The sequence below is a fragment of the Oryzias latipes genome, chromosome 15, assembly GCF_053564925.1.
Source record: "Oryzias latipes strain Hd-rR chromosome 15, Olatipes_Hd-rR_3.1".
NCBI lineage: Eukaryota > Metazoa > Chordata > Actinopteri > Beloniformes > Adrianichthyidae > Oryzias > Oryzias latipes.
This window is the reverse complement of record NC_136251.1, coordinates 3,412,626-3,556,804: the sequence shown is the minus strand read 5'-3', so window position 1 is coordinate 3,556,804 and position 144,179 is coordinate 3,412,626. Positions and strand designations below refer to the sequence as shown.

Here is a 144,179-nt window from a genome sequence, read left to right as displayed (position 1 = left end):
AGATCACAAATCATTAAAGAAAATGATTTCTTGTCTGCAATCATAAGCGGTGAGTCTAAGCTCCGCCCCCGCCTCTCTACCTGTTTATTGTTTTCCCCCGTGTGCAACACCCCCCCTCCCCCCACCATGTACTACACAGACAGCGAAACATACGGTCATCGTACCAGCAAGGTGACAGGATAGTAGGGGTGTCCTGACGCAAATTTAATTCATTTTTCGCGGAAATGGGTGGTTTTAGTCTAGGGGGACAAAAGGATTTCTGTTTTGGGGCGCTCACGTGTCCCCTACGAGATCGCCGATGAGTGTATTTTTAGAATAACTTTCCATTCCATTCCCCTCCGTGCATTCACGCTGCGCTCATTCTACCTGACGGTGTCAAAGGCACCACGGCAATCTGGGAACATGATCGTTATTTTACTAAAACACAGGGAGGAAAGAGCCGCATTTTGGACCGTTTAGCTCTTTCCGCCATCGCATATCTTTGGTAGCATTCGTGTGTGCGTGCGCCATGTACTGTCTGAACAACAGCCCCGCCCCCCGTGCACACAAATAGCCAGACAGACTTCTCCTCTTCAGCGAGAATAGCGAAATTAATATCATCATTAATTACAGTTTTTCTCAGTCACTTTAGTAAAATTCTCAGATAAGAATTGAAGTTTGCAAATATGTGTGTGCATTTCTCAAAACAATTCGTGCAAACAGCAAAACACTACGGATTTCTTGCTAAAGCCTGTAACTTGCTCAAAATCTTTAGTTCATCTCTCAAAACTAAGTCTTTATGTCATTGAACATGTCAGTGCCATCAGAATGTCAAGTCCTTGTGTCATTGTCTACGAACAAGACAGTCAAATGACTTAGTCATGTTGTCAATATAACTGTGTACTTTAGAGGGAGGTTCTGATGTAAACTATGGCTAAAGTTTGGATGACAATTATTGTAAAATGGAAGTTACACCTTTTTTGTTTGATTGCAAGAGACTGGACAAGATTCACATTTACACTTTTATTGTTCATATTGTAATTTGTTGACAGACCATGTCATACCAACATAAAAGAAATTCACTGCAAACAGTAACACAAAGGGAAAAAAAGATATGACAATATTCTGTCCAGCAGTGCAGTAGGAATTGGTGTAGTCTTCCTACACCTCTTGTCGTTCCTGTATGTTAGGACACAAATTCTCATCCACATCACAGCGAATATCCTCTCTTGCAATGCAGCGAAATATGTTTGTCACATTATGACAACTTGTTCAACCATTTTGTGTCAAGGAACGAAGACGTGGACACAAGATGCAGGACGACAGAAGTTGTGAAACACAAGGATTTTAATCCTGAGGAAGGCTCTGAGACTCGTACACTAGTAACCGTCATAAGAAAACGATCTGGTGATAAGTGAGGAGGAACACAAGGTATATATACACACACAACAGTGATTGACAACAGGTGAGTAAACAGGTGCTGGCAATGAAGAAGTCAAGGCAACAGAAGCACAACAGAACACCGAACCGGAACCTAACAAAATAAAAGCCCCAACCCGGAAGTGAAGGTGAACCTAACCGATCTAGCCCCCGGTACCCGACATTTTGCAGTTACTGACTTATACGATGAACTAATGACTACAGGTAGGTGTTTTGAGGAGTCAGACTATTGCACAGTGAACTATATAATACATTTTGATCAACATAAACAATTGATAATGTAGCAAAGAGCAGAGAATTGTACATAATCATTTGCATGGATGTACCAAAGCAATTGTAACTTGTTCAAAGAAGTGAGAAACTGCTTATATGATGTGCACAAGTGACATCATGATGTGAAGACTGAACAAATAGTTTTGAGAATTTCATTCTGATCTGAGAATTGTACTAAAGCGACTGAGAAAAACTGTAAAGGAGAATTGACTGACTTGGTGAGTTAAAAATGGCAGATAACGTTTTTATCTTGTGGGACACAAAAAAACTGGGACTTCTGGTTCCAGTTTTTTTATTTTAATTATTAGCGTGTAATTATTTTTGGTTCAGTTGAGGCCCGAAATGGCGTGGCTCAGAATTTGGAGTCTCTGTCTAACAATGTTTCTTCAAGCTGCAGAAATCTGGGGGTGATAGTTGACACTGATTTGAATTTGGAGACGCATCTTAAATCAGTAGTCAAATCTTGTTTCTGGCAACTACATAGGTTATACAGGATAACCCCTCTACTATCAAAAAAATGTCTAGAGATGGTGATTCACGCTTTTATTTTTTCCCGTTTGGACTATTGTAACGCACTCTACACATGCCTTTCACAGCAGAGTGTGTATCAACTCCAGTTAGTCCAAAATGCTGCCGCTGGACTCATAACCGGAACCACAATGAGAGACCACATCACTCCAGTTTTAGCGTCCCTGCACTGGCTCCCAGTCCGTTTTAGAATAAATTTTAAGATTTTAATGATTGCTTTTAAAGCAGTCGGTGGACTAGCCCCTTAATATATAGTCGATCTCCTCATTCCATATGTACCTGGTCGCAATCTTAGATCTTCGGCGAAAGACCTTTTAACAATCCCACAATCTAGATTGAAAACCAGGGGTGATAGGGCCTTTGCTGTAGGAGCCCCAACACTCTGGAACGGTCTCCCTGAAGAGATCAGGCTCGCTGAGTCCCTACCAGTATTTAAATCTCTTTTAAAAACTTACCTCTACAGGTGTGCTTTTAATGATTTTACTGGTTCTTAAATTTTAAACATATGATTTTATTGATTTTATTGTTTCTGTCGATTTCGTTGATTTCATTGATTTTTTATTTTATTGATTTTATTAATTTCGTGGATTTTATTGATTTTACTGATTTATCGATTTTATTGATTCTAACCACTATCACCGTTTCAGGTGTGTGCTGGGTTTTATTTCTCCATACTGGAAACTGTTTTTAATATTGATTTTCTCCCATATTTTTGTACAGCACTTTGTAATCTTGATTTTGAAAAGTCCTACATAAATAAAGTTTATTATTATTATTATTATTATATTCTCCAGTGCCGATAGCAGAACCGTTGAGGTCAGATCTTAACGATACTGCGGTTTTGAAGAATGTTGCACTAGGGCTCGTTCAATACCGGGGCTTGGTACCCATCCCTACTTGTCATTGGTCTGGTTATCTGTGGCTCCTTTTCTCATTTTAATTGGTCCGGATACGGCGATTCTCGTGTCGTCACCACCGCATGCTCAGCGTCTGGTTCTGCTCCACCCTTCCTCCCTTGGGGCCAGCTGGTTTGTGGACAGCCACCCCGCTCTGTGTTCCCCAAAGAGTCCAGCCCTGGGGCCTCATTTATAAACATTGCGTACGCACAAAAGAAGGCGTACACCTCTCTACGCAATAATTGATATTTATAAAAAGACTTGACGGGAAAATGTGCGGTCCTTCACGCAAGCTCTGACCCAGGCGTACGCACAAAAACGGGTGAAATGAGAAACGGCGACACCGTCGGCAGATGGAAGAAACACGTTAAAGTGAAAATGACAATACTGCTTCTCAGAAATAACATGAAGACTTCACAAAGCAAGTCTTACAATTAACAGCTACACCAACACCCGTTTGATCGATCAGCAGTGAAACAAACAAAAATATCAAACGAAAATTACAACAGAAATTCAAATGAACACTTACTTGCAAAAACAAAAGTGAAATATGTTCTGCAATGTTGGCATGTTGTGCAATTCATCCTCATAAATAATATAGTTAACAGAACGAAATAATGTACAAAACTGATATTCTCGTCAATGTGTCCGTCTGGCGGAGCAGATAGAGGTGCAATCAGACAGACAGACAGACAGACAGACAGATGTATTAAGTGTCTACTGGGGAAAGTTGTTTTCATAGTAAAACATTTCTTCATAAGCTACGGAATTATGGTATTCATGCATATGCCTTTAGTTTGGTTTATTTTTGATAAAACAATGTATGGCGTATGTTAGGCCTGCACAATATACCGCAAATTTATCGTTATCGCGACATCAAGCTGTGCAATATGCATACTGCAAAAGACGGCGAAAATCGCAATAAATGGTTACCTTGACCCTTGTGCTATCCTAGGCACTTTAACATTGAGAGTGGGGTCATCTAGACCCACTAGACAGTGCACTGAACCTTTTTTCTTCAATGATTTGTGATCTTCACTGGTGTCCATGGATTACATGAAATCTTTCCACCTTTATCCACCTTTGTCATGGTAGGAAGAACACGTCAAAGTAAGGGGGGCGGGGGGGTCATCTAAGATAGCACAAGGGTTAAATGTGCTAAAACAAACTCATGGCAGCTTGAAATATTGAATCAATGAAATAAATCCCTTTATGCATTTAACCAATCGGAAGGACCCGTTTACGTTGATCAGTCAGATGAGCCCTTTTATGTTTGATGGTTGCCTCCTATGTCGACAAGGGTCATTTGGAGTATAATTTTTATACTGTTGCATTGAAATGGAAATTATGTTTTTGGTTGGTTTGATATTTGTTTATATACCGCAAATTATATCGTTATCGCAATATTAATCGCCAATATCGCGAGTTTTCCTCATATCGTGCAGCCCTAGCGTATGTGTCAACCTTTCAGAAAGCAACAAGAAATTACATTTGCGCTGAACAATTTCCCATTTCCACGACGATTATTACTGACATCTGTAGCTTGTCAGATGCAATTAAATGGATGGAAATAAAATGCCCCATCACAATGCGTAATGACGCACAATCTTTAGACAGCAAGAAGACCTGCTGGCAAACGAGGACGAGTGGCTTATGAGCCGGTTCCGACTTGTTTGAGCCGTCCTGTTGGACCTCTGCGGACCTTTGGGGGTGTGTCACCCGGTGCATCTGGCGCGTCGGTGTCCCCCTCCGCCTCAGTCACCATTCCACTAAAGGGATTGCCAAATTATTGCCGCCAGTCTGTCATCAAGAGGGGTCAGCTCCGGTGACCCCCCCCCCCCCCGTGGCAGACACACTCTGGCGATGCAGCGCCAGACGTCTTTTTTGCCTCGACTTTGATGTCCGACCATTTCTTTTTTATTTCGGCCACGGTCCGGGGTTGTGAGGCTACATCATTTACGGCGTCTGCCACCGTTTGCCACTCAAGTGCGTTTTTGGCATTAGTAATGCCCACGCTGTGCCCTCCAAACAACACTTTTATCCTCTTTTCCACCTCGCCAACGATAACTTCTACTTCACATTGAGTGAAGTTACGTTTTTTTGATTTCCTCTCTGTGTTTGCCATGATTTCGCAATCAATGAATATTAACTTGTGGGCGTTTCACGGACTATTTATGGGCAACTATGGGCGTGTCATGAAGCCGCAAAAGCTGTGCTACATTTAGAATTGGTTGTGATTTATTAAGGGAAAACCCCGTAGGATGTGCGTGCGCACGGCTTTATAAATCTGAATATTTTTGTGCGCACGTCCTATGTTTCATCCGTACGCCACTTCTGACGCAAATCATACGCAAAGTTTTATAAATGAGGCCCCAGGCCTTCGGGGAACTAACATCAGCCACCCTTGTGAATGAGTCAGCTTTGTATGCGGCCCCGCCTTCTCAACCTAACAGATTTTTTGTGATTCTCTCTCTTTTTCTTTTCACTGTATGCGCGTGTGATGCGAATTGTACATGTGTATAGTGACAATAAAGGCATTCTTTTCTATTCTATTCTATTCTCTTTTTGTGGTTCAGGAGTTTCCGGCTGGTTTGTACCTTCAAGCAGATGACGAGCAGCAGTCCATTTCTACATGAGATGTTGAACTTCATCATCTACGAATCTCCTTGGTCCTTGGATACCCTTCCCTTCGTCTGCTCCTCTATGTCCTTCTGAAGGTGCGTCCCTCCGGAAATGACAAAGGTTATTTCTCTATTACCATTTGTGCATATAAAAGTTTGGTGTTAAGATTAGATGCAGGTTCCATATTTCACTGTCGATTCTCTGTTGGAATCTGTGCTTCTGATGGTTTTCTAAGGTGCGATGAAAACACAAATAGAACCTTCTCTTTAAACTCACTACTTGATTCCACTTTCTCAGATTTGTTCTTTAACCCTTGTGCTATCTTAGATGACCCCACCGTTACATTGAGGTGTTCTCCCTACCATGACAAAGGTGGATAAAGGTGGAAAGATTTCATGTAATCCCCTTACCTGCCATCTTCCTCGACCCCTCCTCCCATATCACCCCTAATGCCCTCCTGAGAGGACCAGGCAGGTGAAGACCGGCCGCCCCCCCCCCGACCCCACCCATGTATGGTGGTGTGGGTGTACTGTGTGTGTGCTGCAGGTAGACTAGGAGGTCTCCAGTGTTGCAGGCCCTACCGTGTGTGTCTAAAGTGGAAGTTCAAATTGTGGGGCGGACCAGTGAAAGATGGGCACGGATGTTTCACCGTACCCCCCTCCATAAGACCATCCCCGCAAGGCCCTATATGAATCAAGGTGTCTAATATATGAGTAAAAGTGGAATGGAGGGTGGGCGCCAACATGACCCCAAAGAGAGACACCCCAAGTGAGCCCCACCATCATGTCCCACCCATCCAGTTCCCGGAGCCCTATGTGCCTGTGTGCAACGTTTGTTTGGGTGGGAGTGGGAGGAGCAGGCGGATGGGCACAACCGGCTCCCCGAAGGCTCCCCCCGAGCGACCGGTCCCCCAGCCCGCCACGGTAGGCCCCCCCCCTCCCATGCCAGCCGCAGACAAAGGACAGTCAGCAAGGAAGGGGCCCGGCGCCACCCCCGAGGGGCAGGAGGTCCAAAATAACCTAAACCTTAGCACCAAGAAACCTAGTAAATAAGTGAGAAAGAAAGAGAGAGAAAAAAAACAAGGGAACCCCTTAACCCCTTGCTGTGGATGCATTGCCCGGGGGCCAGGCCAAGCAACCGGCCACTGGCGAAACACCAGCCGTGGGCAGCCGACCTCAGGCCCCTGAATTTTTGGACATAAAGTAATCTATTCGCGGAGTAGTAGTCCCGGTAGTTTAGAAGGCTTGCTCTGTCTTTAGGTTTTTGAAAAGTTTTCAGACTGATCCACGGTGGTCTACCTCTCCATAGGAATTGGAAAATGAATGAGTCTAATGATTTGAACCAAGTGGTTGGAGGTTTGGAAGGAATCATTGAAAACAGATACTTAACTTTGGGAAGAATCATCATTTTTATGGTTGCAACTCTCTCTATTAGGGAAACGGGTTTGAGTTTTCAATCTAGTGTGATCAGCCTCAATTGTTTGGGTGTGGTTTAGCTTGAATAGATCAGAAAGCCTGGAGGAAATATTTATACCTAAGTACTTTATGTTGCCTGTTTGTAATTTAATGGAGGATGGATTTAAATAGTTGAATATAATTGGCAGAATTCTGCTTTTAGACCAGTTTATGGAGTATTCTGAAACCGAGGAAATGTATTAATTAGGGAGATGGTTTTGTATATGGAAGATTGTGAATTTGGACTAAATAGTAAAACATCATCTGCATAAAGGCTAATTATGTTCTAGATTTCTGGTTTGAATGCTTTCAATATTTTGACTTTGCCTAATTGCAGCAGCTAAAGGTTCAATATATGCAACTAAAGACGGAGATAGTGGACAGCCTTGTCTGGTTCCTCTTTGTAAGTTAAAGCTTGGAGATATTTGATCTTTGTTCTGACACGAGCATTAGGAGAGGCATATAATATTTTAATCCAGTTGATAAATGATTTTCCAAAGCCAAATTTATTCAAGGTGGCTATTAGAAATTTCCAGTTTACCCGATCAAATGCCTTTCCTTCATCCAGTGACACAATGGTTGTTTCTTGGTTATTGATAGTTAAGTACAATCTTTAAGGTTGATTAATCTGCGCATGTTAGTAGATGAATGTGTACCGTTTGGTCAGGATGTATTAGAGAGGGAACTACCTTCTCCAACCTTCCCGCCAAAGCTTTGCAGATTATTTTAAGATCTGCATTAATAAGCGATATGGGTCGATAGCTGGATGGTGATGTGGGATCTTTCCCAGGTTTCAGAAGTAAGGTAATATTAGCAGAATTCATATTTGGAGGTAGATTATTGTTTTCCTTAATTTCTATTGTCACTTTGAGTTTTGCCAAAACTCTTTATAAAATTCTGCTGGGAAGCCGTCTGGTCCTGGGGCTTTTTTACTAGGCATGTCGGTTAATGCTTTATGTAGCTCTTCTTCAGTAAGAGGGGACTCCAGGGCTGTGATTTGTTCCTCTGTTGGTCTAGGCAAATCTATGCTATTGAGAAAACTATTAATGTCATTGTCAGAAGGATCAATTTGGGATGAGTAGAGGGATTGGTAAAAGTTTTTAAAAACAGAATTTAATGCGGCTGGATCATGTGTTGCGTTTCCTGTAAGGTCTATGGCTGATGGAATAGTTGTCTTTTCTTTGTTTATTTTGAGTTGATTTGCCAAAAATTCCTCATATTTATTACTGTGATCAAACCTCTCCAAGCGTAATTTCTGTAATAAAAACTATGTTCTTTGATTAGTTATTGCATTTATTTCAATTCTGACTTTTCTTATTTGTTGCAGAGTTTTTTCATCCGGAGATTTGCTGTAGGTATCCTCTAGCAATCTAATTTTTTGCTCTAAATCCACTTGTTATTTTGCCTTTCATGACTGCTTTCCCGGCTTCCCATAAAAGGCATGAGGAAATTCCTAAGCGGTCATTAGGGATGTGTAGCGAGCCCCGGTATTGAACGAGCCCCGGGGCAACATTCTTCAACACCACAGTATCGGTAAGATCGAATCTCAACCGTTCTGCTATCGGTACTGGAGAAGTCGCTTTTTTGTGTCCCACAAAATATAAACGTTATCTGCCATATTTAACCCTTGTGCCATCCTAGGCACTTTAACATTGGGAGTTGGGTCATCTAGACCCACTAGACAGTGCTCTGAACCTTTTTTCTTCAATGATTTGTGATCTTCACTGGTGTCCATGGATTACATGAAATCTTTCCACCTTTATCCACCTTTGTCATGGTAGGAAGAACACGTCAATGGAAGGGGGGGGTCATCTAAGATCGCACAAGGGTTACAAGCAGTCTTTTATCTTCTTAAGCAGTTACATTCTTTCATTTTCTACCGTTTTATCCCTTTCGGGGTCATGGGGCTGCTGGAGCCTATCCCGGCCACTTATGGGCAAAGGCAGGGGACAACCTTGACAGGTCGCCAGGCTGTCCCTGGGTAAGTAGTTACATTTGTCATGATTTCATTGGTGTACAGTTAATATTCTTTTACTTTATTACTGTGGAGTTTGTTTTATTTGTACAGAACTGTTTAGAACAGTTATTTGTTACTTGTTTTTTGACACTTAGTGTAAACAGCAAAGTCAGAGTTTCATCTTACAGGAAAGCTTGTTTCCTCAATGAAAATGCTCAATTCACGCTTTGAATTGAGTTTTCTTTATTAAAAAAATATGATGTTGTTGTCTAGAATGTTTCAATGCTTCCCTTTGTATTTTTGGTGGAGTGGTTATTCTGTGATTATTCTTCTAATGGGGTTTGATAATCTCCGTGGGTGTCTGTTTTCTTTTTTTTCTTTTAAATTTGATTGTATTTCAGATATATTGTGCTTCTCTGGCGGTGCTGATTTGAATTGTAAAAAAAAAAAATGTAGTGACAAAGAAAATGCCAAAAGTAGGCAGGTTAGTCTCTGACAGTCCCTTGACCCCGAAAGGGATACTGACAATGGATGGATGGATGCTCATCAAAGTAATCACTTTTCAAAAGTTGAGTCTTAAATTCTCTCACAGCAGAAACAATAATGTGGAAAATACTTTTTCCTAGCATTATTTTGACGTCAATTTACTGACTCGTCTGCAGGAAAAGTAAGCAGGTAATTTCCACATATCTCTGCAGCAGAGAGGGAGGAGAAGGCAGACTAAGTATGTGATCGCTTCCTGGATCCTGAATGCATCAAAGTAATCCAGCAACAGAGGCGCCGTAATGACTGTTTCAGGAAGCTGCATTCTCTTGTTATTGTACTGTTCCTCTCAATGGTCAAAAGGTTCAATCTGAATGTAGATTTATTCCAATTGAGGGAGAAGCAGACCTGTAAAGGTGGAAAATGTTCTGAATCTGTTGCAGAAACCTTAAAACATTTTCTGCTGACAATTCCACATTTCCTCACATTCTCTTTAAAGTTGGGTGAATAATGAATGCAGCCTCTGAGCTTTTTTTAAGAAGATGCTCCTGTGCAAGCTGAGCTGAACAGTTCAGTCACGAGTTTGACTGGATCCAGTTTGGAACGCTTTTTGACAGTGCACATTATTCAAAGCCAAACTCAGTGAAAAGTCAAGCTTTCTGCTGCAGCAGGATCTGCAGGGAGGCAGGTCACTGTGGGGTCACCGTCTAATCCTGCTCCCATCTTCCATCACCTTTGCATGTGAGAGGCCAGTAATTAGTCTGAACCATTCTGAGAGCAAAACCGTCATTTGTCTGCACCTTTGTGATTGGATGTTTACCTGTCTGACGTGATGGATGTGGTCTAATTTCAGCTTCATCTGCGAACAAGTCGTCCTTTTCCAGGTTTTCTTTTACACAGTGAGATCACATAATCATCTCAAAGGGAGTGAGATGAGGTCGTGCTCCCGGCTGTCATCCTCTAAGGACCGTCAGCTGAAGTAGCCAATCACATCTGCAGCTTCCACTGGATTCAAGAGAAAAACAGTAAAGAGGGTTTTGATTTATATAAATTACTGAGGACAAAAATGCACCATGAACTTTAACAGCACAGAGATTCGACATGAGAAGTCTGATTTTCTCCTGCTAATACGTCTTCATTTGAAGGCTGACATGAGTTTTCTCTCAGGCAGCAGTTTTCTGTGACACTCTAATGTGCTGTGACACGCCTCGATCAATGTCATTTAATTCATTAGAGAGCGGATGGTTGGCTGTGTGCAGCCCTGTCCTCCTTCCTGCTGTCTCCTCAGCACCTCCTCTACCTGCAGCATGCTCTCTGTTAGCAGGCAAATGAGCTGTCGCGCTGCCTGCAGAAGCACTCTGACAAAGGAGGAACGTAGCTGGATCCCGCTGAGGCTGCACCCGTCACCCGAACACGGCGTTTCATTCTGCATGCAGATGCTGCTATCAATCATAAAAGCAGACACTGATTAGTTTTTAAAAAAGGAAAAATGAGGCTTTATAGGCCACTTAAAACTGCTGATGAAAGACTTTGTTCTGCCACTTTGCTCATTACAGATGGCTTGGGTAATGCCAGCAGGCATCGCTCATAACAAATCCCTTAAGTCTGAGTAATTGTAAATTCTGACCCAAAGGCATAGAAAACAGACAGTGCTCCCCGGCCGGGCCGCTCATTTGTCTTTATCTGGATAAACTCCTTATCCTTCATGCGCCTTCGGTCCTCTCACTTTTTATTTGCTTTGTCATCAATACAAACTCCAAAGCCGACTGGCTAGCAGCCAAAGAGAGCTGCCGTCCACAGCCCGACCCAGACGAACGTCCCAATAAAATGACCCAAAAAGTTCCGCTGATCCAGGAGAGTGGAGAAAATCCAAGCGGCAGAGACCTTCGGGGAGCGTCGGAGGCAGGACGGGCCCAGCAGCGCTGACCTTTGGGTGTCACAGCAATCAATCAGGCTGACCCTGCGGGTGCTGCAGCCCCCCTCCAACAGCTCAGACTCTACCCTTGATATCTGCCCAGAAGGAGGCGTTCCATTAATCTCCCCGATGACACTAGTTATGAGAGCCCCCCCCCCCCCCCCCCCCCCCCCCAACTGACTGTGGCTGATCATGTTTCACCCTCTAAACTTCCTGTGGAAGGTAAAACTGAATTGTTTGAATGCTAATGTCGGGGGCGTTGTCCACTTCGACAAGCTGAGTACCTTTAGATCAATGAAACCCCACAGGGACAGGCGATGTCTTTCCTCCCGCTTGGTGGAAAATTGTGTCTCATCCAAAGGACACAGACATCATTTGCTGGAAATCACTGACAAATGAACTTTCAGGAAGCTTGAAACCACTTTTTTTTTCAAGGCAGTAACATTTTAGGAAAAGGTTAATCTTTCACAATCGACAGATATTTAATATCCAGTTTCAGTTCTATCAAAATCTCCAAAATCCAGGCAGTGTTTACTGAAGATCATCTGTCTGTGAAGACCAAATCCTCGCCTCATCACAGCTGTGAAAAGAGATGGAAATAATTACAGCTGCTTCACTTCAGATTTGTCCTTTTGTCTTTTCACTGAGCGCTTAGGTGTTACTCACATGCACCTGAACGGGGGTTGATCCATGCAGGTCCTGCAGGTACTTGGGTTGTCGGGTCTGTGGAGCGTTGAAGAGAGGGGTGACTGCCTAGGGGTTTCACTCCAATCATCTTTTGATCTATTTTGATCTATTTCCAAAGATCCTAGGGAACCGGTGTTGTTTTCTAGAAATTAATCTCTGAGTTGGGGGTGGGACTGATGGTTACAGATTAAAGCCAGTGCTCGTTTCCCATCATCCCTTATGTTACACTCTTTTACACTAGCTTACAGCCGCTTACCCCCCGCCCCCAACCTAACACTAGTGGTGCAACAAAAATGTCCATTAATATCAGATCAATGCATTCCTACAATTTCCAGATTCCGGCTCAGACGAGGAAAACAAAGACGTTCATGGATCTATTGGTCTGTAAGTGAATGCATCAGAATGGAGCAGAGCAGGAAGCTTGTAGCCTAAAAATTATGTTTTTTATCTAACAAATTCAAGCAGTATTTTTTCATCTCCTCCTGACCCACAACGATTTCAATAAAGAAATATTCAAAAACGCAGTATTAATCCTAAGTATCTTTATATGTGTCCTTCATTATGCAAACATGCAAAATTCTTCTAGAACATGTTAAAAACACAAAAAACACCTGTTCTGTGGGGAGTGGCTGCCTGGGAGAGGGGGAGGGTCCACTTTTGGTACGGGACCTTGTGATGTGATGGGTCGGGGTCTCCGCTGAGGCAATCGGCGATCGCCCCGGCTGGTTGGCTTTCTCGGTCCCGTCGAGGCCTGACCAGAGCTCTCCCAGGGGCGGCACCTGGGGGCAGGGGCCTGGACTGGCTGTGGGGGGGGTGGCGCTGTCTGGCTCCTCTCTCTCTGTGTGGGGTGGGTGGTGTGGGGCCTGGGGGGGTCTGTGCTTCAGGGGACGGCACCCCTGGGCTGAGGGGACTTGGGCCCTATGCTGGGGGGGGCTGGGGGGCGGCTGTTTGACCACCTGGGGACAGTCTACCAGCTGTCCCTTACTTACCCCCTTCCTCATATAATCTTATATTAGGGTGAGGGGGTGAGGGGTTTAGCCTGCGATGCACCTTGGGGAAAAGAGCTACTTGGCAGTGGTGCCCCTCCCATGGTTGCCATATGGAGTGGGCCCCCCCTCTCTCGGTTTTATTCGCACCTTAGACATGTAGAGCCCTTGGTAGGTGGGGTTCTTGGACATAACTGCTAGCAAGCAGCAGATGTCCTTTTAGTGCCCTACCCACCAATTTTAATTGCTCCCCCTTAGTATACACACCCTTTAGTCCTCCAAATGTACACTCCAACACACATACATGCACACACACACCCTCACAAACACACATGCATTTGGCAAGGAAGGTGGGACCTTGGACCATCTGTCCCCTACCCCATCCCTGGTAGGGGGTACTGGCCCTTGGCAACGGTGGCCGTGTCCCCTGGGTGCTGGTTTCCTGGTCCCGGCGGTGCTCTCCCCACGCAGGTAGAGGGATCCCTGAGCTTTCTGGCAAGACCAGAAGCCGGGGATCACATCACACCTGAGCCGGGGGCTGTCCGTGTCCCTGTGGTGTGGGTTCTGGTCCTGGCCTCGCCAAATTTCCAACTGTGGCTGAGCCTGGTCGGGCCATGTTTACAACACCTCTTGTGGACCCCCTTCTCTCCTGGGTACCCTCCTCCTGGGCGGGGGCGGCTGGCCCCTGCCTTGCTCCTTCCTGGACCAACCGTGGGCCGGGTGGCTGGCTGCCTGGAGCGCGGAGCGGGTCTCCCTTGGGGGTTCCTGGCTCGTACCTGGAGTTGGTGCGGGGGGATACCCAGAACTCCTGGGTGGTGATGAGGTGCTTGTCTGGGGCTGTGGGCGCTCCTCTCGGGCGGGGCCTGGCGTTGGGCCCTCTCGGCACGGCAGGGGAATGCTCTCCTCGTTGGGCCGGGCTGCGCTCTCTGTCCCCCCATGCCTCCCTGCTCTCTGTCTCTGGGGGCCGTGCGGGCGTTGGGGGGGGTTCTGTCTGTCGCTACTACTGCGGCGGGGGTCTTGGTGTGGGAATGGCTGGGCACTCTCCCTCCTTCTTTTCACATTCCATCATCCATTTTAGAAGAACTTAAAGACTCACTTAAGCACAGGTGTTAGCTCACCTTTACATAAATTGTTTGCGTGAGTGAATGAAATATTTCACACTAGTTGGTTTGAATGCATAAGTATGCGTGTGTGAACATTATTTGTATTGTGTATATGTTGACATGTGAACATTTTTGAGCGAACAGGTGTGTTTACAACATTTGAGTGTGTGTGTGGACAGGCCCCGCCCTTATAGACTTGTATTTCATCTGAACCTCACTGTAATCAGTATAATCATCCAAAAACTTGCTGCTTTACGCTGCTTCATGGTTTTACCCACCCCCCCATAATCACCCTCCTATCCCCCCCTCTCTCTAACGTCCCTCTCTCTTCTTCCCTTCTTTCCTTTTCCGTCCGGTCCAACACAAAAGAGTTTCAAATATGATTAAAATGAATAAAGTTTGGCCTTGATTACAAAAGGGGTTTATTCAGACATACCTCTGGTTTGTCAGAAGATTCATAACCCTGTTGTAAAAGTAAAATATGTCCAACACAAGAGGCCCTCAGCTCTCATCTGTTTGCCAAGCTGGACAAGTAAAAAAAAAAAACACAAAAAACCCCCACATTTTCATTGTAGTGGGTCTCTAAGAGGAGCACAGGTGTGTCTTGCAGATTCCTACGGCCACCTGAACAGACATCATTAAAATGGAAGTGTTGTGAAGTATTTGTAAGGATAATCCAAGTTACATGCACATATGACAGACAGCTGATGCTGTCATACGGTTTCCTAACGCAGCACTAGTTGGTAGTTAGGTGTGAGTACTGGCTCCTTACTGTACGCAAATGCTGCTCGCACGGGGTGTGCACGTGATATGCTCGTGTCCATAGGACGTCCAGGAGATATCCACACTAACTACACCCCAATTGTCTAGTCTCTTCATTTCTAATAGTCAGGCTGCAGCAATATATTCATATATAATTAGGCCACCTGCGTGCCCCGTAGCCTACGGTTTTGCCCATTTTTCACCTACAGACAGCCCATAACCACCTTTCAGTCAGACACTCTTGCAGTAAGGAATATTTATTTCACATACTTAATTTTCACATTCTTTAAGTTGGCATTCACATCTTTTCGTTTGGCATAAGGCTCCGTTCAATTCCATGAGATAATTTCCATAAAACTTTCGGGTTAACGGAGCCCACAGGTGGAAGTCGGGGAGGAGGGAGCGGCGAAGAATGAGCGCTGAAGGTAAGAAAGAGAATGAACAACTGCACACCTGGGCTTAAATAGGACGCTGAGCAGGTGAGTTAATTGACTGAACCGCCCTAGGGTAGTAACCTGTAAAACACTGCCGAGTGCCTGCCCGAAATACGACAAGTCGCCATGTAGGGGCAGTTGTGACTAAGGCTGTAATGTTCTGTTGCTAAAGTCTGTTTATTTGTCTGTCTTAAAGCTTCATTACTGCCTTTTTACTGCTACTAGTGTAAAACTGTTTGGTTATGGAACGTAGAGAAGTACCGCCAAAACAGAAAAAATGTGGGCAAAACTAAGTATTCCCATGGATGAGGTTTAGAGACAGAAACATACTAGTTGTGATCACCCTAAAAGTATGCATAAAGCATAATTTTTCTGTAGATTTTAGGCTAAAAAAGGCAAAAGGGAAAAAAAAAACAAGAAGCATGTTAGGCCTGGAAAAGCTGTCTGGGACATTGTTTTTTGACAAAATGACCTGAAACTCTATGAAGTGGTCGGGGGATCATCTGGTGTCTTACGTGCTCAGGCAGGGAGTCTTACAGTGACCGCACTGAAAACGTGTTGGGAGGGGGGGGGGGGGGGAGGGGAGGGAGGGTATAGACTCCATTATAACAACCCTTTTTTAGTTTTTACTGATATTTGCTCCTTCTTGTCACAGCTTCCTGCGTCATTGGCACACAACTTGAAATGTTTACAGTTCAGGTTTTGTGTGTGTAACTCGAATCTGGAGCTTCCAGATCCTCAGACTGAACCTTCGACTTTTAAATCCTGAAACTTCTCTTTTTCTAATTTCATTGCAGTGACATTTGTCCTGAACATGTTGTTGCACAATTACCATCATGCCGTTCTTCTCAGCAGCCAAACCATGTGAGACCAACCCCAACCCTCCAGCTGTTGAACAGCCAAAGGTCAGCCTGCTGTGGCTCCTCCCTCTGCTCTTCATCACCACCATTGTGTCTCATCCTGTCAACAGCAGAAGACATCACCTACGGTTTCAGAGCACAGCAGTTTAGGGGCAGGGGGGTTCCCAGACGCCATGCCCTGTGGAGCTGTTCTCCGTGCAATCTCATCCCAGGTGCAGGTGCTACAGGTGCTGCAGGTGCTGCAGGGGCTGCAGGTGATGCAGGTGCTGCAGGTACTGCAGGTACTGCAGGTGCTGCAGGTGCTGCCAGTCAAAGAGGAGGTGCAGAAATGCATGAGGAAGAATTTGAGTAGTATTCTATTATTCTGCAGGATGCATCACATGTTTACTGAAAGTGATGTGTGCAGAAAAACTCAACAACCCAGACAAGACTGACGCAACTCTGTTTGTTTGAAATTTTCATCAATATTGTTCAACTCTTTAACATCTGAGTCACCTAAATAACACCAATATCCACCGGGAGCAATGTGGGGTTTGTGTCTTGTCCAAGGACACTTCAACACATGGGCAGGCAGGGCAGAAACCGAACCTGTGATCCTCTGATCAGAGGTCGACCGCTCTACCTCATCATCATATTTGAAAGAGTGAGTTCATGATGAAGACAGGAGTCCAGCTGTTTTCTGCTGCCTTGCACACCGTCCACATGTCATACAGAGATGACAGTAACATGAACTCTTTACGCAGAACGCCAGACTCTCATTTTCATAGGAAAGCTGTCCCGTTTCTTTTCATGCTAGTCTGGAATGAGAGAAAGTTATCCATGCAGGCCTGAACCCGCTTTTCATGAGTTCTCAGCTGAAACAAGCATCACAACAAGAAATGTCCGCTGCAAACATGAGCAATGACATGATGCATCAAGGAGGCATGAAAAGATCAGTTTAGCTCAAAGTTCTCTGTTTCCAGAACTGTCCGTGTCCTGACTTCATGTGAGATGCTGAACATTCACATGTACGCTGCTGAAAGAACTCTGAGCAACAAACTAAAGCACCTGCATGAAGCACTTGTGGTGAATTCAGAAATGATCCTGCAAAATCCACAGGTACCCTCAACATCTCACAGCCCGGTTCAGGCCAAGAAATAAACCTGCAGAACCGGGCCAAGCACAACATTTATCTGAGCTTTCCAGGTGATTGCACTGAACCACCCAGCTCTTTCATTTCCCTCAGCTTATTGCTGCCTGATCTGTGCTGTAACACAGAGTTTTTATGACCAACTGAGAGGGAAACAGATGCTGGGTAAGATGCTTTCTCATCTCTGAGTCTGAGCCAGCAGCCCTCTGACCATTCATGATAAGGTTTGACCATTGCAGTTTGCACTAAAAGACTGTGCATGCAGACTAAGACATCTTCCAATGCTTTGGATTTTATGAAGAATTTAATATCTGCAGGTAAAAACTAAAATCATGTGAGAACAAAACCAATAAAAAGTTGTTTCAAATTGAAATTAATCAATTATCAATATTGGAAAATACCATTTAGATTGAGACATGGTAGATTTATTTTACTAAAAGATAAAAATGACCAAGTGCATCAGCGGACAACACACATGTGATGTCACGAACACGGATCAGTCCATCATTCCAGTCCAATGTGTGGACAGACTTTGAATAAAGTCATGTGACCATCCAGTGTCTAGAATGTTCTCAGAATGTTCCCTTTGGATTCTTTGGATGTGGAAAAACAACAGTGGTGAACTTTAGGAAACTAACATGTGAATGGATTTGACATTCATTCTAGTTTACTTGTTTGTTTGGACACAGATTTCATTTACATTTGATGATCTGGAAGAAATCCAAGAATCTGGAAAACTTCACTGTTCAGTAGCAGGAATTTCTGTCTGAGTCTCACTGCTGGAAGTTTGGATGAAGATGATCTGGATCCACTTTAGGTCAGAGAATCGGATTCATTTGGATCTTTCTCAGTAAACTGATACCCACCATGAATCGGATTGTCAACCAAAAATTATGATATGAATTGAATTGTTGTTAAAGTAAATGTTACACCCCTACTTTGCAGAATCTGTTATGCTTTTAAGTTTCCAAAAATTAACGACCTTGGGAGAATTTCCGGCAGGCAGCTCAGCAGTGTGTTTACCTGTGTACTCCTCCCCGTGGACGGTCAGCCTCACCTGTTCCGTGACCTACTTAAGGACCAGGTGTGCACTTTACGGCCTCTTCATCCTTTTCCATTAGAGCTGCGTTTGTCCCCCCACCCTCCTCCCCGGCTTCCACCTGTGAGCTCTGTTAGGGGTAGTTTTATACCCCACGTTTTCTATGGAGATCTTGTTTTATTGTGTCTGAACGAAGCCTTATGCCAAACTAAAAGAAAATCTGGAAAATAAAGCTGTCTGCACTGCATGAGTTGTCTGACTGAAATAGCTCTTATTTGTGTCCTCCAGTCTCCACAGCAAGTTTACAAATTTCTTCCGTCAATATCCTGCTGAAAATCCTTTTTTGATTTCGAGCAGCTTTCCTGTTTTCCATGAAAACAAATAGGAAGTATCTAGCAGGCTCACACATGCGGGATGAAGCTCCGTGTCGGGCCTGACATGCAGCTGTGGCCTCACAACCCACCATTCCCTCTGGGTTCTGACTCAGGCAGGATGTTGGGCTGAGGACGCCATCTGCTGTCCGATAGCGCAGCTTCTCTCTGTGAGGCTGATGCTCCTCAGGCCAGACTTTGGTCATTACAGCCAATGGTTGAAATGATCAAAGCTGACAGGTTGCTGGTTCCTAAAAGTTGAAGCCTGGAATGAACTTTTGGAGCAGGAACTGATGCTGACTCCTGGGCTTTCTGCTGTTTCACTTGAGGCACTTTGGATTTTCGTACAATGAGTTGCTTCGACTGCAGTAATATTAGCAATATTGTTAAACATTAAAGTTTACCAATGAAGCAGCAACAGGGTGACCTGACCCTGGACTCAGGACGGAGTCCAGCTGGACTACAGCTCCTTTGGTTCTGCTTAGGTTCAGCTTGCAGGTTCTGATCCCCTGGTCCTGCTGGGCTGTGTGACATCACTTGATCTTCCAGGCGAATGGGAAAGACTGATGTGTCAGGAATCTGCTGAGGAGGCGGGGCTTCTCCTCTGGGAATGAAACTGCGTGCGATGCATAAAGCATTCTGTAAATGCTGGTTGATGGAAAGTTTGATATCCTCTGGTGATTGGTGTCAGGTTCTTCTTAATCTCTCTGTTTCGTTCAGGATCCAGTATAACTTCAGGGAAATGTTATGACTGAAGTTTTTTTAACCCTTTCAAGCCTGAGACCTTTGAAGTCATGCTTTACAGTGATGCAATAGTTTTGTTTTAAAAATATGGAAAGATGAGGAATGTTTCCTTAAATCAAAGTGCTCACATCAGTGTTTCTGAACCACCTGGAGGTGTGGCGCTGGCATGTCGTCTGGTGGTTTGCTCGTTGCTGCCGTCATTGTTAAACGATGAACCGGTTTGGGGCTGGGCTGCAGGGACTTTGATGTCAGAAAAGAAGAAGCGCATGGAAAGCTGTGTTCAGCGTCTCGTGTTTGCCTCAGACTCCTGCTGGATCGGAACCATTCGGTGGTTGTTTTTTCTCTCCAGATGAGGATTCTAACACGATTCAGCAGATCCACTGGAAGTCACCTGCTCCGTGTCAGAGAGGAGTTTAAAGTTCTCAAGTCTTCACTGAAGATAAACCAACAGGAATGTTGCACCTTCTGTTTCTCTGAACAGGACAGTGAAGGTGTGGGTTTGCGATCCTGCAGCACTTGCTGCTGATCATAGATTTCCCTCCAAAAAGGGCTTCAGAGATGGCTGAGGACGCCGTGAGCGAGCTCTGCAGAGTCCTGATGGAGCACAGACCAGAGGATGGATCATCAATACTTCCTGTAAAGCTTTCTGCCCTCCAACTTGTTTTCAAACAGTAATTGCAAACTTTGCCATGACATCAGTCAATATTTTTTTGCATAACTTTATTGTACAAAACGGAAATACAGTACAAAACACAATTTTACAAAGTAAACTTCAAATATTCCAGGGGAGCATACATGCAGTATTACATGCATTTTACACAAAAACATTCAGGTTTCTACAACTTTCATACAAACATACAGTTTTCTGGTTAAGGCTTTTAGAGATGTTACTGAGATACATTTCAATTTGTTTGATTAACACAGGGAAAAATATCTTTAAACTATTGTTAAAAAGTGAAGATAAAGAAAATTAGCATTTATGATTATAAAATTTGCCAAATAGAATAATAAGATTAGTTATGAGTTTTTTTCCTTGAGTCCAAGTTTTTATTGTGAAAGGCAAAAAATTATATATTCAAATTTTAGAGTGAAGTTTGGGTGAATATGTTTTCTGATAAATTGTAAACACTTTATCAAAAGAATTCAAATTTCCGTATAATTCCAAAAAAGATGGTTAATTGTTTTTGGATGTTCTTTGCAAAAGGTACATTTAGGTTCAGATGTTTTGATATATCTCAGCATGAATTGATTGGTGGGGTAAATTTTGTGAATTAATTTAAAAGAAACTTCTTTCATTTGATTATTTATCAAGAATTTTTGGGTCACACTGTCCTCCAAACACTGTCAGGAAGAAAACGTCTCTAGTAGTTTTTGGTACACGGTACAGAAATGACATCCCTTTGAAACAACACACGTATTTTGTTGTTATTGTTCTTGTGGGTAGGAGTAAAGCAGATTTTTTTCTGTGGTGGTGTCAGTTGCATCCATAGAGGGCATTTCTTCATTCCTAACAGTTGTTTTAAACATTTGGCATATTTCTTTGGAAACAGCATCAAACACAACGGCATATTCTTTGGGAGTCACAACCAGACTGTATTTAGTGTTGAATTCAGTATACCTTAGTAAATGCCCGTTCAGTCAAAAAGTTGACCCACCAGTAAAAAAATTGTTCTCAAACCAATGTGGAAAAAACAAAGATTTGTTCTTGTATAATATATATTTGTTGTTCCAAATAAAAATTTATGGGGAGAGAAATCGTGTTTGTATAAAAGTGCTCATGCAAGAAGAGTTTGTTTGTGAAATACCGGTCGTTTAGCTGGTATTTTCTCAACATTGTAATGACAAAGGAGAAGAAAATTAAAACCGCCTGAATTATAAAATATGAAATGTGGAAATATATTCCAAATTGAAGTAGGATTTTTTTAGGTAAGTAGGTTTGATCCAGTTTATTTTAAATGTGTTATTTAGGGTTGTAAGATCAGGAAAGTTTAGTCCTCCATTCTCATACAAGGTCATTAAAACAGTTTTTCTTAGATAATGAATACGGTTTTCCCAGATAAAAATCAAATCGAATTTGGTCATGACATCAGTAAATACAGCAATGAAAAGAGTTGGTGTATGACGTCATGATTTTGATTCTTGAACTGTTTAAAATGTCTAACTGGTCCTAAAGACCATGGAGGCGTCCAGGCCTTCCATCCTTGTGTCCTCTCAGCACCAACTCCCTCACGAAGCGCCTCCAGAAAAGCAGAAGGGGGAGCCCTCACAGTATGTGTGCAGCCGCTAGATGGCGCTGTTTGTTTAGCTACGGAGCACAGCTGCTTTTCTGGGACAGATTCAGATCTGCGGTGAAGTTTCACGCCGTAATTCACGACGACGTGGACATATTTGTTGATGGATTCCTAAAGGAGAGATTCGTGTTTATATTTAAGGGTTTTTCTGTTCCTGCGTTGGAAACAAAGCTGCTGTCTGAGAATCAGGAGAGGCCTTTGAAGGACGTGCGCTTCTCTTTACAACGCGTTGGGAGCACTGAGGTGTCTGTAGGCCTGTAGTCTGAATTTAAAATGAAAATATATCTGCTCACGTGCAACAGATTTTTGCAAAGAGAAAACAATAATTCACCTGCATTTTAGTTGTATGTGATAATAGATCTGATTTAATTTGAAGACGTTTTAAATGTCCCTCTTTTGATCATTTAAAGCCAGGATGTGTGGGCGGCTCGTCGTCTTTTCTGCTGCAGTTCATCACACGCCAGGAGGAATTATTGTTGGGAATTCATTTGATAGATTTAACATTCATATTTTTGGCTAAGACTTTTTTTTAATAATGTAATCCCGGGCCACGTCCATGTCCGTAACAAATTTGAGTTTAAGGGTTTAAACTTTAAATTACCTGTGAATTTAGGAGATAAAAATCCCAATCATTCATTATGTTAAATTGCGATTAAGGTTTTGGGGTGACGGGCTGCTTGGCAGCTCTCATCTCTGGCTGCAGATGAGCTGGAAAAAGAGGCCAATCTTGCAGCCATCGATCAGCTGCGGGTGGATCCCCGCAGCAGCCGCTTCGGGACGCTCCCGCCTTTACCCCCCCCCCCCCCCCCCCCCCCCAACATCAGCCTGATCATCGCAGAAAGACTTTCAAAACAGGACGATAAAACAAACGCTCCTCATCAGAGGGAAACACGCGGGGATAAATTAGAAAAGGGGGCCCATTTGCAGAATTAGAAGGCGCGCGGTGCTGCGTCACTCCGGCGGGGTCTGGCGCGTGAATCACGGCCACGCAGAAACCCTTTTAAATCCCACAGCCCCCCCACTGAACAAATGAGACGCGGGCTGCATTTGCTGGAGCCTTTCAGGCGCTAACGCGCTCATATTTCACTCTTACAACCTCCTCACACCTCCATAAAATATTACAGCACTCAGAGTGATGAGCGCAGGCCCAACGCGCTCTCTCACACGCGCGCCCGCCGCGCGCCCTGCTAAAAAGCAGCCCGAACCTGCGCGTTCTGTCAGGACTTTGGTCTGTTTAATGAGCGGATTCGGCTCATCTGTCAGTTACAGAACACTCAGGAATCCCCAACGATCCGATTATTTTTCTGGAATAAAATAAAAAGAAAATAAAGAAATAAAAGCCAATTTGTTCAAATATATATATTTATAAATCCTAAATGAATCTATAAGAAAAGCAGAAATAAAGCAGTCAGAGCCCGACCCTCCTCTGACGTTGTCGCTGTTTGCCTTACAGATTTGAATGTAAATGTGTCTGCTAAACAGGCAAACACTGATTTGTGAGGTGCCACGTCACTCATTAACAACACCTCTCTTAATAGACAGGCTGCTGGTGCTTTCAGGCTCTCCTCTGGCTCCACATTCTGTCCGCTAAAGCCACATTTCTAGTTTCCACACAGGAAAAAGCACTGACGTCACACAAACAGCCAACATGTGAAGTCCTAATGTGAAAACGTGTTTTAGCAGCTTTTGGGATCCGTGTCTGCAATCTGGGTTTGATGTGAACTGGAGTTCTCAGCCTTTCGGGCCTGAGGTCCCGCGCCGGAATGCGTCCTGACAGCCACGTGTGGGTGGCCGTCATGAGTCGCTCCGAGCAGAAAATCCAATTTCCGACGGCACCTCAAAGCAGCATTCGTCGGCGTCTCCTCCAATCAGAGCGCGGCCTCACTCAGCCTCGTCCAATGAGAGGCGCGCGCCTGCAGGTGGCTGCGCTGTTATCAGAGCGTCCCGCCAGGCTCCCGCAGAGACAGACGAGTCTTTAATGGTCCCATCCGAACCCGCAGCACAGCGGCCCACTGCCAGCAGAACCCGCGCACTGGACCAATGCTGACGCACCGACACCGGCACGCGGACTCGCATTCGGGGCTTTGGCCGGACTCTTAACTTCGTTCGCTTCTCTCCCCGTCTCCGCCTCTCCGGGATCCCCGTGGGAAACGGGCGTCCCTCCGCCCCGCGCCTCCGTTCTCCCCGTTTCCAGCCCACGCGGGTCCGGCGGTTCATGTCCACCAATGTTAGCGGTGGGGCAGATGGAAGCTAACCGGCAGAGTGCTTTCGTTCTGGGCAGCACCCCGCTGGCGGCGCTGCACAACATGACCGAGATGAAGACGTCTCTGTTCCCGTACGCGCTGCAGCAGAGCCCCGCGGGCTTCAAGGCGCCGCCGCTGTCCGGCCTCAGCTCGCAGCTGTCCGGGGGAACCCCGCACGGAATAAGCGACATCCTGGGCAGACCCATCACCACCGCCGGCCAGCTGCTGTCGGGCTTCCCGCGGATAAACGGCCTGGCGACCACCGCGGCCGCCGCGGCGGCGGGGATGTACTTCAGCCCGGCGGTGTCGCGGTACCCGAAGCCGCTGGCCGAGTTGCCGGGGCGCGCGCCCATCTTCTGGCCCGGCGTGATGCAGGGCTCTCCGTGGCGGGACCCGCGGGTTCCGTGTCCCGGTGAGTCCGGTCTTCTTTCTGCATTTTCCTGCTGATGTTTCTCCACTTTAGTTCTCCTGTGTTTTTCACTTATTATTCTTATTATGAAACTTTGAATAAATACAATTTCGATCCCAAAATTTTATAATCACCCAGCATAAAACACCACAAAATAAATCTCTAATGCGAAATTCTGAAATAAAAAAAAAATCTCATTAAGCAAAACAAAAAAAATAGAATTTTAAAATGTCTTCTTTAGTGTAAACATTTTTTTAAATCTCGTGATTCCTAATGAGAGAATAAAAAAACGGAAACCACGTGTTGCATTTTACTAACATTTTTACGCTAATTCCTATTATTTATTATCATCATTATCCCCCCTGTTTTTGCTGAAGCACATGTGTGAGGGCGCCTGTGTTTCTCGTGGTTTGCAGCTCAGGCCAACATCATGCTGGACAAGGACGGGAAGAAGAAGCACTCCAGACCCACCTTCTCCGGACAGCAGATCTTCGCTCTGGAGAAAACCTTCGAGCAGACCAAATACCTGGCCGGGCCGGAGAGAGCCCGCCTGGCCTACTCCTTAGGAATGACCGAGAGTCAAGTTAAGGTAAACATTTCACAAGAGCCCGATCCCATCCAGGGACTCGCGCCGACGGCCCCCGGCCCGGACCGGCCCGCGCCCTGCGCAGGACCTGTTGAGCATCTCCTTCCTCTCTCTCCACAGGTTTGGTTCCAGAACCGGAGGACCAAGTGGCGGAAGAGGCACGCGGCGGAGATGGCCTCCGCCAAGAAGAAGCACGACTCGGAGACGGAGAAGATGAAGGAGAGCTCGGAGAACGAGGACGACGACGAGTACAACAAGCCTCTGGACCCGAACTCCGACGACGAGAAGATCACGAGACTGTTGAAAAAGCACAAGGCCAGCAGCAACCTGGCGCTGATCAGCCCCTGCAGCAACAGCTCGGACACTTTGTGATGCGCCGCCCGCAGCCGGACTCCCCCCTCCTGGGCTCGACCACATGCGTCTCTGCTCGGCGGAACCCGAACGGGCCTTTGGTTTTTTGTGCGCCAAGGAGGACTTTGGAGCAGAGACGCACATGAGGGCGCGCGGGCGGGCGCGCGCACCGGGCCTCTCCTCTGGAGCTCACAGAAACGGAAGGACATTCATTCCGGGAGGACTCTGCCTTTCAGCTGCTGAAAAACATGCGATCCTGTTCGGGCCGGATCAGCGAGTATCCGAATACATTTCCCTAAAGTAATGCCGTTATTCCACGCCACCTGTTGCGCGTGTCATTTGTCACCTGTAGACGCTTCAGGCGGACTGAGGATGTGTTCAGGGTGAAGGTCCGAGTCAGAGACGCATGTTGGGACCAGCAGGTGAAAAGCTCTAAAGCTCCGATTAACCAGGGTATCCGCCGTCCTCAAAGGTAACACAAGCACGGCATTTTGGCCGCGTGGGTTGGACACGAGCGGACTTCTGCTGACCTGCACGCGTGCACGCAGGTGAGGATGTGTGTATATATTTTCTACAGAATAAGTTATGATGTTTGGAAGCGGGAACGCGGCCCTCTTCCTCCCCGATGATGATGATGATGATGCGCTTAGTTTATTCTACATCCGAGCTGCTCGGATCTTCGTCCCGCAGAGCCACGCCACGCCACGCATCCCCTTTGATTCAACTGTCACATAAATGTAAAGCAGCCGAACTGAGTGTAAATAACCTTTGTAAAGAGTGAACATCCGCTTGTTTAACGTCATCGGCTCCGGTTCGTGCCTCACGTGCACGGTGGACGGCTCCCGCGCTGGGACAGAAAACAGGAGCTCCGTCCATGTCCGCCCAGAAAAGAGAATTATTGCTTCCCGGAAGGTTATAGGAAGAAAAAAAAGACTTTGTATAGTAAATAAATTATTTAACAAGCTTCTCTGATTTATTTTGAGCTTTCTTTAAATGTGTGAAGGATTTCATGAACTACATCAGTAATGATAATGACACTTAACATTAACCATTTATTTTATGATTTATTTTTAGATTTTCAATTAAAAAAATTCATTTAGCATTTTTACTAAACCAATGACTCGCAGTTTGGCCTTAATTAGTTTCTCACAGGATGTTTGCTATTTGTCAGTCATTTAATTCCTTTAATGGTTCAATTTAAATGTAAATATTTTATAAATATTCTAAATATATCCCCCCCCCCCCTTCACTTTTGTGGTGCAATTTTATTTGAATGCAACAGAGTTGTCAGCCAATCAGAATCCCTCTTTCATGAACTCCTTTTGGGAAAGGTAACCTCCAGAAAAAGCTGAACCTCCCACTGCAGGAACATCACAGTCTCAGCTTCAACTTTAGTTTGTAGAAATTCATCAGAGGTTTTCGGAATAATTATCGCGCTCTCAGACGGTGGAAAGAGGCCGACACCAGAACATTTAGCAGATCTTAAGAGGAATCTGTGAATAAAAAAAAAAACGAGGACAAAGTTGAGCTCTAATGTTTTTATTGCTTGAGAAGTGCATCACCTAAAGACGGCAGGCCGTCCAGAGGGGGCTCCAAAAAATCTCTATTTGCTTTTGATGGAGTGGAGACAAAACAGGAGCTTTAAGCAAACTCAAAACTGTCCACATGGAAAAAAACCAAAATGTCCTTTATTTTGTTTGTTTTTTCCACTTCAACCTAAAGTCACCAAAGAAAAACCTAAAGGCTGCAAGAAGCACAGAAGACTTTCCAGCTGCAGAGATCATGGCGGCTTGGAACAGCCTGAATGCTGTAGTGTGGCCAAGGAAACCATGTGAAAACGGCGGAAAAGCAGAGGCTTTCTCCTCACATTTAGAGTTTCTCTTACAGCTGTAGAATCTACACCTTAAAGGATTGTTACACATCTCACGTCTGTGTGGGATACTTGGCACCGTAATGCAGAAAACAAACATGAAGAAAAAACAAAACCGTTTACATTTTTAGGACACCCAAACCTACCAAACATTCAGAACCAGAATCTTATAGAAATAAGTTAGAGTAATGGCATTAAGTGAGAGAGCTATATAGGAAAACTCCTCTTATATACTTTATATTTATATATATATATATATACTTGTATGCTCTATGGCACTGCTTAAAACATTGCTGAGAGTCCCAAATGTTTCCATCCCTCGGCTTCTTTCATCGCCTCAGCAGAAACATTTTGATAAGAATCATAAATTATCTTTTTAAAAGTAAAGCATATAAAAGACAAAGCCTCCACTGATGTGGCCGTGGTGCAGAGACCACAGTTTGGTCAGAGAACAGCACAGCCATAAAACCAACAACAATTCTATGTTATTCAAATGTACAAATAACCCTAACAATCTACAGACACAACCTTTTTTTGCATTGCACTCTTTTTTAAACACCTTAAATAATATCTGGAAAGTAGCTTCTATACACAGAGGCCTACCTAAAATGGGCAGTGTGGTCTTAGAAGTGTGTAGTACCACCTCCATTAGAGTTTTGTCGCTGAAGCTGTGGAGGGAGAAGACTGTCCGGTTCTTTTGTTTTCTCTGGGAATCGGGGTTGCGTGGCAACGGAGAGGCCAGCGATGCGTCTGTCCTGGAGCCGGGCCCTCAGGGGTCACCGAGTGTTGAGGACCGAAGGTTTAGCGAGGAGGGGTCTGCACGACTGCGACTGCGCAGCCTTGCTGTAGGAGTTTGGGCTTTCAGTGTAGGCTTGTGCAAATGGTGTATCTGTGTGTGTGCGTCTCTGATCTTCTCACAGAGGCGCTTCACGGAATATGTTCTCCCCCCTTTGGCAGCACCTCCCTGTGGAAGAGAAAACGCCGGGTTTGAGTGGACCGCGGCAGCCTGGCTCACAGCTGCAGGACGTTAGTTCAAGAACAGGAAAACAATGCTGCTCCAGCGGGTTAGTCTTAAAACGACTCTGGCATTTTAAGTGGTGAGGTGACAAGTTTTATTCTGCAATAAAACTCTTCAAACAGGGACTTCTGCCTTCAAGCATTTGTGAAAGGTCATGAGAGAACCAAGCAAATCAAAGCAAACATTTGCAAACAATGGGAAGAATTGGAATTAAAAAAATCATATTTACCACAAAATCACTGCACCACACAACACTTGTGCTTATTTGCATTAGGTTTACCTGCCCCCGCTGCTATTCGGAAGGACAGGAAGACGGGCTGGCAGAGAGACAGAAACAAACCACAGTGAGAAGGACCCCCGAACCCCCCCACGACACAAAGGTTAAACTCACAGTGCATTTTTGGGCCTGTGTGCTAACTACAGCGGGCCCTTTTCAAACAGAGGCAGCTGTGATTGTGGCGAGGCCGCCGCAGGTCTGAGTGCGCCCTCAGTCTGCGTCACGCCGCGCAGCATGGCTGAGGCGCCTCACACCGCCGCCCCAGATGCTTTCAGCACCTTTATATCAACATGAATAATTCCAATATAGTTGAAGTTAAACACAGGGGACTGCATCCAGAGCTGCATGCGACTCCTTTATGCCTCCATGGTGGCTCTTTGAAGAAAAATGCCAACAATTTCAGTAAATATTGAGTCAGTTATGTTTAGTGTTCTAATCTATGCTACACAACAGTGTCTAGTTGTTCAGAGGCAAAGCTCCTAAAGTAAATACATTCGCATTTACTTGTATAGATACAAAAACAGATTTTACACCAATGTTGACGGGTTTATTTTTGATAGTAAAGAGTAAAAAAGGAGGATGGAGCATCAAAGTTACAATAATTGCCTTTTTAATTCAAGTAAATCTGCAGCAGCAGCAGCAGGATCTAATCAGACACAGGGTGTGCTTTATTTTGAAAGGAACCTGCATGAGCGGCTGTCAACAGTAGAGATGCTGAGGTGTTTTTTTTTTATAGAAAAATGAAACACTTTTAAAATTCAGTTATTGTAAGCATTTAAAAGGTACATATTATAAATAAATGACCAGAAAAACATAAATAAAGTGTTTTTTTCTAAGAGTGGGACTTTGTGGCTCTTCCTGGGTTCTGATTCGTTAGAAACTGGACCAAACGGATCTTTTAGTGTTAACAGTTGCAGACCCCTGCTCTAACTGACACACAACTTCCTGTTTGCATTTCATATGAAATTTACTGTTTTAATCTCCAAAACTGGGATTAAAAATGCCAGAATTACTTCAGTTGAAATAAATACAGGTTTGAATTATTCTAAGTTTCTTCTTTTTGGCTTCATGTTGTCGATGGATGAAAGTTAAAAAGCTGCAGCAGAATGGATCAATAAAGATACAGGATTTACATCCATTCGTTGTTTCATCAGAAAAATCCTGTTTTTATTGTGAGATTTGTGTTTTATCAGGCCTCTGACTCCTTTAAACTTCCAACACCAGCATAGTAGTTCTTTGACTAGGAATGAATGACGTAAACATTCATTAGTTTAAATACACTGACATGGATTGAATGCATGCCAGCGTTTCTCTCACACACTTTAAAGGCTACAATGCCTCAGTTGGCCAGCAGGGGTCACTCTCTCAGGTTAAAGTGAAGCCTTGAAGCTTTGAATCTTTCAGCAAAGTTAGAGGTAAAACCCCGAGAACAGAGAAACATGCTGAAACAAACGCTGTGCATCTCTGATTACATGAAAACGTGAAACTGCTGGATGTTTGCTGAAGGTTTGACTGACAGCTGAACGTTAGCCGACATTCACCTTTTGAATATGTTTCGAATTTCTACAAGAAATTCAACAGATTAAGATGCTTTGGAGTTTATGTCCACGAGCGCAGGACCCTGAAATCATAAACAGTGGGTGTGTGGGCGGAGCCTCGGTGTTACCTTGTGGTCCCCCATGCAGACATTGGCTCCAATGTTATCATACGTTACAGACTTCTCTTCATTTTCCGGCTGCAGAGACACAAAACCAAACAGTGTGAGGAGTTTCATTTGTCACATTCAGACCAGCGGCGTTGAACACGGTCAGCCGTGTTTGTACAGTCCTGCTGCGTGTTTTATGGCACATGGGTGGAGGAGCGATCAATGCAGACGCTTCATTGAACTCAATTAGTAGGATGAAAATCAAACCTTTAACAGGAAAAGTCAAACAATCCTCTGAAAGTGGAGCAGCTAGATGATAAACAGCAGCTTCCTCTCACAAAGGGTCATCGTCACTCTGTAGGATTTTATGAAGTCATCAGCAACACTTGGAGCACAACAGCTGAAACACGGTGAGAGGAAAACCTGTGCATGAAGGGTCAGCAGAAACGTAAATGCTGACGGAGGATCGTCACAAATGTTCTTCTATTCATTCCATTCCTAAAGTGTCGCAGACGTTCACGATGAAGCAGCAGAATGTGAACCGCAGAGTTTGAAGCTACGTTCACCCCATCCTCGGCGATGCGCGTTCAAGCGTCCACTTCCAGAGAGTCTGTGTGAAGACGCGTGAATGTGCGTTGAGAGCTTCCAAGTTCAAAACTCTCAAAGGCAGGCGTCGCCTTTTGAGACCCTTTTCAGGCTCTACATACAAACGCGTGGTCATTGAACCCGTGTTGAAGATGAAACAAGTAGAACTTTGACCAATCAGGGACTTGGATTCGTTAGTGACGTATGGATGGCGTCCTTTTCAATTCACGGAAGCGCCAATCCTTAGAAAGTTGATCATGGAGGAGAGGTTAATGATTGCAGTTTATGACACCAAGTTGGCATTTGAAAGCATGCCTCTTCCATCTGTAGGGGAAGGACAGTGGTAAAAGAAGAAGAAGCCCCTCCCTGCTTGCCCAGTGTGAACAGCACATGCTGAAAGTGCGTACAAAAACGGGACTTTAGCACGTGGTTGAATGCGTGTCACACGCCCGGTGTGAACGTAGCGTGAGAATCCAGCACATTTTCTCCCATGCTCTAATTCCACTGCAATGGCCTGGAGAACTGTCCAGGAGGGCGAGCCCCCACAGGGACGCTCCAGCGCCCAACGTCCCTGTGAGTCTGGGAGGAAGAAGCCAGTTTGGAAGATGAATGAATGAAATCACTTTCCACGGCCTTTTCATCCCTCACACACACACACACCATAAACCAGTATTACTGTGGTTACTCTTAGATATTGCTGTCTTGTCAGAATTAAACAAAAAACATGTTTTGTTATTTACCCTCCACCCCCCAGACAGAAAAAACTGCAGTTTTAAAAGAAAAAATCGTGAAAGCAGCAGGAAATAAAGCCAGTATAACATAACCTGTGATGCATCTATTAAACACACCAACATTTACCAGGTCAAAGTGCTTTAACGGTAAGTGAGGTTTATTCCAGTCACCAGCTGTGATGCTCACGTCAACCACGAGGCTAAATGAAGCAGACCTCTGAGCAGAAAGGTGTGTCCTTCACCTGCTTGCTGTTCAGGCTTGTGTCGCTCACAGCAAAGTTGTTCTGATAGAAAGAACCAAATGTCTGTGCGTCTGGCATCGAACCGGAGTACATTTTTGACTTTCACCTCCTCCACGAGCCATGGAGAAAACTGAAGGTAGACTTCCGGCTTTGACAAACATTTTAACCTGGAATGCAGCAAACAGAGGCCTAAGTTACCCCCCACCCCATCATTCCCTCCAAAGGACAGCTGAGCTCCGGTCTGAGAGAATCCTGTTTCTCTATCCCGTTCTCGCACAGAGTCGCCGCTGCTCGCTCACATGAGTCTGCAGGCGGGAGTATAAATCACAAATGTCTGCTTGAACTAAAGATTTTTTAAACACTCCCACTCCGCCACACACACTCGTGCACCGGATCTGCTCTCCTGCTTCAGAAGAAAGAGACAAAGAGCCTGAGAATGAACCATAAAGTAAATTCTAAATTAACTTCAGACCAATCCAGCGGTGGAGGGGGTCAGCATAGCCGCGCCTCCACCTCACTACCTTTTCCACGCGCTGCCAACCCTCCATTCGTCTAGCGGGCGGCCCGCGCCGCTGCCTCCTGCAGCCCGCGATACATTCATCAAACACACACTTGATAATTTACAAAGGCGGCATAAAATTGTGGATTTTCGGGCTGCATAATCTTTAGACAGATAAACAAATTACCCGGGCCTTCTGGCAGGGGGGAGCGCTCGCTCGGCTAAACATTCATTACCGGCGCTCCCGGAGCTGGTGCTGCGCTGCACAGCCAGCGGGCAACCTTTGGCGTGTTAGGGCTCGGCAAGCAGAAAATAACATGATGGCAAGTTAACCGAGCGTGCCATGATAAATGACGCCACGCGCCGGGCTGTTTACAGGCCCATGTCTCAACAATCTGTAACGCTCCGAGCCAGAGAGCGCGCTCAGTGAATCATCAGCCAATCTGCAGAAGCACTAACTGTCCGGCTCCGTCCCTGCATCACCAGCAATTAGCCGCTACTTCAGGGGGGAAAGCAAACAATATAGTGTGTCTGTGTGACAAACACACCTTCATTGGATTGGATGCAACACACAAGCACCTCATTATGCTTCATTGAAAGTGCCGTTCTCCACGCTCTGATGCTTTGGTCGGCAAAGCTGGTTCGTCAGGAAGGAAAGTCTCATTTGCAGATGACAAAAGGAGCCTCACTTCCTGAGCAGTGGGGGCCGCCACTGTACACAACACAGCTGCATCTCTTTGCACACATTAACAGATGAAAGGCAGCAGGAAAAACAGGCACAACTTCAGAGAAAACTCAGACTCCAAGCAGTGAAGCCCTTGGATGGCGTTGCCTCATGGAAAACAACTCGTCTGCAATCCGGCGGGAGAAAGGTGAAAAGGCTGCAAACTGTGCAGAGACCGCCCTGAAAGAGACGGATCAGGACCAGGCCCGGATCGTGGCACATGAGGCGCCTCGTGAAGACAACAGGTCCAGGGGAAATCTGCTCTTTGGGTGGTGAGATTTTGACAGAAAAGTCATCCTTTCAGCTGAGAAAGAAAAGCGACGAAGATACGGAGTGTCACCCAAACACACACAGATGTCATGAACGTCTTTACATCCACCTGCTTCTTGGTGAAATTTAGGGCAGAAATGTTTGTGAGACATCAAACGTCCAAACGGAAGTGTTTTTGTGGCTTGTGATGGACCGGCTCACCTTAAAGAACTGGTCTCTGGCAGACGGAGACATGAGGATTCGGTCACACCAGGCAGGGCATCTGGTGTTCATGTACTCCTTCCCCTGGGTGCTGTCTTCACTGTAAGGATAACTGAAAACACAAAGGCAGAACGCTCAGCCAGGAGAGAGGGAACTATAATCATAATAATGATGGATTCGATTCATCTGCACTTGTCCAATCGCTCAAAGCGCTTACGATTTTAGTGGCATCAGAGACACTGAAGTTTAAATAGCAGAATGAGGGACTGCAGGAAGGAGGCAGAGAAATGTTGAATTAAAAAGGGGAGATGAGGAATAAATGTGAGATCTCAGACAGAGATCTAAATGTTTTCCCAAGAAAACAGGAGGTCCATTAATACGACCAATCATCTGAGTAATCTTTTGAATCAACATGCATGGATGGCTCTATGGCAGCCATGCTTTCCTGCCAGCCGTGCAGGCTGTGTGCACGCGGCAGAGGGAGAACATCAAACAGGAAGGAGTAGTGTGACTTAGATGAAGCGGGACATTCAGTTGCCCATATGCATAGCTACATCCCTACACGCTCATCAAAAACAGATTAGGTGTCGCAGCAAATGGCCATGAGAGATGGTATTCAGGAACAGCAGGGAACAATCGCATGATTTAAGCCGCAGCAGGGATGGATGCGGGCGGCGAGCCTTCCAGCCCATGCAGATTTACATTGTTGAGAATTCAATTTGCCCCTTCGGCTCTTCAAACTTCTTCAGATTTGCACGCCACCGATCCAATTTGTTTGTCTGTGCTCATCAGGATGTAACACCGGGCTTACATTCTGTAATACCAATCCAATTTGCTCCTTCAGTGCCACGCGTGCTAACTGTAGCAGCACACAAAGTGCCTCTTCTCTGAGGATGAGAGGCCCTAATGGCAAAATAAACACACACACACACACACACACACACACACACACTGGGCTTTTGATTCATCGCACTTGCCAAGCCCTGATAGCTTAATTGGACTTTATGCTACAGCAGATTACACATCTGATTGGTTTCTTTCACCGTTTGCACATTCACATCACTGTTCTCACAGACACTACAAACACATTTGTTCTTGTGGATCAGTATTGTATTTATGTCCTGCTGCACCTAATTACAGCTAATTTCATCTCCTTGGCCCCCACTGAGGGGCCTTTTGGGGAATATCAGCACAGTCTGCCGACTTTAGAGTTCTTTTAAGAGCAAGAATAAACACAATGTAGGTAAAAGAAAGTTCTCACCACATCAATCTATAAATATACATGTACAATGTGAAAGAAAAATGCTAATATTTGTGATTTTGTAATCAACAAAGAAGGCAATAAGAATGATCATTTTTCAAACAAACATCGTTTCTTTCTTGATAATTAAAAATATGAGAAAAAGTCATAATTCTGAGATTTTCATTATCAATATTTTTACAGAAAGATTAAAGTCCATTAAAAAATCTAAACATATTAGAATTAGGAAAGCCTAGATTCCATTGTGGAGGATAAAAAAATCCATATATTTACTTATAAGAGCTGTCCTCGTCAGAAAAACCTACAGTCAAAGTAATCAAACTATTTTGACCTTTTCTCTTCTGCAGCTGCAACGCCTTGATCAGTAAAACCTCCAGCTCTTTACCTTTGGATAGCATGTGTGAACATGTGTTCCGTGTAAACAGGAGTTACCCCGGGCTGTGGCACACAGACGTGACGCCATCACGTGTGCTGCTGATCCATCCGTTTTCTCATGTGGTGAAACGGAAATCAGTCACATCGCCAAAGCAGCCCAGAGACGGTGACCATCAGCGCGGTAAGTGAAATGATGAGGTGGTATATGCACACAGCACGCCCCTAACAGGTGTACAAATAGACCTGCAGAGAGCAACTCAAAGAAGGCTCCGCCTCCAATTAGCATAAATGGCCCTGAAGCCACAGGGAGAATGCATGAGTTTTGGTATGCTAACGGAGGCTGAAGAAGGATAGTGGGATAAAAGACGGCCTGAAGAATAGGGTGAGAGAAACAGAAACTCAGGGATGCAGAGAGAAGGGATAAAGACGGCAAACTGAGGGCAGAGAGAGAGCTTCAAAGAGCCGGGACCGCCGCTCAGCTTCAGGGTGGCCCGGGCGCTCCTGCCTCCTGGGAGACGGCAGGCTGGCAGCTCTCCTATCAGGGACTCAGATGGCTTTATTGACTAACAAGTGTGGGGTCATTTAAGTGTTAAAGAGATAGGGAGAAAAATCAAGCTTGCCTCCCCACACCTCCTTCAAACAATGAACTCTGGAGAGCAAACTTCCTCAGGCTCCTATGGAGGCACTTCTGATGACAGGCAGACGTCGTAAAGGCTGATTCAAGAAAACCCCAATGATCATTAAAGTCCCATTCCTGTGTGCGAGTAGAAGCTGCTCCCTTTCACCGCGCCCTCCGCTGGCTCCAATGCTGATAAGAGCATTGGAGCCGTTATCAGCATTGTTACATTCAGCTGCTGTTGAATGCAGCAGCTAAACGTCACAAACACGTTCATGGGCCATGGGGGGGGGCTGTAGGTTGGGAGTGCTGGCAAAGTTAGACTAATTGTTCTGATTATAAGTTCAAACCCATAACTGCAACAGTAGCATGCCTGGAGGTGGAGGGAGGGGGGTTACCTGATGCAGTCCTCCCTGTCAGAGACGATTTTTCCTTTTTCTTGCTGACCTCACTGTCCAGTTCCAGAGGAAACTTTCTTTGATTAGAAAATCCTTTTTTTGCATGCACCTGTACAGGTGTTGGGTGTTTTCTCTGGGCCCATAGAAGGTTGTAGAAAGGAGGGGCTGCATCTTAAGAGAAGTGCAGTTCCCTGAGGTTTGTGCGACCACCTCATGAAAATGGAACGTACCATTGTTGTGCACGCAGTGACTGTTTCGTGAAATATTTGTAAGGATAGTGTAACTTCCATGCACTTATGACACATGGGTGATGCTGTCACAGGGTGCCCTTTATACAACACTCCAGTCATTAGTGACGTGCGCTCACTGACTGCACTTAGGGCTGCATGCATGCATAGGGTGTGCATGTGATTCTGAGTGCCTGTACGATGCCTGCACAAACTACCTTCTGTCTAATTTCTTCATTTCAGACATCCAGGCTGCACGGAAGGGACATCCGAGGAGTGCGCACATTCCATGTGAACAGCACTAACGCGCCTGCGTTTCACTTGCCTGCAGCATGTCCGTAGAAAAAGTGAAGCGTACAGATTCGCCCATTTTTCCCCCACAGACAGCCTGTATCCACATGAGGACAGTTGTGACTAAGGCAGAGGTGTAATACTCCAGACCTCGAGGGCCGGCATCCTACTGGTTTTCAGAAACTTGACCCTACTTGCTGCAGATTTCCTGGAACAGGTAATCAATGAAAAGCTACAATAGTTGGAAAACATGCAGGGCACCAGCCCTTAACACCTTTATGTCGTTTCAAACTCCATGTAAAGGCAGGCAGCATGATAAAAGGACAGGGAGAACACTTCACTTCCTATTAGCTGTTGGAGTATTTAAAAAAGGCAACACAACCTGAGGATACAGGCAGGGCTGAAACCCAGAGGAGGCCTTATCAGGAGCGGATATTGCTGAACTGTGATTGGGTGAAAGTGTGTTTAGAAAAACTTTCCTAACATTTGCGTTTGCTTGCTGTTGTTGACGAAATAACAGAAAAAGGAGGGAGAAGCTCATGGGCCCAGCTACGCCAGTTTCTGCCTTTAGCTGCTCTAAATGAAGACGAGGCGACACAGATGGCATCCATTTAATCCGTTCAACACAAGATTGTGTTTGACGAGCCCCCCCTCCCCCCCCTCCCGCAGCATTGTCTCAGACAAGGAGCAACCACACATGACAGCAGCAAGTCCTCAGCTATCATTCCCACAGTCCTCTTCACTTTCACTGCTTCTCTGGGATGATGGATGCTGCTTGTAGGACAATGTTCCTGTTCAGCAGATCAGCTTGTAACGTTGGAACCAGCCCGAACATGCCCCCCCCCCAGCAACTCCAACTCAACATCCATCCTCAAACTGTGCCTCAGTGCGCCACAGATCCTCGTGGAGCCGTGAACAAGAAGCTTCCTTCACATATGAGGTACACAAAGGCTGCAGAACTAATGTACACACAATTAAATATACATACAGAGAGGGTGAGATCATTTGTGCAGGCCTTTAGAGAGCTGGGGGAGTGTTGTTCACAGAACAAGCAAGGCTACTGTCAACACAAGAGCCATCTGTGCGAGCACTTCCTATGAGGAATTTTCCACTGATCTGACAAATCCCTCATATTCTCTTATTAGCAGCTATTGAAAAACTGGCAGGTATCCATGTGTGCCTCTGTACTGCAAATCCCTGCTGGTCTGATGTGCTCAGCATCCGTCTTCAGGCCTCCACCAGTGTTGTTGGAGGCGTCAGACAGGTTCTGCCAGGCTCCAAAACCCCTCCTTGAAAAGTGGACAGGAGGTTCTGCCTCCTAACAGCCCTGAAACTGAACCTCCTGGCCTCTTCTGTGGGAATCTGACCTAGACAGGCAGGACTGAAGTCACCCTCTGACTCCCAGCTGGAAAAAGTGTCAAGGAGCCATACTGACCAAAAGTCTCCTAGCTTGGTCTAGTCTGCTCCCTCTTTATGCACACTAACATGGGGGGATAGGGGCGTCCCACAGAAACCACCAATGAAAGTCATTTAGTGACTTAATAATGTTGGTGTGGCGGTTAGAGCTGACTCACTGCAGAAGGCTCCTTCACTTCTTGGATAGGGTGGGTACAGATCACGTTTGTCTCAATAAAGGTTTTAAAATCCATACAAGTGAATGTCATGTTGTGCTGACGTTTACGTCGTTTCTGAAAGTGAAGTTCAAGCTAAACTGCTGAACTTTTTCCCTGCCTGGTAAATTTCAAAGCAAACATCTGTATCTCTGCTCTTTTTCTGTTCTGGCAGTTTTTTAAGGTTCTGGATCTTAAACCACGGCTTAGAACCGGAACTCCCTGCATGCTATTTCAAGTATTATTTCATGCAGTGAAGTGGATTTGGTAATTGGGTAAGGCAGGTGGTTGTCCTGGAATGAGTGAAGAAAGCGCGTCTGGATAGAAATCTAGACCAAACTATCATAAAATGTATTTGCAGATCTTTAATGCAGTCTTTACAGATTACAGCTAAAACTAAAACCCAGCAACAAGAGTCACGTTATCACTCAAACGTCTGTCAGTGTTCCCCAACAGCAGCCGCACATCGGTAAAGCTTAGATTTCTTCCAGCCTTTACTTTGCCAGGTGGCTGTAGCCATCCCTCCTTCTTCTGGCTTCAATCATTTTTCTTCCCACACCCTCTTCCTGCTCTGAAATCACTCATGATTTGGCCATTGATAGAGTTGTTCTGCTGCTCCGATGTCACTCAAAATCTCCCTCAAAGCCCATTTCAGTAACCATGTTACAGGCAGAATACATTCTCCATCCCTCCCCTCATCATCTACTGCATTTTTTCCAGAAGCCGGGGGTCTCGATTCAATTTTTGCATCGATCTGGTGCAAAAAAACAGAACGGAAATCAGATCAGAGTAGTACTAAAAGCTTTCCCTTAAATAAATCAAAATACATGAATAAGTTAGGGGTGCCTTCATGTGTTTTAGGGGATATAACCTAAGTTACGCCATGAAATAAAAAGGTACCATGATCTCCAGCAAAACTTACCATTACTTTCATTACTGGCTGTGCTGCAGTCAATGGCCTAATGGCTGCTTGCAGTTTTATGTATTACACATGATAGAGAAACGGTCTCTACTGCATATAATTGAATAAATAAAGTCATTTTTCTCTCTCAGATGTGCGATTAGAAAAGCCCAGAGTCACACATGCGCTCCTCTGTGTGAGCCGCTGGTGCACAGGAGCCAACTGGCTCCAGGTCCAACTGTGACAAGACCCGGGCAAATTCCTCACCCCGTGCCCAGGTACTTAGACATGTCACATCCAACCCTGACAGATGACTCCTTGAAAGTGAAGAGACATGTGCTTTACAGCCTGAGAGCTATGCAGCCCCGCAGAGAAGAATTCCTGCATTAAAGTCTGAGGAAGAGGAGGTTTGTTCCTTCCAGCACACTGACAATGCTTCAGCCAGACTTTTCCTGACACTGCAGAACTCTAAACCCTAACAAGTACATTTGTCTAATCTTGACAGGCGGTATGAGACACGGAACTTTTTGGTGTGTTGGAACGACCGTCAGTTCTTCAATGTAACACATGTGCTCTAAAGATGTAATAAATGGCTGTCAGGGATACTGTGTGTCCAGAACTTGCTTTGTGTTCTGATCTGCACTTGTTGCTCTGCAGGACGTCCCGCTTCCTTTAATCTCCCACTGAGCAACACGGGGATTAAACGCTCCTGATCGGTATTGATTTATGGATTGAAAGCAAAATGAGCCGTGTTTGTGGATGCATGTGTGAGGGTCTGATGACCTGCAGTCAATGGAGTAATAACCTCACAGATGGCGGGGGGCCGGTCCGGAGCAGGCAATGTGATGGAGGACCATTGTCAGAGCTTGATTGCTCAAGGAGGCAGAGCTGACATGGGGAGGGGTCCGACCACACCAGCATGTGTGGGTGAGGAGTGGGAGAACTAGCCTGTTTAAATTTAACTAGGCTGCCGCTGCTGCGTATCACCAGGCTGACAATGATGTGGTTTGTCGCACAGAAGGAGTCGATCAAATCAGATTTCATACGCTGTTCCCAGGTTTCATCAATTTGATTCCTCATTGCCTCAAGTATGTGGGAATCATTTGTATTCTTTCACTGCGGCGCGTTCAGCCGTCCCTGTGGAAAGATGATTCACTCTCATATGGATAGGTGCAGGAGTCAGCCAGCGTAAAAAGACAATAAATTCACCTGTCACTTATGTAAAGTGATGTAAATGGGCTCTCTGATTAAGACACAGAGTCGTTTAAAAAACAGGGACAGGCAGAACCTTGACACGTGTGCCCACCTCTCCCACTCAAAGTCATTCACATGCACACTTTGATCCTCCGATGTCTTCTTCTCCCTCACACACACACATGAACACACACCCCGTGCCTGCCACCAGAGCAGTTTATCAAGTAATTATTGTTTGATTACAGCGTTTCATTATCTGCACTGATTGAGTCAGAACCGACGGCAAAGGTCAAGCGTCATTAACGTGCTGCTCCCGGAACATATTTCCGCGCCCGGCCGCTTGTTTGCCCTCCCTCTCCTCTGAAAGGGCTAATTGCAAATGCATTTGTTTGAAGAGGAGCAGAGGACTGGCTCAGACCCCCCCCCTACACACACGCACCCACACCCACACACACACACACATCAGAAACCGCTGGAAGAGCCAGCATGCTAATGGCACACGTGATGCGTGAGACTGACAGCAGCCAAATGGATGCTGTGCTCTCCAAATAACTATTTATGAAAATGCCAAGGGGGGGGTAATGCAACTTTGTACGGGGCTGAATAAACATTCCTCCGGTGGGAGGGATTTCATAAAATATTCAAAGGGTTAAAGGATGCTTTGTAATGTGTGTGTATATTTTATGTGTGTGTTACATGTGCATGTCTTACACATTTTGCATGGTTAGTCCAGAAAAGTCAGCAATGAAATGGGGGGGATAGATTCATACCTGGGGGGGAAAGAGATCTCCAATTCAATCAGCCGATCCTTGAATGGTGTCAGTTCTTTATCAAACTCTAAAAGCTGCAGAAACACAAAAAGAACAGAGTGAGACACAGAAAATCCTCACAGTTACTTGAAGCTGCAGGACGCAGAGATTAACCCTCCATGTCTGCTGTTCACCTCCACAGGTGGATACGGTTGATTCTTGACCAGGAGAAGCGACCTGAGTGTCTGCATTGGCTTCCAATTTTTTGGATTCAGAGTTCAGTCTAACTCCTGAAGTCAGCTGAAGCTGGTCAATAGCCATCAATCAGGAGGCTGCAGCCTCGGTGAGGTGACGGGGCGTCAAACACATTTGATCAGGATCCCATCTTCAGGCTCATTCAGGCTCTTCCGCATGCCTGAGCGTGGAGCGGGACCCACAGCATGTGTGTGTGCGTGTGTGTGTGTGTGTGTGTGTGTCACCGCCCTGTCCTGCTGAGGTCCATCCGTCCACAACAACAGTACATCCACACACTCTTCATCAATCATGTCTCCTCACCCAGCTGTACTCACTCACTGGTGTGTATGCACACTCCCCCCTGCTGCGTCCCGCCTTCACAAAAGCCATAAATCATTAGTGAGAAGTGCAATTAGCGGCTCCTTGTACACATTAATTATCTTGGAGATGAACAGGTAACAGGGGCACCTGCATGACTGCCTCCCTGAGAGACTGATGGAGACGTTTCCCAGCAACCCTTGGAGGACCTCGCTGTGGCCCGCCTCCTTCTGTGGTGACAGAAACCCAAACACGTGGCTTTGCTGCTATACTGGGGAACGGCACACGCTGTGATGGAGACCCCAACGCAGCAGTAGCACGGGCAGCTCAATGACATGGCACGTGTATTACAGCGTGGATGGGTACATAATGAAAGCTCAGCAGAGATGACACGCCACACGAGCGTTTTATCTGGAAGGACGTCCTCATAAAGTAGAAACATTGATGCAGGAGAAGGGAGGCGGATGTCATTGGGGTATTATTCCATCAGCAGAACCTTCCATCTCAGCTGGCATATTTATGCTCTGAATATGTGACTGTTCAGCTATTGTGTGTCTTCACGTCACTGGTGAGTCCACATTTAGAGCCCCCCACCCCCACCCACTCGCCTGCATGTGTGTGATTATGTGCCAGTGGTGTAGAACAGCAGCCATTACTGGCAAGGGCCTCCCAGACTGAGTCTCAGTGGTTCAGAAGGGCAGATGTGCTGCATTCATCAAACTCACACCGCCGGGGTCACAGGAGAGACTCACTCACTGTGGATGAGGGATGGCAGAGTGGAGGATGCAGCCCTACGCTCCACTGTGCACCCCATCCCACCATACACCCACCGCCTCAGCCATGTTTTCACCGCCTGACCACCGCTGGCTCTTTCAGGCCCACGACAATAAGTCCAATTTCTACTTCACCATGGTAGGAATGTCAGAGCGATGCTGCTGTCAGTCTGGATGACGTTTTTACTGATGGGATAGAGAGCAATTAGCACCTGCTGACTGCTTCCTGTGTGCACAGAGGTGTTTGTGTCACGTTCAGAGAACATATGGCTGTGTGTATTCACAGCTTGTGTGCGTTCAGTGAATGCTGAGTAATTCGCGCAGGTGAACGGAAAACTCGCTGGCCACAAATTTCACACTACATTTCCTCTCAGGTCAATTAAGCATAATGCTCTGCTGCTCTGCCGGGTCAGCGCCTAAAAAAAACGGCTGATATGAGTTCAAGGCCTTGTGACATTATAGAGCCAGCAGTACTTTGTCAACCAGAAATGACCTTGGGAGGTGTGGAGGGGATGCTGTGGGATAATGCCGCCGCGGCAATAACACAGAGGTGAAAAAGGAGAGGAGTCTTGTGGGTAAAAACCGGCCTGTCACCGGCTCACATTTCTGACTTTGCTTGGATGATCAACACACTCCTAAATCAGACCGGTGGGGATAGCTCAGCAGAGGGGTAAAAAAAAACGAGCAAATCCACCATCTTTGGCCTCCGGCTGTCCCTCGGAGAGCGCCGGCCTTTTGTCCACCACCTGTAATTGTGCTTTGATTTACACATTGTCAAATATCACCTGTGACAACACTCGCTGCGATTGAAGCCAATCAATAAATGCTGGGGTGAAAGGTCATTTAATTTGATTTTTACACCTTGCACTTGGCTTTCATTGCTGGGACCATATTTTTCCTTCTTTTTATGGGATCTTCATTATTTTGTGCGGTAAAGCGATAAACAGGCTCTGACGGGGGGAGGGGGGGGTCAAGACCAACTTCAACAAAACAAGAGTTTGTTTCTCAGACAAGATGTTCTGTTTTTCCCCCCATTTGTACCTTATTATGCTGTCCATAAAATATAGAAATAAAGTGGACTGCACTGAAAGTGACTTCAGTCCTGTGATTTCTGTTTCCACATATGGTCTTTCATCTAAAATATGGATCCCAGCACGTCAGTGGTGGCTGTAGCTTATTGGTTGAGGGTCCAACTCCCGTCCTAACAGCCACAATGTCCTCAGACAAAACATGTAGCTCACCAGAGTCCCACAGGAAGGAAACATGAATACTTTGCAGAATGTAAAAGAAAACTTGAACTTTTGGCTGCAGATGCAGAGCTGCTCTCCACGCTGTGCTGTCTGTTCTTGTCATCCATGAATGCAGACGCTGCAGACACTAATGCTGTCTCTCTAACACAGTGTTTTTCAACCGGTGTGCCGCGGGAGATGGTCAGGTGTGCCATGGGAAATCACCCTCATTCACTAATCTAAAAACATTTCCCATCTCCAGGATATCAGCTCTGTGTTCATCCAAACAGGCCCTGATAAAACACTGAGTAGTTAGGAATATAAAAGATCGTAAAATACTTTTTCTTTGCGTTTATTTTATTTTATTAAAGACATTTTGATAAGAATGACGGAACCGCGATTTAGTCGTAGCTTCAGCTCTGTTTTCTGAAAAGTCCCGCCCCTTTAACTGTCTTCACCAATCATTCTTGGAGGCTTAATCACACGTCATCAGTCTGACCAATCAGTGGTTAAAGTCTTCACTTCCTTGTTCTGATTCTGCTCATAAAGTCTCTCAGTTTCAACAAAAATACCAGCTAAAGCTCGTCTTTAGCGGTGTAGCTTTCCACAGAATCCGGTGTCAGACCGTGGAACAAGTGAACAAAACAATGAAGCTCAGAGAAGAGAGTCTGTCTGCCCTCGGTGACTGTTTGCACTACATCTCCCATGATGCATTGGGCTAAAGTGACAGCGCCTCAGCGCACAGTCTTCCTTTGACATCTTGAAACCACAACGAACACACATCAAACAGTTTTTAAATCTTCTAACTTGACTTTTATTACATCTTTTAGAAAAAACAGCTGCAACTTCCAGCTTTTTCTGCCACAATTATCACAAAAATGCATGTGAGATCATGGAGGGACTGTAAATCAATACAGACCATGAGTTTCCCCTTCTTTTTTTTGTATGCTGGTGTGCCGCAGGATTTTTATCAAGGTTAAAGTGTGCCGTGGCTCAGAAAAGGTTGAAAAACACTGTAACAGATGCTCCAGTATTTGTGGCGTCTGGTTCCCGTGGGTGCTCCTCAGGACACGTTCCCCTGGCCATGTGCTTTCTTTCAGTTCATCTTTTCAGACCAGTGATTCCACTTTGTTCAGTAAAACAAAATCACTGCCATGACATTTTTCATTCTTCATAAAAGTTACAGATGAAGCATTAGAAGGAATGAATTGATTCAAACAATTTCTGTTTTCTTGCCTGAATTTATGTTTTTAAAGGGATGACCACTGGTTTTAAATCAGAGATGTCCATATCTTTAGCATGCCGGGCAGCTTTCAAACTACATTTTTGTTACTTTTTTTATATTGAAATTTTTGAGGAAAGTGATTAATACAACAAATTGAAACCCTTGACGCCGAAATTTTATTCCAGCCATGAAACACCAAATCACTGATGTTTTCAAATAGATGCTAAATTACAGTCACTTTGAAGCAGAAGAGTTTTGATGAGTGTTTGAGTCAATAGGGCTTAATTTCTTTACATAAAACTTGTTTCAATTGGTCAAAATTACCCAAACTTTCAAATTTGAATTGCAAGTTAAATAAAAACCGTCATAAAATAAAAGAAGCTTCAAAAAACCTCAAATGGCAAATAAAAGGCTAAATTAGCTTTAACAGTAAAATGATAGACAATGGCAAAATATTGCCTATTAAAAGTGCAAAAACAGTTTTTTCTAAATGTGATTAAAAATTAAACTTGTGTGAATTTTAGCCACAAGGTCGGAAAGTTTGTTGTTTTTCAGATATTTTCAAATATCACAGAAATAACTATTTCTTAACTGGATGTGGAAAAAAACTATTTGAATCTCAGAATTCAAAATGGCTGCTCCATATTAGCACCGCTCTGCTAACGCCGTTTCCCACATTATCACACAGCAAAACACTTCGGCAGAGTGTGGCATCTTTTGGTAAAATATAGAAAACCTTTATTTTTTTGGTGCTTTTCTGTTTTTGCTCCCATTAACACTGCTGGCAGCCATTCATTATGTTGTTAAAGGAGCTGTGATGCAGATTCAGGCTGACCACAGGCCGGCACACTTAAGTGCACCATGTCTGGATATGCCATCCTTTTTCCTGATTTGGGCTGAACTTTGTTTCTGTCGACAGTTTTTAACCCCCTTAATCCAGACTGAGACACATTTTCCTGGAGATGTTGTTCAATGAAGCTAACTTGCCTAGTGTGCTATGCTAACTACAGATGAAAGCCGTCTCTCCTCATCACATGAAATAGTCAGTCAGTTGTTGGGGCATCCAGAACTGGAGCTAAATAAAAAGACAAAGGCGACGTAAAATCCATTTAAATGAATACTGAAAGGCACTTAGGAGCTCGGACAGGTGAAATATGAAGGAAGTTTGGGGCTGAGGCAATATTTGTTCTATTTGTACGTCTTCCCCACTTTAAAACGTCTTTCAGCTTTTGAGTAATGCGCAGGAATACGGCAGAGGCAGGAGGAGCCCAGGCATGTCGGACAGAGAGGTTCATCACTTGCTAAAGCTCGTACACAAACATGTAGCGGCCCCCCCATCTGCCGACACCGCGCTGATAAAGTTGCAATAAAGAGATACTGAGACAAAATCAATGGAACGGAGGAGGGAGGCTGGCCTGTGTGTGTTGGTGTGCGAGACAGGGATGCACAGCACACACACGGCGGGTGCACCGCCAACACACACGCACACACACACCTCCTCCCATTTCTCCACCAGAGCAAGGCCCCCCGGTGCCCCTTGACGCCACAAGCGCCCGGAAAATTTAATCTTCCCAAATACTCATCAGGGCTCTCCATCGTCCCCCCGTGACAGCGGAGGGGATAATTAATTATACAATTTCGATGGGAATATCGACTAAACAAAGCTATTAATCATAGAAAAAGTCAATAGGCATGGACACATTCAATCATGTCCCGGCCAATGATTACTCCTCTCAAAATACAATAATTATTTTCAAGAGCTGCCTCGAATTAAATTTCTGTCAAGCTGGTACAAGTCTTGCAGTTGATGAAGGATGCAATGGATTTTTTTCTCCCCTCTCCCCCCGTGGAGGAGTGTGAGGAGGGACATTTATCCTTTTGGAAAGGTAGTTTGTTTTATAAGGATCATAAGACGGTGTGTTTAACTAGACCATGACCATCAGATTATCTCACATGCCTCCATTATGCCAATCAATCTTATGTGGCTTTGGAGGAGGTGGGGAGGGAAAACGCAAGGAGGAAAGGAGGGTGACGGGGTACGGGAGGCTCCTCACTCCCACTGTATAATTCAGGATCCCACAGTGGGATAAATCCACTCCAGAAGTTCACACACAGATTTTGACAACAGTCTTCAAAGGTACAAATCTATTGGGGAAAACGGATTCCAGTTCATTCATACACCTAAAACCAGGAGTGAACTCTTGAAAGTGTCAAATCCCAGAAACCCCCAAGCAAATGCACAAGTACAGGCACAGAAAAGTGCACAAAAGGGCATTTTTCACTTAGAGTCATGATTTGCCTGGGGTTCATTCACACAAACTCAATGCTCCAGAGGTGACAGCTTCTCCACCAGGATGATGCAGCAACTCCCCAAATCCAGCTCTGAGCAGGTCTTCTGTGTGTGTGTGTGTGTGTGTGTGTGTAAATGTGTATGTGCGTGTGGATTTTACAAGTTAGAACTTCGTCTCGCAGAACCGTATAAAATGATAAGTGACATTTACCAGTCAGCCCTTCCTCTGCACTGTCTTGTTAAAAGTTAAAGCCGCCCTGGTGTGCAAACTCCCACTTCCTGCAAGTGTTTCAGTCGCTGCTCTGGTTGGAGATCTTAGTTCTACTTTGGGACTTTGGGAGCTGTTGGTCCCACTTGAGCTGCAGGGCGGTTCATGGAGCTCCTGGTTGTTCCTCTGAATCTTTTTCTCCCTCATGCAGGAGCTTTTTGTTCTTTATGCACTTAACGTTATTGAAGAACATTTTACAGCTGACATGGATTTTTTCTGTTTTCTGAAGCTTCTTCTATTTCGCAGAGAATCAGTGTGTAACAATAAAAGTGAGACGACATATGTGAAGCAGACCAGCAGATCATCATGACAGGTCTGAAGTGGAGCAGATGTGAGGAGCTGCGATGCGAAGGGCTGACTTACCGAGGTCCCGTTGTTTTCCCGGAAAACGTCCTGGTTGACATAATTGAAAAGCTTCTTTTCAAGTTGAAGAACAACCTGGATCAGAGAAAAGAAGGAAATTAGCTCTGATTAATAATGGCAATGCTAATGAGAGGTGCAGAGCATAATGAGAGCTGTAATGACCGAAGAAGACTTTCTCTGCTGTTAATGTCATGAGCCAAAAGACAGATAAAAACCACGACATTGCTGTAAGTCGTCATGTAGGAACTCTATAGCAGTGGCCCTCAACCCAGGCCGACCGCTGGCCTGTGGAAGCCTTTAACTTTAAAGAACAAAGAAATCTGCATTTAACAGACAGAAAGCAGGAGTCTTTACTCCAAATATGGATTTATTACCACAGTTGTTCCCACACAACATAATAATGATACTAAACATTTAGCAACTGGCTGTCTAATGTTACAGAGAAGCTGCTAATTAAATAGTTTAAATGGTGGATTCCAGATTATCTTTTCATTTAGAAAATACCAGTTTTAGCCTTTTTTTAATGTATTTTTCTATCTGTCGCACTTAAAAAGTCAGACGAGGCTGAAGTTTGATTTTTTTGTTTCCACTTAGACAGTTATGGGTCGAGGCAAAATCTCCGTCACATTTTTATGGTTCCTACAGGAAATCTAGAGAACAAATAAAGTTTAAAGCAGCTGCAGATGTTTTGCAGAGGATGAAGATAAACTTCATCTGCAAATGTTAAAAGAAGCTGGATGCTGAAGAAAAAGAATAATTGGACGCCCACTTCAGCCTTGAACAGACCGCTCCATGAAAATGAAAAAGGTTGGAGACTACTGGTCTATTGAGTCCTGTCAAGAACGGTTTCCTTTGGAAAAAAACAACACAGTTTTCTTTCAAAAAGTATTAAATCAACCAGAAACTTAAAAAAAAAGAAAAAAAAAACTGAAAACTGTGAACAACCTGAGGTTGGGCTGGGAAATAAGCCTGGATGTATCCTAACGTTTCCTGGATGTTCAGTGAACTGTGGTCACTGCAGGAGTCATGTGACCAAACCCTCACCTTTTTGTCATTATCAATTTCTCTGAATATCAGCTTGTCAACTTCGTTGGTTTTGCCGGTTGTGACCGTCTGCATGGTGGCGGTGGAACAGACACTCTGAGGATGAGAAGAACAACAGCGATCAGCAGCAGCAAAGAAAACTAAAGCAAATGCAGAGACGGAGATGGACGGACGGCAGGCCAAAGCCCATGGAGAAGTGAATTCACCCACTAAAGTTAAAAAAGTTCAATGAAACCACAAACCTCTGATAAATGTTTAAAGACAAGATTACATCAGTGAAACGTGAAGGTGAGGACAGGAAGAGAGAAAAGCATTTGCCAACATTCAGCAGCTGGAACCCGGAATAAAACAGTTTGTTGTGGTTCTCACGGAGTCCTGAGCAGCCGAACAGAAACCAGGAGTCAAAGAGAAATGTTGCCCCCCAGCAGACGCCATGGCAGACGGTCACCGTCTAAAATCCTGAAATGTTTCTTCAGAATGACTGCTTCCACTCTAAACGTACAAAGTCTGAATACTTAGTTCATGTCGACACTGCAAAAACAGACTTCTTAGAAACAAGTCAAGACTTCTTACCCCTATTGGCATAAAGCATAAACTTCTGTCAGGAGGGTCAAAAAGGGTTTTATCAAGAAATCTTCCTTTAAGAAAACAATTCTGGTCATTCAGAAAATGGACTTTCTCAAACTAAGATTAATTTGCTTTTGAAAAACTTTCTTGATGTGAATATTTTTCTTACAAGACAGAAACCAAGGCAACCGTTTCATTTTTAGGTTTGGATCTTTGCTGTAAATCTTGAAAACACCAGAACTATGCGCCTCATCGTTTTAAAGGAATAAAAAGTGTCAGCTCACTATCAGTCCTCTTTATCAGGCTTTATGCGCTGACCCCGGCCGGCGTGCGTGGTTAAATTCCGCTCTGTGGACTCTCTTAACAATTAGTTAAACATTCGGCCATCTGTGTTTGAAGACGGCTGAATGAGGTTCCCATACCACACAGCGGAGACGAGCCCAGCCCATTGAAATTCAAAGCACAGATTAGATAATCGGGTCAAGCCAATATAGCCAGCAGAAAAAGCCCTCTTTGACTGAAATGTCACAAATCAGGGCTGCTTTGACCACGGAGAAGTGGCACGGCAGATTAGAACAAACACCGTGTCCTGAGAGAAAGTGGAACAGCTCCTCACAGCCGCCCCCCCAGCTCAGCCCCATCCCTGCATGATTATTCCTGCTCCCTAAAAGCAACTTTCTAAAGCCTCAGCAAACCGCTCCATCTTTCAGTCATTTAGGCCGTCCAAACACAGGGTCAATATGGTCCCCCGGCAGCCAAATGCTAATGCGCTTAAGTGTGCTTAAGCAGCTTTGTGTCATGAATGGGCCCAAGAAGGAGCTGCTGAGAGACACTTTCACTGTCAAAAAGTCATTTAGGAAAGACAACTGCACAAATTCCCTTTTCCAACCAGAAACCAGCTTTTCCTTAGCCAATCCCAAACGTTTCATCCTGCTCTCCTGTCACCAGGTGGACATCCAGCCGAAAGGTCGACTGTAGACAGTTTCTTACTCAGGACAGTAAAACATTTTGCAAAAAACTCTGCAAAGCCCTCAGCAGCAAATATGCATCAAAGCACTTTGATCCAAAATGATCCTAATTTAGCATCTACCTGAAAGCAAAAACATAAATCAGTGTTCTGTAGTTACTGAGATAAATTCAGGTCTCAAAGGTTTGAAAAGAGAAATAGATTCATATCAAACCCTTTTATTCTAAAATCTTTTTTTTTTCAGTCTTGTCTGCTTGACAAAAAGCTTTTCTTGTTTTTCCACTGTTTTCCATGTTGCTGTGTGCTGACAACTGAACAATCCACTGATGTGATCATTGACAGAACAATCAATCCCTGCAGCTGCAGCTTGATTTTAAGGATTGATCCTGCTTCCCTGCTGTCGTCTTAAAGGTACAACATTCATGGGCTCCTCCTGAAGCCGTCGTCATGAGACCAGCACCGCCGTGCGGAGAATTAAGGCCCACATGTCCGCAGAGCCCAGCTGGATCTCACAACAGTCTGCTGTTCCATCCAGACGGGTTTCCCACAAATGGACTCCTGATTGGCTGCTTGTTAAAAACAGGCCAATAAGTCTTTGGGAGAAAAAGATCAACAGGCCGCTGATGATGCTTCATCCCACCCTGAAAGTGATTCAGCATCACAGCTCTGCATTTTGGGTCACAGGTCAGTGGTGAGTGTTTATGCAGGGCCACTGGCCCTGGGGGGGTGGGGGGTGGGGTGGGGGGGCTGAGAGGCTGAGGTTTTGTGCATCAATGCAGGATAATCTCATGATTGTGGAGGAAGGAAGCGGCTGTATAAAGGAGCTGCTCCCTCAAGAAAAAAAAAGGTTAAAGCAATCTGTCCCACTTCAAAGCCCCAAAACAGAAACACATTCAGGCCTTCTGTCCGTGCTGCACCAACAGATGGAGGACATCCACTGCAGCCAGGTCAAAGCCTCATCCAAGCATGTGGACAGTTCCAGCTCAGAAAGAAGTCAGGTCATGATGCACAACCCTCACGCCAATGAAGAAGATGAACACTTTTAAGACGGATGCTCAACTTTATCTGATAGAAAAAAAAATGAAAACATTACAACTGAGAAATAGCTGCTTCTTCCTGGACCAGTGTTGTCTCAACACAGAGTGATCACCCAAACCACGACAGGAATCGTTTACCCGTCAATCCGGCTGAAGACGGCTGGGAGTGGGCGGGGCCAGCAGCAGGTGAGTTCCAATTCCCTCCCCGTCAAATCTGGCTGATGGAAACCGATTTCACACATCAGAACTCACTTATGAAAACAAGATGGATTTCAGCCCTGTGACCCCCCCCCCCCCCCCACCCCTTCCCCCTATCTGCCTGAACAGAAACCAGAGCGTCCCGCCGCCTCTGCTGCGGCAGGACGTCAGTCCAACATGGAGAACACCCACGACCCGTTGGTCTGCAGCCGACCCCCGTAAACCTGGCCTCACCCCCCCAACAGCTCACAGACCCACACCCCCATGAGCGCCATGAGGGCTGACATTGAGGGTGGGTCTGCACGTCGTAGGAGGTCCCAACGTGCCCCGCCCTCACCCAAAACTGCCCCACAGAGGAAGGTGGGCGTGCACGGTGGCGATAATACGCCCTATTTATCTTGCGCACTCCAACATCTGGGAAACTTCTCTAAAAACAATGGCTGCCATGGGGGGTTGGGGGGCATTCTGCTGTTACCTCCACTAACCCACCGAGAGCATTTGTCCCCGCAGAGTGGATAATGGACAGGTCACAAATCATTTGGGACAACAGAACAGTGTGTGAGAGGGGAAGAGTGTGTGTCATCATGTGTTGGTGCCCCCCTCCCGCTGTTTTTAACTCCTCTGCGGGCCATTCTGAGCCGCCCTGCAGGACAAATTGCCCTGCATGGCGGTCTTTGAGAGGCAGTGCTGCGTGCACAGGCAGGGACAGGGCTGAAACACAGGGAACAGGCCCATAAAAATTCATCACTTTGACCCCTGCAACCTCCCCCTCCTTCACCGGGGGGGGGGGGGGGGGGGGGGGTGCACCTCACATCCAAACACAAGCATTCACCGGCCAGCAGAGTTAAAGGACACATCACTCTAACAGGATCTTCCATATTTTGGTTTCAAACAAATCAATATGACAACAGAGTTTTATCCAAGGAAAAGTGCCCCCCCACCCCCAAAATCTGCCCGCTCCTCTCCGTTTACATGTGCTTCTGCACAAGCAGCAGACACAAAAGCCCCGGAGAAGCTTTCCACCCAGAATCAAGTCACCAGATGCTTCATTGTGTCTCTATGTAAAGAAGTAGCAGTAAGAAAAAAGGGGTGGGGATGGGGGGGGTATCCTGTAGCATATTAGCCCCAGTGAGAGGAGGACATTGTCCCACGCAAGGTTCTTGACACATCACTGCCACCTGTACAAAGAAAACCTAATGAGAGATTTAATCTGAACCTCCCAGTCCCTCCACCCATTTAGTCAGCACTCTGAAACCAGGCACAGCAGATGTCTGCAGGACTGTTTAAGGCAGCGCCCCCCCATCATGCTTCTGAGGACCAATCAATGCGTTTGGGACGTAAGAGAGTCCAGAAAGCGGATGAAGAACCCATCGCAGCACCGCGGTGGCGCTGCTCAAAGATCATCATTACCAGCAAACACCTGAGAAGCTCCACTCTGACCCAGTTTAGCTTCCTCCCCATCGACGCCGGCTGCAATCAATGCAAACAAATGGACAGACAGGCACTCTGTTGCCTCAGAGACAATTACGGACTATTGAAGAGTAAATTGGTGATCAGTGAGAGCGGCACAAGCGAGCAGGAGCTGTCAGCTTCATCATGTTGGTGTTCAATAGAAGCAGCATCAGGGAGATGAAGCCTCATTCAGAAGAACATAAGGACCTTCGCTCCTAAAGACTTTTGCCTCTCGGTTGCTTGGCTCACATCTCATTTACGCCGCTTCCTCTCATCGATGCCCCCTCCACCCCCATAGGGAGAGAGGTGCAGCTCAGCCAAGGAGAAGGGGGAAGTAAGGTGCAGCAAGGGGGAGGGGGTCCTGACAGCCAAGCATAGGGCGCTAGGCAACCATCTAGTGGGTGGGCTTTGTGATACATTTTACCAATTTTTCATGCCCATCCCTCTAGATGTGACCCCACTCAGGGTCTTTTATGCCCCTGACAACTCCGCGCAGGAAAACATGCTGCCGCTCTGATAGCATGAAATCAGGAACAAAGACCCCCAAGGAGAGGAAAAGGGGGCCACCGAGGCACGCAGTGCTCCAGTCCCGCCCGGCTCTGGACACAAACAGATGTTAGGCCAGCCCCGGCTCTCACTGCCCCCTGAAAGACAAGGCCCTTTCAGAGAAACCAGCCCGCACAAGCATTGTTTCGGCCCCCTCTAAGACAAAAAGCAGGGCCACTCCTTCTGAATGGACCCTGCAGTTTGACCGTCATAGATAAATCACGCAACAGAGGGCCCATGAATTCTAAATGTGCTGCTTAATAGGCCCTCTTAAATATGATGGGATATTTGTGCGCGGCTCTGAATGGAGCCTTGGACTTTTAAAGTCGCTTTAAAAGCCAACGGTGCCAGCGCCAAGTTTACAGCCGGTACAATGAGCCTTCCTGCAGCAGCATCGCTCTGGGAAACAGCAAAACTTTAAATGATCCTCGCACCGCCGCTTCTCCTTTCAATCTTTAAGAGGCTTTATCACCGCATCAAAAAAGAAAACACAAAACCATAAAAAAGCAATTAGCACAAATTAAGTTGCCTGATTTGAAAACAATGTGAGACTAAATTATTGAGCAGCCATGTGCAGCCGCTCCTGTGGGGCTGCTTTGCATACGCATGAGCACAAACTGCAAAGATTAGAATGCCAAAAACATTGTAGTGCATGTGCATTCTCGGACACGCTCCCCAGGGACGGTGGGGTTATCCACGCAGCAGTTTATCCTCCAGAGGCAAGAAGCAAAAATGATTGTGCTCTCTTTACAAAGGCAGCCGACTGCATTAGTCCCAAATAGACTGACATCACGCACACTATGTACCAGGCACAAAGAGATCACTATCCTTCACAGTTTATGCCAGATTCCATCTGCACTAAATAATAGCATCACTGTTAGCCGCCGCCGTCCCTCCCCGGGACTTCAAAGACGGGGTCCGGCTTCACTTACAGGAGGCCAAAGCCACTGTTAGCGCGGCCAAACACAGAGACCACTGGACTCTTCAGGACTCTTTAGGACTCTTTAGGACTCTATAGGACTCTATAGGACTCTTTAGGACTCTATAGGACTCTATAGGACTCTTTAGGACTCTATAGGACTCTATAGGACTCTATAGGACTCTTCAGGACTCTTCAGGACTCTATAGGACTCTTTAGGACTCCATAGGACTCTTTAGGACTCTTTAGGACTCTTCAGGACTCTTTAGAACTCTTCAGGACTCCTCAGGACTCCTCAGGACTCTTCAGGACTCTTTAGGACTCTTCAGGACTTCAGCAAGCTGATTCAAAAACCACTCAGACCATTTATAAATCAGATTAGATTTGATCAGGAATCATTGATATATAGATATTATTCCTAGAGATTTTCCAAAGATTGCAGCACTTGTAATTGTTTTCAACTTCATTTTCTGCATCAGTGTAACATATCCAACAGTAGCTGTCACATCACATTCTATCTGCTTTATCTGATTTCAACATTTAATGAAATGAGCAAAGGTTGACCTCTGCCTTCCTGCTGGTTCAAAGCAGCTTTTGATGACAGTTTACAGATAAAGATCTGGTTTATTTACTTCAACTAAGTTTAAATATTCAAACTGAATTCATCTGCAGAACAAAAGGTCCAGGTCTGTCAGATGATTGGGGGGTCTTTCTCAATGGTTCTCAGAGGATTTTAGTCAGCAGGTTTTATAAAATCTCAAACTGGGTCTGGTGGATGAACAACGTTATTGTTCAGTAAATGACATAAAGCTTTAGAGGGGTGTAAAAAGCCTTCCTTTTTTGATGCCCAGCAGATCAGAGCATAAAATAGGGGGAGGGGGCTACTTGGGGGTACTGCCGGCCACGCCCCGATCCACAGGCCGAGACCGACCCCGGGGTCCACGAAGCAGCATCCCCTCACAGAGCCTGTTGGTGCCAGGCTCTGTGCTCATCTTTGACTTGGACTGTCACGCCGTCCCACCGCTGGCTCGGAGCTCCAGCCCCACTGGCCCCTCCCCTCTGAGCACACAATGGCAGCAGCATGACTGGCGCCGGGCTCAAACGGCCTGTTGTTAATGAGCAGCACCAACAGAACCTGCGGCTTGTTCCTCATCTGCCAGCAGTTTAATTCTATGGACAGCCCTCCCATCAAAGCTGAAGCCCCGCCCCCATGGCGGAACTCTTCACGAGCAAAGAGAGCAAACAGAGAGAGAACAGGCCTGTTGTCTGAGGGAGCAGTGAGCCTCATATCCAGACCAGTTATCAGTGATATAATGGGCCCTCGTAGTGATGGATTGGACTCTTCTAGGCAGATAAAGGCTCTTTATTGTGCTGTTAGAAAATATCCGCTCAGGCGTCACCTGTGAGGCTGTAAACAGGCGGGGGTCACATAGTAGGCGCTAAAAACTCTGTTTTTACTCGTAGTAAATGCACAGGGTTTACTGCTTCAGGACAATTAAAACAATATCAGGTGGGGTGAGGTCCACAGAGAAGAATATTGATTTTGTTGGCCAGACGCACTATTTAAACGATTTGTCAATACGGTTTGGCCGAGCGGTAAAATAGTCAAACACCAGCTGCCGACAGCTCTGCTCTGAAGAGTTATGACATAAACTCGCTCATTTCAATAGGCCTCCGCTTCAGCCGCCGCGCACGTGAGCGTGTACATCTGCGTCTCTGGTGGTAAATGCACGAGTGTGTCCGGGAAGCCGGGGGGGGGCAGCCGGGGAGGGTCGTGGTCCCCGGTGTCAGGGGTTCCACAGAACAGAGTCCCAATCAGTGCTGGCCCGCTGGCTAATGGATGGATGGCCCCCAAAATTAATTAGCCTGACTAATGTAGTGTGTACTTAATTACACCAGCCGCTTTTTGATTTATAGCCGGCCAGACATCCACGCGCTCATCAACCGCCAGCTCAAACAGGAACCAGCCTGGGCTTTCCTGCTGAAGATGCTTCACCGGGACCAGGTTGAGCAGAAGGACTATCAACTGTCTGATGAAGTGCTGTCCCACCTCACGTGAGGAAGGTTAACGTCTCTGTTGCTGTTATTTTAAATATGAACCCTTAATTAATGATGAACCAACCGTCTGCGTGGAAAAGCGTTCCTGTCAGACAAGTCCCGTCTGACATATTGCTTATATCAGCTGCAATAAAAACACGGCATTCAAACATAAATGTATGTAATGCTCCCTAAAAAATTGCTTACATCTCTTTTTTGATTGATTGATTCCACTGTGAGAAAAATGCACGATCCATCATGCTGGTCTGTCATTAATAGGCTTTTTATATCATTTGGAGTTGGACAGTCTCAGGCTCCACCTTTAATTTCATGCTGCTCAAGCGAGTGAAAGGACACAGGACAAAAGAACGGAGATTGATGCCCGGACGGTTTGCTGCACCTCTCACTGAAGCAGACAGGAGGCGCTACACCCGCCAAAGGAAGGGCCAGCTGGTTTAATGAAATCTGTTCGTGTAGCAGCAGATCAGCCTCAATTAAAACAGCCCCACACCATGTCCGGGCGGCGGTAGATCAAGTCAGCAATTAACCCTCCCGTTGGCCTCGATCAATCCTGAAATTGGAGCAGGCCGGCCGGCTGGCCGGCAGCACACAATCTCTGCAGATATTAAATTTACATTCTATTAAGTTTAATTAGGAGGGTTTTTAAATATACTAAGAGATCAGGCACAGAGCCGCGAGCCTGTCATGGACACAGCTGATTCATGGCCACTTCACACACACACACACACACACACACACGTTAACTCTCAAACACACATCACTATAAACATCCATCTGAACACATGCACCAGGAAGATCCAGACATGTTTAAAGCTCTCACTGATGGAAGGTTGGTCCAAAATCTTACCAAGCATGGCCTCCTTCATCCTTTAAAAGGGATCAGTCATGGAGAGGGCACAAAAGCAGCCCCAAAGCATGATGTTGGAAAGGAACTCGGCATTCTTCCCTCCAAACAGGTGAGTGATTTTTGAACCAATGAGTTCTGGTCTCACATGGAATTCTCCAGTCTTTGTTTGGATCATCCAGATGGTCTCTGGAGAACTTTAGGTGGACCTGAACAAGTGCTAGTTCAAACAGAGAGACCTTTGGAGCTCTGTAGGATTTGAATCCATGGTGACATATTGTGCCACAAATAATAATAGTATGTTTCATTTAAAGTGCCTTCAAGACACTAAAGTTCAATGTTCAAAATAAAACCAACTAAAAAGGATATAAATACAAACAAAAACAAAAGTGAAATCATAAAGAGATGGTTACTTTCAACAGGTGAGTTTGGAGTTCAGATTTCAAACCAGCCACTGAGTCAATGTTCCTTCCTGATGTACGGGAACAGACTTCCAGAGTTTGGAAGTAGAGAGACTCAAAGCCAGCTCCCATGGTGCCGAGGCAGGCAGGTGGCAGAGGTGAATGGAGAAAGAGGGTTTGAGGTTCTAGAGAGTATTTGAAGGACATCTGAAAGAGATGGAGGAGGATGGTCATTGAGGATTTAGACAAGGAAAAGAAGGATTAACTGGGAGCCAGTGGAGTTGGTGTAGGTTGGTGGGGCTGTTCTTTACCGTTCTCCAGATCATTTGTACCCCACCAGGTGAGATCTTTCATGGGGTTCCAGGTGGAAGAAGGTTCTCAGTGATCTTCCATTTTGTAACATTTGCTCCAACAGTTCTTCTCTTCTCTCCAAGCTGTTTGTTTACTGTCGATTTCTCCATTCCAGTCTTGTTCAGGTCTACAATCTTGTCCCTGGTGTCCTTTGACAGGTCTTTAGTGGAGAGGGTGCAGTCTGACTGAGGCTGTGGACAGGAGTCCTTTATAAAGATAACCAGTTCAAATGGGTGAAGAAGTCCCTGGTCTGGGAGGAACAGAATTCTGGACTGTTTGTAGGAGATAAATCCTTATTTTCTGGTCCATTGTATAAATACATTCTTTAAATTATCTTAATTTACTGTAATTTTCCTCTTATAGTTGAATTGTTTCTATAGTTAAACATTACAGATCAAACTCAGCTTTTTATGTAGGACATTGAGAGAATCAGTAACTGACTACCGGCAATACTTTTGCTAGACTTTAATTCCCAACTATTTGCTAAAGCGTTTTCCAGCAACATCAATGTCCAATCGCTCAGACATTCTCTTCCTTCATTTATGAGGGAATTCTCTGCTCTGATACGGTTCTTCCCTGAAACGTTTCATGTTTTGAACCAGTTAATATCCGTGTGTGCTGCATCTTTAAGCTGCCCAACTCAACTGTTAAAAGAAATCTTTCTAGGACATTCAGCAGACACAATCTCCCAAAGACTTGCTCAGTGATTTCCTGTTTTCCAGCACCGATCCAGAGCGTGATCAAGCCACGGCGGGATCAGACCCATGGGGGGGAGGGGAGGAGCTGGGGGGCTTGGACCACCTCGGTCCAAGCATTAGTCTCCACGTGGCTGTGTCTTTTGTCTGCCAGTCAAAGGCCTCCTGAATGGGGGTCAATTGAACCAATTCCCTCTGTCGGACACAATTAATGGGGTTTCCCGGGCCGGGACGGAGGGGGTTGGCTGCAGGTCTGTGGTTACTGATCCTGCCGCTAAAGCATGCCAGGAATTTGCCACCTGGAATTTGGCTTCAGACAATAACAAACCCACTCTTTTTGGAACCCACAGATCCATCCCGAAACATGGCGGTCGCTCTCCAAACGTGGCGGTGTGACCCTGGTGTGGCCTGCGGTTGAGCACAGAGGAGAGGGAGAGGAGGCTGTTGCATTCGGTGTTCCTGTAATGAGTGAGTCGAGTTCGCCCATGTGCTTCTAACACGTCTCTGACGCTGCAGATCAGGTTGTGATTAGAAAGAAGCGAACTGCAGAAGACTCTTCCACACAGATGATGGTGAGAAAGAGCGGCGGCCTCCTCCAGTCTGAATCAATCTGAAGATAAGTATGGAGAATCGATCCCTCGGCAGCCCCGTCTACAGTTAAGCACTTCAGCTGATGTGCACTAATTGTCTTGTTGACATTAATTGTCATTAAAGGGCTAAAAAGGGCCTCTCAGCTGTGAGTTACTCCCTGATTCCAGGTCTCAGCCCATTTGTTTATTGGGACATCACAGACTGTCGGTCATGAATGCCCAGGCCCCCCTTCAAACCGGACAGGTTGATCACCGCGTGAGTTTATGAAGCCCCCCCCCCACAACCCATTTTGCACAGATGACATCAGCTGGTCTCGTTGGCCCATTAAATGTCCACGATGTCCCGTTCAGCCAGAGGAAAACCTGGAGACCTGTGTGTTTATGAGAGTGGTTTATGCCTCAGACCCAAGCTCTAATTTCCTGAGGGGGGAGTCTAAAAGCCAGCCAGCACCCCCCCCCCCCTCTTCAGTTGCTGCCTCACCCCTAAATCACTCAGATCAGATGCATCTAACCTACCAGATTGGTGTTTGTGAAAGGGGCAAAGCAGCATAAGAAAGGAGAACGGGGGCAGAGATGGACACACATGGATGCAGGCCTAACACATCCCTGGAGAGGGGTCGCGACCCCGCCTGCACTCAAACAGCATCTCAGAGCATGAAGACATGAGGAAGATGTGTTTTTACCTACCACAGAGCAGCCAAAGCAGAGCAGCTTACGCTGCTGCTCACGGGACGGACAGCGCAGCTATCGACAAAATATCAATGTGACAACCTAATGCGTGCCAGGTGACGTGTAATTGCAGAAGATGCCTCCTGAATGGCCTCAGTGTCTGAACATCTGCTGCAGAGTCTCTTCTGTATTTATCATCGTGTTCATATGACCAGAGGGTCAATGTGATCCAATTACAGCTCCAAATCAAATGTACCGCACAAACGTCCAAGCAACTAATCAATGCCTCTGATAGATTTCTGAGTAAAAACATGTGATAGCCATGCAGCTGAGCTGCCCCTCGTAAGTTCCCGCCTTGTGGAAAGATGATGAACTTCCTGTGAGGTGCATCCAGGGAGCCTGTCCTCCTCTTCCCTGGCTCCTCCTTGGGGCCCCTGCTGACAGAACAATGGCCACACCTTGAGCGGGCCTACTGGTTCCAGGCCCATGGTGCCGGAAACGGATCGGCCAACAAGTGCCCCTCCCACCACCTTCCTACGGGACACGACTGTGTGCGGTGGGCTTTTATGACTCGCCGTGCCGCTAACCCCCCACCTTCTTATGGACAAAGCTGAATGACTGCACCGCTTTAGCCCTCCTTGGCCTCGGTGCAGCAGCAGGAGAGCAGAAAGAGGAAGGCAAAGGGGAAGGGGCAGTAAACGGCAGCAGAAGAAAACACTTGGAGGCTCTGTTGGCAAACACAGCTGGGGGAGCAACAGTGGAGCATTTAATGGTTCATAGCTCTAAGGAGACAGTGAGAACCAAACACACAAACCATGCTTTTGTTAAAAAAAACAGCAAATCAGATCCTTGCAGAAGCTTTTCACCAGTTTGATCATACAAGAAGAGAATAACACGGAGCTGCAGGAAACACTCACCTCAATAAATTGTTTTGAATCCAACCTGAAGTTAAAGTCCCCAAAAATAAAATATGGCACCTTTTCATACCGCTGGTCCGTAATCCTGCAAAACAGAAACCAAACACGCTGGATTATCAGCAGAAAATCCTCCTCTTCACAAAACCATCAGCTGCCCTGAAGCGCTGCTCTAACAGGGGGCATTTAGTTTGTGAGGGCCACAGCGCCATCTGCTGGTCCTCACTGAATGACTGGAAGCTCTGAGCGTCAGCAAGTTCAATCATTTTTACTTTTAGAAATGCATTTCAGAAAAACATCATGAGGAAATGAAAAATACAACCCAATTAAAATATTTTACACACTGAGTTTTACGGAGGAAAGTGTTTCAGAAAGAAAAAATGTGAGGGCATGAACAGCATCAAGACCAAGATTAAAGCCCTCAGCCTTGTAATTTCTTTAAGAAATCCAGTTCAAAGGGAAGCCCATCAGCCCCAGCACAGGCTAATTGTCTGCTCTGGGACCTGTCTGCAGTGCATTTCCCATACACGCGAGAGGCTGATGCTGAAACAAACTGCTAACGTTCAGCTGACTCTGCCATTCAAGCAATATTGAGTCAATAACACTGATAAGTTCCTTTGAAAGAGAAAATTCACTTTGGTGAGTCCATCAAAGAGAAAGAAAACAAGCCAAACTGGGTTCATTCTAAAGCACGGAAAGTTAAAGGAAACTTACCCTCAGAGCCTGCAGCAGGTCTGTTTCCCTCCAATTATTTTGGCTTTTTTTAAAAATGCATTATTTCCAGTATGGACTGGACCTGTCTTGAGTTTATATTTACTATGTTTTCCTTATATATCAGCATAAAGAACATTACATGTTCTTGTTACCTCGCATAAACAAAGACTTGTGCAAATTTTCTTTTAATTTCCTAAAATCTTTTACCAACTATGTTAAAAGGCAGCGATGGAGCAAAATAAAGTACATTTACAACCGAGCACATACATTCAAGCAGACACGGACATCTTCCAAACCTGCACAAATTCCCTGCAGAGCCAGCATCCCACTTAAAAAAATGCACCTAAGCGACATATAATGAACTTGTCACCTACTTAAAAGTGCTTTTTCTTGAGAGCAGAGGCAGGAAATGAAGGTGGATGTGGTGCTTGCTCTTGTGTAATTAATGAGTCAGGATGCTTGGCTCCCTATCTGCACTAATCGTGTGGATAAATTTCACTGTGGACTTCCCAGGCCCAGGAAACAATATATTCTTGAAGCCGTAAAGAAAGAAGAAGGTGGCTGTGCATCCATCTGATGCAGGACCCTTCAGCGAGCTGACAGAGGAGGCAGGAGGACGAGGACTCAAAAAAAAAAAAAAATATTGCACCGTAGTTACATTTGATTTAAATACATTCATTGTTTCAAAAAGATCTTTCTCACTATTTGTTGGTTTCTTTCAACACAAATTGACAGTTTTCTTGCCAACCAAATATTCAATCAATAAGCTGCAGTTAAATCAAGAATTATTTTTTCTATTGAGATCATCTTTAATTTGCCTGCTTAGGAACAAGCAGCAGTTTGATTCTCATCGTTTTAAAATTCCAATTTAAAGATGGATTTTTAAAAATCCACCAAAGCTTCTACTTTATTTCAAGATTATATATATATATATATATATATATATATATATATATATATATATATATATATATATATATATATACATATATATTTTTTTTTTTTACTCAAGGCCAAAAAAAAAGTTTTACTAAAGATTAACAAAATTACATTTAAAAGTAAAGAAATGTAAATAAGGTAGGAAATATTAAACATTACACATCTAATAAAAGGAAAAAGTGACAACTTCAGTTTGCAAAAAATATATAAGGAAGCACAGGGAATATGGTTTGATTTGCTGTTGTCTAAAAACCCTAAATGCAACAAAAAAAAGGGAAAATCTGGGGGGGACCCTAAGTGTCATGACAATCACCTTTAAAAATAATATGTTTTAATAAAATTTAATTTGTAAAATTAAAACTAGACTCTAAATTTAAAACATCCACATGAAGCACGATAACAAAAATATTTCATGCATTAAAATTCTTGGATTCTCTGCTGCATTAAATCAACATTTTAAAATTGTCTTAAAAATAAAAAATATAAAATAAAATAAAAACCATACACGTTTTTAAGTGCAACCATACAGAAATTAATTGTAATTAAAAGAATAAATGATATGCATGTATTAACAAATTAATGTATTGGGGTATGAGATTAAATAAAAACATCTAAATGTTTTTATGATAAATTGGTGTCATTTCAAGCTGTAATTGAGACATTTGAATGTGTATCCAGGCAGAGCTCAGATCCTGGATCTGTTCTAAAGCTCCCACTGACGGTAATCCTTCCTGAAACAAGCTTCTTCTCTCCAGAACTTGTCATATTAACGTCTGAGCAGGACCACTCCAATACTGACTGACTGTGTGTGTGAATGTTTTTGTGTGTGAGTGTGTGTGCTCGTTAGCAGACCCGCACTGATGTCATTAATGACCTCACGGCGTGCTGCTAAGAGACCTGCTGCGCTGAAGCTCTTCCTCCTGCTGGGCAGAGAGGTCGGCAGTAAAAAGCCTGAAAGACGGCGGCCCTGCAGGCCGTGGGAACTCCCGGAACCATCCGTTACCAAACTAAAACAAATACACACCGATCTTTGTCGCAGTTTGAACATGTGTCCCTGGACAACCAGCACTGATGGAATCACTGGAGTGATGAATGAGGAGCAGGAGACGAGGGGGTGTCCGCCCGTCATAGGAGACGAGGACAGAAAGTGTCTCCCTCGGTCTTTCTCCTGCTAACATGCATGTCTAACAGCCGCGGCCGGCGGTTTTGTCTGCTGCTGCGCGGTATCAGCCACAGGTCAGAAGGTAACACTCTGTTTACACGGCCGCTTCCTAAAGCACTCATGGTGACCCGCTGCCGTGAAAGTTGACTTTTCCTGGCCTTTGTGCAGCCGCAAAGAATTGCAACATTAGCTACAGCTACTGGGCGTGAAAGGGCCTGCGGGTGGGGGGTCCAGAGCTTGGAGGGGCCCCACTGGCTGCCCCTCTCCGTTGTCTGGGGCCCCATTAGACTGGTCATCATAGCTGCTCCAGGCAGACTGTAACAGTGTCCGTGACATTCTCCCACAAAGACACACTCCTTTATACAGTCTATAAACATGCTTTCGGCTGCCGCGACCCCCCTGAAGGAGCCTCTTCTCACTGGGGTTTGGGCTGGGGCCTTCCCCGGTTCTTCCGGGAGGGGCCACACAAAGACAGGGGTCAGACACTAATTTATGACATGGCCCCGGACTTTGCTCCCAGGCTCCTTAAGCGGCAGCACAAAGCCAGCACATTCTCTCCGTGGTTCTCTTCTACCCCCCCCCATGCAAACAAGCCGTTGAGGGGAACACGCAAAAAGCATCTCAGCCCAAAACGTCTTTCTCCACTGAAACTCAGAGCATCTCAATCTGAGATGACACACTTCCAGATCACTGCTGCATTCACACCAGCCCCCGAACCAGATTATAAAGTGTGATTGACAGCCAAACTCTGCCAGAAAAGACAGTCCACATGAGATTATGAGGGTGCAACGGGGGGGCCATGTCACAGTTACATTGACAAGATGACTTCCCGATACGTCGGCCGGTGGGATTCGACTTTGCACACAATAGCTGGTGGAAGAGGCGTCATCATGAAGGCAGAGAATTTGGGAGAATGTTAACATTGTGAAGAATCTGCTGCTGACGTGGTTCTGAATGGGACGGGGGTGGCCCCTAACGGGACCTTTGACACTGCTGGACAGCCTTGCCACCATCCCACTGCTCGCCTCCCATCTCCTTAGTAACACCATCCCTTAGTTAAAACGCTGCGCAGGAAAGTGGGGGGGCATGGCGGTCAAATGGAGGTTAGAGAAGGGAGTCCCGGCAGACCAAGCCTCTAGTCAACAAGACCTAATGTGGATGTGGGCCCCTGTGGGCAAAGCTGGGAACACCAGTGGGACTGTGTGAGAAAAGGTTTCCTAAAACACCGGAGCTCTGTCTGGAACCTCGTAAAGCCTGTAAATGCACGCTCCAGGCTTCCATGGTAAAAACCCTCGCAGTTACGTATCGCTACGCACGTTTGCTAGTCCAGTTTCGGGTTTTACGTACAAAACGCGTAGCCATTGAACGCACCTGAGAAGTTACAACAGTTGAACTTTGACCAATCGGGGACTTGGGTTCTGTAGTGACGAATGAATGGGGTCCTTTTCGATTCACAGAAGGGCCAAACCATTTGAAAATTGATCACAAAGGGGACATTTATAACTGCGGTTCAAAACCCACGACGCCACGTCTCTCATGTATGGGAATAGAGCTGTGAAGGAAAAATCCTGCAAAATGTACCAGATTTGCATAACTTTGACATTTTGCACCAAGCCTCTTCCAGCTGTAAGAACACGTGCCGGTATTGGGTAGCGACAGTCCCGTGTGAACACCAGATGCTACACTCGTGTTCAGGAACCTGTGTTCAGCCCATTCTTGTCAGGTGTGAACGGAGCATCACAGAGAAAGAAAATCTGTATTTAAGTACTGTAGTGGCTAGTGCTCTTTCCACACAGCAAAAAGTCCCTGGTTCAAATCCCAAACAGGAAGTGAGCCACGTCAGCAGGCAAATATAAAAGGTACATTTCAGAGTTTTGTTTAGGATAAACCCGTTAGCTGGTTCCCCACAGAGTGGAAAACTTTACTTTGATAAAGCAACACCTCAACACAAACAGAGGTTACACCTTCAACAAACCCAACCACCAGCTGAAAGGGCTTCAACACTTATTCTCGGAGTTTCTTCCGACTTTTCTTCCATAAAACCACAAAGAAAATTCTCTACAGCAGGGGTCTACAACTGAAATGTTAAGAGGTCCAGTTAGAAAAGAAGGTCCGGAAAAAAAAAGGTTTAAATATTCAGTGTGATACATTTTAAGTAGCTGAGGATTTGTGGCACATCTGCATGGAGTTAATGTCTAACTCTCACTTCAATTCAGTGGAAGAATGTACATTTGAACAAATGTTTAACGCTTCTCAGGGGTTTCATCAGGGTTTCATTTCAAAACTGGAAAATTCCTGCTTAATTCAGCCTTTCTGTAGAAAAATTCTTAAATGTTTCCTCGGTTCAGAAACATCTTCAGCAGGTTGGTAACCTTTTTGATTGAATCTTCATTCTCTGTCAAATATTTACAGCTGGGTTAAACTTAGACTTTGTGATGAAGATTTCCCCCTAATGTCAAAGTGGAGGCTAACAACCGGACTCTACCTTCAGCCACGTCCAACTTTTTAATGTGTGACGGATAAATAAATAAACCTGGTATTTTCTAAATATAATATAAACGTTAATCCATCGTGTCTGCATCTCTATCATTGTGAGATTATGAGAAACATTTGAGTCAGTCGACGCATTTTATGAAGAGCGACTTGGTCCATGGAAGCAACTGTCTCCGTAAATCCATACGTCGAGGAAGACTCCTGGTTTAGTCTGTAAACAGCAGCTTTATGTTGCTCTGAAGGTGAAGCTCTTCTTCGGTTTCCTGACTGACTCTTTTCTCCCCAAAGAAACTTTCTAAACACGTCTTTTTGTTTGGCTTTTGTTAACTTTCAGCTTCGGGCCTTAAGCTAAGCTAGTGCTCCGAGTGAGCAGCCGCTCTTTGTCACGCAACGAGTCACCACGGATGTGGTGAACAGAATCCAGTAGTTTTCCAAAATAAAACTTCCTTTTGAATCAGAAAATAAAAGGGCAGAAAGAATGAAAGTTAGTAAATGCATTTTATTTCCCTGTCTAGGGCCCGGTACCAAACAGCCCTCAGACTGTGGACCGGTACTGGTTCACGGCCCGGGGGTTGGTGACCACGTGGAAAAAAGACCAGTTGGGGACGCCTAAAAAAAATCAAAGGGGCCCGAAAATACGTCCCTTTATGACGAGTTGGGAGTGAGAATGTGTTGGTTGCAACAACAACAAGAGCTGCACCATTTAAATGGAGGCAGCCATTGTATTAGTTTTGCGTAAAGTTCGGATCCGGGTCTGGGTCTGCATGACCCAGCGTCTGGGTCCGGACCGCGGTCCGTTAGTTAGTGACCCCTGCTCTCCAGGATCTTTACTGTCTAGTCAAAATGGTTACTGCTCTGTCTGTTGCACTGCTCTTCTCTGTGGGGGATAAACAAAAGTTGGATCTGAACTGACGGTGGTTTGTAAGCGTGGTCTCAGGGTCATGTTCCAGTTATCTGCCTGTATCTCTGCCCCACAGCCCCTCAAATGTTTAAAGACATTTTAGAGACTCCCCCAAATTCTCTTAGCAACCAGCCACTGGCTGCAGTCAGAGGAACCGGTGATCACTGGAGAAGAACATCGGTGTCTTCAGCTCATGTCCAGGATGAGCAGAACGATGTGCACTGTAGGAAAACACAATCTGAGGCTGCGCTGCTGAAACGTTCTCCAATGATAAGGCTGCTTACTGCTAGGAGAAGGATTCTTTGTAAATCTGAGTCAATTGTGGTGTGTTCAGCAATCAGCTGTTCCTTCTGTTTGTCTCTGTGCTGTAGACGGTTCAAGGGGATTCTGATAACAGGAAAGTATCTGAAAATCCTATGGTGGGGTTTCATGCAGTGCTGCAGACCATGGTGGAAGAAATGAAGGTTTTCTGCAGTTCCTTTAGCCCATCTAACATTGCAGAAATCAGCCCACAACGCTCCACTGTCCTTTAAACAGATTTAAACTCAAGCCCAGAACTCACATGTTTGGGCTTGAGTTTCTTACTGTCACTGGCTTCAGACTGAGGCTCCTTCCAAAGTCTGCAGACGCTCATTAAGCCTCACTGGTCAGTTTGCAGATCTCATTAGCCGTTTACAATGACGAAGGAATCACACCGACCCCCACTTCAGCATCATTTTCATTCCAAATTTAACGTGAAGGTTTCAAAAGGTTTTCAGCTTTGAAAGTTTTGGTTTCAATTAAAAAAATGTAAATATTTGTGGCACTTGTTGGAATAAATCCTTGGAACTGTGAGAGGAGCTTTGTCTGGTTTTTCAGACATTTTTCACATTGTTTCCACCTAGTCCTTGCTATGTTTTTCGGATTTAGACATGTTTATTAGGTCTTTACTTGTTCGATCTTTTGTTGTAAAACATAAAAATGTGATTTTTGTTGTTAAAAAAGTCAACATTTACTACTTGGAATAACGTTTTTCCGGTTCTCTGTGAAATTATAGCGTAAATAATAAAAAATATCTGTAAAAAAGCTATGGTTATTCTTGATTGATATCAAGTATTGCCAAAAACTGTTTTAACTCTTGAGCTATGCTATGGGGTCCAGATGACCCCCCCCCCTTACATTGAGGTGTCCTCCCTACCATGACAAAGGTGGATGAAGGTGGAAAGATTTCATGTAATCCATGGACACCAGTGAAGATCACAAATCATTGAAGAAAAAAGGTTCAGAGCACTGTCTAGTGGGTCTAGATGACCCCACTCCCATCGTTAACGTGCCTTGGATAGCACAAGGGTTACAGATAAATTAAGAGTGCAAATGATTAAGTAGTAAAAAGAAAAGGTCAAGCTTTGGGACAAAACGTCATTCAGGTAAAGACTGAAAGTCTGAGGATTCATGCAAACGTTCCACCATCTGGAAACCAATCAGAAACTTCTCCTGGATGTTCTGGAGCTTGTCCTTTTCTTTCTTTTTTTTGCAGCGTCTTGCTGGCGTGCTCAGCACGGATGCTCAGTGGAGGATCTGCCGTGCTAATGTGGCCGTCCCTCTGGCAGCTCAGCGTCTCTATTGGTTGGAAGCTGGTGTGCCTCTGTGCTCTTTCACTTGTTGTTCTGGGAAAAGCCTGAAGGGAAACATTTAGATTGGAGGGCTCTTTGAGGCGCGCTGACAGTTGACTGATGACCCTCCATAAAACGACAAAGCATCGCTGTGTGGTGGCCAGTGCGGCCCACTGCCTCCCCATGGGAAACTAATTGCTTTGAATTGTTAAGGGCAACATTATTTTTCTGCCAATCACTGCTTTTCAATGCCGTGAAAATGAGCATGAAACAAGCCTTTTCAGCCAACAAAACAGTTAAATGTCCCCAATGTTGATCAAATTAACTTCAGCACTCTGACAATGGACTATATTTGTGTGAAAATAATGGGAAGCCACAAAAGAGGCCTTTATGGCAGGATTTCACAGTTGTAATGTAAAACTGTCCTCCCTGAAGCGGAGCGCACGATCTGAAAAGAGATTTGCAGGAGAAACAACCTCTAACACATTCAAGAGAATTCTTTAACAACTAGGAAAACTGCGTTTTTTATCTTGTGAAACGTTATGAAGACTCCTGCACGGATGAAGTTCTGGCTGCAGAAGCAGTATCCTGCAGGAGAAAGCAAAACGTTGGCTTCTTATGTCGAGCAGAGTGTGTGCGCGTTCAGAGCGAGCATCTCAGTCCAGAGCATCCAGCAGGTTTTTTCTCAGCATTGTTCCCCTGAGGCCCTGAAGCACTTTGGAGATAAACACTGTTTAGCTGTTAAAAGGCCTCAGAGGAAAAGGCTTATCAGACGTCTTCTCAATGGGCTGTAAGCTGCATTATTAAAGCAGATAAGGTGGAGGCTGCAGCTCCATGTCTCTCCTCCCCATGTGATCACTCTCCTCCACCGGCTGCTGGGGGGGGGGGGGGGGGGGGGGGGGCTCCAGCAGCTCCCAATGAGAGATTAGCCCAAAGAGAGGGAGGTGGAGCAGAGAGACGAGGAAGGGGAGGTGTGTGTGTGGGGGGGTGCTTTTAGGTCCTTTTCCTGCTTTGCTTCTGGGGGTAGGAGTCAGAGTCGGGACAAAAGCCAAAAAGATGGTTCCCAACCAGCCCTGAATGGGAGCACTGTTGGTGGCGGTGTTTCATTCAAAGCCTTGCCCGGGCACATTGTCCCCCCGGATCGGCTGAGGAGAATGGAGTTTGCTGGTGGCTGCCAAAAGGTTAGCAGCCCCCGTGAAAGGAGCGACCCATTATTCACTGGCCTTTGCAGAGCCCCAGCACCCTTTGTGCTCCTCCTCCGTCCCTGCTCACCGCCAGCTTTTCTCACTCCAGTGCGCCCGCCGGGTCCAAAAAAAGCTAGCTGCCATGCTCCCTCGCCCCTAATAGGATGCCCCCCCCCCGCCCATCTCTGTTTACACACCTGTCCCAAAAAACCTACAGTGACCATCGCTGAAGTGAATACAAGACTCAACTGCAGGCCTCCACATCTGTGACATTTAACGGTGAAAGATGCCCCCCCACACACACAGAGGATTACTTCACCTCAGGAGTATCGGAAAGCTTTGAGATGAGCTCCATCCACATGTGCATGTATGTGGCTGGTCATGAGGGAGGGGCTGAGAATCATGCATTCTACTTTTATCATTTTTTAACTGGGGGGGGGGGGGGGGGGGGGGGGGGGTTTATCTTGTATTCTGTAGCAGCAGGATCAGGTGGGGAAAATGGATCATTTGGAGCTCTCCATCATCGCGCTCTGCCTCAAATGGACGTCCCATAAATCATTTTAGCCAGACGGAAGGACGCAGAGACAAGAACACCTCATCTGTCCAGGTTCTTTCATTTACTGTTTATTTAAATGGTTCCTGTAATCCAGGCCATTGGCTGTTTGCTGATGTGAGGTTTGTGTGTGAAATGTGAGTATAAATAAAGTTTGATTTGATCAAAAAATATAAACAAGAAACCTGCAGAAATCAGGATTCGTCACTTTCTAAACCGTGTAATGATTTTGATCCAACGGAGTCTTGTTTTTAAGCGATCAGCAGAATGTTTCCTGTATGCATCAAAATGAGGAAGAATGACCCCCCCACCCACCCACCCCCCGCACTTAAAAGCCTGATACAAAAAGTGAGGATTAAACTGAAAAACAGGAGGAAAATGTTGAAAAGGAAGAAAGAGAGAGAGAGCAGATAAAAGAGACGTGGGAGTTGGCAGACCGTTAAAGACCCCCAACTTTTACAGACGGATGTAATCCCCCCCCCCTTTATCATAACACCAATGGTTAGCCGAACCCGACTGACCTGGATGTGCAGAACCACACGATTGTTGTCATAGTGATCAAATACAGTCAGCCCCCCCCCCCTCATCAAAGCTGAGGGGCAGCAGGACCAGTACCTGTCCAAAACGAAGCCCAGGGCCTTCTGCCTGGTGGTGGAGTAGACCGAGGGGCTGTTCTCCCAGGCAACAAGGTTGGAGGCGTCGTGGAAAAGGTGAATGTTGACCAGATCAAAGGTCCTGGGGAGGAATCACAGCAGTCAAAAACCACCAAGCCCCCCCCCCCCCCCGTTTGCTCCACTGCAAAAACGCTGGACATCTCAATGTGCAGAGATGAACACCTCCCTGACCTGACGGGTGTTTGGTTAGCGCGCCGCTCTAAGGGGGACCCAGAGGGATTGCTCTTATCTTGAGCTCTTTATTCTGCAGTGACATCCTGAAAAAATGGAACATGGATGGGGGGGGGGGGGACTCTGATCCGATCTCCTGCTCCTCAGCCGTCGCTCTCCCGGCCGCTCTTGTCAAACGTCATGCTCCAATTAAATGCTTACCGTTTCAGCTCTTTAGTTCTAATGTCATCCCTCTATTAGATTACCCCCCCCTCGCCCCCCCCCCCGCGTTTCTGCATGCTGGAAGCAGCATTTCTATTTATCCTGTACAGGTTCGATTGCATCTAATGTTTTTTGTCATCTGTCATATGCAGCTGCTTGACTAACGATATTACATCTAATCGAATCTCTGCATGCCACTGTGGGTCACCCCCCATGAGATACTCAGTCAGTCTGTGATCCCCCCCCCCTGCCTGCACGGAGAGGTGACACCTCAGTCTGCTGTCCCACTGATGGGGGGGGTCTGCTGCGGTAAAGATCACTCCATAAAACTCACCAGTCAGCCAGGGCCCATCGAGTCCTGATGAATCCCTTTCTGGACCACTTGCACTGCGGAAGAGAGAAGCTGGCTTTAGCATGACACACGTTTCAGCAGCAGCTGCATGCAGACGCCATGGTCCAGTCTGCTGAACATGCACCAAAGAGGATCTGCTAAACTCAACCTCAATACATATTTTTATTAAATTGGTTCATTTGTTCAAAGAGTCAGATGATGGAATAATAAATATAGAGTCATGGTTTTAAATCCTGAACACCTCTTATAGTTCCACCCTGACTGGCTTGACCTGGGAAGATGCTGGGGGTCATTACAGTAGATGATCCCATTTCCACTGCAGTCAGACAGCATGATCCACCGCATGCTAATCTTCAGTCATGGTTAGCTTTAACGTCTGTCCACATGTTCAAAAACAAAGTATACGCAAGATGCAGATGAAGGCAACCAAGAGAAAAGCTCAGCATCCATTACAATGGATTCTATCTATCGATCGATTGATCGATAGATAGATAGATAGATATGAACTTGTGGTCCAAACAATCTTTTGTGAAATTCTTCTATATCAACGTCAAAGAAGCAGAAATAGGAGCAGCACTTGTGTTCCCAGGCCTGACTCTGGTGTCCACATCAGTCTAACTGGTTTTTCTAATCCATTTAAGCAGCCTGAGGGTGAGCGCATGTGGGAAAACATGCCCAGGAGCCGTGCCTCAGACAAAAACACCTGGAAGAGTCTTGGCCTGATCAAACATCTTCTTCGTCCTCAAACAGCACAAGACCAGCGAGCGCGTGATCGTTCTGCAGCAGCACATGATTCAGCACCAAGCTGGTGATTAAATGAGGGACAGATGGATGTTTTCCGTCTCCTTCTCTCTGATGCTCCACACAGGGAGTTAACTACAGTGACAAATAAACTAATTACAGGCTAGGTCACATAATTACAAATTGATTAATTTTATTAAAAAAATAAAATCATGCAAATGAAAAGGCTAAGAGGTATTTGATCGTGCCTCACATCTTTCAATCTGCATTAGCACAAGATGAACTGTATCAAATTGAATTGCATTAGCATACTTGAATTAATCCAAACTGCCACCGCAGGATGTATGGACTTAATTATGCCCCTCTGCCCCGATACTGTGATCTTGAAAGGAGCAAATGGGATTAGATATGTGAAAAAGCAGATTGGATTTGAGCTCAGTCCATGTTTGTCTGTTACCAAGACAAAGATGAGCAACAGAGACGGGGGAACAAGTCTGATAATGACAGCAATCGCACGGCAGGTTCCCTGCAGAGCACCTTTAGGAAAGGAAGGATCAGAAGACGAGGAGGGACGGGATGGGGGGGCTGCACTGAAGCTAAGATCCAACCGCAGCCAAAGATGTTTAATCTGGATTTCATTTAAAGAGCCATTAACTACAATGGCAGCATTAAAATCCATCACTTTCTTGACACCTGGCCCCAGATCAGTCCATTCCCTCCACATGTGACTGATTGACCCCACTGCTGGTTTATAGACACACACACACACAAAGTAAACACACAAACCCTGCGTGCATCATGCACATTAGGTTGTTCATTCAAGTCAACACAGCTCAGCTCCTCTCTGACAGGACTCTGCTGCACAGCATTATCCCAAACAATCAGCACTAGCAGAAAAGCGCCTCGCCCCATTAGGTGACATGATGACATCACCAGCAGCTGATCAGAAAGATCTGAACGTGCATACTGACCACGCCGCAGACGCCACGGGGAAAAGGCGTGTTCGGATGGAAGTATGATTGCTTAATGCGTTTGACGGTCGAGTGGAGGGGGGTCGTGGTGAGGCGACCATAATCAGGGTGACATTGGTTGAACTTGTCCAGGTCAGCGGCAGCATCACCTCCCATGACAGTGATAAAGTGCGGTCGGGGGGGGGGGGGGGGGGGGGGGTCCTATGAGATGCTGATGCCTTCACACTAGAGGGACACAATGAATTTAAACTATCTGCTAATCCAGAAATGTCTTTGGTTTTGTTCCATCTGAGGTGCAGATGTTCATCCTTTTGCCTTTTTTATTACTTTGAACAAACTAGTTTAGAGGAATCTTTACATTTTCAAACAATAAATCGGATTGACTTCACTAAAAGGATGTAAATGGAAGCATCAGCTTTTTGAACTTTGATTTCAGTGTTTGAAACTGTGACCACTCTTTGTTCTTAAGAGGTTGCTTTTTGGTTGACAGCTGCGTGGTGTCTTATTTCAAAATTAAGAAAAACAGAAACGGAAGAAAAACTAAGAATTCCTCAAAATGTGAAATAGTTTTTTACTTTTGACAGATGCACGTAACACTTCCTTTCAAAATAAAAGCTAATAAACTCCTATGAAACAATTTAAGGCAGAATGGACATGTTCCTGTTTTTTGACCCTATTCCTGTTGAGGTCTGCAGGAATCTAAAAACATTTACCTAGTCAACTTACTTCTCAGTGCACCTCAGCCATAAATGATCAAATTTACTAATCTACAGTAAATAAATGCTCACTTATCTAGCTTTACTTTAAAAATCACTATTATTTCATCTTTCTTGAACCAGAGAGCCACTATGGAGTCACATGTGGCTCCGGAGCCTCAGGATGCAGACCCCTGCTCCAGGATTATGGGAAAGGCGTCTGTCGGTTAAACGAAAGCCATGCGGCACAAAAGCAGTCCGTCATAAGAAACCGACAAATGCCGGCTGATGTGAGTCCCACGTACGAGAGAAAACATCTGAAGCCTTTGCTGCAGCACGAGTGGACGAGGAAGCGCAGCTCTAAAAGTTCTTCTTGCAGTAAAGTTTCCTCCGTTTGCAGACGTGAACACAGAAAGTCTTCATTTAGCTTTCATCTCAACGTCTAGCCCTCATTTATGAGCTCCTCAGCCTCGTGGATCACACCTGTCACACAGACCTCCATCGGTGTCACAGGTGTCTTCCCCGCTGATAAATGCAGGGAGAATTTTACAAGCAGAGCTGCTTTAAATGACTTCATCTCCTTAACGTGGCCGTCACGTCTATGAATCACATCTGCTGTTAAATCAGAGGAGCAACAAACACGGAGGAAGTTAACTTTCATGGAGGGCAGAGCTTAAACGTAATGGTGTAAACTGCGGTGCCATAAGAAGGTATGAAATGCCAGAGCTCTTAAGGAAACCCTGATGTGCCAAACCAACGGCACAAACTCCTATGGATGTTGATCTACAGCCTGACGCCAGCTCCTTCTTTCCTTTTTTGTTCCGTCACTCGTGTAAAACAATCAATACTGGGGGCACATTAAGGTCTGGGTCGTATACTTTATTTATAAAAGGCAATAACAAATCCTTCTGATGCAGTGGCTTTTGGAGGCACGGAGCCCAAACCAATGCATTCATTACCACAGAAGGGTGGAGGGACTGACACGACAACAAGAGGTGACACAGTGTCACCAAATCCATCACTGGAACCGCTCAGAGGACCTCTCTGCTCACTCGCTCCAACATCCTCACACTTTGACACGGAAGTGAACATTTTCTTCTAAATTAGTCATTTACAAAGCCTAAAGCTGGAAAAACAACAAAACAACCTCCCTGACGGGCTGGAAGAGGAGGTGGAGTCATCAGGTCCAGTTTTTCCTTCTGAGAAACACAGATCAAAAGTTAAGAGAATTGACAGCACCAGTACTGTTCCTGCACTGGGAACCAGTCAGATAGAGAACTGCTTTGAAAGTGGCTGCTAATCTATGGAAACGTCAGATGTGATACTAGCAGCCCAGGTGCTAAAGGATCCTGCATCTCTGTAGTAAAAAGGTGCAAACACAGTAAAAAAACTCCCAATGACGTCCTGAGAAGAGACAGAAGAGAAAGGCCCATCCGTCTCTCTGGCCACCTGAGCTGTCAGAGCCTTCCAGGTTCCTCTCAATAACTTTTAATGACCCGTTTGTTTACTCTGCCTTATTTATAGCTCTAGCTGCCTGATCTGAAATCTAGCGTCTGCTTTTGGACTCCCAGTGGCGTTCTGCTCAGCCCAAGATCTGCAGGTAATAGGATTCCTCAAAGCTGCAGATAGATGGCAAATCTAGGCGGTTTCATCTACTAAAAGAGGGCATAAATCACGCGCAGAGGAAGCGGGGACGAGGCAGGGGTTATCACCAGTCTGCCTCCCTCATGAGAGCTTTGCATTAAAGCATTAGTGAAATTAATTCATCTTTCATAAGAGGTTTGAGCAGTATCTGTGATCTATGATAACAACCAATTTCTCACTACGGAGGGGCCGCAGGCAGAGCGAGGGAGGGGGGCAGGAAAAAAAATACTCTGCAAGCCTGATAGACTACACAAATCTGCTCTTTTTAAATGGGCTAACATTATGTGGAGTGCTGCTCTGTGGAGCATCATCTCAGATTCATATCCCGGCGGCAAAAGAGACATATATCACTAAGCAAAACTTTTCCCATCTGCCCCCCCCCCCCCCATCACACACTACTGTCTCCATCAACCTTCTCACAGTCTGCTGTCGTGTTTGGCTGAACAACTCTTTGCTGCCGCACCTGAAATGCCGTTAATTTGCTTTCAATCATTTGTGGAATGGGTGGGGGTGTTTGTCTGTATGTGTGTGTGTATGGGGGGGGGGGGGGGGCAGCACTGTGTGAAAGAGACAGATATGAAAGGGAAGCATGTGAAGGAGCTGTATCATCTGTTCTGCATATATTTGTGGAGGCGGCTGCTGGAGCGTGGGTGACAGATGACTGGGGAGGGAAGGGATGACACACGGCCGGTCCTGCTCTTTATTACCAGATCAGCGCGGCCGCTACGCCCAAATAGAGGCAAGAGGGCCTGGCTGCAGACATCAACGTCCAGAACCAGAAGTCTTCCACCAGAACCGCTAGAAAAAAGCTTGACTTTGACTGTAGTTACAGCGTTTCCCATTATAAGCTTTCATAAAACTTTTTCTAGTTCAATAACGTTCATGGAGTCTGTATTATCTACTGACTTCTAAGGTTCGACTGTTATCAGTCTCTTTTCACGATTGTGTTCTTCGTCCACAACGACTCTGGCACACAATCATGAAAAAGAACACAATCGTGTCTGATAACAGGAAAGCCTTTTCCTACAACTCTGTACAGCTTTGGGTTAGGGTTAGGTTAAGGTTAGGGTAATTAGTATGATTTCCGCTTCTGGCCAATGATGTCAGGTGCCATCTTGTCTGCAGCAAGGTCCTTCTCAATAATGGCGCTCCTCACCTGAAACTGAAAGAGTGACAGCCAACACCAACATGTCTGGCCTGATCGGCCTTCAGAGCTTATGTCTGGGGCTTAGGGAAACCAAAGCAAGAACAAAAAAGTGAAGGTGTTTGTCTGTGGAACCCACCTGAGGATAGTAATCCTTGGGAAACTTTGCCTTCTCCAGCGAGGATCTGCTTTCCAGGGTCTCTGAGCACGTCTCCCTTCCCACCACCTTCTCGAATATCTTGGCTGAAGAGGAAAAAGAAAGAAAGGAGACAGAGTAAGAGAAGTGGATGAGAGAGGGGAGAAGTAAAAATAGATTCTGTCATAGGAACAGATGTATGCTGGCTCCCTCAGACAACTGCTCCACCTGCTGGCCTGAATGAAGGTGTGCAAGAGATCAGGGTCCTTTCATGTGGAGGAAGTGGACCAGATCCTTTTTCCAGCAGAATGTGTTTATAGATGTTTGAATAAACTCTTCTGCCAATATTTGCACATTTTCTTAATATAATGGTCCTCTCTTAAATTCTGCTGTGAGTGTGCCAGAGACCTGGGGAGGGGGCTGGCTGTTGAAATTCATGTCATCTACTTTACCTGCTCTATGTTTTGTGGGGTCATAGCTTGATGAACGATATGAAACTCCTTTAGAAAATTCTCAATCTCTTTAGTGTTTTTAATGTTCATGTTGCTACTCAGGTTCAGGCTGAACTTTGATGACATTTTAATTAAAACTGTAAAGTTTCATTCAAGATCAACATTTTGAGGGAGTGGGAGGGAGGTTACATAACGGACGCACTGCCCTGACACCCAACCATATCCGTCCACAGCAGACAAACCAGTCGAACTCGGGGTTCAGTCGCACTCAGGTTACCTGCTGCGAGAATGCCTTTCCTGAAAATAGGAACCAACAACAAGCAAATGAAGTGATTTGTCTCAGAGCATGCAGTTGCGTGGCTCTCAAATGACCTGAATAACAGGACCCAATGCATTAAACATGAAGGTCTCTGTTCTAAAATTGTAACTGTCCACAGGGAGGGGGGGGGGTGCCACAGGGCTCAGTTCTGGGCCCCCTACTATTTATTTTGTACATAAATGACTTGGTTAAAAAATTCTCTGATGCTAATCTGCATTTTTTTGCTGATGACATAGTTATTTACTGTTATGGATCATCTCCTGCTCGGGCCATTGCAGAAAGCTTTAGTTGCTGTCCAGCATTCACTTATTCAGTTACAATTAGTTCTCAATGCTAACAAGACATAACTAATGTTTTCAAACTCAAAGAAGGTCCCTGAAACAATTCCAATGGTATCCACCTTGGATGGAGATGTCACAGAGGCGGTTCATGAGTCCCTCACCTTTAAATCTCACATGGTAATACGTGTTAAAAAAAACCTAAAACTTAAACTTGGCTTTTTTACTTGACACGTGTCATGCTTCCCTGAGGTTCATTATCAACTGTAGATCTTTGACGCATCATTGTGACCTGTATTCCAGAGTACAATGGTCGTCTCTGGCCACTAGGAGGTAGGGACATTGGAACACTTTTATGTACAAGGCCTTGCTTGGATTACTGCCTCCCTACATTTGTTCTTTAATCATAAGGAGACGTGTGGAATCTCACTCCTTAAGATGTAAAGACCAGTTGTTGCTTTCTGTTCCATTTGCTGCACAGAGCTGGGGAAAAGCCCAATCTGCTCCTTTTGCTTGGAATATGCTGCAGAAAGACTGGAAACTAACTGAACTGGTATCTTTAAATCTTTTTAAGAACAAGCTCAAAGCATCAGAGACTGAAACAATAATGCAGCTGCCTTTCATGATTTGTGTGACTTTAATGATTGTTTCTTTGTATTTTTTGTGTTGAAATGTGCCGCCTCTTGGCCAGGACTCCATTGGAAAGAAGGTTTTTGATCTCAATGGGACTTTCTTAGTTAAATAAAGGTTAAATAAATAAATAAAGTCTCTTCTCTGGAACTCCTCCCCTGCCTGGCCCCGCCCCTCATGGGGGCAGCTGGTGCTAATCCTGACTCGGTGCGTAATAGAAAGCGAGGCACCTTCACATCTATATCTTTTATTTAATTAGCACGGTCCCTGGACCTGCGCACCCTCTGACTCCTCACGCTGATGAGACCGCTGGAACTGTCCAATAACTTGGCACACGTCATTACTGTAGGCCCGAAGTCGTATGAATTAAATGCCAATATTAATAAGCAGACCCACTGGGGCCTTTACATTACATCCAGAGCCAATCTCAGCTGGGTGGTGTTGATGGAGGCAGAAATAGCCTGTGGATGGTTGCAGATGTGAGGATGTCATTTCAGTGAGATGATGTGGAGCAGGGACCAGACACTCACCATTGAAATCAAACTGCTGGATGTTTTTCAAAGTCTCGTGGATAAAGTAGAAGCTTCCCAAAGCCTGCAAGAAGAGGAGATCTAATGAGACGTTTCATGGAAGCACTTCAGTGTTTTGTTCAGAGACTAGACAACAACAGGTGCTCGCTCTCCTTACAGTACGCTCAGCTCTAACATTCAGTCAACAATCGTCCACTTCAATCGGCTTAAAATCTTCATTTTCCCTGCAAACCATCAGGAAACTTTCCCAGTTGGCGGACGAGCCAATCAAAGTGTGTGAGAAAGAGTGGAGTGGTGCCGAGGGGGATTTGATGCGGTTCACAGTCCACTACACTGCTTTCTGTCTGCCTCTTTACATTTCAGGCAAACGGAGGCAAAGCTGGAGCTCAATCCGCTGTCTTTAGCATGCAGGCCTTTGGCTCAGGATAATTCCCGCTCTTTGTACTCGCCTCAGAAAATAATGCGGGACAGTTGAGGAACTTTCCCCAGAAAGACGGGGAAAGGTGGCGATTGCTTTCTGTAACAGGTTTTCTGTTTTGGGGGGCTGCTGCAGCGATTGGGCCGGCCTCTGCATTATTTATGAGGCTCGGCACATCTTTAGATTAAACATTTGCTGATTTGTCAAAAGCACAAACATGACGTCCATCTCCTTGACACAGACGCTCAAGAAAACGCCGTTTCACATCTAATTGATGAGGGCTGCAGCTAGTGACCAGCACCCTCGCCACAGTGCCCTCCCTTCCATCATTCCTTCACTTGGGGAGGCGGCAGAGGAGGGATGAGGTGGGTGGGGGTGCGATTACTGTGCCAGGCGAAGGCGGTGCTCAAGGTCACAGCTTCCCATCGAGGGAGGACGACTTCCAGGAAGGCCCTCGGTGTTTATTGGCGCTCGCTTCTCTTTGTGTCGTCTTTCACCTTAAAGTGCCGACAACAGACGAGGAGCAGAGCAAGGAGAGGAAAGTACCATTCATCAGTGGGGGGGGGGGGGGGGGGGGGGGGGGCACAGCACTGCCACTCTCCACAGATATTCCTCCCAGAAACAGATTGAACTGCAGTGGATAAGTCTCCTGCCACGTCAAAGCACTACTGCCACCCAATTTACAAGAGAAGTGCTTTAAGGCTGCCAGGCGTGATCATCCTGAAGATGGAGAGAAACACTCTTAAAACCTCCAAGATGCATGCTGGTGTCCCCACTGGGGGGGGGGAAAGACTTCCCTGTTAGCTGTAGAAAAGAAATGACATTCTTGATTTAAAATACCAGTGAAGACAAAAAAAACCTCTACTACCAAAGAAGAGTTTGAAAACTGAAAAAAAGAATTGAATTGTTCTGAACCCAACCCAACTGAATTCTGGGATGGAGTCAGTCTGCTCTGAAATGTCCTTTTGAATTCAAAGAGTGCTGCTGGGAGCCAGCATAGGCTTCAGGTTAGCAGGTAAGCTGCAGGTTTCTACAGACTGAAGCTCTCCAATGTTCTGCAGACAGAACCTGCTTTGACCACAGCTGTCCCATCTTCTTCCTGAAACCCTCAAATGAAAAATCAGAAAATATGAAAAATGATGGAAGTATTTTTCGGACCGAAAATGAATAATGTCTAAACACCACTATTCACCTCAGCAAACAAACCTGCACGAATCGAGGATCAAAGATGGATGAATATGTGTGCACCCCCGCCCCCCACAGGCTTCATGAAGAGGCCCTCATATTAGCGGGTGCAATTAATGCGTTTGTCTCCTTACACGACGGCTGCAAACATTCATTAGGGCCGGCCTGCGCTGACAGGCCGTGCTTATCTCCTGGCAGGGGCTTCACAATGGCCCGTGTCACTCGTATGTTCGTCACGTCCCTCTTTATTGACTAGCTGCCAGATTCACTTGAAATAATTAAAAGTATATTTTACATATTTATAAACCCCGCTGCCATAGCGCCTACTTAATTTTCCATTAGGAAAATGCAGTCTATTAAGTGCAGCACGAGGGCTGCGGGGGAGGGAGGGGAACTCAGTAATCACTGTAATTGTAGACAGAAAGACAATAACTGTGCCATAAAAGCTGGGTTTATGACCCGTCCTGGCAAAGCCGTCTCTTATCACGACTCATGCGGCGCGAGCGCCGTGCAGATGACATTTCCAAAATCCCCGCAGACGCAGCCTGAACAAGTCCCAATAGACTGCCGGCCGAGGAAGACAGACTGAAAGCTGCAGTACATATCCTGCATACTGCGCTCTGCAGAATGCTTTATCGATACTGAGGGCTGCAGGAATGAGTCCGGCAGAGGAGCAGAGGCAGGAATCCTGTGACCTCTGCATAGATTTTTTCAGTTTAATGTGAAAAATGAGCCATAAAGCAAACATAAAAGTAATAATTTTTCTTCAAGGTCTCACCTCCAATCTGTGCTCTGAGAGCGGTTGGTCCCCGGAGGGCCGACACGTGCACACTCCACCACCCTGACAGTGGAACTGTGCAACTGTGCTCCGGTCCTCAGCACACTTATGGGCTCAGTTATGAGGCGTTACCATGACAACGCGTGGCCAACCAGAGTTCCACTAGGAGAACGGATGATGCTGTTTCTATAATCTGGTTTTCCTTACCAATAATAGTTATCACCTCACTCAAGGGTCACTGCAGTTCAGAAATCCCACATTAGCAGGCCTTTTGTCTGTTGGTCCAACTGTTGCACATGCAATCGCTCCTCTATGACCGTCTAAGAAAAGAAGGAAAATATCCCATTTAGCAACAGCAGGGAGGAAAACGTCAGATCCTCAAGAACCTGCTGATTAGCCGCCTTTTCAGGTACCTGGGAACCATTTCTCTCTCATGTGGAAGCAGTCAGCCTGGAACTCCTGACCGTTTTCATCCTGCCTCTCTAATGGATTGACCGTCTGTTTGTTTTAGTTTTATAATAATGAAAGGAACAGCGTCGAACTGCATCACGTCTGAAGGAGTTTACCGACAAACTGCTCAGGCAGAACAACGAGAACGTGATCTATCAATATGCAGAAACCCAGAAGAGACAAAGCTTGTTTCCTCTGAACTCTGAGGCAGAGCGCTGGACACCGACAGGTGGATCCCACCTTCCTGCTCTAACAGGACCGTTTGAAGCTGCAATCTGGGATCACCGCCATCACCAACGTGTAATTGTAAAAAGCAAGCAGCACCTTTGACCTGAAGGAAGCAAAGGTTTTTTGAATAGGAATTCATAAAGTCATGAATTCCATTCCCTTGCTGTAGCGCTCTTTTGGACAACTGGATCTGGATCGGATCAGACGGATCAGTCAAAGACTCACAGACAGAAGTCTGTTTTCATCAGCTGCTTGTTGAAAGATGAAAAAGGTGGGAGGGCAGCTCTCAATGAGTGTGACTGTTGTAAACACACAAAAATAATAACACAATGTGTCCGAAATAGAACTTGACATCAACCCCTCTGACCAACCCTCTAGGCATTCTGGGTAGTGTGATCATACAACATCAACTACAGAGCCGTTTCACAAATTTGGGAGAGAAATGGGATTTACATTTGGCAAATAATATGGATAATTGGAATGGATTGATCCATCACATAACCTTGTTTATTGACAGTCATGACTTTTGTACCGGAGCTTTTCCTCACTGCAGTTCTTCCAGAGAATGCAGAATCAAAGAGTTTGGTAGAAAACACGTCACTTTTGTTTCCACTAAAGAACACTCTCATTCATAAATGCATAAAACATTGAAAGGTTTCATTTTAGTCAGTTATGGACCAACATCAAAGGATTGTTTCTCTAAAGGGACAAAGCCACAAAATTAAAATGATATTCCACATGATTAAAAAGGAATATTTTAAGAAGCTGTTTTAAAAATAATGAACAGGTTTTTTAAAGCAAAATGAAATATTTTTAATAATAAAATGGCTAATTTAAAATCTGTCTGCAGGTTTTTTGTAATTTCATGATCTTTTTATATATTTATGAGAGATCTATTGGTTGATTGTGTGATTGCACAAGGTCAACTTTGGGGCTTCATACGTTTCTACTTAAATATTTTCAAAATCCCACAAATATACAGACCAAAAACTTGGTATGTATAGAATGTGGCAAAGGGGCAAATAGAAAAAAGGAAAAGGAAACGGACGATGTTAGATATCCACAAGTCTGGATTTACAGGAAATATACGTTTCAAAAATGATTTTTGAAAAAAAAAAAAAACAGCATTGAAAATTGATCCTCTAATCCAAAACTTCCAAAAGATGGTTTAATGAAATGTTTTTTTTTGGGTTTTTTTTGGGGGGGGGGGCATTATTTCTTCTTTAATGGGTTTAGAAGTGGTTGGCTGGGACTATAATGTACTGACAACAAAACCATGAAAGAGGAAACTTCATGATGACAAACCTCATGTCTGATGTCTGGAGACTGCTGCAGTGTGAGGAGGATTATGTGTGTGTGTGTGTTCTCCCCCCCCCCCCGCCTCTCTGTGGCATTTTAAACCCCCCCCCCCCCCCCCCCCCCAGCAGGCTGCTCTCCAGTTTATCTCCCACTGATCAGAAATTCCTGAAGCTCCGGATCTGTCAAATCCCAAGTGATGGCGCCTCAAAACGCCACATTCAGACACCTGACGCAGAAAGGTCGATGAGACGGGCTGTCACGGAGGAACCCCCGCAGCCCTGCTGTGTCAGAGGAGCTTAAGGGGGGGCCGTGGATAAGCTTTGACTAATAGGGACATAATATCCCTATTAGTCAGTAAAGATCAGCGCTCACTCATGTAACCCTCTGCAAGCCACAGGGGACAGTCCAGCAGCAGATCTGACAGCTACCAAAAGCAGACTTTTCCCTTTCAGGAACCCCCCCCCATGTCCAACAGGGGACCCATCCATATCTGGCATCTGCCCACCACCCGCCCCGCAGGAAAAAAGCCTGTCCGTCACCCCAAAGAGAGCAGCTTCGATAGAGACGCCCCTGCATTTGGAGAGGCCTTGGTGTTTCTGCCCCTCCTGACCCAGAACCCCCCCAGCTCCCATGTGTGTGCCAAAGCCCCCGCCAAAGGCCATCGATTATTCAGAGTATTGAGCCGCAGTGTCTATGATTCATCGGCTGCCTGGAAGGCCTGACTGGATACACAGACAAAAGTCTCATTAAAACTTCCTCCATCACTTCCTGCGATCTGAAAGCGTCCCGAGTGTCGGAGCCATCCGTCACGTCCCGCAGCAGCGGGGGCTCTGGGCTGGGGGGGGGGGGGGGGGGGGGGCTGCTGTGGTACTGGCAAACAGTCACACTGATGTATGGACATGGGAGTCATGTTACGTCCAAGCTTGTCCTCCTCAGGAGCTTCTACATGTCCAGTGAAAAATCCAAAAGGAGAAGGATTGAAAGCACATCCCAGATCACTTCTTCTGAAGCGGATCCAGAACGAGGGGGGGGTCCAGCCTCCGGAGCTCTGGAGTTCAGGCTGAATCTTACCGTTTCCTCTCAGATTTACAGCTTCATGCTCCCAATAAATTCAGGATTTCATCCCATTCAATAGTCTTTTTTTCCTTTTTCCCCAAATCAAGCATGTCTGATAGTTTTTATCTGCCGGGGCTTTGAAAGAGATGAGTTTTTATTTGAATTCTATCAAATGGGAAAATAAGTCTTGTTGGTAGATTTAAAAAAGTAATCCTGTGTTTTATAAATGAGGATCCATTCCAGCCTGGGATTAGGATTTTAGCTTTGAAATTTTACAGAATAGAATAGAATAGAATAGAATAGAATAGAATTTCTGTTTTAAAAAAAATCAGGAAAAAACATTAGACACATAAAAATCATAACCAGATAAAAAAAAGATGAAATAAAATGCAAACGACTAAAAAATCCAAACAAACAGGAAGTGAACTGAATTCCACAGCAGATCAGTTTGAAATGTGCAGAAACTGGCCTGAGGCTGTCTTTCTGTGTCCTTCCACCATTTCTGAAACAACCCTTCGTTCAGCTCTTCCTCATCCTCCTCTTCCTCCTCCAGTCGCTGGAGGTGCCCAGCCCCCCCCCCCCCCCCCCCCGTTTGAGCTCTGCAAACTTCCAAAGCTTTCAGGTTCTGGCCCCAGCTTCATTACTCCAAAGTCTCCCAGAATGCTTTGCGCTCATGATGGACCTCAGAACGCGATTTTCCTTTCTTTTGAGGAAAACATTATGGATGGGTCTAAACAAGGCACAATAGGCCAAAGCGGCGGCAGCGCCTGACCTGCCAACAATCCCGCCCCCCCTCCCAGCGCCGGCTGCCTCTCTGGAAAATATTGTGCATTAATTTCATTTAGCCCCCCCAAACATTCAATGGTAGAAGTTAATTAAATTGCTTGTCCATTGTGTTCATCCACTTACAAAGTTAATGATATTGTGCCGGGGAATTAAAGAGCGTTTTATAAAGCGCGCGGGATGGGAGCTGGCAGGCACTACATTGCCCAGTTGAACCCTGTCAGTCGGCGGGCTTCGGGACGCCCTAATTAGCGGTGAAATGGATGCTTCCATCTGCCAATTTCCTGCCACGCTCATCAGTCGTGCCGCTGCTCCTCTAACCTGCCTAGCAGAGGGTATAAAGAAATAAAACCATCACAGCAATGACATTCAAGCCAGAAAAAAAGAAAGTGAATACGAGTGTAGATGGAACGACTTTAAAAGAGCTTCTGCCTCATCCAACTTTTTCCTCTGACCACAGGCTTTGCCTCCTTAGCATAATTCTGATGGACGATCTGCATAACTTTGTTAGAAGCGCTGGGCGCATACAGGAACTACATGTGGTTTCTGTGCAGAAAAGAGCTTTTCTCCTTAAAGCTTCTAAACCTGAATTTATGCTTTCTGCCCGGAGATTTCAGGAAGGTGAGCTTCTTCTCTCACTGAGACTGATTAATGCTCTCACTTATTCCACTCCTCTATTTACTAATACCACGCTGCTACTGCAGCAGCTTTTAACGAGGACATAAAAACTGGGACTGAGTAAATGGGATTACACCTGGGGGGCGGCGCCCTTCTTGACCTCCTAATGAGACGGGGCAAAGGCAGGAGCGTCTGTATGAACTCTCAGTTGAGGTAGATTAAATGGAGCTTTGCTGAAAAGCACCACAATGCGCTGCTTTTGGCTTTGAGAAGGGAGATGGTGTTGTTCTGCTCACCTGAGGCCCCCAGGTGAGGGAGGAGCAGACCAAACCGCGCTCTTCAACAGAAGCTGAGAATCAAGTCCTCAGCCGGACAAAGTTGAGGAAATCTGTCCGATTCCAACAAAAACGGAATCTTTCGGAAGTCAAAAGGCCGTGTTTCAAGAAAAAGTAGTACTTTTACTTTCTTGCAAGAAAAAGTTTCTTATCAGGAAAGTTCTTCAAAAGTAAAATAATCTTAGTTTGAGAAAAAGTATCAAACAACAGCTCTTTTTTATTTTATTTATTTGTTTGACTTATTTAAAGAAAATCTGCCAATGGGGGTAAGAATTTCTGACTAATATCTAGGAGGCCTGTTTTTGCATAGGCATAAAATGGTTTGGGGTGCAGCCAGGGTCTCTGGGGGGGGGGCAACACTCACAGAGCTTCGCAGCCGTAGTGCATAGGTAATCTAACCTTTCCAAAAAGCAGAAGCAGAGACACGTTCTGAGCCTGAACGGTTTGGAATATGACAGTTTGATAGATTTACCATTTTCCTGGAATCCAGACGAAGGTTTTGAAATCAACGCACAGGTCTGCTGCTCTTCTCTGCTGTGCTGTCCACACAGAAATGAGATTTAGATCGGTTCACGGAAACAAGCCTTTCAGGAATGTGCTTTAGAAAGTAGGTTTTCCTGAACAGAATCCACACTGAGGGTTTAGGGGGAAGCCTTGAAAGCTCTCACTTCATTGCTCGCACCACGTTGTGTTTGCTAAAGTTGGCTTTATCTGGAATGTGGCATAAAGATAAGCAAATCAAGGAGTTTTATGGGGACAGAGATCTTCTACAGTCACTCAAAGATTTACACACTACCATGATTGTGTTCTTTTGTAACCTCATAACTTCAAAAACACTAAATGATTTTGTCCTCAATTTAATCAAGACGCATTTTCTGGAATTCAACATTTGCTCATTTACTCGAGAGGAGACCAATTATAGTTTTGAAGAGAAATGTTTGCGGCATCTGCGTCTGCTAACAAGGGGATCTTGTGGACAGTAAGTGCAGCAGACATCTGCAGGCGGCCATAAAAGCAGCTTTCTTCCTTTAAGAGAAGGAAGAGAATCTGGAAAAACAATCTTCAAATGCTCCATTGATCCTCATGAAGAGTTCCTCTTTGAAGAACCGTGCTGTCTGCCTCCACAAAAATCATATTTTGAAAAAGGGATATGAAGATGATGCATATTTGCCTTATTAGATTGTTCCTCAGGATGAAAAATCCATTGGAACAATTGAGATCTCCATTGGTAATTAAAGTGGCATTACCTCCCCTCTGCTTCCTCGGCCGCTGCTGGCTCGCCAAAGCCATTATTCAATTGTTTCAGATGTCAGGGGATACTAGGTCTTTAATATACTTATGCTCATTAATGTAAATCATATTTGGCTATGGATGTCCAATAATCAGAAAGAATATTTCAGCTTGTAGTTCCCCATCTATGAAAGTCTTCCCATTAGAGGGGGGGCCGTGGAAACAACAGCTCCTTCAGCTCATTGATTTTTTTTTCCTCTTCTTTTTTTCATCCCTGCATTTTGGAAAGGCTGCTAATGCTGTCATGGACTGTTCATCAATCTATATTTTTATCTGATTCAATAATGTTCCTATTCATGCGGCCTCATTTGTGAAAGACCTGATTAAATTAGGATCATCTGCGCCACAGTGTCATTTTTACTGATTACTGAGTCCAATCAAGAAGTTGCAAAAGTTCACTGATCAAACGCACAGCCTGTTTACCCGCCTTGAGGGATTTTTCCCTTCATATTCAGCCGACTTTTAGAGCCCCCCCCCCCCACTCCCACTCCTCAGGCACGTAAAGAAGCACACAAGTTTTCTCCTTCTCTTCACTTTATCAAACACGTGATGAACATTTTACTGATATAGTATTGTTTCATTCATATGAATGACTTTTATAAGTAACATGATCTGCATATATTTTATATAACTGATCTGCAGTTGTCATGTTGATTTTTGAAATAGTTATTTATTACATAATAATTAAATAATACATCTTTGTCATGTGCTTTATCGACACCTTATGATTCTTAATTCTGTCTGATAAAAACCGGGAACCGGATATTGATAAATCCTGTAATAAAATGGTTACAGTATAACGGGGTGGGATTATATAAGTTCGCTTCCTCCCACTCCCTTTCAAGCAATATTTATTAATATGTCTAATTATCCTAAGTTTGATTAGTTACTGTATGAATGTATGACTGATGATTGTATTGCTTTTGTGTATTTTTTCTACTTTATTGCTTGAAATAAACCATTTCGAATCAAATAAAAAAAAAATTCAAATCAACATATCGGAAAGGTTCCCATTTCTCTGCTTACGGGCCCCCTCCTCCCCCCTCAACACAAGCACGACTCTTTCTGAATGAGGGTCGCATCGTCTCGATGGCGAGCGTCAAACATCAAACGATGCAGCCGCTGCTCCATCCGTTCCGCCTGACAGCGTCTCCAAGGACGTGGAGGTTTGAAGGTGAATCTCTGAACCTGCAGAAGAGGCTGGAGTTCAGAAACGAGTTTTTGGCCAGCGAAAAGCCAGCAGCTTTCGGTGCGGCGCTGTCTGGGTGTGAGCAGAGGCGTTCTTGGAGCACAACAGTGACCACAGGACCGTGAAGCTTAAGAGGAGAAACACACGCAGCAGCTCGTCTCAGGCTAAGACTCCGTCCGCTGCCTCTTTGTGGCCTTTTCTTTGTCTTTATGTAAAAACCAATGATGTGTTATGTAAAATTCCCAGAGGCTTGATTTAAACAGTTGGATATCCTCCATGCTAGCTTAGTTATACTCCAGTGCATCGCCGCTGCGAGCACACGGACGCTGCATGAAAAGCAAATGGAAATGCAGGACTCAGCTTCTTAGATAACAACAAATTATGTCGGGCCTTTTTTCTCTCTTATTGTATTATTCTAATAATAAATAAAAAAGAGGAGTTTTCACGCGCAGATGTTTCTTTTTACGCAGGCTACGAAGCATCCGGCCTCTCCTGCAGCCGGTGTGAGAGGAGGGGAAGCGGCGTGCCGTGCCAGGAGCCGGCGGACCCCGGCTGCTCTCCTGTACCCTTCACAGCCACAGTCGTGGGAAGAAAAGAGGATTTGGAGGGGCCCATGCAGGTCCTGCAGGAGGAGGCCGCCCCATTGACCGCTCAACAGATGACCAGGTGGTGCTGTGCTGTTCCTGAGTGCTGCCATTTGTCAAACCTTTGGGCTGAAGAGTGAAAACAACATTCAGGTCCCCAGCACTCTGAGAACCAGTCAGCCCAGGAGCTTCTTTGGGAAGTCTCTCTGCTCCTCTGATCAGAAATGTAATTAAGCTTTTAAAATGAAGAGCCTGAATTTAACAGTACGAGCATAACATCCAATCTAATTAGAGAATCCTTTAATGAGTGGCTAATTAGCTGCTGCGTGGTGCACACAGGAGGCTTTTGTGGCATGAACCCTTCTGACTGGGCCACTCTTTGTGTTAGATTAGTTCCCACTTGGGAGAGATTATTGACTAAAATATGGTTATGTTTTGCTTTATCCCTTTGTAGGCACCAATCGGACATGTTCACAGGGTCAGACAGAGGTTTGGACTCCTCGCCTGGGTTACCGGGCGACATTCAAGGTGGAGGCCAAAACATTCATGCTACGACCCCAGATGTTAGACTTTTTTCTTTGAACACTAAACCCACCGGTGACAGCTGAGGTTGGTGCCAGTGTGAGAGTGTGTGACTGTTTGTGTGCATGGGTGAATACAACAGAGATTGAAAAGTGCTTTGGGCCTTCTAAGAAAATAGTAAAGAAGGGCAGAAAGGATTCAATTTAACGTCGATTCAATAATTTGTGGTTGTCAATACAGTTCACAGTCCATATTTATTCATTTTAAAGAAATTCCTGCTACTGAACAGTGAAGTTTTCCAGATTGTTCCAGATCATCAAGTGGAAATGAAATCTGTGTCCAAAGAAACAAGTAAACTAGAATGAATGTCAAATCCATTCACATGTTAGTTTCCTAAAGTTCACCACTGTTGTTTTTCCACATCCAAAGAATCCAAAGGGAACATTCTGAGAACATTCTAGACACTGGATGGTCACATGACTTTATTCGAAGTCTGTCCACACATTGGACTGGAATGACGGACTGATCCGTGTTTGATGACATCACATGTGTTGTACGCTGATGCACTTGGTCGTTTTAACGCTATACTAAAATAAACCTATCATGCCTCAATCCAGATGGTATTTTCCAATATTGATTATAATTGATTGTTTTCATGATGATTAATTGCTACACCTATGTAGTAAAGCCCTGTATGAGTACACCCCATTTGACCGTTTGGGAGCATAAATGGGAGAGAAGATGAGCAGAAGCCCTTTGCACACAGAGCCTAAAAAGAGCAAAGGAGACTGGAAGAAGGGCTTCACATAAAACAGTCTTTTTCCATTTTCTTAGACGGCCACATTGGATAGAAATTTGCTCAGTAGTTTCCTCAAACAGGCTGGTAGTCACATGACTGCTCTTCCCGCTCCCTCAGCCCCGCCCCTCATCTGCTGAAGCCGGTCTTCCTCTGACCCCTGAACCTCACAGGAACTGCACTCATTTTCCTCACAAGAATCAATTGGGACGAGGAGAAAGGCCCAGATTACCACCCGGAGTGGGACACACCCCTTCGGAAGAGAGCGTGCGCTGTTTTTATAGGTAACAGTTAAACAGAGGTGGTTCTTCGGGGACAAAGACGTCTTCATGCTGCCTGACCCTCAGAATGAGTCATGCCAAAATGCACCATTTAATATTGTGAGAAAACGGAGGAGCTGGATGAGTTATCGTCCTCGTTCAACTTGAAGCATGTGAGGGCAATTTGTCTGAAAAGATGAATAAAAAGAGGCCAGCTTTGAAAAAGAACATGGCAGATTCAGTCAAGGGCGAGAGAGGGCATATGACGGCAAATTTCCAGCCATGTGGCTGTTTGGTTTTTTGGTTTCCTCTTCAGGGATCTATTTATACGCTGGCTAACCCGTTTGACTGGCCGGCATCCCCTAAAATCAGATTAGGAAGTTATGAGGCCTGTAATTAACCAGCTGTTTCACTTGAGGGCTTCCTATTTCCTAATGAAGAGCAAGTGAAAATGATTTAATAATCCAGCAAAAGTCCTTATGGGCAATTAATGTGTAGTATAGAACATAAACATGACAATAATGTCGGCTACGGATTTAAAGAGGTGGACAGCCTGTTGGGGGGGAGGGGGGTAATGACAGCTAAAGAGGAGAGGCGGGCTGTGATGCCATTATTCTGACAACAAACCAGGGATGGAGGTGGGAGCCGCAGTGAATGAGGCTGCGCCTTTTTAATGGCCTACGTGTTTGAAATGTGCTGCACAATACCTGCTAATTGGATTAGGTGCTACCGCAGTGTGTCCCTGTGGTTGTAGGCTGATGTGAATGGACGGCCGGTTGACTAAAGAATGCAACAGCATTAGAATAAGGTGATTGGATGACAGAGGGGAGCCGAGCCCGGCCGCCCTCGTCCGTGCCAAGTCCATTACGCGTATTGAAGGCATCTTGATATCACTCATGGGTCGTCAGCCAAGAGAAAGAGCATGATGCTGTTTTGTTTAGCCTTCATTGTCAGGATGGCGCCACTTTTCCATCCAGGTGTAAGTAATGCAATCAGTTAAGGAGCAGAAGACACCACCAGCACCACCACCTGCACAGCCTTAGGATGCTTCAGAATGCTGGAATACGACAAGCTCAAGGGCAAGATTCAAAACTTCCAAACAGGACTGTGTTTACATTTACAGTTACAGGCAACTTTACCAGATCAGGAGTGACAGGAAGAACTGCTTTCACAGCACACACCCACGTCTCAGCCTTTAGTATGTGCTATGCTTTTTCACAGAACGTGGCACAGGTGGGGGGTTAAGAGGAAAGGCTTGGAAATAAATCCTGTAAATGAGACAGAATGGACTGTCCCTCTTTTTTTTTTTTACTTGTCCTGTCCAGCAACGGAGCAAACAGGTGAGAGCAGAAGGCCTGTTGTGTTGGCCAGATGTTACGGTTACAACAGGGGTTGTGAATCTTCTGACACACTTTTGAGGTGTGTACTGTTCTGACAAATGTCAACATGAATGTGAACAAGTTTAAAATGTTTTCTACAGCTGAGCACCACTCCATTTACTGAAGATTATTATATTATATTACTAAAATCAGCAAACTAATGAAAACGTAAAAATATTGAATGTTTCATGCAATAACGGCCCCATCACAGAATGAACTTCCATCCGTTCCTCAGGCCCTGTGTCATAATGGAACAGAAGATGAATAAACCATGAACTTCTTTTTCATGTTAATGGCTGTGAAGTTCTTAGAAATATTGATGGTATTTTGTTCTGATGTGTCCAATCCTGTTGCTGTAGGTCTGACAAACCACAAATGCAGTACTTTTGGTTTCTAACAAACAGAGTTGCAGTACTATTTGAACTTTGACCTTCTGGAAGTTTATCATCATTACTGTCAGGTGTAAATGTTAGCATAAAGGGGGCGGAGCCTGTCCACACACACAAACACACACACACAGACACACACACACGTTACAAATATACCTGTTGGCTCCGAAAATCTTCACACACAAACACGTCATCATGTCTTCAATACAACAACAGCTTAGTGTGTGTTTGTAGGCAAATACTTGTGCACATACTTGTGCCTACAAACAAAATGCATACATACAAGATGTCAGGTATGCAGGTGTTCAACTCCCAGGTTATTCCAATGTAACCACAATGTCTGGATGGCGGGAGGAACCGGTACCCGAGTGGGCGTCGCCCATGAAGACCTTCTATCAGCATCACTTCAGTGTGAATAGCAGAGGACATCGTCACTACTTTGTATATTTCCCAGAAGTCACAGAAAAATACTTTGATGTAGATTCTGATGATGAAAGATTTGACCAGAGCTGACTACAACGGCTCAGTTAGCAGGAGGAAAGTAAAAGAGTAACACAGGAGGACATGAGGATCAAGATCAGAGGTGTCAAACTCCAGACCTGGGGGGCCCACCTCCTGCTAGATTTCCAGAAATCCTGCCTCATCTTCTGCTGGTTACCTGGATCAGGTGTGTTTAGCCAATAAGGAGCTTCACTGGCAGGTTGGTTTGGAAAACACCGGCCCTCCAGGCCTGGATTTGGGACCCGTGGATCAGATTATTGATACATATTGGATCCACACTCATTTGTTCAACGCCAAGACCCCCTGTAGTGCAGAAAACTGTGGAAATCCTGCCTTTTATTATACATGAGGAATAATGAAAAGCGAATCGTCTCCTCCAGTCCAATAACCGTCTTTAAAGGTCAAACATTGTATAACTGAGGGCCTGTGTTAATGTAAAGTTAAATGTTTATGGCCACTTCCTGCAAATGTACATTAACGCTCAATGTTTCCCATTTCTTCTTCGTGCTTTGTGGCCCCCACCCATCAGAAGAACTGTGTTCACCTGAGGCAGGTGTGAGGAGCTAATCACCCCGCAGCACAGTGCGGACTGCAGGAGCCTCTGGCTTTCTTTAAACTGGGGAGAAATTGCTTGGATTTATTGCCCCACCACGTCCCGCCCTCCCCCTGATATTAACCAGCTGTGCGTGACTCCAGGCTCAAGTGAGGAGATCAATCCCCCAGGAAAGTGCCATCCTCCTCAGACAGGCCGGTGAGGCGCGATGAGAGGAGAATCACGAACCGGCACTTCCGCCGCTCTCGCAGATGTTTGGATTAGGGGATCGTAGCAGACAGACCCCCCCGGCACACACACAACACCCCCCATTCGTACATGATACCAGGTATCAGGCAAGGCCACCCCAGAGGAGGGGGGGAGACATATAAATATATATATATATATATATATACACTTAGGCAGGAGAAAGGTCAGGCAGGCTGAATGTGGCAGGCAAACAGGCGGCGGGGGCCCGGGGGCCCAGGGATGAATCACAGGAGAATTGGTGCATGGCAGTGAATGAATAACCCGCCATGGCTCCCCAAACCCCATTATTTCCCTCCTTCTCCAGCAGGGCCTGAAATTCATGTCTGCGCATGCTGCCAGTTCATTAGGGGGGGATGTCATTCCTCTTCTGGCTGCAGCAGGACAGGCGAGCGGGCCCCCGGAGGACCCCGCGCTGTTTAATTCCACATCAAGCGCTCCACTGAGGGCCTTAATCTCTGCCTGTGTGATCAATACTATATCAGTGTAAATTAAAATGACAATTTTAAAGTAATTAAGCCTGTTAATGCTCGATTCAAATGTCATTATTTGCCTGGGGAGAAGCGGGGGCGCGGGGGGGGGGGGGATTTTGGAGCAGGCCGGCTGAATCATGAGCCATGCCCACACTGACAGGTAAACTGCTTCACCCGCCGCAGCCCGCCGCCGCCACCAAACGGAGAGCTTAACAAAAGCAGATTAAGTGCCGCCCACGCCGGCCCACAGACCTCTCCAATTTCAGAAGAGCATAACCCAATTGTTCAAATGTGATTTGGACAACCAAACCCAATTATGGTCATATTAGATGAGAAGTGGGAGGGAGAGAACTCTTGTTGTGGGAGGCAGGAAAAACAGAGCGGACGGGCGGGGAGGGGGGACGCAAAAGAAAAAGAAAACCTTACGCAATAAAAATGCACTTAACTAGAGAATCAAGCTGGGGCGTAATTGTGTGATTGGATTATTTGTGGCTCTCAGTCTCCTCTGCTTTTGAAAGCCTATTTAGAGTCATTGTTGGAGAGAAATAAATGGGACCTCAGATTAACCTTGTCCCTGTGTGTGTGCTGTCCGACACACAGGCCATGTGTAAGTGAAAATGAAATGATCACATTGTTGGTTGGTATTATGACGAGCTCACAGCCCGACCCCCCCCCCTTCTCTCAGATCTCACACCCATCGTGGCGCTTAGACTGAGAACAGAGCAGAGACACCCAGAAGTCCATCACGGACACGTTCCACGCCACCAAACGGCGGGCTCAGGGTTCAGAGGCGGACCTCAAAGCCGGCAGCTCAGAGGTTTGGCATCAGGTGGAAGCCCCCCCCCCTCATGAATGCTGAACTGAAACCTGCAGGCCTGAAGGCAGAGAGGCGGCTGCATGATTATTAGGAGCGTGCTGATGGTGATCAGGCAGGTGTACAGGAGGACAACCTGTGGGGGCTAAAGGAACAGGGGGGGCTGCTATGCATCCCTGATCAAGCCCAGAAGTGGACACCACGGGGTGGGGGTACTTTTTGCTCTGCGGCCAGGCTGTCCGATCCATCACCCCCGCTGGTGCAAGCAGAAACAAGCCATATTAATTATCAGCTCATTTGGAGGGGAGGGATGTCGGGGGAAGGGGGGGGGGGTCCTCTTGATCAATGAAAGTGGTTCAACCAGAAGCTTCGCGGTGGGACGTCACATCCGCCGTTTGTTGGCTGGAAGAATAACTTCCACTGGATAAACTGGGATTCTTCAACGTCTTTACAGATGAACTGGATTGGGGGGGGGGGGGGGGGTGTTCACTAAAAAGCTGTGAAGGTAAAAATTAATTAATATTATTTTATTAGTGGACTGGATGGAAAATCTGTGGAAAATAAATCCATTTCTTTTTTGTCTGTTGAGGCGTTCAGGGCTCAGAGGCTTAAAGACAAACCCACCTTCTCTCACTCCACTCTCAACAATAGGGCCCCCATCCTTTTGGATCGTCATGGTAAATTTAAGCTGTGCAATACGCACATCGCAAAAGACCGTAAAAATTGCAATAAATGTTTCCATTAAATGTGCTAAAACGATCTTATGGCAGCTTAAAGTATTTAACGAATCAAATAAATCAATTTCTGCATTTGACCAATCAGATAGATTCCGTTTATGTAGATGAGGGTCATTTGGAGAATAATTGACGGTATTTTGGCTCTTATTTCAACTAAACTGCTGCAGTGAAATAGAAATGATTTGTTCACATCATCTTTGCAATACTGATCACTCATATCTGAAATGGCGTGTTTTCCTCATATCGTGCAGCCGTGGTCATGGTTACGGTTCTGTTCAAATCCGTTTCCACTGGGGTCGTCTCTGCAGAGAAACCCCCAGCTGGGAAACAAACTCCACCTGTCTTTAGATGATCCGATGGAAGCAGACGCAGAGATCCAGGCTGGATGGTCACGTCCTCACCTTGAATCTCTGATGAAATCTCCTGACATGAGAACACGTGAGCATCCCCCCAAAGGGTGTATGGATGCATTCAGAGCAATGAAACGTTTAGCTTCGCCAAAGTGAGCATTTACATCTAACGGAGCAGCTTTATAGAGCTCTATGTTTGTAATGACAATATAACCATCATAAGGGAGGACAGAGCCTCACAGTCTCTGACCTGCAGTGTGATTAATAAAGACAGACATTCTAATAACAACATTTGAAACCGACCAGGTGTGAAGGTGTGTGTGACTGTAAAGCGCTTTGGGTCTTAGAGGAAGGTAGAAAGGCGCCATCAAGTATACGCCATTTACCATTTAAGAGTGGAAAAAAACCGCAGAATCTCTGGAAGGATCAGAACATTTGGACCTTTAGAACCTTGAAACAGAAGCGGGGCGAGGGTCTCTCACATCTCACAGCTGAAGAAGCTCCTGACATCTGTTCATGTGCCAGAATGAAATGCTTGAGGGTGAGGGTCTCCTCTCTGCCCGTGGAGAGCGGCTGAGAGCTCTCTGTGGACAGAGGATTATGGAAATCAAAGATAAGAGATTAGCTAATGGGAAGATAATGGCCACCGACGACCCGGGTCAGCTGGGCCCCGCAAACCAGGAAACTACAGCTGGATGTGGAGGGAGAATCAATACCAACCGACCCAGTGCTGCCTGGAGATAGAGACATGCATGTGTGAGGCACGGAGCTGCGCACGTGCATGTGCGCACACACACACACACACACACACACAGAAGGCCTGAAGCCAAACAGAAGTGAGCTTTCAGCAGAGCAGACGGCTCAAGTGGGGAACAGGAGATATCGCCAGCCCCGCTCCCTCTCACTGATGTCAACAGGCAGCATGTGACCCCCCCCCCCTCATTCTCATCTTTACTGACAGCGAGATGCAGAACCCCGTCCCTCTCCATATCCATTCATCCCGCCTCGGCCCCCCAAAACACAACAAACGTCCTTGTGGACAATCAATAGAGCCGCGTCCAGGACAGCCAAGAACTGCAACAGCATCCAGACACTAAGTAGTTTATTTTCCTCCCTGACATCCTGCATTCGGAGGGGGGAGGCAGATATTAACCTTCTTCAGATGTATGAGAGAAAGTGGGCGGGGCGGGATGCAATTGAGAGGGACACATGAGGGTTTGATCCTCAGACTAAATGGAACATCTCCTCTCTTATTCATCAGAGCAGCAATCCGGAGCGTGTCAGAGAAATTTCTATTCCAGGTGGGGGCGGCAGGCCGGCCTCTGGCTGCTGGCCTCTCCCCTCTCATTTCCATTCCTGCCCGCTCCCGGCAGCCATTCATCAGGACCCGGGCAGAGGACACCTTCCGCCCGCTCACAAATGCACGGACAAGGCAATAAAATTAACCTTGTGGCAATTGTTTTCCCAGCCGTTTGATGGCCCGGTGTCGGCTCATCAGTAGGGAGGGGGATGGAGAAAAGGGAGGCAAGCTCTAAAAAATGATGACTTGTTGAGGGGAGGGGGGTCCGAGCTGAGTCACACCACAGAGTCAAAATTGAATCAATCCGTGTTGCAGCTAAAGGAGGGATTTGATTCTGATCACTGGGAATGTGTTCCCAAACATTCCCTGACCCGGACCGGAGCAAAGAGGAGGGAAAGAACTGGGGGGGGTTAAATCTTTCAGGGGGTGTTTATTTGCTCTCAAGACCTCCTGAGCGATCAATATTTTTAATTTGGGTCCGAGTTATTATTTTTCACATCACTGCGCCGTGGAGCAGAGTAAAGTGGCTCATATTTTAGCACTAAAAAGATCGATATGACAGGATCACCTTCACTCTGCCCCCTCGCCGGCTGGGAGGGGGGGGGGGGGTCACACATCGTAATGGACGGTGGCGAGGAACGCCCACCTCAGCTCGGGCCGGGATCACATCATTATCCAAGTCCAGAGACGCCCACCACAGCATCACTCCCCCAGCGCAGAACCACTGGCCCCAAACTGATTTACCCCGCTGGCTGTCCTTTATCAGCACAGGTAGGGGGGCTGGGGGGGGGGGTCACTCAGGTGAGGCCAGCAGGTTAGATCTGACTCCTGCCATAAACGCATCCATTTCTACACCTCTACACGCTGCCCCGTTGATTATATCCACATTTTTAAGCCCCAATATTCTCACAGAGGGAACGTCCGCCCCCACCCCGCCCCCCACCCCGCCCCCCGCCACATAACTCACACCTGATGGCAGATTCATTGATTGTCGTTCAACACATGTCCAGAGTGTGAGTGTGTGGCTGGTGTGTGTGCACTTATGTCTGCCTCTGCCTGAGTCTGAGTGATGGGGAGGGAGAGTTATGCAGCCCCCCTCCCCCGGCATCACACAGCTGACATTTACTCCATTCAAAGGCCTCCATGGCTGCTCGCCGTAAGAGCTCTCCTGGATTTACTCGGAAATATATTCAAACCGTTTAGGTGCAGCATCTTTAAAGCCCGTCTGTGAGGAGGAGGAGGAGGAGGAAGAGGAGGAGGAGGAAGAGGAGGAGGAGGAAGAGGAGGAGGAGGAAGAGGAGGAGCTCCACTTTCCACCTGCACAACAGTTAGGAAATAAGTGGAGCCAGATCAGTTCAGTGAGTAACCACTAGGGGACGTGTCACACAACCAAGTCTTTTCCCTTTTTAGCGTAATGTAAAAAGAGCAACAATAAACCCAAACTAGAGAACGGTGCAGCCATCTCTGCATCTCCTTCATGACTGTGACCAGGCATGTCCAAAGTCTGGCCACTGGGCCAAACGGGGCCTGCATTCATACGTCATAAAATCAATAAGAAGAACTTTCTAAGAACCATGTAGGATATCTCTAATGTCATCTGTCAGAAGCCGCTGTAAACCTGAGAAAACACAAACTTTAGAAAAACGACTTACATTTATTGATATCTATATTCATGAAGGGATCCTTCCAGCTTTGAGGCTCATGAGGTTCATGGGAACCATTTTCCATCAGTGCTGCACCAAAATAAAACAGCTAGAGGTCAGAATGAGGAAGAGACCCTGAAACTTTCATTTAAGCTGCTGATTGGATGAAGAGCAAATGATTGGTGCTGCTTTTCTGTCCTGATTCTTAGAGTTTCAGGTTCTCATGTGCGTTCATCATGAACTTCCACAGCTTTTATAATGTAACCTCCACAGTGAACCTGGAAACCCTGGTTTCGTAGGCCCTGATGTGGCGTGGACAGCGCGTGGCTGTGAAATCCTGTCAGAGCGCCGAGCCTGATTTATCCCCGTCCTGCTCCTGCAGACCGCAGACAAACGGGAAGCCTTTAATTTCCCATTAAAATGCCCCTGGAGGCGCGTGCGCACCGCCGCGGCGTGTCCGTGTGGAGAGCTTGATTACACGTGCGACGGGAAAAGGTTTGGACTCGGGCCGCCCCCGTTACGGCGGCGCAGGGGGGAGCCATAAATATTGATGACCGGGAATAAGTGGGTTGGGAGTTGAGTTTTCAGGGCGGGGCTTTCTAATTGACATTTTACCTGCTGTATACCTTAACGGCGCCGGGAAGCAGCGGGCCTGGGAGCAGCCGGGGATGTCAGTCAAGCTCCTCCTCCGAGGTTTTTCACCCCAACTATGGCAGCTTCACCTTTAGGATTCAGTTCTCTGACAAACTTCAGAAAGATCAGACGTCTGGAGAAGTGCGACCCAAACCTTCACGTCCACAACTCTGATGTTTCTGAGGAACCTCAGAGGAAGCAGAGGTCAAACGCTGCTGATCTGGACGTTTTCTGGACCATGGGAGTTTTTTTGAGACTTTAGATGACTTGTTTTCCGACATGAATCAATCATCTTCTTACTGTGCTCCATGCATGCACCTCCACCAGAGTTCTCCCCTCAGACCCCTGCGCGCCGCCGCCACAGCGCACTCCAATCGAAGGCTGAGAAAACACTCCTGATCCAGAGGCTAAATGCCACGCCCTGTGTGAGTCTCTCCATATTTATTGTTGCATCATCGAAAGCACATCAATTGTTTCTCTTTCCGCTGCTGCCGGCGGATGGAAATGAAAACACACCTAAAAAGGTTAATCTATAGAAAAACACCCGTACATAAACAGCTCTGCGCGCGCTCATGTGGGATAGCACTTAATTATATCTGTGAAAGGCCAATGTTTGCAGGATTCCTCTGAAAAGAGCAAAAGTGACTGCGCGGCGGCTGTGATTTATGACGCCTGTGCAGACGCAGCGTAGCGTGCCGAAGAAAACTCTGAAAACATACAGATTCATCTCCGTGATGAGGCTCTGTGTGCATCCGCCACGTCCTATAATCCCATCCGCTAGGGCCCCAACACACCTGCTGTACCGGAGGGGAGGGGCTGGCCTCAAACCCCTGAACACATCCATGGTGCTGGAGTCCAGGGCAGCAGCAGGCTTCTGATAAATGAGCATTTGGCGCCACCAAGAGGCCACAAATCAAACAGAAACAACAGTTCGGTTCCCTCCACCTTCATGCGCCTGGACTTCCTTGAAAGAAGCCCCCCCGCTTCTGACCTGTTTTTGCTTCTGCCCCCCTTCCCATCACCTATTTGTTTACACTCTGTCCTGCTAGCTTACAGCCCCTCACAACCCCAACCAGTCTGACAGTGGATGATCAGAATGGAGCAGAGCAGGAGCTATTGTGGCCTCACCCAGCATATGTTCTACATCACAAAACACGAGCAGACAAAACAAAACTTCCTTTTCTAATTACTTTTTTTTTGTCTGCTCCTGATTTACAATGATTCAAACTAAGAAACTCTCATAAATGAACATATGAGCTTAATTCTCTTCATACATGTCCTCCATCATCAGAAAAATGCTAAACACAGTTGTCATCAAAGTGGGTCTTTAAAAAGCTATAGGGGTTAAGGGTTAGACAACCGTGGTATTTCCATCCACAGTAATAACTGTGGTACGAGAGCAGACGTTTGTGGAGTGTTTTACATACCTGAAAACTTTATTCTACAATCCAAGAAAGAAAAGTGGACAAATCCTCACCTTCATGCTGCTGCAGCAACGAACTACTTCTGACTGTGTGCTGCCCCCCTGTGGTCGGTTAGTGCTATTGCATGAAAACTGATGTTTATCAACCTTCAGGAACTCCAAAGATCTTTCTTTCATGTCTTCACTAAAGCGAGAAATGAGTTACCGAAAACATCATTAGGTCTACTCAAAAGAACATTTGACGGACAGACAAGTGCTAGCACTGAACCAACAGTTCAAGTCCTCCTTTTACTGCTTTGTACTGTCATGATTTTTTTCTGCCTTGTCATGTGGGCTGTAAGTCTGAGTTTTATGTTCTGCAGAGCATCTGAAAAACATGTTTAAACCGTGTTAAGCCAGACTATTTTTAATCTTTTCCTGTTTAATAAATGACATTGAAACTGAAGATTGAATTTCTGACGTCAGAATTAGAGGTGAAATAAAATGACCGTTTTTCCTTAAATGCAGCAGCCCCTACAGTCAACCACTGGTCTCCTTTTTTTTTGCTTGTATGACATGTGAGCATGTGTTTGTGTTCCAACTTTCTGCATCATAGTGTGGAATGTCAGACCATGACTGTGTCTGATAAGAGAGGCTTCCTGTCTGACACTTCCTTCTGCATCATGACTTTGGGGTTTAAGAACCTCAAATGACAAAATTCAAGAAGTCAAAAGTGTGCACAGCATCAGCAAAGACACCAAAGAGGAATGTGTTTTTGCAAAGTCTGGCTCAAGTGCAACAAACTCACAACACATGTTCTAAGTTTACATGAAAACCCTCACAATCTCCCTCATGAAACCAAAGGACTTACTGTGAAATGCTCCTTGGATTTGTAGTCCTCATCCAGGTAGACGCGAGCTCTGTTGTACTCCATCAGGGCATCACTGGACAACAACTCTCTGAGGGACACAGAGGACATTTATCGTCCATCCACCAATTCACACATCCAGACATCCACCCTTAACACTCTTTGAAGGAAACAACCACAGTGGAGAGAGAGGCAGGTCCACCTGGAGCAGGTCTTCTGTCCATCATGGGGCCCCACAGAGAAAACGCTTTGAACTGAGGGAGAAAACCTCCACAGAAACTCAGATGAGTTTCTGGAACAGAAACAGCCGCCCTGCTGTTACTGTGGACTCAAAAGCAATAGAGTGGACACATAACCCCAGTGGGGCCAGCCCTCCTCCGGCTCCAGTTTAAAACTTCCTTCTAAGAGCCAGAGCTCCTCCAGCCCCCCAGCCTGCTGACCAGCAGCCCCTCCCTGTTCACGATTCGGCACCGGAGCACCAGGAGTCTGCTCTGGGGAACTACGGGACGCTCTCACACAGCCACCCAAACAGCAGAGCAGCTTCAGTCCATCTCTAAATCTCATTAAACCTTCTTCCAGTTCCTTGTTGTCATTTTAACAGACTTAATGCTCTCCACCCCTTCATCCATCCATTCTCTGAACCTGCTGTATCTTTTTGAGGGTAAAGGGGACAGTTCACTAGTCTGTCACTGGGCCACACACTCACACCTAGAGAAACTTTAGAGTAATCAATTAACCAATGAAGCGTGTTCTTGAACAGTGGAAAAGGTCGTGGAAATACTTGTGTAGATAAGAAACTGCGGGAAGCAAGAGCTTCTCTAGTTTTCTGTGCTGCTGTGCTGCGGCCAGCAGAGGGAGCAACACGCTCACTTTCAAACAGACCCACAGAGGATTCAAAGCACACCAAACTTTGACACACTTACTTGACAAAGCTGCCCACGTGGGACATGGATGCCTCGTAGTTCTTGCCGCCCACCTCTTGACAGTGCAACGCCAGGAAGTGAGGCTTGTGTGACTGAACGGTCTGAAGAGAGAAAGAAACAGCATGTGATCAACCTCCTGACCCCTCTGATCCTCATCCTCCTGATGAAGCTGAAGGCTCCTCTTCATCTCAGACCAGTGCTGGGGCTGCAGATGCTTCACGTTTACACTCCTGCATCTCGACACAACAGCCCCCGTCTGTTGGAAAATGACTACAGCACCCAACACCTGGGGGGCAGGCATGCAATGGTTGTGCTAGGCTGAGAGATGATGTGGGTGTGTGGACTGGGGGGGATTAAAGGTAAATGGAAATGAGATTGGGGAGGGGGGCATGTCTGTCCACGCGGTGGTGCAGAAGAAGAAGCCGTATTTGCACAGCAGGTGTTGACTCTCATAAACAGGATTCATGAGTGAGCAGGTCTCTGCCGGAGGATGTCAAACACGGCTGTTTAACATGCAGGCGGGGGCCCCGGGAGCTCTCCATTTCTCTAAATAAATGATCAGACAGGTGGAGGCGGGGACAGAGGAGCTGCTGAAATCACACAAACCAACTGTCGTCAACATGAAACTGCCGTCCAAACTTTTTTCACAGAGACAAGCCGGAGATCAGAAGCTGTTCAGGAGGATTGGTCCTTTTTGGTCAGCTAATGCTTCCCCGACCCGCGAAGTCTCCCGGTTCTCCACTGCAGAACAGCTCTGCAGAACCTTTGAACCCGCAGGATGAAACGGGACTGCTGTATATTAATGTAAGACAGAGTGGAAAAAAGGGTTTTGATAATACATAAAACCAAACCCACTTCAATCAAAGGACGCCTTTTCTATTCTAAAACTCATCCATTCAGTTCTTACCGTTTAAAATGAGGAAAATGTAGTAAAGAACCTTTTAAAGGACTGGCTGCAACCTGAGGATCTGGAACCGCAGGCGTCTTTCTTGTTCCTCTATATATTTTAAGGGCCTATACCATGCAAAATCAATGTTTTAAGGTTAAAGTGTGTTATAATGTTCATTCCTCACGGAAAAAAATCTGTATTTCTGAGTATTCCTCTAAAAACCTGCAGTCTGAGCACCAGCCCCTCTCAATCCATGAAAACTAGTGGGTTCTCACATTGTGAAATCACAAAGTGAGGAACCACCCCTTCCAGGAGGGGTCTTCACCGTCAGCACCGCTCCCAGACTAACACAAAGACCATCTTTCTCCATGGAGCTAGCGGTATCTAAAAAAAAACCTTTCATTTCATTTGCACAATATGCACAACCATCTTTGCAAAAGTTTAAAATTTAAAAAATTTGTTTTTTTGTGTCCCAAAAGTACTATATTATCATATCCATGGATAATATTTACTATGAAAGGTTTAGGGATAGCATGTATAAGCCCTTTAGAACTACTGTCAGAGTGGATTATTGTTAGAATATTTTTACGTTTTATAAGTGAATGGCTTAATGGCCTCAAAAACATAAATGAAGTGGATTTTGTGTTGCTCTCGCTCCCCTTTGGTGTTTAAGAAACTGGCCCTTTTGACCCTTATAGCACTAAAGGTTGCACACTTCTGCACTACAACAAGAATATATTCTGAAAAATCACTTCTCATGAATTGTAAGATATGATTATCTGCAGAGAGAACAGCTGAGTCAGTCAACTACGAAACTACTAAAAACACAAAGTTTAGCTCTGTTACTGAAGGAGTTGGAGGGTTTGCTGCATTTCTGGGCTGGGGGGTCAAATGTTAAATGCAGGGATTTTTCACTGTCTCTCCTTTTTCTTCCTTCCTCTGCATGTGCTTCCTGTGCTAGGTGACACCTGGTGTAGACCTGACAAGCTGTGCAATCAGGCCCCGGAGCCAGCCACCAGGCCATGGGGCGAGCCATTAGGTTCCAGGCCCAGCCATCAGGCCTTGTGACGAGTTGCCAGGCCTTGGGGCCAGCCACCAGGCCCTAAAGCCAGGCATCAGGGCCAGCCATCAGGCCAGCAAACAGGCCCCAGGGCCAGCCACCAGGCCCTAGAGCCAGCCACCAGGCCCAGCCATCAGGCCCCAGGGCCAGCCATCAGGCCCCAGGGCCAGCCATCAGGCCCCAGGGCCAGCCATCAGGCCCCAGGGCCAGCCATCAGGCCCCAGGGCCAGCCACTAGGCCTTGCACCAGCCACGAGGCCCCAAGGCCAGCCACCAGGCTCCGGAGCAAGCCACCAGGCTCCTGAGCAAGCCACCAGGCTCCAGGGCCAGCCACCAGGCCTTGGGCCAGCCACCAGGCCCAATAACCAGCCATCAGGCCCCCGGCCAGCCACCAGGCCCCAGGGCCAGCCACCAGGCCTTGGGCCAGCCACCAGGCCTTGGGCGAGCCATCGGCCCAATGACCAGCCATCAGGCCCAATGACCAGCCATCAGGCCAAGGGCCAGCCACCAGGGCATGGGCCAGCCACCAGGCCCCAGGGCCAGCCACCAGGCCCCAGGGCTAGCCATCACGCCATGGGCCAGCCACCAGGCCCCAGGGCCAGCCATCAGGCCATGGGCCAGCCACCAGGCCCTAGAGCCAGCCACCAGGCCCAGCCACCAGGCCCCAGGGCCAGCCATCAGGCCCCAGGGCCAGCCATCAGGCCCCAGGGCCAGCCACTAGGCCTTGCACCAGCCACGAGGCCCCAAGGCCAGCCACCAGGCTCCGGAGCAAGCCACCAGGCTCCGGAGCAAGCCACCAGGCTCCAGGGCCAGCCACCAGGCCTTGGGCCAGCCACCAGGCCCAATAACCAGCCATCAGGCCCCCGGCCAGCCACCAGGCCCCAGGGCCAGCCACCAGGCCTTGGGCCAGCCACCAGGCCTTGGGCCAGCCATCGGCCCAATGACCAGCCATCAGGCCCAATGACCAGCCATCAGGCCAAGGGCCAGCCACCAGGGCATGGGCCAGCCATCAGGCCATGGGCCAGCCACCAGGCCCTAGAGCCAGCCAGCAGGCTACGGAGCCAGCCATCAGGCCCCAGGGCCAGCCATCAGACCCCAGGGCCAGGCCCCAGGGCCAGCCAAGAGGCTCCGGAGCCAGCCACCAGGTTATTTGAGAGCAAAAACCCATAACAGATGATGATCTGAGGTGTGTGGGGGGAGTGATGGAGGAACATAATTCACAGTTTTTTATTGCATGCCGGTGGGGGTGTGGGTATGTGTTCTGCTTACGTGTAAAGCAGCTTGTAAAACAGCAGAATCCTGACTGCTGGACACAAGAAGCAGAGCCTCTGCTTTCTCTCATCACTTTTATCACCTCGTCAGTTTTTGCCATTTCAGAGGGAACTCAGCTTTACCTTCTGCTAGCAAGCTGCAAAAACCATTCCTGCCTTCAGGATTGAACTACATGAGCCGCTGAAGTTCAGCTTTTGAGTTTGGATTTCTTATGCTGGCTCACACGAAGGAGGAATTCCAGATTCCTGAAAACGTCCCGTCCTCTCTTCTCTCTTCCACACACCTGCAGGCACCTTCACCTGTCCAAACAGACTGAAATAAACACCTCCGGCTTTGTTTAGGCAGTTACGGAAAGGCCCTGTAAGACAACACAACCTTTACTAAAGCTACTAAAGTTACACATTAGTAAATTAAACAGAAGAGAAATGTTAGCGCTGCTATGGTGTGCTGTGGCGTCAGGACAGAGCTGTACTTCCTGAAGGAGTTCCCTCAGCAGCCAGTATCTGCAGCTCAGATCAGCACAGCTGAAACAGAGCGCTTGTGCTAATCCCCTTTCCTGCGCTGAAGTGGAGTGGCCACAGCAGAGGACACTCTAATGAGTTCAGTGTCCATCACTGCAACAGTTAGCGACCAAAGCGTAGACAAACGTCTGCGTCACACGCCGGGATGAGTATCTTTCTGCAGAGCTGCAGTCGCTTTGGAGAGGTCCAGAGTTCAGAGTCTGGCACTTGTTTCCATGACGTCAGCGGCTCAGCGCTGGCATGAGGCGACAGGCCTGCCTGCTCCACACAGGCGGGTCTGCCGGTGGTTCTGGGCAGCAAAAGCAGGATTAGGGGTTTCCCATCTAAGGCTTTGTTTGAGGGGCTTCAAAGTGTTTTGTTCCAAACCAAAGAGACTCTCCTGCAGAACAGCATGCTGGGCCTTTAGAGAGTCTGATTACTGCAACAACCGCAGCTATGGGAAACAGATAAGGTGGTGGAAACAAGTATTTGATCCTTTGCTGGTTTTGAAGTTTTGCCCACCTAAAAAGAAATCAACGGTCTGCCATCCTAATGGTAGGTTCATTTGAACTATTAGAACAGGGGTGGCAAACACACGGCTCTCAACCAATAAGCATACGGCTCGATACGTCTCATCATATTTTCTATATGCTGTGCCTCATTTTACAGTTTTCCCTCTTAAACCTCACTCAAATCCATCAGAGGGTATTAAAAATAACTAATAAATAATAATAAAAGTAATGTGTGCGTTTTGATGCTTCTCCTGACACATAAATGACTGCCAATCATTTGCACAGGTTACGCTCAATGTCGGAATAAATAAGTAAACATTTGATGTGTGTGCAGACCATTACCCTCGTGGTCAAAATGGCTTATTTTAGAGTATAAAGATAAACACAGGACGTTTCTGGAAAAATGGGAAGATTCTTACTTTTTTATTGAACAGAATACCAGGTCACTATGTTTATTATTATGAGCTTTTGGAAGCAGTAAAATAGGTCATGGCAGAAAAGAACTAAACGTATCCCGGAGAAAATGAAAAACTCTTCCTGAACTGACACAAATTGGTCTCCTTTATTAACAAGTTGAATCTTTTCAAAGTGCACATTCAAAACGGCCATCATGCCACTTTCCTTCTTTGTGGAGCTCACAGCAGAAAGCTGCAATCAGAATGAATAAAGCAGAACGTGACGCTGCTGGATAGAAACTTGACTTTGTGGTTTGAGGACCTGCAGCAGAAACGACGCAGATCACTTTTCTCATCCATCCTTTAATCCAGAGACTGACTGACTGAGATCCCCGTTTGTCACTGATGAGGCAGCGAGTGAACCGGAGATGATTGAGCGGAAATCTCTTTGAAAGAAGGCCCTGATACGTTTTGGAGAACAGAAGAATCCCCGTGTGTAAAAGAGCTGCTCTCAAGCTGCTGTGATGTTCTCCTCAATATATGTCTGTGAGTTTCTGTTTATTACCTTGAAACACGTGAAATCAAGGCATCAGTCCGTTCTGACCGACACTCACGTAAAGGAACTGATCAGAGAGGCTACAACTGAATATAAACCTGATCTGCAGAGGATTACTAGAAACAAGAGAAATCCCACTGAGATCATCATCCATCACTGCAGCAAGGTGAGAAATTCTGAGATGTAGTTTGGAAAACACACCTGACTAAGCATGCTGGTGTGAATAGTGTGGCAACCCAGGGGCTACGCCTTCCTGTTTGGCTGTTTGTGAGTGCATTCAAATAAATGGGCTCTGACGCCAGAATCGTGAGGCATGGAAAGCTCTTTAATGTATCCAGTTAATCGACAGCTCAGCTCTTGTTTCTCCGCTACAATGATGTACGCGCTGAGTCATTACAATACTTTAATTTTCCAGCAATTATCAGCTTTTCATGCAAAAAGTCAAACATTAAATTAAAAAAAAAAGCAAATTTTTTAATGAAGGTTGAAATTAGAGTTATGCTCTGATCTGAAATGTAATGCATTTAATGTGTTTATTGTGAATATGAATTATTCAGACACCAGAAGGATGCTCTGCCCAGATGTTTGTGTATTTGTTGATGTAAGGGTCATTGGAAGAGGAATGTTGAGATGCAAAGAATTACCAGTTAAATACTGTTGGATGAACGGTGAAATATTCAGTTTTATCATCAGAAATCTGACTTCAGAGGAGTCAGTGCCTCACCAGCCATCAACCTCACTGCACGTCACAGAGTAGTTGTGTGTGTCAGAGAGAGGCAGAGAAAAGACTGAGATAGAGTGGATGTGTGTGTGTGTGTGTGTGTGTGGAGGGGGGGGGGGGGTATCTGACCCCCAGGGTAGTAGCTGTGTTAACTCTGGCTAAGCTGCATTTGATGTGTGTATTGAGGGTGGACACTTTCCCTGAAATAAACACAAGTACAATACTAGCTGTTGTGTTGTAGGGACAGGAGTGTGCTATGGAAAATAATATGGCTTTAATTGCGTGTTTGTGTGTGTATGTCTGGGCAGGTCAGTGTGTGGTGTGGCTCTTTGACTCTCACACTGAAAAAATTTGGCTCTCGGTGTCAAACTTGTTCGCCCCCCTCAGGGCTCCAGACTAACTTTTTTCACTAGGAGCACAGTGGCCCCTAACTGAAAATTTTAGGGGCGCAACCAGAAAATTTAGGGGCGCATACCGTAAATCAACATTCTAATCAAATCTACTAATTTCCACTGTATTACTAATAAATACTTTAATAATAGATGCAGAAATTACAATGTGCTGTTTCTAATTCAGTGTCACATTTAATTCTTCACTTTTGAAAATGCAACAACAGGTAAACTGACAGCACCATCACTGTCATGACAGTACAAATAGTTAAGAAAACTGATGGAAATTTATCTTTGTGACACCAAATAGGTGCAGCCAAGATGCACAATAAGCGTGTTTCAGATCACCCAGGTGAACTCAACTCTGCGCAGATCACCTGGTGTGTGACATATATTTTTGTATTTGCTCCAACATCAACTGTCAATCATCACAAAAATATCGCGAGAAAGGGGTGGGAGCAAGGGGCAAACCTACCCGGACACAGCTGGAAACTGAACTGACTGAAAGCTGCCATGCAGACTACAAAACAATGCATTATGGGACATGTGTCCTGATGGTTTTTGTAGTGGAGTGATTAATTAAAACAATTTAAAATACCAATTCATTAAAAAAGGCTACATACATCACAAAACATTAAAATAATCATAAAATATATAATAACACAGATCATACTAAGGGGGGGAAGAATATTGAAACTAAATTGAATGTTAAGGACAACTCCAATTTCCTCTTCTCCTTCAGTCTTGCTGCAGATTCGCTTTCATCTCACAGCCGCCCCCCCCCCCCCCCCCCCGGTCTCCCCAACGATCCAGGCGAGGTGCCGGTTCATCTCAAACACGTCTATCGTTGCATTTTACCCACGTATTTTCAGTGAGTCTAAAACAAATGTTGTTTTTGCTCGAGCGTGTTTAAAGTTCAAGCCCCGTTAGCTGTCACGCATGTAGGTGTGGGACATTTATTATCCTCAGCTGACCCGACTCCCGCGGGAGCGGTGTGCTGCCGTAACGGCCGTGCATAAACCGTTTGATTAGAAAATTACGAGCGAATAGATACGTTCTAAAGGAAAGTAAGGAACTCCTTAGTGTGGTCCGGGGAGGGAGCTCTCAGGTGTCCTGCTTTCAAGCCCTGTCATTGTCCCGCCCCCAAGAGTCATTTACCCCACTGTGATTGGTTGGTCAGCTCCGCGCACAACAATGAAAAAGTGTCATTCATACAAACTGGCGGGCTGCAGTAACATTAAACCTTCATATTAAACATTAAACCTTCAAAATATCATCTTGGGGGCCGCAAATAGCCTGCGGGCCGCGAGTTTGAGACCCCTGCTGTACACTCTGGCACTGGTACACTAGCCGCAGGTCGGAAGAACGAATCAATAGTTCGCTTATTCATAGCTCAGACGCACATATCAGGTTGTGATGATTTGTCTCCGTTTCCTTCCCACAGACGTTAACGCGCACTCGATTATCTCTAGGCCCCTCCCCCTCCACGCATTTTAGCCACTCACAGTGGCTTTCCCTATTCTTCTCACACGCAGTGGCCGCCTCACAGACAGGCATCACGCGAGAGTGTACGTGTTCGCGTTTCATGAGTATGTGCGCGAGTGTGTGTGTCTGCCTGCGTCCGTGTGCGCTCGCGTCTCATTAATTATTTCATTGATCATTGACGTGCCCCTTCCACATTTAATGTATAAAAAAATACGAAGGGTGGGGGAGGCAAATTTACTGGTCGCGCATGTGCGACTGGATGTAAAATTCAGTCGCACACTCAAATTTTGGTCGCAAAATGCGGGGTGTGGGTGTGTGTGGGTGTGTGTGTGTGTGTGTGTACAGTTCCATGTGTTTTATGTTATGTAACATTAAATACTGTCCAAACATTTTTTAGAGTTAGATATTAATTCCATGCAGATGTGCCACAAATCCTCGGCTACTTAAAAATATGTTAGATTGAATATTTAGACAGCTTTTTTTGGGAACTTAACTTCAAGACATCTTTTCTAACTGGACCTCTTTAAATTTTAATTAAAGACCCCTGGTTTAGATAGAAGGAGCTGTGGTCAGAACAGACCAGAACTGAGCTCTTTGGCATCAACTCAACCCGTCGTGTTTGGAGGAAGAGAAATGCTGCCCATGACCCCAAGAACACCATCCCCACTGTCAAGCAGGGAGGTGGAAGCATTATGATTTGGGGGGTCTTTGTGCACAGGACTTCTTATCTGTGTGGATGGGAGGATGGGCGGAGCCATGTACCGTTAAATCCTGAGTTAGAACCTCCCTCCCTCCACCAGGAGGCTTAACATGGGTGGTGGATGGGTCCTCCAACGGGATCATGACCCAAACCAAAAAGCCAAGACAACCAAGGAACGACTGAAGAGGAAGTAGATCAAGATCATGGAGTGGTCCAGCCAGTCCCTGGACCTCAATCCTATAGAAAACCTATGGAGAGACTTGAAGCTCAGAGTTGCTAAGCAACAGCACCAAATCTGAATGATTTAGAAATCATTCATAAAGAAGAGTGGAGCAAAAATACTTCCTGATATGTGCAGAAACCTGCTCATCAACTACAAGAAACCTCCAACCTTGGTGCTGATTATGAGGGTTTTCATAAGAGTCTTTCTGGCAACAGGGTTCAAATACTTCTATCCCTCAATCAAATGCAAATAAATATTATTGTTGTTGTTTTTAAATTGATTTCTTGATTTTCTGTCACTTTTCAAAAGAACCTACCATTCGTGTGACAGACTTTCCTTTTAAGTGGTCAACCCGTCTATAACAAGCAGCAAGGGGTCAAATACATATTTCCTCCACATGTTAAAGTAAAAAGTTCATCTAAAGCCAAGCAAGGTTTGACAATGTGTTGCTGGACGATGATAGAAATCCGATAAGGAGCACAGACCGGCTGGATTGAGTTGGTCTTGGGTAGTTTGGTGGTGGACTCCCGCATTTCAAACCTTTTTAATAGGCTTTGTTTTTACACATCAGCATGGAGACATCACACAAACAAATTGTGACCAGTAAAAGAGAAACGGCGTGTCTCACCAGTCCTCCAAGAGTCGTGATCACCTCAAGGCTGATTCTTTGTCCTGGCACTAAAGCAGTTAACCAGTTTAGTGAACTTCTGAAGGGCCACTGACAGGAATCGGATTAGCTTGTTTAGTGATTTACCTGAATCAAAACCAGGAATTCTGAACACGCCAATTGTTTCTCTTTCATTTGAAGGATTCTTCCTTGCAGACCAGAAGAAGCAGATTTTTCAGCCTGTGATTACTCCTCCACATCATGTGAGAGAACATTGCAGCAGAGTTCTTCTATAATCAGATGCAGGTTTTGGTTTCTGTATGAAACTCAAAACTGGACTTCCTGCTGGACATCTTTCTGGATGTCTGGAAGGGAATGGACACCCTTCATGAGACTGGGCATTTCCACTGTGACATTTTGAACTCTGCACTGGTGTGTGTTGGATGAGCCAATGCAAACCTTCGTTCCACAGCAGCGTGTCTTCATCAAGGACAAAGCTGAAGACTTCTAAGGATTTCTACAATCTAGTCAGAAAGTCATGCTTCATCACTTAAAGTCAACATGCGCATTGTTCAGCCGGTGTCATGTATCTGCTTTACTTCAGTCATAACTGACATGTTCTGTTTGTTTTGTTTTTGGTTTTCGCTCTGATCTTGTGTGGGTATTCCAGGAAGCATGTTTAAACTAGCCTGACTTTAACCCTGAACTCTGGCTGAAATGCGCCTGAACTTGCTTACTCGGGGTATGTCGGTTCCAAAAGACCGGATATGAGTTAGCGTAATTACGCTCGACTTGGTAACCCTGGGTTAATGCACGTCAAGTGCATACACATTCTCTATCGATTTCCAGAGTCACCATGGAAACGCGTGGAAAAAAAAGAGAGCGCTATACTTCAGTGGGACGGAGTCAGAGATTAAATAAATAAATTATATATATATATATATATATATATATATATATATATATATATATATATATATCACTTGTCCAATTTAAATGAATTACCTTAATTGGTAACAAGTAATTAAGTTGCATTTATTCAACCTAATTTCTTACGTCTATCCAATTCAATAATTATTTTTACAACTCAAATTTACATATTTATCTTACTAAATGTCACATTACTCCAATTCAACTAAATGTTTTTCCGTATTAAATTATTGTACTTCTTGAACTCTCATATGTCTGAATTTGAACCTGCAGATATTCTCATTTTTATAACATTAAAATTAATGATATAGTGTGAATATGCAATATATCATTCATTCAGTCATCATGACTGTCACGTTAAGTTCAATTCTTCTGACTGTAATTAGCACTAGTAGTGCTTCATATCATCATCCTCTCACTAATGGCGCAGAAAGAATTAAACACAATGATAAGAAATACACATAACAGGATCAAATAACTCATCAAAACACAGTAAAACAGCTACAACTAAACAGATTTGGTCCAAATCCCACACTTAAACCCAAATCCGTCCAGACAGGCAAAAGGAATCGTATCCCACAATCCCTTGCGGTGCCGATCTAACAGCATCACCAAAGTTACACCTACTTAACTGAATTAATTTGAATGAAAGTAAAATAACTGTTTGAAAACTACGTGTTATTTTTAAGTTGACTGAACTCAAAAAAAGGATTTATCTTAACTGAAGCAAATAATTAAGTTCTATATATATATGTATATATAATTAAGTTATATATACATATATATATATATATATATATATATATATATATATATATATATATATATATATATATATATATATATATATATATATATATATATATATATATATATATATATATACACATATATATATATATATATATATATAGGTGTGTATATGTGCACCAAGGTCACTATAAATTCAATTTCAGAGTTGACAATTTATAGAATATTTTTAGTCTAAAATGTTTATGTACTAATAATTTAAAAAACTGTAAGAGTACACCAATCTTTGTGGGAAGATAGCTTTGTCTTGTAAAATAATATTATGTTGCAGTAACCCATAATTAGAACAGATAAAACGTTTTATTAGGAAAACACATAGCAGTGACGATGGCGTTTCATGCTCTGCTGTAAACCGTGTAATGGGGACGGCCTCTGCTCTGTGGAGACGGCTCAGACGCTTCTGCTTGTGCACACTGGGAGTCTGACCCAGCCGTGGCAGGACGGCTGGATCAGACTGGACCTCTAAGACTCTATCCTGCAGGTTTCAAACAACGCTCCTGCAGGCTGGAGGGGTCCTCAGCCTGCGACCCGGCGCACAGCGGGGTTGGCTGTGCGCTGGGAGAGGAAAGAAAGAAAAAAAGAAAGTGCGCTCTAGTTAAACACAGGGATGTACAGTTGGGCAAAAAAGTATTTAGTCAGACACCAATTGGACAAGTTCTCCAACTTAAAAGATGAGAGAGGCCTGTAATTTTTATTATAGATAGACCTCAACTATGAGAGACAAAATGAGAAAAAAAATCCAGAAAATCACATTGTCTGATTTTTAAAGAATTTGTTTATAAATTATGGTGGAAAATAAGTATTTGGTCATCTACAAACAAAGATTTCTGACTTCACAGTCCTGTAACTTCTTCTGTAGAGGATCTTCTGTCCTCCACTGGTTACCTACATTAATGGCTCCTGTTTGAACTGGTTATATATATAAAAACATCTGTCTATAACCTCAAACAGTCACACTCTAAACCCCACTATGACCAAAGAGCTGTCTAAGGACACCAGAAACTAAATTGTTGACCTGCAGCAGACTAGAAGACTGAATCTACAACAGGTAAGCAGCTTGGTGAGAAGAAATTATTAGGAAATGGAAAACATACAAGACCACTGATTATCTCCCTCCATCTGGGGCTTCCCCCAGGATCTCACCCTGTGATCACAAGAACGGTGAAAAAAACTCCCAGAAGCACACGGGGGGACCTAGTGAATGACCTGCAGAGAGCTGGGACTCAAACCCTGCAGTTCCAGACGTGTCCCCCTGCTAAAGCCAGTACATGTGCAGGCCCGTCTAAAGTTTGCTAGAGAGCGTTTGGATGATCCAGAAGAGGATTGGGAGAATGTCCTATGGTCAGATGAAACCACAACAGAACTTTTTGGTGATAACTCTAACCATCGTGTTTGGAGGAGAAAGAATGCTGAGTTGCATCCGAAGATCACTAACTGTAAAGCATGGGGGTGGAAGCATCATAATTTGGGGCTGTTTTTCAGCAAAGGAACCAGGACGACTGATCCGTGTAAAGGAAAGAATGAATGAATGGGGCCATGTTTGGTCATCAGCATTGAAGATGAAACGTGACTGGGTCTTTCCGCGTGACAACCATCCCAAACTCACGTTGCTCGGGTAATGAAGGAGTGGCTTCACAACAAGCATTTCAAGGTCCTGGAGTGGCCTAGCCAGTCTCCAGGGGCCTCATTTATAAAACTTTGCGTAGGATTTGCGTCAGAAGTGGCGTACGGATGAAACATAGGACGTGCGTACGCACAGAAATATTCGGATTTATAAAACCGTGCGCACGCACATCCTACGCATATTTCCCTTAATAAATCACAACCGATTCTAAATGCAGCGCAGCTTTTGCGGCTTCATGACACGCCCATAGTTGCCCATAAATAGTCCGTGAAACGCCCACAAATGAATATTCATTGATTGGGAAACCATGCCAAACACGGAGAGAAAATCAAAAAAACGTAACTTCACTCAATGTGAAGTAGAATTTATCATTGGCGAGGTGGAAAAGAGGAGAAAAATGTTGTTTGGAGGGCACAGTGTGGACATTACTAATGCCAAAGAGGCACGTGGCAAACGGTGGCAGACGCCGAAAATGCTGTAGCCTCACAACCTCGGACCGTGGCCAAAATAAAAAAGAAATGGTCGGACATCAAAGTCGAGGCGAAAAAAACTTCTAAGCGCTCCATCGGGAGGGGGGGGGGGTGCACCGGAGCGCCAGATGCACCGGGTGACACGCGTAGTTCCTCCGAGTGCTCCTCTGTAACGCCGGGCCCAAAAGCCAGCAAAGGTCCAACAGGACAGCTGGAGGAAGTCGGAACCGGCTCATAAGCCACTCGTCCTCGTTTGCCAGCACGTCTTCTTGCTGTCTAAAGATGCGTTCACTCCGAATTCTTCCATTTGCCACATTTTCTAAGAGCGCAAGATCAGCAATTGTGCGTCATTACGCATTGTGATGGGGCATTTTATTTCCATCCATTTAATTACATCTGACAAGCTACAGATGTCGGTAATAATCGACGTGGAAATGGGAAATTGATCAGCGCAAATGTAATTTCTTGTTGCTTTCTGAATGGTTGAGACATACGCCATACATGGTTTTATCAAAAATAAAACAAACTAAAGGCATATGCATGAATACCATAATTACGTAGCTTATGAAGAAATGTTTTACTATGAAAACAACTTTCCCCAGTGGACAATTAGTACGTCTGTCCGTCCGTCCGCACGCCCGCACCTCTATCTGCTCCGCCAGACGGACACATTGACGAGAATATCAGTTTTGTACATTATTTCGTTCTGTTAACTATATTATTTATGAGGATGAATTGCACAACATACCAATATTGCAGAACATGTTTCACTTTTCTTTTTGCAAATATGTGTTCATTTGAATTTCTGTTGTAATTTTCGTTTGATTTTTTTTGTTTGTTTCACTGCTGATCGATCAAACGGGTGTTCCTGTAGGCTGTTAATTGTAAGACTTGCTTTGTGAAGTTTTCATGTTATTTATGAGAGGCAGTATTGTCATTTTCACTTTCACTTTTACGTGTTTCTTCCATCTGCCGACGGTGTTGCCGTTTCTCATTTCACCCGTTTTTGTGCGTACGCCTGGGTCAGAGCTTGCGTGAAGGACCGTAGAGAGTGGCGTACGCCTTCTTTTGTGCGTACGCAACGTTTATAAATGAGGCCCCAGATCTCAACCCCATAGAAAATCTTTGGAGGGAGTTGAAAGTCTGTGTTGCCCAGCAACAGTCCCAAAACATCACTGCTGTAGAGGAGATCTGCATGGAGGAATGGACCAAAATACCAGCAACAGTTTGTAAAAACTTACAGAAAACGTTTGACTGCTGTCGTTAAACACGAAGGGTACACAACAAAGTATTGAGTTGAACTTTAGTTATTAACCAAATATTTATTTTTCACCATAATTTAAAAATAAATTCTTTAAAAATCAGACAATGTGATTGGATTTTTTTTCTCATTTTGTCTCCCATAGTTGAGGCTTACCTATGATGAAAATTACAGCGTCTCTCATCTTTTTAAGTGGGACAACTTGCACAACTGGTGGCTGACTGAATACATTTTTGCCCAGCTGCATGTATCAGAATGTTTTCTTTTAGCCATTTTGCATGTCAACCAAGTGACATTACACAGTGAGGTTAATAATTCATTCATCATCTTCTTCCGTTTATCCCTAGGTGACTGGAATCTGTCCCGGCCACTTATGGGCGAAGGCAGGAGACACCCTGGACAAGTCGCCAGTCTGTCACAGGGTCACACATCTCACACACCCATTCACTCTCACACTTCTTGCTGTGAGGCAAGAGCGCTAACCACTGCGCCACCGTGCAGCCCTAGGTTGAAAATATGATGTCAAATATATACATATATATTTTTTGTTTATTTATTGATGATTTGATCTACCGTCACATCCGGTCGTGATCGACATAACAAGCACACCGGTGTAGAAATTCATAACAAGTCAATAACTTCTTAATATATTTTCTAACTTATAGTAATGATTACACACTCTGCCGTGCAAAAGCATTAAGGCCCGCCCACATGTCCAACGAGAGCTGGTGGACTTTAGAGCTGGACAGCATGGCCTGCGATTATTGTTGATTTTAATGACATTCCATCAAAATGACTCACAGGAAGTCAACATGGAAAACTGGTGAGAGCACTTTTTTTCCAAGATAAAAAAAACTGTTTAAATATCTCAGCTCCGATACCTGACCTATACGGAGCCCGTGTCCTGACATGAAAAAAATAAATATTTCTCGTTCCCACAAATTAATATCTTGTTCCCACGAAATAATATTCTGTTCCCACGAGTTAATATTCCCACGAAATATTATTTCGTTCCCTCGAAATAAATTAATTCGCTCGAACGAAATAATTATTCACGTCATAAGTCATTCATAAACACAGATATGCTCTCTGTCCGGCCGCAAAAGCCATTTTCAGCGCTAACTTCCGTGTTTCTGTGACCCACATTCATTCAAGAAAGGAAAAAGAAAAACAAGAATGATCAATTTATTATTGTCTCAATGAATATAAGAAAAATTTCATAAGATTTATGATACCATACGATTCACCGGATATAACTACTAGCTCCGCCGCGGAGCTCTGTTGCTTGTCATGCCAACATTCGGGCAGCAGGCTGGCCGGTAGACAGACATCCAGCTGATATTGTAGTTTAGCGTGGAATAGGAATATTAATATCCTTGTCTTTTATTAACATTCTCTTTAGCAGTCACTTAACATCCGAAGGCTAGTAGGCTACATGCTACGTAGCATATCATAGAATCATAGCACGTAGCATGTCCTATTGTCTCTGAAGGCATCACAGTTACAAGGCCATGGTGATTGGTCGAGATACATTATGGGATATGTGTGATGTATGATGGGATACGTAGCATGTAGCCTTCGGATGTTAAGTGACTGCTAACGAGTATGTTAATAAAACACAAGTCCTGAATATTATTATGTTTTTATTTTCCCCCTCTTGAACGAATCTGGGTCACAGAGACACGGAAGTAGCGGCAGAAAGCGGCTTTTGCAGCAAGATGGACAGAGATCGTACCGGGATGTGAATGAACCAAGACATGAAAACATGACTACCGATGCTTTCGTGCTTTTTAAAATAAATAAATGCGATCTCTTAATATGTAGCCTGCTAGCCTCCTATAATTCCTATTCGACTCTAAACTACAATGTCCCATACAGCAGCTGGCTGTCCGGTATACACCGGTCAGCTGCCCGAATGCCGGCAAGACAAGCTAAAAAGCTCTGCGGCGGAGCTAGCAGCTATGTCCGGTGAATCGCTATGGTATGGCGAAGCAGCAAGCTTGGGCATCCTAAATTTCATTCAAAACATTCATTGAGACAATAATAAAATGATCATTCTTGTTTTTCTTTGTCCTTTCTTAAACGAATGTGGTCAAAGAGACAAGGAAGCTACCGCTAAAAGCTGCTTTTGCGGCAGGACAGAGAGCATATCTGTGTTTATGAATGACATGAATAATTATTTCATTCGCAGAAATAATTTATTTCGAGGAAACGAAATAGTATTTCGTCGGAACAAGATATTAATTTGTGGGAACAAGATATATTTCATTTTTTCCATGTCAGGACACGGGCTCAGTAGACCTAAAAGTTAAAAAGAAAAAAAAATTCATTGAGGCCTTGGATTCAGTAAGGAAGTTTAAAAAGGGTTTCCAGCAGCACCTATAAAAAATGTTTCTTTTCTTCTTTGTCTGGTTTCAAAAACAGGAAAATATGAGAAATGTTTACAGACCGCGGCCAGTTTTTATGACAATGAAGCCAAGTTCATCAGAGCAAACCAAGCAAAAGGTGAGGCAGACAGCAGACCTTTCTATGAAACTCTGTATGCACATGACTGTGGCTGTGTGGGTGGGGGTGGGGGGGTGTCATGAGGGCTGCAGTAATGAGTTTAACTCATAAACAGTGTTGAGTCCTGCAGAACATCCATGCAGACCTGGACTCGTGCTTCGTGTTATAGGAGGCCTCCTCTGACTCCTATGCTCACCTGGTAAAACTCCCGCAGCCATGTCTTCTGCAGGTTCTCCGGCTGAAGACACACAAAAAGAAGTTGTTAGAATCCAGTTGGTTAAACCGGTCAAATTCAAATGGTTAAACTATTGAAAACAACTTTTAGCATTTGTGTTTCTGCAAACAGCTGTAAGCCTTCATCAAACAGTCAGCACTGTGTGTTTTGTCAGCACAACACTGTTGGAAAAACTATTACAAGTTGCAGCAGCTCTTGGGAAAAATGAGTCCTGAAAGTGTGCAGGCTCTGCATCTGCACTTCCTGCTCTCAGGTGAGATGTGAACATGAAAGCTCTCCGTGCCAAGCAGCTAGGCTGCTGAACAAGCACGTCTGCCTCATTAGCTGCATTACCTGCTCGGACCGGACACTGGACAGGGAATTAAACAGATTCAGAAAGATCTCATGCTTTTGCATTAGAAAGTCACTTCCCTTTGGGTAAGGGTCTGAGACCTCCATGATTTTCACCAGCCTCCCTTCCTTCTGCTGCCCTGCTCTTTAAAAGCTGTCCCAGACCTGGACTTCATTTGGGTCTGTGCTGTGGAGACGGACGGGGCTCTGGGCAGTCTACCATTTAAGGACAGACATCCCAGTGGCCATAGCTGGGTCTGACGTGAGTGGTGGTGGTGGGGGGGGGGGGGTCCTTCAGTGGTCTCCAACAGAAACTACCAAGAGATCCTCAAGCATTTTGAGCTACCTGAGAAAACCCCCATGAATGAAAAGAGCTGATGACCTCCTGCAGATCGGTGTATTGATCCACGCATGAACATGTTCCTGATTAAATCAGGAAGGATTGGTTTCCTCTGTTGTTCTACAAGCACCTAACCTGTTAATAGTGTGTCTAGTGTTTAAGAGGAATCTGTTGAAGACAATAAACTGGTGAAGGAGGTTTGGTAGAAGGAAAGGTTTCCTCTGGAAAATCATCATCAGCTCTAATGCTCAAAAGTCCCGAGAGACACATTAAAACCCATCTATCATCAAGATTCAAGCAAACTCCTTATGCAAGCAAGCCCCGATGACCAAAAGTGAAACCTTCAGTCTCATTTCTTAAGGAAGTTTCCAGAAGGTAAAATATCTGATCCAGATCTGTGACACAGGACTGTCTCTTTGTGTGGAACAAATCATTTAAAGGCTAAAGTCCTTATCTGGTGACATTTGAGCCGAGGTCTTAAAAGTAATATTGAAGAAAGCTAAAAATAAAAAAGCTGAATAAAGACAGAAAGAGTTGTATGCATATCTTCTCTTTATGCCTACGACTGCTGCAGCTCAAAGATCCAACCCTCACATTCCTGTGAGTGTTGACTCACTAAAGCTAGCGTTGCAGAGCGGCTGTGGGACTATTGGAAGCCAGCTTTAAGTGATCATTTGAAACTCTAGAAACACAAGCAAGGCCCTGCAGCTGACAGAAACTCTGTGCCTTCACAAACATCTGCAGACATCCTGGAAGGTATGTCATGAGCGGCATCAGAGCGTCTTTTCCTGCCTGTTGGACACAGACACCTTGGGTTGGAACGTCTTTAACTGGACGTATGTCCTCAGTAAGCGACTGTTTGAAAACTGCAGAGCTGGAAAAGTGTGTGTGCACCATTGTCGCGGCCTTCGCCGCATCACAGCACAGGTCTATATAAGGAAACGTGCAGCAGACCCCATCCTCAGTCACATGGAAGAGGCAAAAAAGAGTGAGACAGAAACAAACAACAGAAAGGGACCGAAAAGGTGGGATCAGAGCCGTTACCTTAGAAATCTTCCAGACATTCCTGTCTGTTGTCTTCAATAGGACTCTGAATGTCAGAGGTTCCCTATGCATGCTGAGGCCACTCAGGAGGAGGCTCCTTTGAAAAGTGGACTTTCTCTTAAACAGATACTTGAAGTTAAAGGAGTTAGTAAAGACGCAATAACGGCAAGCTTTGGACAGTTTCTAAACACATGTGTAAGTGTCCTCATGTCCTAGATCCTCGTGTGGAGAGGACACTTGAAAAGAAGCTGCTGGTGCAGCCATGTCAGAAATAACATTCAGGACTGTTATAGCCTGCTGAAAGGCTCAGATGATGCTCTGATGATGTTAGAGGCTTCTGGGGAACAGATGGGGGGCTGCTGGCCCTTGGGGGCCCTTGGAGAGAATGTGGGCCAAAAGCAGAGAAAGGCAGGTTGAACCAGGTCTAAATCTGTAGCTGGGCTCTCTGCGCCTCCCACCCTCTGCTCAGCACAAGTTAATTTGCAGTTAATTAGAAAGTAGGGTTATATACAAGCATTGAGGTAAAAATAACCCCCCCGCTCATCTCCTCTTCCTCCAGTGAAACATTGACTCACTTAGTTCTCTGCAGAACCTCCCTCGTTCTCAGCTGATGGCCTACTTTTCTGACAGAATGGAGGGCAGAGGCACCATAACACCCGACCCACCGGAAATGCAGATCTGAGGAGTCTGCCTCATCGACACACACTGCTGTGGTACAAAGAAGATCAGGATGGTTCATCGGTTCTCAGCCTAACCAGAGCTTCAGGACTGAGGGGACGCCTACCTGCAGGAAGACCGTCCCTGAGAAGTCTTTAAGACCAACATGCAAAACCTTTGAGCCTCGAAAGCAAATGTAGCCTCCGGCAAACTCCAGCAGGCTGCCAAATCACAAATCCAACTGGAACGATCATGTACAGGAGACTATGATGTCAGCCTCCTCTGTGTGTGTTTGTGTGTGTGTGTGTGGTGGGGGCGCTCTCAACTAAAGACTAAAGTGAAACTATGACTTGTTAGAAGTGACTTGATGCCGACATCAGGAGCTGATCCCAGCTGAGGCTCATGTGCTGCTGCATCTGCCAACAAACACAAACCGACTCAGCAGAGAGAAAGGGCTGAAAATAGCACGCTGAAGCTGGGGGGGGGGGGGGGGGGGGGGCACTGGCCTCCGCCCTTTTTAGGGGTGGAGACCTGAAGACCACACTCTTCCTTGGCGTGTTCACATCCACAAGCATAGCTCCGCGCTGAAGCAAGCTGCCTAAACGGAGGCCAACAATGGGCTCATTCCAGGCGGCGTGGAGATCTGCTGGGAGCACATGGACGCCACATGACTCTCATCCTGACCGGCCCCTGCCTGCCGCAGGCTCAAAGCCCCTCTCCGAAACACCCACTTCCTTTTTTATTCAGGCTGGAAGGGAGCAGGAACCTGGGTTTTTAAGGAAAACGTCTTCCTGCAGCATGTAAGCAGCGTCACAGCCTGACAACAGAAACCAAGACAACCAACCATGATGCACGCTCACAGACCCAACACACACCAAAGTACACACACACCTACTCAGAAATAGACACACATACAGAAATACACACACACACTATGAGGAAAACTCGTGATGTGCGATATTAGTGATCAATATTGCAATGATGATAGAACTTGCGATACATGAACAAACAGCAAAAGAAAAAACAGCTAATATATCATTTCCATGTCACCACATCAGTTTTATTTACATAAACGTCAACAGTAGTTAAACTCCAAATGACCCACGTCTACATGGGAGGCGGGCATCTAGCATGAAAGAGCTCCATCTGATTGGTCCATGGCATAAAGAGCTTTATTTGATTCCTTAAATACGTCAAGCTGCAATAAGTTTGTTTGCCAACTTTTACGGTAACCATTTATCACAGGTCTTTATCACACAGGCTGATATCACAATACTGATTAATTTATTATGTGATTTATTGTGCATGTCTAATGCACACACACATGTGTAAAAATACCCACTCTAATCTACACACACACACTCACACAAACACAGAAATACCCACACAGACTACACAGACAGAGCGATCACAAACCTTTATCTAAACCAATCTGACCCCGTCCCCAAAAAGGTCTATTTCATTTTGGGGGGGAAACAGATATTCAAACACACTGAAACATCTAAACTGGTTAAACAAATGAGCCATGGGAGAAATCTGAGTGGTTGGGTTTTGTGTTTTGCATCAGGAGGCAGAGCAGAGCACGTCACACGCAGCAGCGTGCAGTAAACCTCCGGGGTTTGAGGAGCAGAGGTCAACCTTCTCAAGCCTCTGTCTCCAAAGCCGTCAAGACAGAAGCTACAGTTTCCAGTGTTCAGTCTCCATCAGGAACCAGAGATCCAAGTCACGCTGGCACTCAGGCAAAACCAGAAACAGTAAAAACCTAGAGCCGTTTTTCCTGATCAGCTGTTCAAAGCGATGGACCAGCTCTGTGACCAGCTCCATCTGAAATCATGTCTGACCTGCTCAGAAATGTTTATGAACACAGAGCTCAGACGCCTCACTCCTGGCTTGCTTTTATACCCCATAACTTTCAAATCTTTACCACAGCTCTGAAAGTTTCAAGCTGAAAGCAGCTTTAGAGAAAAACTAAATCCTTCCTTGTAAAACCAAAACAGCTGCTGGTGATTTCTGAAGAAGTCAGGCCTCTTTTCGTTTCCTGATCCTTAATCAGAAAAAAACCTTTCTGCTGTTTCCTGGAGGGTTTTTTTTAACTGTGCAAATTGCACTCATCAATTCAGCCTCAGGAAATGTTGGAGAAGTAAGGAACAAGACCAGCCAATGATGCTGCTGCTTTCCTTCACCTTCCTGGTTTGGAGCCGTTGCATCTCTAAGTCTTTGGATGGCGTAACGTTCTGGATTCCCCCCATGCTCGCCAGTTTGTGACGGCTGATGTTCGGTTCTAAAGCAGGCTGTAGCTGTGTGCTTACATGATATTTGAAAACAAGCTTTAATCCCATTTTTATACCCAATACTAAAAGTAATTACTTTTCCACTGCTGCAGCCAGTCATGTTCAACAGCTAGCATTAGCGTTTTGCTCTGAGCTTTGTTCTTTGGTGTTCTAGGTTGTGTAAGGTGAGACATTCTCTACCAGCTAGACGTAATCCTGAATGAAGTCCAGCTCTGGATCTGGAGACTGGAACGGTTCTGCAGTTGCTGGAGACGGACCTACAGTTCACTAAACTGTTGCAGGCCTTTGGTCGGGTCGATTAAAAGAACTTGCTGGATCATAGAACATCTGCAGATGTGTGGATCTGTGGATCCCACTGAACCCGTAAATCACTGCAGACTCCTGCAGCCTTTTATGATCAGAACCGCTTTGTATTGGACCTCCTCTTCTGATCCATATTCTGGTTTTGTGAGACAAAAGGAAAAAAGGAGCTTTTCACTGAAGTCCGTCTGTTCTCAGTTGGTTCTAAAGCTGAGACATGAGGAGAACCAAATCAGTTTTTTTCATTTCCTAACCACCACGTTTGCCTTGCAAAGGTGGAGAATAAATGTGAGTGTGCTGTAACCAGCGCACAGGCGAAGGCAAACACAGAGGTAGTGGGTGAAGGAGGACGTGTGGAGCCTGTCACGTGTGCTGCAGCTCCTTCTGCAGGGAAAGCTGCTGTGTGTGTGTGTGTGTGTGGGGGGGGGGGGGGGGGGTGTGCGCGTGTGTGTGTGTGTGTTGACTGTCTGAAAGGAGGTTACTGGCTTTCAGGGGAGCGAGCACCCAACTAAAAATATTCTGGCGCTTTTGGAGACGCAGGCCGCGAGCTGATTGGCTGGCCTGGAGTCATCCAACAGCTTTCCACTCAAACAGCTCTGCGGGGGCCAGAGGACGCAGAGGTATGTCCCCTCTGTGTTTTATGAAACTCCACATCAAAGAGGCTCGTTAAGAAATTAATTAGAGCGACCCCACGCCGAAAGTCTGAATTAGATCGAGGCTGGCTCCTCAGAGAGGTCTTCTTCCATCAGAGGACGAGCTTTGGAAGTATGGAGGGTGATGAGCTTCAGAAAACACCAGGTGACTCATATTAACAAAACAGACATTTAAACAAAGGAATAAAAACCGTCGAGGAATAAAACCGAGGAATTCTGAAAAGTTTGATTCCCACTTAGAAATGAAGGAGACGTTCATCCACAGCAGAGCTGCTTTCTTCTGGTGGTTTTTTGGATCTGCAGGTGTGAAGGTTCACCTGAACTTAAGAATGAGGCTCTGTTGTCTTGCAGATGAACTCTGGTGTGGTTCATTTACATGTGAATGTAGACAGAGTCTCCATGGTCCCACAGGAGAGCGTCTTGTTGGAAAACAAAGGCTCTCCATGAGCTCCTGGGCTGCCTCTGATTGGACGGGCCCTTAGAGTAAAGGCCCGTACACACCGGGACGAATTTCGCCCGCGATTTTCGCCGACGTTTAACGCCTCATGACTAAACAAAGGGCACCAATGAGAGTGTGCACACCGACGCAAAAAAACGGCACGCGTCAAAAAAAAAAACGCTACGGGTTCGTTTTTTTTTTTTTTGACGCGTCGCGTCGAAATCTATTCGACCAATGAGAATGGCGCTTTTGCACACGTGTCTGGAGCTTCTGAAGTTACAGTAAACACACAACTTGGGGGCGCTCAAACACAAAACTGCCTTGCTGAGCACACATACCAGCGAAGAAGATAGACGCCGAGTTGCATCCACACAGCCGCGAAGAAATAATGACGGACATTCTAAAATATCCCCGAACCAAGCACCAGTTGGAGCTACTGATGCTTGAAATATTCATGTTTTCTTTGTTTGATTCTGACAAGCGCGTAAATACTTGCTCTCTTCTTCTGAGTGAAAAGCGACTTTAAGAAGCGTAAAGTTGCGCAGCGCCACCTTGTGTACAGGAGTATTTCTGTTTACATTAAGCGCCATCTAATGTCAGGGAATGAAATTGCATGTTCACTCGGCTCATCGTCAGCGAAAATCGCCTGGGTGTGAACACAAAAAACGTGTTGAAAAACGCTGGCGAATAACGCCTGGCGAATATTCCTCCCGGTGTGTACGGGCCTTAAGGTTGAGTTTGAACTGAGAAGTTCAAACACGGCCCATATGCCTTTCAGCTGAGGCCCACAGCACAGTTTTTTTAAACTCAGCTTAAGACTCAAACCTGTTTAATCGAGGCTCCACTGTATCTGTGATGTGTGGGAATGAGTCCCATCACAGAGCATGCTCAAGGATTATGGCTCCAACCCAGTTTTGATTTAAGGCTTCTTGATTCTCCAATGTTAGCAGCAAAGTCTGAAGCCCCTTCCTGTGGTCTGACACACAACACACACACAACAACATGAGGATGACAGTTTCCTCCGGGTTTGGTTTGCTCCTCATCAAAGCAGGTCTGTAGGGTAATCCAGGAGACTTGAGTTGTCATAGAAGAAAATTCTCAGGTTTGATCGCAGCACCCACAAAGTTCTGGAGTGTGATGTGCACGTCTAAATACTGAAGGAGGACGGAGACAGAGAGCTCGGGCAGACCGCGTCACAGCTGACTTATGAGAAAAACAGGAGCCCACCCAAAGGGAATCAGTCAGGACGTAACGGCACTCAAAACAACCACGGTTGTGCTACGATGGCATTTTCTTTACAGCACATGCTGCCAACACACCTGTCGTCTGGAGTCACTAAACTTCTATAAGTCAAAAGTCACGAAGCCAAACGCTTTTTCAGATTTCAGGTCAGCTCAGATAACCACAACTTTCCTACAACACCCGAGGAAACCTTTTTTTTTAAACAGGTTCCTGGGTCTGGTTCTGGAGACCTTTCCTCAAAACTAGTTGCGTTCCCTAAATCCTGAATCCTGTCAGTTTTGATTTCTATTCGAGATAAACAAAGTGCCGTGGCTTTTTAATTGACAGCTGATCTATACCGTCAGAATGGGCGTGTCCCATAACTGTCAGACATGCTTTCGTTTTGCCGTCGTTTGTAAAGTCCGGGGTTTGGTGGCATCAAGGCCAGCCAAGATATCAACCACTTTGGAGGAGAAAACAACAATACCCACGGCCCAGCACCGCCCTCCCCTGCTTGTTAGGTTTCCAGGTACTGACTTTAGACGCCACCACCAGCAACTACGAGTCTCAAATGTACTGCATATACGGTGAGAAGGCCTTCTGGTCACCCCCCCCCCCCCCAACAGTCGCACAAATCTGTGGCTGGTGATGACAATACTGAACCTTTTTCCCTGCTAGAAAACACCGGCAGCTGCCTCTGTGTATCCCTGTCAGGCTCAGCTGCATCGTTAACAAAAATCTGTGTGAGATTCATTTAAAATGAGACAGAATGGAAGGCTTTGCCTGCTTTCATTCCATAGCACACTTGCAGACCAATTCATAATGTAGAGAAGTAGGAACAGTGAGAGAAGTGGGCTGTGACGGATTTCCCATTAAAAGCCTGCTCTACTTTCTCCGCTTTGAAGAGGAGCTCTGACGCCATCATCTCTGGAGGCATCTGCATTAAAAATATCTGATGTTTTTCCTGTCATATGTCACAGTCGGAAGGTCCAACTCTGTAACCGATATAAAAGATAGTGAGGCTACAAGCTTTCAATCATGGCGCTCAGACTGTTGTCCAGAAGTGACACCAGGATGTACAGCCTGCCTCTCTCTGAAAGCCTTCATCCTTCAAATCCAACTCTGATCATCTTTTGATCTATTGTAAAGCGTTCCCAGTGGTTGTTTCATTCTGATGATGCCGTTTTAGTCAAAATGTTAAAAATCTGTCTTATTTTCTAGGACATAGTTTCTGTAGAGCAGTAGGAGTCCATTGGAAATTCTCCTCTGAGTTGTGGGCAGGAATGTTTGCACGGAGTAGTCCTGCCTCTCTTCCCATCATCCATCTGTTTTTCCTGGTATATTACAGCCCCTCCCCCACCACCTAACATATCAATATCACAATATCAGATCTATCCAGTCATTCAGTTTAGATCCAGATTCCAGCTCAGATGAGGAAAACAAAGACGTTAATGGATCCATTTGTCTGACAGCGGATGCATCAGAATGGAGCAGAGCAGGAAGCTTGTGACTCGTCCAGTGTATTTTCTATGTCATAAATACGATTTTTTTTCCAACAGCATTTTTTCATCTGCTCCTGATTCACAACAATTTACATAAAGACATGATCACAAATGCAACTTTTAGCTTAATTTTCTTTATCTGTGTCCTCCATCATGAGAAAAATGCTAAAAGATCAAGTTCAAAACAGCAAAAACTCTATTTTCATCAGTGAGTCTTTGACTGATTTAATGTCATTGAAGTGTTTGTGGGTTTCTCAGAAAAGGCAGTGACAGAAACAATCAAAGCAGTGAAGACGGCCCTCATGGGGCCAAACATGTGTCAGGTCTGAGGTGACACGACCCACATTTGAATCCAGGATTAGAAACGGCCCAGTTCCAGATGAAATCAGCACAGCTGAACCACATTTCCATCAGGCAGCACCTGAAGAGACATTTTCCGCTTTTCTCAGTGATCTAGAGTACAATGTTTTTGAGTGACAGGAAGAAACAGGAAATGGTTAGAAGTAGGTGGAGACAGAGAGCAGTACGCTCTGCATTTCCTTCAGGTGGCGGGGCATGTACTTCCTGTTCAGGGTTTGAACTCTTGCGCTGATACTAGCGCGGCGGCTTTTCCCGGTCTCGGTGACCGATGGCCCCTGCGCCATCACTCTCTTAGATGTTTGTTCCTCTTTTTGTCCCAGCTCTGCACCGCAGGTTTTTTCGGGTGTCATTATCTCACGGCGCTGTCCTGCGTGCGGCATCCTGTTTGTGCCGAGCAGCACAACCTCCTGCCAAAGACATTTCACAGGCTATCACGTTTGCAGCCAGATATCTCTGTAATTGGGCTCTTCCTGCTGCTGGAGTGAGGCAATAAGAAAGGAAAGAAGTTAAATAAAGACAGGAAGATAGCAAGTAGTGCGAGGAGGAGGGGCCAGTTCTTATCAATCAAATGTCCCTAAGAGGCCCTACCCGTCAGTGTGTCTGAAGCCCAGCAGCTCAGGGATCTTTTCAGACAAAAATAGGTTAAAACATCTTCTAGAAAGTCCAAAATGGGACAAACCAAGTTATCGAAGCTGAGAATATACCCCCCTCCCAAGAGGTTTGTTCATGTGAGCGCTCCCCCCAGAAGTGACCTAAACCGGCTGCCAGGAAAGCAGACTTTCCAAGAGAAGGGGCCCAGAGTCCAGCACCAGTGAGAAACGTTCAGGGGCATGGTGAAACCCCCCCCCCCTCCCCCAACACGATAACCCACCATTCCCATACATCAGAACACCCCCACTGACGGAGGATGGGATCTGCACCCCCACCACTCTTCCTGAATTCCTTTCACAACATCTCCGGAGCTTTCTTTAGGAGTGACCTCACGCCTGTCGGGTGTCAGAGTCGGGGTGGGGGCCTCTCATGACGTGGAAATGCCGTCACGTGACCAGCCGTCACTGCGCAGGCCCGGGTCCCACCCAAAGGCCTTTTACAGCCGGTGAGGCTGCACTCTGAACACTGCTGTCGTCATGGTAACGCAGAAAGCAGGAAATTATCTTTACAGAGTTTGGGTTCAAGCCTCAGACCTGATCCAGTCCAGTGGACTGAGATGAAGCCGTTGTTTGTTTCCTATGATCTGCTGGAGTTTCTGAGAAACAAAGATCCACTCCGTCTCTGTAAAACCTTCATTCTCACCATGAAACCCTCTTAAATGGAACTGCTTTATAATCTCAATGAAAAGAGTTTCAGAATAAAAGTGTCCAAAAAAGAAAAACAACAGAAAGGGAGAGAAAAGGTTTATGAATAAATTCAAAGTTCATTTTTCAGTTTTTTCTGGATTCTTCCTTTTTGTTTGTTATTGTCTGAATGTCTCTTCTTTGTCCGGTTCTTTGAAGGCCTTCAAAGCATCCACCTCCTCCCTGCTGGTTCCTCATCTTCTGGATCTGTTGGATTTTCCTCCGCTGACTTTAAACCGACTGGATCCTCAGATCCTGCTAGAACCTGGATCCTGGTTGATCCTCCTGTACAATCCACAATCAGTTCCCGCCATCCTGGGTGTGGTTCAGTAAACCCCTTCTGGACCTGAACATCTGAGGCAGGTTCTGCTTTAGATCCAACACTAACCTGGAGGAATAAAGAGGAGGGGCCGCTGATCCACAGCCACAGCTCCCCCCATCAGTGCTGTTTGGGGGGGGCTTCATGTCAGTCACCAGAATCCCTGAATGTTCTCATGAGATGAAGGCCTTTAGCACAGAGTGACGTCTGAGTTAAGACTGTTTTCCTCTGTAGGTCAGAGTTTTGAACCGCCATCCCTCAGTTCACAAAGGGCTAACCGCAGAGCAACACGTGAACAGGTTCTGAACGTGTGGCGCTGCTCGGCTGGTCAGGTCCATTCTGACCCCATGGCGCCTGATTGCAGTTCTAAGCAGGAAAGATCTGCTTCAAACTAGAACTGTCCCCAGACCAGACGTCCATGACCTCCAGCTCAAAGAGTTACTGTAGCAGGACCAGGAGGTTTACCGTCTCCGTCATGTTGCTTATTCTCCGGATTCTTATCAGAGCCGCCGTCCCCCGCCCCCCAGCGCCTGATCACTTTCTCAACGCCTCAGCATCCCCTTCATGTCCGGTTAGCCTCTTCAGCAGGCGGCACACAGGATGGGTGCCGCAAGGTAAACAGGTGCAGAGTCAAACGCCGCTGGCGGACACGCTCCAACGCCTCACTGAAGGCCCCGTCTATTAAGATAAGAGAGAGAAGGAAGAAGAGCAAAAACACTCCTTCCACACGAGGAGCAAATGTTTGAGCTTCAAACCCGACTGTTCCAGAACCGCAGATCCAGAACTTATCCAAGCAGCAATCAGACTGTTTGGTTCATTCTGCAGGAATCTGAATGAAACTGATCAAACGGTGTCATAAAGGGCCACGGTGATGCGAGCAGAGTCTCTCTGTGTGGGGATCTGAGCAAACACGCAAAGAAAAACAGTCCAACGCCTGAAAAACGGACCACAGTACGCCCTCACAGCCTGCAAACAACTGCAGCTTCCGGCTCGACCACGGCTAATGGGGACGGCTCCTTCAGGAGCCACACTGTGTTTGGAGGTCTACTCACTGAAGGACTAAAGCCTCCTGACGGGCTGCTGGACAGATGGACGGCAGAAAGTCTTTGCTTGCCTCAGGTAATAAAGTCCACAGAGAGCAAACATCTCACTGCTGCTGAGCAGCAGCCCAGGACGCCGAGAGCAGACGGACATCCACCGCATCCAGGATGTGGGAATGGCAGACAGAATCCACTCCTGCTCTGCTCTGTCTCTGGTTAGGGCATGTGATGCCACATCAACAACCGTCAGCCTCCAGGGGGCGCTGCACTCAGAATGTTTGACTCACACACAGGCAAAGATTCATCTAAAACCTTCGATTTCTTTTTCCAAGAAACTGTATTTCAAACCCCTAAAGCCATCTGGGTGGAGGACTGGTCTACTCCACCCAGATGCACCCCCCCCCCCCCCCCCCCCCCCCCTAGAAGCCGGAGGGGGGTGTCTGCATTGTTCAAGCTGTTCACAGTGGAAACTAAACAGTCGGTTCCGGAAGTGATAACCTTCTGCCGAGGCCGGGGGGGGGGGGCACACTGATAAGGCAACAAGCACACAAACAACCACACTGGAAAAGTGTATGGACACAGCCCCCATCCACTGAAAGCTCAGGGGAAGGGAGGGGTCCAGGAATGGAGCTTCAGCTGCACATTACATCCCCTTTGAGTATTTCCCTGCAGTTCAGGCCTTTTCTCACATTGATGTTACAGCAGTGAAGCTTCAGAAACCTCCATGTGAGGAAACTCATCGTTCTCGGCCTGGAAGCAAATGCAGCCACACAGTCCAAGCTGTTTGAGCAGCAAACAGGGAAAAAGCCCCAAAAGTTCCTGCTCCTCCATCCTGGAGGTCTGTGAGGACGCTCTGCACTTCCTGCTTCAGACCCTGATCTGATGAAGATGAGCTGCAATTTTCCTCAGAAGTGGGAGGACTAATGATGCAGCTGTTAAAGCCAGCACCAGGCCCCCCCTCGCCGTGATGACTACCCTCTGCTGGAGCAAACAACAGCATGTGTGAGAGTGCTAAGTGCTGTGTGAGTCCTTCACGCATCGATTTGAGCGGCTCAAACGGGAAAGCCAAACACCGAAGTCCTGAAGACCGGAGACTCCTGCTGCAAAAGCCAAACCGCAGCAGCGATCAGCAGGGCAGGAGAACAGCCTGCAGGAGGCCACACATGGTTGATGACCTTTGCAGAAGAGCCACAGCCAAAAGCAACAGCAGAACAGAACCAGAACCAGCAGGTCAAAGGAGCAGATCAGCAGGTCTGCAAGGACTTTTGTTGGCTTGTTTAGATTTTAGGTCTTCAAAGGCAGAGAGCTGGATGCTGATGTCAGTTCTGTCCTCCCAGCTCCAGGGGGGGCGGGGTCAGAAGGTGGGGAAGGAAAAGTCATGCATTTTGAACTGAAAGAGCATTTGATGGAGACAGTGAGAAGCTAAAACACTTCCACTACACAAAAAACACTCAACCCCCAGGAGGTGATAGGGTTAAAACCCCACAATGCTTTGAACATACAACACGTGCAGTACCAGGAGGATCTCCGTCCACTGCGTCTGAGCGAAGGCGTGCGTGGAAACGGCGTGAAGCTTTACGACCGCACAGCTGGTTTTTGGTTGTGTTTGCCGTCACAGCGGCTGACATTTCTAAAGTCGTTAGTTCAGTTAGTTGAATAAAAACCAATCAAGGTCAGATTAAACCCAGACTACCTTTCTGTTCTGACAAATGTCAACATGAATGTGAACAAGTTTAAAATGTCTTCTACAGCTGAGCACCACTCCATTTACTGAGGGGGAAAAATGAAGATTATTATATTATATTACTAAAATGAGCAAACTAATGAAAAATTAAAAACATTGAATGTTTCATGCAATAACAGCCCCATCACAGAATGAACTTCCATCCGTTCCTCTGGCCCTGTGTCATAATGGAACAGAAGATGAATAAAACAAAAGCATGAACTTCTTTTTCATGTTAATGGCTGTGAAGATCTTAGAAATATTGATGGTATTTTGTTCTGATGTGTCCAATCCTGTTGCTGTAGGTCTGACAAACCACAAATGCAGTACTTATGGTTTCAAACAGAGATGCAGTATTATTTCAACTTTGACCTATTTTCTTTGTGCAATATTGTTATGAAAGCCCTTTTCTGAGTTAATGCCCAAATATGTTTAAAAAAGGGATTTGCTGCTGTTTGAGAATGAAATAGCAGATCTATTGGAAATGTTTCTGTATTTCTTTGCATTCTAGTTGGTGATGGTACAGTTGTTAAGGAGAACATTTGGGAATGGCCCTTTGTGTCTTCAACGTCGCTGACTCCTGATCTAAACTAAAAACGAACATAAACGGTGGACCAGGACAAAACTGAAAATCTACTCAACTAGAATAGAAAAATAGAAATGTTGCGTCTGTTTTCATTTCAAATTCAAAAAACACAATGATCTCCACTAATATCCCAACCACCAGGTCCTGACGCTGCATTCCTTCCACAGCCCACAAATCCGGAAGGTTTGATGAAGTTAGCATAAAAATGTGACCCTTCCAGTCCCATCAACAGAACTGGGCGGAGCCTTTCCCCTCCACCTTATTGAATCAGAGACGGCAGGACGAAAGCAACAGAAGTGGTCCGCTCAGGGGCCACATGCTGGACCGTCCACGCAGGCCGCTCCTCTGAAGCAGCTGCTGAAAGCAGCAACGTTTGCTGGAAAGTGGCGTCGACCCCCGTGAGCGTGGAGAAGTGGGCCGTGCCGTTTCCTGACGCCGTGTGTGCGCGTGCACGTGGCTGCAGCAGCGCACAGCATGCGGGCACCACCACAACAAACACGGCGGGAGTGCATGGAGCGGAGAGGCGGCCTGCTGTTGCTAAGCAAAGATCTTTAAAATAAACACTTTCTGTTTACGAAACTCAAGTGAGCCAAATTCCTTTAATAAACAAAGCAGAGTAGAGCTGCGCTTGAACCCTGATCACACGTCCAGGTGCAGACGCTTCACAGTTTCAAACTAAAGATCAGAAAGACAGTCGGACAGCTGGGAGCTCTGAGGCGTCAGAAGAACCTGGTCACGTTCTCCTGTAGCACATAGGAGAGCTTTACAGCCCAGCGCCGACCGTCCGCTGATCCACAGCTGACAAATGCTCTGCTCCTCTCAGCATCGCCTGGTAACGGTGCAATGTAGGTACCAGAAGGCGCGGCGGCTGCTGCAAGTGCTCATGGGCCGGGTGCAGAGACAACAGCGTCGAGCCAGAAGCTACAGCTGATGAAGAGGAGCCTGAGACCGAGATGAAGAGAGCTAAACCCAGCAGAGGTTTACCTTCAGACTCCTCCTCCTCCTGAGCCGTGCATCCACCGGGAAACCCACCCTCTCCCTCTATTCAACCCAGACCATGAAGCACAGCAAAGAGGTCAGATGGTCAAACATCAGCCTCTATTTATTCTGCACCAATAGATTCCAATCATTTAACACCTGCAGCAAAGTTCAGAATCTCTGGTTGATGGTTCCTTGATGTGGAGCCACACCTGATCTGACCCACCAGTCTCCTCACGTGTTCTATGACCTACAGCTCCACAACAGTGACACTGGTTGGTTCATAACAGAAGTGTTGCATGACGCGGTGCTGTGGTGGAGGCGCAGCAGCAGCTCCGTCAGCTGCTGCAGCTCCGTCAGCTGCTGCAGCTCCGTCAGCTGCTGCAGCTCCGTCAGCTGCTGCAGCTCCGTCAGCTGCTGCAGCTCCGTCAGCTGCTGCAGCTCCGTCAGCTGCTGCAGCTCCGTCAGCTGCTGCAGCTCCGTCAGCTGCTGCAGCTCCGTCAGCTGCTGCAGCTCCGTCAGCTGCTGCAGCTCCGTCAGCTGCTGCAGCTCCGTCAGCTGCTGCAGCTCCGTCAGCTGCTGCAGCTCCGTCAGCTGCTGCTGTGGTTTAGGAGACGCATTTCCAACGAGAGTAGAGGAATCCTGGGAGACGGAGCTTAGCTTGTATCTGAACTCCCGCCGGGCCCAGTGGGTGGGGGCGCTGCTGGTTGGAGAGTTTCACTATAGTCCTTGGCTTCGGCAGTGGGATACGGGGGAGCCGTCCCCTCCCTGGCTTTCCCAACTAGGATAATTATGGCTCTTGGAGCTAACCCAAACTTCCACACACTCCCACCCTTATCCCAGTTCCTTATCTGAGCCCAGCGGGCCGGGCTGCTCATTGTCCTGCACACACAAACACATGTAACCTCCTGACTGGGTTCAATGAATGCGCGGGGGGGGGGGCTCGGGGAAACGCCTGCAGAGTCGTGGATCACTGAAACTTCATGTCTTCTGAGCCCACGTGTGAGCAGGTAGAAGCCCACTCCACCCCCCCATCTGGTTCAGGGGGGAGGGGGGGGGGGCTGTTTGTCTGCCTGAGAGCTGCCAGCTGAGTACAGACCGTCCTCCACATCTGCAACATGATCGCCCGTCCGCCTCTGCAGGTTCGGGCTTGAAAGGCCTCCTAATGAGGGCAGGGTGTCCCCGTTCCGCAGCAGGAAGATGGAGCGCCATGCGTCACCCAGCGACGCACATCAGCTGACAGGCCTCAGTTTCCCCCCAAATCCTAACATCCCACTGCTTCCATGGAGGGAAAGCTGCAGCTTCCAGTGTCAGTGATGCATCACATGTGCAGCTTCAGTCAGAGCGTCGTTCACTGAAGGAAACTTTCACCAAAGAGAACTATTGCCTGATGACGCTCATTAACCAGGACATAAGAGCATGAAGTCACGCAATACCTTTGGAATTCTTCCATTTCTAAACCTGCTTGTTCCTGTTCCGGGTCACAGGGATGCTGGAACGGAGCCAGCACCGCCGACGGATGGCGGGCCTCATCCAATTCTTCATCCAGTCCTGGGCACTGAAATGCTCTGAAATGCTCTGAAATGCTCTTACGTTCCACATATTCTGCTGTTGGTCCTAATGAACCCACAGGGATGGGAAAGGGTTTCACATGCAGCCATGGAGTGACATGACCACACCCAGCCACAGGCTGCCCGCGTCTTTCCATTCCGTCTGCGCTCTGCGCTCACTGGGTTCAGCAGATGACCGGCTCTCCTGATTTGGATCAGCCCTCAGCCAGAACCACTGAAACCATCCCACTGAGGAATCTACGCCTACAGGCAGAAGTGCAGCACCTGCAGCGTGGATGACGGTGAGAAACAAAGCAGGCGGTTTACCGCAGCAAGGCAGAGAGCGGCAGCAGCTGGACCACAGTTCTGCTGGGTGCCGTGGACACACCCTCCCCACTTTGGCTTTCCACCCTGGGCGACAGAGTGGGAGGTTCTGTGCAGGAAAAGCTGCAGATGTCTGCTGCAGGAATCCCTTCTCAGCTCCAGACGCAGCTTTCATGCAAAAACGCATCACACAAGCAAAGTGTAACGTTTACTGCTGTTGGTCTGAACCAAACAACATTTGAATTCTGCGGAACATTCAAGTATGAATATTATATTGGATTCTCAGTTTGTGGCGTTTTCTCTCCAGAGACAAACCTCAGCATCACTGCTGTGGAGGTTTTTCCAGTTCAGCTCTGAAGAAAAGCATGTTTTTGGGGTTTTGGACATTAGTGTGGCATTTGTCTTATGAACGAGAACAAATGTCATTAAAAAAAAACCAATTCCTTTCTGAGTATTTTTCCTTTTAAATCGCTGGGAATCCCTAAACGTAACCCTTCCTCTGGGTCCGTGCAGCCAAAGAAAATGTTCAGCACTGGCCGCACATATTTGGAGAATATTAACTTTCTTTCTGGTATTCGTTTAATTTGCTGAGAGTGAATTCAACAATCTGCATGTGTTAGCATCACATCAGTTCTGAGCCACAGCAGTGCTGCTCCAATGTAGCCTCAGTTCTAATGTCCTCAAAGTTCTTTTCGTGTGTTATTTTGGATCTGGAACACATATGTTTTTGTTCAAAAATAATAAGTCACTTTTCACAGTTTCTTTATCGCTAAAGAGAAACTTTAGAGAATCGAGACTGTCAGTCTTTGTTGTGTCCCCCCCCCCCTTATGTCAAGCTCTTCACTCTCACTCATGCAAGACGCAGTTGTCATCATCAGAAGGAGGGGGGGGGGGGGGGGTCAAGGGCGGGTCTACTCAGCTCAGCACTAACAGCCACGCCAATGTAGAAACAGAGTTTTCAGATGAAAATGAATGTAACTTTTTAAAGCATTAAGGTTCTGGGATTTTGGTTAAAAACTTCCTAATCCTAACTAAACCCCCCCCCTGGGAACGTTTTATTATCATAGAGGGACTTTAACCTTCCTGTCAGATGAACAAGGGCTGAAACGGCATCCTCTGATGCTCGTCCTGAAGCGTTCGAGCCCCTCAGAAGGACCAGCTTCAGGATTTCCTGAACCTGTTTAGCATTCACATCTGCATTTCCCTCCAAAAACACACAGCTGGATGAAGAGCAGTCCAGTCTGGAAATCTGCTTGCTGCTGCCAGCATTCACATGGGGGGGGGGGCTCCAACCACTCGGATAAAGGAACAGAGGTTCTGATCCGTGCTGGGGAGAACACAGGTTGACCCAGACGTTCTGAACTAAATGAAGCCTTCACCACACAAATGACCTTTATTCTGAAACTCTTGGGTTTGTCTATTCACGCTAGATCTCAGCTGTAACATTTCAAAACAAAAGCGTGAGCATCACAGCGCTGTTCTCTGGCAATACCCAAGTCCAAACAGGACAACACAGCACGGACCTGACACACAGCAACAGGGGCTCGCCATCGGCGCCGCATCTTCCTCCACAAATACGCAACAATCTCTGATGGATGAAGAGGAGCAGAGAAAATCAGCCCAACAGAAAACCACCGTGAAAATCAACAAGACCGTCTGACGGCTTCAGCAGATCACACGGCATGACAGGAAGCAGCAGGAGAGGTTCTGGTGTTCAGCGCCACACGGCTGACGGCGGGCGGCGAGTCCAACTTCTGCCTGTTGTCTGCAGTTCCACTGATGGAAAAGCTGAGGTCCAGAATTCACCTTTCACACGTAGAAACAACCTTCCCAAAAGTGACATTTTCACACAGGTATAATAGGTCATGCACAGGTTTTCTCTCATTCCTCATCAGAACGCAACAGAAATACAACAGCAATTTTGAAAGAGACGATAAGTTCTAATGATTCAATAAAGAGTCTAAACATTTGCAGCAGAAGATATTTTTGAAGAATGTTTCCAATGGGTTTCTCTCCAAGAACTAGAAAAATGCAGAGTTCCCATGTTGTCCCATTCATGCAGGGTCTGCACCCGTGCATCTCCACGTTTGTTTGGTGGATCCAATATTCTGCTTAAACAGTGAATACAGGAGAAACTTGACTCATAAAGAGCCTAGAAGTCAAGAACAGAAGAAAGTCTGGGCTAAAGAAGGAACATTGGAGCAGCATCACCGATCTGTGGAACTCAGCTCAAAGCTGTAAACCAGCAGAACGTTCTGGAGCAGAACTGAACCAGGAACAGACGCACTGATGGGGTTTTTTTCCTCCCAAGCAGCCGATGAGGAGGGAACACATGTCCTCACTTCTCACCTTCCTGCTACCGCTGACCCCCCAGGGGCAGCAGCACCCTCCTCCCCTCTGAGGTCAGAGCTGGTCTGGAGATGGAACCAACAGCAGGACCAGTGAAAGACCTCATTCAACCTGCAGCCATGGCTGGGGGGAGCAGGGGGGAGAGGGAGCATGCATCTGTGTGTGAGGAATGTCCTCAAGGAAGAAAAACACAAACATGCCCCCCCCTCCCCCCCCGCGCGGAGCTGGTGAGCAGCGTCTATTTTAGGCACTCTCAGCAGGAAGAAGCCCCCTGATGTTTGGGAGGAACCTTCTCACGGTGACAGTAGCTGCCCCCCCGCACCACCCTGACCAGGGGCAGAACCCACACCCCCTGCATCACCCCGCAGACATGAAGGACCTTTGCGATTTCAGGAGGATCTGCGTGACACGCCGCGTGACATGCTGCACAGATCTCCTATCCAGATGTTTGACGTAAACCAGGGGTTTTCCTGGAAGACCTTCCGGGGGGCAGCAGGAAGTTTCGGGCGTCGTCGGGACAACACTGAAGCACGCGGAATAACGACAGGACGCGCGCGCGCTACTATAACGGTTCAGAGGCTGCACGCGGACAGACGCTGGAGTCGTGACCAGCTGAGAGCTCGTTCAGCATCAGGTGAAGACAGGGGGAAGAGGGGGAGAGGGGGGAGCACTCACATCCTCGAACAGAGATCCAACGTTGGCTGTCACCAGCAGGATCCCGTAGCCCTGCGCGGCGGCCGGCTTCCCCGCCATCCCTCTGCCGGGGGGGTCGCGGAGCGAAGTTTGCGTGTGGCGGACGCGGAGGAGCCGCAGAGCGTGCGGGGCGTGCGGAGCCTGCGGGCTGTCTCTGGAGGATGTTTAGCAGGAGGAGGGCAGGCTGCGGCTGGAGGGGCTGCTGCGGCTCAGCTGGAGCATATTCTTCCGCGCGGAGCTTCAGCTGCGGCTTCCCGCGCTCAGAGCCACGGGGGGGGGGGGGCGGTTTAATCCACGGAGAGCCGCTTCATCGCTGCGTGTCCGTGTCTTTTGAGCGCCGTGAAACTCCCCCTCCCGAGGCAGGACGCTTTTCCAGGACCATCGCCTTCGCCGATGACAAGCGATAGGCTGGGGTTCTGCTGCGCTCTGTGACGTCACCGATGGAAACGCGGCTCTTCTTAAAGGACCCGCGCGCCGTGAGCAAAAGCACGCGCGTGTTCGTGTCCCCTCACTGTGGTTCAAAAATAAGACTATGACAATCTTTATTTTTATATACAAACCAAGTTAGGTTGAGCAAGCATTTGAAATGCGCAAGAAAAAAATAAAATAAAATAAAAACAGGTAAGGTAACAATGTAAAATAACGATAGTTTTGACATATTTTGAGACGTTACTGCAGTTTTTTTGCTTTTGTCTGCTATGGAGCATCTGAAGCCTTGACATTTAAAATGAAACTTTACATGCTAGCCTACTGAAGTCAGCAGGAATAAGGATGGATTTGTTTTTTGTTTTTTTCCATCTTTGAGGAATTACTTTTCCATTTTTGTACAGCATCTCCCCCTTGAGCTCCATGAAGAGCCCACAGGTCTCCGTGGAGCTTTTGGAGGACCACTGCTGTAAAACACATGTCAAACCTGCAAAATCCTCCAGCTTTTCACTTCTTTTGGCATCAAAACAAAATTTACTGGTTTCTAAACTGTTGGACGTCTTAAACCACTGAAGGCAACCCGGTAACATACTGAGAGGATAAAGAGCTTCAAAAGCTAAATACTTCACAATTTAGCTCCAACTTATTCAAAGACGAGTATGTTGGCCTTCACACAGATTCTCTTTTTTTGTTGATAATTCTGCTTCATTTTTAGTTTTTTTCTTTTTGCTTGTGTGGACACGCCAGTGTGGCCTCAGCTGCTTGTTTTCACGTCCTGTTTGAGCTTCTCAAGCCCAAACAGTTGCATGCAAACCCAGAGGCACAAAGTTGCATCCCTACGTAAATAAAGACGCTGTCCAAATTGACTCTGTCACTGACGGATTTCCTTCTGACAGGGATGAGAGGGCACAGATGAACCAACAAAGCAGCAAATAAAGCCTGTCAGAGAGTTTGCTCAAAATACATTCAGCGTCATCAGCCCATACTAGAAGAACCACACACAGTATTATTTCAGGTTCAGAAAAACCTCTGGATCGTTTCCCTTGGAAGGATGTGGGACATAACGATTTGGGTGACAGTGGCGCATCCTCTACAACTAGCAGTCCTTTTCAAAATTCTGAATTCTATGAACAAACAATTATTTAATGAATTCAGGTAATAATTGCAAATCCTGGGTCAGACACTAGGTCTTTCTTTTTGCCTCTTAAAATGACGTGCTTATCCAAAGACTGGCCTTTGCTCAGCACAGCTGTATGACAACCCAAGATGGTCATACAGGTGGGCAACCATGGAGCTCAGATACAACAAAACAATCCCCTGGATTCAAGGTTTGATTCGTCTCTCATGCCAACACATGTTTGTGTTTCAGAAAGCTGGGGGGTATTCCAGGAAGCAGGTTATGCTAGCTCCCACGGTAAGTTTGAGGCTAAGGAAGTTGATAACCTCAGCTTTCGGTTCCAGAAATGGAGGTATGTTTCAGGGTATGTCAAGTTGCCATAGCAACTCAAGCTCTGGGGGGTATTCCAGGAAGCAGGTTATGCTAGCTCCCACAGTAAGTTTGAGGCTAAGGAAGTTGATAACCTCAGTTTTCGGTTCCAGAAATGGAGGTATGTTTCAGGGTATGTCAAGTTGCCATAGCAACTCAAGCTCTGGGGGGTATTCCAGGAAGCAGGTTATGCTAGCTCCCACGGTAAGTTTGAGGCTAAGGAAGTTGATAACCTCAGCTTTCGGTTCCAGAAATGGAGGTATGTTTCAGGGTATGTCAAGTTGCCATAGCAACTCAAGCTCTGGGGGGTATTCCAGGAAGCAGGTTATGCTAGCTCCCACAGTAAGTTTGAGGCTAAGGAAGTTGATAACCTCAGTTTTCGGTTCCAGAAATGGAGGTATGTTTCAGGGTGTGTCAAGTTGCTATAGCAACTCATGCTCTGAACATAACCTGGTCCGGAGCAGGTTTAGTTGAAGGTTAGTTTGTTTACAGAGAAGTGAAGCAGCATGGCGTGTCCATTTGAAGATGATTTAGTGGATGAAGAAGCTCAGATAATACTTTTTCCACCATGAGAGGCTGATAAGACCACATATGGATGTTGGAAAATTCAACTTTTTCACTTTGATCTAACTTAGTTATTTGCTTCAGTTAAGATAAATTATTTGTTTGTTAAGTCAGTTTAAAAATAACACGTAGTTATCAGACAGTTATTTTACTTTCATTCAAATTAATTCAATTAAGTAGGTGTAACTTTGGTGCTGCTGTTAGATCGGCACCGCAAGGGATTGTGGGATACCATTTCCTTTGCCTGTCTGGAGGGATTTTGGTTTAAGTGTGGCTTTTTGACCAAATTTTTTTAGTTGTTTAGCTGTTTTACTGTGTTTTGCCATGTTTTGCTGAGTTATCTTGTCCTACTGTGCTTATGTCTCTGCACCATGAGTAAGAGTGAAGGAGAGGATAATGAGTTTATATAGTACCCCTACTAATTTATAAGGTAATGATAAAGATGGAAAATTCTTTAATGAATTTGAGCGCAAAGTGCATTTTTTCCTCGTCCTTTTTATTGTTGTAAAAATTAGCATATCTGCCGGCTCATACTTAGACATATGAGAGATCAAGAAATATAATTAATTAAGATGGAAAAAATATTAATTGAATTGGAGTAATATGACATTTAGTTAGATAAATACATAAATTTGAGTTGTATAAACAATTATTGAGTTTTATAGACGTAAGAAATTAGGTTGATTAAATTTAACTCAATTATTTGTTACCAATAGAAGTATTTCATTTAAGGTGGCAAAATTGGATAAGTTATATATATGTATGCGTCACAAGGAAAATGGAAATAAGATCAGAAACTTGTGCGTTTACTTTGTTCTTCTACTACAAGCAGAAACTCTTTCTTTTGACGATGCAGCTGTGTTACTTTTTT

At 45.9% G+C, this 144,179-nt stretch overlaps 2 protein-coding genes across 4 annotated transcripts; one reads left to right on the top strand and one right to left on the bottom strand.

Moving 5' to 3' along the window:
* Positions 1-23,909: 23,909 nt before the first annotated feature.
* nkx6.2 (NK6 homeobox 2) lies at positions 23,910-26,506 on the top strand. Its single transcript, XM_023963802.2, has 3 exons — positions 23,910-24,608; positions 25,022-25,194; positions 25,312-26,506. The coding sequence occupies exons 1-3, from the start codon at positions 24,179-24,181 to the stop codon at positions 25,561-25,563; spliced, it is 855 nt and encodes a 284-aa protein (XP_023819570.1). The 5' UTR covers positions 23,910-24,178; the 3' UTR covers positions 25,564-26,506.
* A 559-nt stretch (positions 26,507-27,065) lies between these two features.
* Positions 27,066-141,282, bottom strand: inpp5a (inositol polyphosphate-5-phosphatase A). Of its 3 annotated transcripts, none has more exons than XM_020709239.3 (16): positions 140,815-141,282; positions 120,761-120,802; positions 103,657-103,757; positions 102,737-102,824; positions 79,655-79,718; positions 77,449-77,552; positions 72,097-72,149; positions 71,332-71,451; positions 61,182-61,266; positions 48,971-49,066; positions 47,927-48,001; positions 41,248-41,321; positions 33,605-33,716; positions 30,374-30,442; positions 28,711-28,747; positions 27,066-28,376 (listed from the first exon to the last, which is right to left on the bottom strand). In XM_020709239.3, the coding sequence occupies exons 1-16, from the start codon at positions 140,890-140,892 to the stop codon at positions 28,327-28,329; spliced, it is 1,248 nt and encodes a 415-aa protein (XP_020564898.2). In that variant the 5' UTR covers positions 140,893-141,282; the 3' UTR covers positions 27,066-28,326. The 3 variants fall into 3 exon arrangements, with proteins under 3 accessions (XP_020564898.2, XP_011482314.2, XP_078788534.1); XM_011484012.4 differs by having other exon boundaries at positions 28,660-28,747; positions 140,815-141,268; XM_078932408.1 differs by lacking the exon at positions 120,761-120,802 and having other exon boundaries at positions 140,815-141,134.
* Between the last annotated feature and the right edge of the window lie 2,897 nt (positions 141,283-144,179).

Excerpts from the sequence above, each read along its gene's own strand:
- inpp5a (XM_020709239.3), bottom strand. The coding sequence starts at position 140,892 with ATGGCGGGGAAGCCGGCCGCCGCGCAGGGCTACGGGATCCTGCTGGTG. Across the intron at positions 102,825-103,656 it reads CACGTGGGCAGCTTTGTCAA|AGAGTTGTTGTCCAGTGATG; the intron begins GTAAGTGTGTCA and ends TGTGTCCCTCAG. Across the intron at positions 48,002-48,970 it reads AAATTGATAATGACAAAAAG|GTTGTTCTTCAACTTGAAAA; the intron begins GTGAGGGTTTGG and ends TCTCTGATCCAG.
- nkx6.2 (XM_023963802.2), top strand. The coding sequence starts at position 24,179 with ATGTTAGCGGTGGGGCAGATGGAAGCTAACCGGCAGAGTGCTTTCGTT. Across the intron at positions 24,609-25,021 it reads CCCGCGGGTTCCGTGTCCCG|CTCAGGCCAACATCATGCTG; the intron begins GTGAGTCCGGTC and ends CGTGGTTTGCAG. Across the intron at positions 25,195-25,311 it reads TGACCGAGAGTCAAGTTAAG|GTTTGGTTCCAGAACCGGAG; the intron begins GTAAACATTTCA and ends CTCTCTCCACAG.